A 144,179-nucleotide genomic window follows, 5' to 3' on the forward strand; every position below is an offset into this window, starting at 1 on the left:
CCCTATCATAGCGTTATACATAGACACTTATTAAATTTGAAGGGTGATGCACTTTCTTAAATTAATAATAACAAATCAAACCATGTCATGGATTTATCTTTCATAGGGGACATTTTAGGAGTCGTGCCCGAGTATGAGTAATGGCTGAAATTCATGCTGAATTGTAATCATTTTAATGAAAGGATTAATTCAGATTCTGGGAAGCCTTGGCCAGTCTGTCTAGGAAAAGGAAAGTCCATACCTCTCAGGGAGGACACAGGAAAGTGTGGTCATGGGAGCTATCTCTAACTTCTTTCCTTGCTCTAAAGGTGAGGCAAATTTGCAAGATTCTTCTCTTCATGAGTGAACCTAACCAGTTCATGATTTTAAAGTTTTTTTTTTTTTTCAACGTTTATTTATTTTTGGGACAGAGAGAGACAGAGCATGAACGGGCGAGGGGCAGAGAGAGAGGGAGACACAGAATCGGAAACAGGCTCCAGGCTCTGAGCCATCAGCCCAGAGCCCGACGCGGGGCTCGAACTCACGGACCGCGAGATCGTGACCTGGCTGAAGTCGGACGCTTAACCAACTGCGCCACCCAGGCGCCCCCAGTTCATGATTTTAAACAGGAGAGAATGAATCGTTCAAATTTTTCCATTTTAAGAATACAAATAATAAAGATACCAAATATTGTCAGTACTTGATAAATACTTGTTGAATGAGAAAGGTGCTTAATAAAGGGAAGTAGGTTGAAACTATAGTAGTTTCCACCTTCAAAGCCATCACTATTCTAAAAAAATACAACTTGTGAACAGCATGGCCTATCATTAACAACAGATTTAACAAAAGAAAAGATGATGCCTACCCATGCCGGCTTTAGGCTGAGAATTTCACAATAAATATATAACTATGCTCCCAGAATTTTTTTTTCTCACCAAATAAAACACAACTTTCTTAGAGCAGGTGTAGGAGGCTAGGGTCCATAGGACTCTCATTACTGTGGGGTTTCACACTATAGTTTGCATATTATCACTGTTTAAAGTTACCCACCCGTAGCAAAAAAATGTTAGGGTTATACACGCAGTGTAGATCTGTTTACTCAGACTTGTAAGCATGTGTCAGCTGAACCCAACAAACAAAACCAAGAAAGATGCTTTAGAATTTTAGTCGTAAAAGTTTCAAATCTGTATAGATTTCCCCAGCTTTCTTCTCTAAAATACAAAAACAGTAGAAAGAAATGTATGTAGTCTCTCACCTACCCAGGGCGATGCTACCCAGAGAAGATGAAATCACTGAGGAGAATAATTTTCACATTTCACTGCAAGTTTTAGGTTTTCTTGCCATTGTACAAGGCCACGAATATACAAGTCAAAGACATAAATGCCATTGGGAATTCCTGATTTGGGCTAAAACAAGTATATTTTTAAAATACCCTTTAAAACCTAAGCCACTGGTTAAATGCCCTCATTGGAATCAATCATCAGGCATGGGGTGCACATGAACTTATACCATATACTTTTAATGAAAATTATTTGCATTATTTTAAAGATCGCCTCCATTAACATGGGGCAACCTGGCATATATAAATTGTGTTTGAAGTTAAATAAGAAAAAGGAAGAATCGAAGCGAACACCATTCAAAGTTAATGAAGTTTGCCCTTGACCACGGAGTGCGATTTACATTTTTGTTGCTGTATCTGTAGACACATGTCCACCTGCCCTGACGATTACACTTCCAACAAAAGTATCTCTTTATAAATTCAAGAGCATGCTAATCAAGAGCTTTATGGAATTCTTGAGTACTCACCTTGCTGCTGTACAAGTGCGAAGATGAAAGAGACCCAAATTCTAAGTAATGATGAATAATTCATCCTGGAATTTTAAAAAGAAAAAGAAAAAAAAAATCCCCAGCTTGCCAGAGTAAATAGAACACCAGGTGTGTTTGGTAGCAAATCCCAAGCCACATCACAACCATCACAGAACAAATTCACATAACAACATCAACAGTTCTGCATCAGGTTGAAATTCCCTGAACGCTGGCAGGTCCTCCCGAGTTCAACGCTTCACGAACAAATTAGACTCCCCCACGAGATGCCAGTTTGTAAGTACAATAAGATCACTCAAATTGCAGGAAATTCTATGGAATCAACGAAGGTGGCAAGGAGTAAAGGAAAGGCGTCTATGCTGTAGCTACCAAGGACGAGACATAGGACCAGACTCTAAAGAGGCAGGTCCTGCGTTGTGTCTCTAGAACAAGCATCCGTCCTCTGTGAGACCTGGCTCTCCTCATTTTTAAAATAGTTTTTGATCAGGGGCAAATAAAAAGTTGATTAAAGCACAATGTATTTCTGCAGGTAGGAGAGGAGGATTTAGAGTTTTGGCATCGCCTTCCCTCTAGGACAGAGCCAATCCATCATTTTGAAGTACGGACCAGATTCACAGGCAATAGAAGACTCTGTCCACTGACTTTCCTTAGTGAAAGGAACGACAGACACCTTGGTAATAGAGAGGAACCATGCCAGGATTGCTCCTTGGCATTACAATAAAAATAGAATCCAGTACGTAGCAAGCAAGTAATTAGTTCCAGCAAATTAATTAAAGCAGGAACATCACAAAAGTGAACTTGTTTGCATCTTAGTTACAATCATTGAACTGGCGGCTTTGTCCTCCGTGAGGAGCGTGGATGGTCTGTGCCGCTCCACAAAGCTGAGATGCGCACACAGAATGCAAAGATCCAAGTTACGCATATACCTGCTTGAGAACCAAGTACACAGGTAGACCCTGCAGTCTGCTCCGATAGAATTCTCAAAAACTGAAAAAAACCCTCCTCTTATTATTGGAAACTACTGCAATTTTTCAGCCACATTTTCATGGAAAATCAGTGAATTTACCCTGGGAGAGTTTTATTGTAAATCTTCAATGTCAGGTATATACATTGAAGTCTCAAGCACACAATAAATATTAGTCCGTTTGCTGAAAATGGTAGTAAGACTAACAGAGATCACACGAGGCTTTAGCAGAGGGAGCTGCCATGTGAGTTTAAGACTTGAGCCTTTAGGGAAACAGTTCAGAGAGCAGTAAGGAGGATTCATTTTTAAGTATTTGTATTTATGAAAAATGTCACTAACCTGTTCTGTAGAGACTGGAGGAACTGTCAGAAATATTAAGCCAGATCTTGGGAAACCAGGCAAAAATTAGTAAGACAAGAATTCATGTCAGTTCTCCCCTACTTGCTGCCGATTATTTCTGATTCCTGAAATGATGTCTGAATCCCCTCCTCGTAAAACCAAAAATTCAGTTAGTCCTGTGTTAGAGTCAGATAAGTGTTGAGTTGCAATCAAAGGTTTTTTCTATTGATTAAGGAAAAGCAAATCTAAAGATCAGTTTCAGGATTGCGCAGAGAGGTTCTTTTCCTGAAAAACTAGACCTTTCTTTCCCCCTCTTAAAAAAAAAAAAAAAAAGTAGATTCAGATGGAAATGTCAGGTAGGAGCTGAAACCTTGGTCCTTTCTGATCAGAATCACTTTGCACTGAAAAACACAAAAGAAAACCCCCCTTCCACCTTTGTACCCAAAAAAAAGGCAACTGTATAATGTTACAGAATTAGCATCCACCAGCATGGGATTAAAACTCCAAACAAAGCTGCTGCCTCTAACGTTTAAATGAAGTTGGTTTTCTACTAAAGTCTTCCCCCCACCCCAGTTGCCACAGATAGGCCCTACTCTGTTTTTCTACCCCTCTCCCCACCCCCCACCCCCTGCAGGTATGCATGAAGTATTTAAAGGAACTTTCTCAAACTTTTCTAGGTTTTTATTCCTTCCCTTTTCTCCCTGATATGCCGCTGCACAGCTTGATGGGCCAGGGCGCTTTCCTCACAAAACCAAAGGAGGTAAGCAGTGCAAACCGTCCCTTTTCACCAGGGCAAAACCACACCATGTCCTGAAAACTTCCCCTGAGGCCTGCTGAGGGTCCTCGGGGGAAGAGAGGGGAGGGACCGATCCCTCCCGACAAATATGTGCAGTAAAGCAAATAATTTAAAAGGCATTGTGAGCAAAGTAAAAACACACTACATTCAATGCAGAATGGGAAAAGTTGCCTGAGGCATAAAGTCAGTCAAAATATTTCAAAATTCCTCCCAATTTCTCTCTGACCAGACATTTAAATGCCCCACTGTACAGAAAAACATAATTCCAGTTGAGCAAGTTGTCCTAAAATGAATGGGAGCTCTTGGGGAATGTTTTTAGTCTACTTTATTCAGTATTTTCCCCCAAAGCTGGGACATAATTTAGTACATTTTGCACGTGAAACCAACTCTCTCACCACTATTATGAGTCTTCCACATCGATTTACTTACAGGTGTCAAAGGAATATTTGCATCTGAGAGGCACTCGTCTATATAACAGAAACTCTAACTCTTGGGGGTGTCGATTTAAAATAAGATTAAACGCAAATCCAAGACCTCCTAGAAAAGCTTTCTCCTTGCCCAGTCTTTATTAAGGCTTTACTCCTATGCTCAACCTAAACGTCTTAAAGCAAAATGGTTGCCTCTATTTGAAAAAGTGCCAGCGGCATAATAGTTGCTTTGGTTTTCTTTCTCCACGCACTCAAGGATATTTATATCTCGGCCCTTCTGACCCCTATTAAATGCATCCTTCTTGAGGCAGGACCCGGGCAATGTGCCGTCTGGGCATAACCGGATACACAAGACGGTGGCGTAAGTGAGTCAGAATGACGTTGGGAATCTGGGTGCCAGCTAGTGCCAGTGCTCGAGGAGAGGCTGGCCCTGGCTTATCTATCACCGGTTGGGCTGGGAAGCCGGTCCGTGTGTGTGCGCGCGCGTACTCTGGGCGTCCGCTCCGTGGTCACAGACGGGGCAAGGACAAAAAATCCCTTTTTATGCCGTGTCGGCAGGAGGGCTTATTTTGTTGAAGGCGTGAAGTGAGCAAAGATTTTTGACAAGATTGAGACCAAAGGTGGCGTGGGGGCGGCTTGGAGCTAGTAACTCAAGACGCGTGCGCTTTGTGAAGGTGCTGCGCTTCAGGCAGGAGGCGAGACGCCCCCAACCCACCCAGAAAATGCAATTCCCTGAAAACAAGCGGAAGGGGCTTTACGTGCTGTTTTTGGTCTGCTTGATTGTCTCAGGTTGCCTGTACCGTTTCTGTGACAGAGATGGTCAGATTGGAACCAGTGGGGATGGATGCAGTGAGAAGTGTGCTTGGCCATCAGCCTCCAGCTGGTACCTCCTGCAGGCTCAGCCTCAGCGTTGGAGCCGAGGGCAGGCTCTTCCTGGGGCGGCCCCCAGCCAGCGACTGGGCAGGTGGTGGGACAAGAGTCCAGCACTTTCCACCGAAAGCAAGCCTTCTATAATGGGCAGTTTTGCTCTGGAGAGCCTAGTTGAGCTGACAAAGACTATGTCACGTGCTCAGCCGACAGCTCTATTATGCCAAAATCAGGGCCTAATTGGAAAAAGCTTATATGTATATTTAACGTTATATATACATACATACACATACACATCTATATCCATACATACAGATAGGTACATACATATATACATGTGTGTGTATGCATGTGTGATGGCATTATCTGGTAGATAGCCCCAAAGATTTTGACTCTCCGGATTTCTCAAAGTTTTTGAGCCCTCAGACACATCCCACTCCACCTCATTAAGAGCTAACATTTCTCCCAGCACAGGAAGACAGTAGAGAGGATTCCCTCCCCTTCAGAAGCTGTTCCCATCTCCTGACTGCTAGGCCTATCATCAAGTTCAAGTGGCAGCTCACCGGGCCTCATGAAGGAGGAAAGGGACCACCCCCAAAGGAGCTGCAAGGCATCCTGGCGTATCCTGGCATGGGATTGGATTGCGAGAGCGCTCAGTCAAGGAGACTGGGCCATGACACGGAATAAGAGAAGGTTCGTGCACTTGGGGGCACTCTCTAAGGATACAGGCCTTAACATGCAAGGACCCCAAGGGGTGGTGCAAACTCACTGCTAGGGCAGCTCCTGGAAGCTTGGAAAAGAGTGAGAGCCCACACTGAGTGATGCTGAAATGCCTGAATTACTGTGGCAGATGGTAGAAGGGATTAAAGGCTCAGGGAAGTGAACATGCTGGATCAGATATATTACGAGAGTCTGGAAGACCCACTAAATGGCCATGTTCCATGGGAAGGCCCAGAGGACAGACACATCCTCCACCAAAGCCAGCAGGAATGTGCTGGGGTGAGGAAAGCACCAGCGTCACTAAGAGACTCGGTGGTGGTTTCCCTCTGCAGGCCAGAGAGCAGGAGAGGGGGTCATAGAACTTGGTTACCTGATACCAGTGGAGAAGATGGGCCCCTGAAACAATAGAGACTGGGTAGCAGCACTCTGCTGCCTGAAGCCGAGGGAGCCACAATCTTCATAATGACCAAACAGATCAGAGTGGCAGCCAAGGGGGCCTGATCCATAGAGAATTAAGGAGATGATTAACAGAGCATGGCATTACAGGGCCAAGTAGATGAGCAGCTGACAAGGGGGATTGCTTACTATATATAATTTTATAAGGGCAAAATTGGTGGATCACGAGGCTGAAGGCAGTTGCCCCCCCCCCCCCCCCCCCCCGCCAAATTATTGATCACTTGCTCAGTTTGTGGCTCGGAGTCAGTTTTCAAATTTGGATCCTGTAGACTAAAAAAGGTAACCAGGTCCCCAAAGAGAAAGAAGGACCCTGAAACACCATGACATGGTAATGATTCTCCCACTCATTCTCCTAAAGACCTACTTCATTACTTCGATAACATCATACTGACTGGGCATGATGAGCAAGAGGTGACTAGAAGCCTCCAGGCCTTAGGAAGATACATGTGCTCCAAAAGATGGGAGATAAATCCTTCAAAGATTCAGGGCTAATACCTCAGTAAAATTTTTAGAAATCCAGTAGTCAGGGGCAAGCCGGGACCTCCCCTCCAAAGGAAAAGACAAATTCTGCATTTTGCGATGTCTCTACAAAGAAATTCTTCCTTCTTTGTTGTTTTCTTTCAGTTCTGGAGGCCACACATTCCATACCTAGGAAAACAGCTCCCCTATTCCAAGTGATATGGAATTCAACCATCTTTGACTTGGGCAAAAGAACAAAGAGCAAAAGAACTTTGTAACAGCTCTAGGCTGAAATGCAAGGAACCTTGACACTTGGGTCATATACTCAGTAGACCCTTTGTTGGAGGTGTCAGTGGTGGAAAAAAGATAAAATGTGGAGTTTGTTGCAAACCCTAGTGGGAGAATCACAACACAGGTCCCTGGAGTTTTAGAGCAAGGTCATACCATCTGCAGTAGAGAATAACCACCCCTCCTGAAAACCAGCTCCTGGCATGTTACTGGGCCCTGTGATGGCACATTTGACCAAGATCCAAGTGACCATGTGTCCAGAACTCCCATCATGACCTGGGAGTCAGAAAGTCAGGTGGACCCAGTAACAATGTATCATAAGTTGGAAACAGTGTATCTAAGACTGGCAATGGCAAGCTGCCTGGCCAGGTAGCTCAGACTCCGGGTCACGTGCTATGGTTGCACCAGCACCCCCTTAACCCAAATTACACATATGGCTACATGTGGGGTGGGGGTGCCTACAATAAGCTGAAAGAAGACAAAAAAGCCTAAGCTTGAGGTGTGGATGATTCAGCTTGGTGTGTGTATGCAAGCCTAAAGCAGATAGTAGCTATTATTGCCTCACTCAGGGGTAGATTTGGAAATACAATCATAAGGGGACATCTTTCCAACATGTGGAACTTTAGGCAATATATTTTGTCATGTACCTTGTGTCAAGGGAAAAGTGTTCTGAAGTTAGAACATGTACAAACTTGTAGGCAGTAGTGAATCACATAGCCAGCTAGACAACGACCTGGAAGCAAAAAAGCTTGGAAAATCAGCGCCAAGGAGGCCTGGAGTAGAGACATGTGGATAGACAGATGGGAATGTACACCAAGTATGAAGATCTTCGTATCATATGTTAACATCCACAAAAAAAGCATCCACTACAGAAGAGGGACTAAGCAACCAAGTAGACAAAAAGACTTCGTCAATTGATGTGAGACAGATTTTGTCAGTGTTTTGGGACAATGCGTACATGTATGAAGTGGCCACAACAGCAGGGATGAAAGTAATGAATAGACCCAGTAGCCTGAACTCCCCTTTAGCAAGGCTGACCGGGCTTCCATTGCCTGTGAACATTCAATCTGCTACTAACAGAGACTAAAGCTAAGCCCCCAGTGTGTCCCTGCTCCTTGGAGAGACCAACTGGCCACTTGGAGGCAAGATGATTCTGTTGGAGGGGCCAGTGGTTCCTTCTCACAGCAGTAGACCTCTACTGTGGGTACTCAGTCAGTACCGTTAATGACAGGCTTACAGAATGCCTGAGCCAGAGGCCTAGAATCGCATGCAAAATAACATGTGACTAGGGAAGCCACTTCATAAAAAGGAGATGTGGGAGTGGGCCATGACTATAGGATCCACTGGCTGGAGCACAAATCAATGACACAAAAGATGCTGGCCTGATCAAGCACCTAATGAATTGCTGAAGGAGCAGGGTAAGCACCACCTTGGAGATAATACCGAGAGGAAGGGGTATGGGTGATACCCTCAAGGATACTGCACAGGCATTGGGTCAGAGACCTGTATATGAGGCAGTAGGAAGTAGTCCCCAGTAGGTGACAGTATGAGGCAGTCTCCAGTAGGAAGAATACATGGATCTGGGAACCAACGTGTGGAAGCATAGGTGGCCCCACATGCCATTACTCCCAATGATTGCTGAGAGGTTTTGGGCTTCCCAGCCCCTCATCTCTGGGTCGTGCAGTTTGACATCCTGGTCCCCAAGAGGGTACACTCTCACCAGGGGGAACACAGCGAGAGTCCCACTGAACCATAAACTATGGCTGTGGCGTTGCCTGGGCACTCGGGCTCTGTGTTCAGAGAGCAGAAGGAAAGAAGATGAGCTACCATCCTGTTAGGAGTCATTGACCCTGATGAGCGGGACGAGGTGGGGCTGCTGTTACATGATGGATTCAAGGGATAATGTGCGTGGAACTCAGGTGACCCGTTTTGGTGGCTCTTGGTGCTCCCTTGCCCAACTGTGACTGTGACGGGCAAGTGTAGCAACCCAGGTCTGAGCAGCATATGGTTACGAGGGCCTCAGACTGTTTGGGAATCAGGGCTTGGGAGAAACCAGTAGATAAACGCTGAGACCACCAGACGTGATAGCTAAGGTGATAAGATGGACAGTGGAAGAGGGAGACAGTGTCTAACAGTTGTGACCCTGAAATCAACTGCCATGACAGGGGCTACAGTTCATTCCCTAACCTCCCTATTCTCAGCATCCCCCCCGGGAAGAGGGGGCCACTGGAGCCTGAGAGGAGCTGGCCCTCATTATAGAAAACTGGATCTACAAATCGCATGGGATGCTCCGTGGTAGATACGAAGGTGCCCCACTCAGATCCATCTTCACGCAAGGAATACTTTCCTGCTACGAGGAGTGTGGTTAGCTGACATCTTCCAGTTGTTGGCTCCTTCAGTATTCACATCAGGGTTCAAGCTGAGGTTATGTCCTTATTGTGTCCTTATTGTGTTGGCCGAGAAAAGCATTGGTCAAAGGCCCCGGGCGGGACTCTTCTTGGCTCCAGGGCATCTTACTGGGCTGGCAGACTGTTAGGTCTACAGCCTGGTCTGTGGCCCCTCCTGTCCAATCCTCCTTCTCCCCCTTTGCTTTCACAGGGGTTATTCCCCAGTAAGCCTTTTGAACTTCTATGAGTGTCTGCTTCCCAGATAACTGAATCTGGGACACCGAGGTCTTGAATACCTTTACGAGCCCTTTACAACTGAATGTTCTGCCTTGTTGTATAATCTGCCATGGAGGTTCCGGATGCATCTGTAGTGCACTTGTTTCTACCACTTAGCCACGGATTTAGTGATGTTCGACCTCCTAGATCCAGTTCAATAAGGTGATTGCATCTAAGGCCATACTTACGTTCTCCCTGAAAAATGGCGGTTATCCAGAGCAGAATCCTTGAAATGGATGATGTAGAAGTAGTAGTTATGCTCCTGAAGACTTCTCCTAAACAGTAAAGACATTTAGAATGAAGTGATTCTGAAGAGCATTACATCTGGATGTTTCCTTCTCTCACTGCCTCACGATCCTCATTCTTGGACATCTAGATTAACTTTTATAAGGTGGGATACTCATGTGGTCTGTTGGTTTTCATTTTTTTTTCATTTTTTTAAACGTTTATTTATTTTTGAGACAGAGAGAGACAGAGCATGAACGGGGGAGGGTCAGAGAGAGAGGGAGACACAGAATCTGAAACAGGCTCCAGGCTCTGAGCAGTCAGCACAGAGCCCGACATGGGGCTCGAACTCACGGACCGCGAGATCATGACCTGAGCCGAAGTTGGACGCTTAACCGACTGAGCCACCAGGCGCCCCTCATTTTTTTTTTAATGAAAAAATTTTTAACTTAATTGAAGTATAGTTAACATACAATAATATTAAATTAGTTTCAGGTGTACAACACTGTGATTCAACTCATATACAATACAAAACGCTCACCATAAGTGCATTACAATATTCTTGATTATATTCCCTAGGCTGTACTTTTAATCTCTGTGACTTATTTATTTTATAATTGAAAGTGGGGGGAGGGGCACCTGGGTGGCTCACTTGGTTGAGTGTCTGACTCTTGATCTCGGCTCAGGTCATGAGCTCACAGCTTGTGAGATCGAGCCCCACATCAGGCTCTGTGCAGTCAGCATGTAAGTCTGCTTGGGATTCTCTCTCTCTTTCTCTCTCTCTCTCTCTCTCTCTCCCCTCTCTCTGCTCCTCCCCCTGCTCATGCATACTCTCTCTCTCTCTCAAAATCAATAAACATTTAAAAAAATAATTGAAAGTATGTACCTCTTAGTCACTTTCACCCATTTCACCCACCCCCCTCCCCTTTGGCAACCAACCACCAGTTTGTTCTCTGTGTTTATGAGTCTCTCTGTTGTTGCTTGTTTGCTTAGATTCCACTTAATATAAGGGAAATCCTATCATATTTGTCTCTTCTCTGCCTTATTTCACTTAGCATAACACCCTCTAAGTCAGGCCATGTTGTCGCAAATGGCAAGTGTCCCCTTTTTGGGGTTCAGTAATATTCCACTGTGTACACATACATGTTCTTTATTCATTCATCTATCGGTGGGCATTTAGGTTGCTGCCATATCTTGGCTATTGTAAATCACACTTCAATAAACATAGGGGTACATATATCTTTTCGAATTAGTGTTTTGGTTTTCTTTGGGTAAATAGCCAGAAGTGGAATTAGTGGATCCTATGGTACTTCTATATTTAGTTTTCTGAGGAACTTCCATAATATTTTCCACAGCTGCATCAAGTTACATTCCCACCAACGGTGCACAGGAGGGTTCCCTTTTCTCCACATCCTCATCATCACTTGTTATTTCTTGTCTTATTTCTTAAGTTTTATTTCTTAAAGGCAAAAATTTTAAAAACCTGATGTAAAACTTACTTCTAAATTTGTTCATATGTATTAGTATCATGGCAAACTGAAACCATCAGTTCAAATTGTAGCACAAATGATCTGGAACCTGTTTTTTTAAAGAATTAATATTAGTTGCCTTTAAGTTACATTTCTTTTTTATGAAGGCCTTACTCACTCTAGACACTGAACTTGAACTAAGCTAAAAAATATGGCTTAATTAGGAGAAAAATGGCATTGGCTCTTCGAAAACCACATTGAATGACACTTATTGTTTATTAACTAATCAGGAAGACTTTCTAGACCTAAGATCTAATAAAAGATGTTCATCTCTGAAATTTAAATAAGGACTCAAAGATATTTTCTGAAAGCAACTTTGGCATCTGTATCTAGCCAAGGAGCTTGGAACAGCTAATTCTAAGGAGACCAACAGAACCCAAAAAAAAGCTCACAACTGGCCTTATTCTAACATCCTTGCCAGCACATTAGCATAAAGCTGGAAAAGGGTAGGGGGCGGACACACTATATTCCTTATTCGCCACATAGTACCAAGTAGTTCCTCTAGAAGAATTTCTCAGGTAAGAAGCAGTTCCAATCAAAGCTTCCTGTAGACAATAAGCAAAGGGTTTTAGGACTCTTAATCCATCACTTTTCAAGAGCACTCAGATGAAACAAATATTCATACATTGTTAAGAATAAATAATACATATACCTTCTCCTGCAGAGGTGAAATCTTACCAAAGATTAAACATTAGATTCCAGAGGAAAGATGGCTCAGAAAATAGGTGAGGTGCATGGCAAATTCAAGTCTGTAATGTGTTGAATTCAAGTGCCTAGCTTTGCACGCCTAATTGGGAAGAACCCTATCTTAGTTGCACAAACTAGTAATCATATATCAAGAACAAGATCAGTAAAGTCTTTGACTTTGCAGGGCTGGGACACACAATAAAACCAGGGGGGAAAGTTATTTTTATGTATCTCTAATGCAGAACAATTTGGCAATATCTACCAAAAGTACAAACACTTTGACCTTTTGATCCAGCAATCCCTCTTCTAAAAATGTATTCTATGGATTTATTTCAAATATGTGAAAGAACATATGCTGATTACTGCAGCAAATTGAAAATAGTAAATAAAAGAGAGATTGGGATGGAGAGACACAGAGACAGAGACAGAGACACAGAGAGAGAGAGAGAGAGAGAGAGGAAAAATGTCTATCAATAAGGTATGAGTCAAACAAGGATAAAGTGTGTGCATATAAATATTATTAAGCTGAAAACAAAGGACAAGGTGATTCCCTATGTGCTGCTATAGAGATCCGAGATCTCCAAGATACATTTTAAGTGAAAAAAAGCAAAGTGCATGATAGTGTGTAATATGCTAACTTGCTGTAGAAGAGGGGAACAAAAAGTATCTTCTTTTTGGCTATTAGTTATGTAAACTCTGGAAAGATGCATAAGAAACTGATAAATGATGAAGTACAGGGGGTTATAGAGTGGGGTTTTTCCAATGGATACTATCTACATTGCTTGATTTTTAAACCATGTGAATGTTTTCTATTTAGAAAATAAATCTAAATGGTTTTTGAAAAGACTTTTTTTGTAAACAAATTGAAATTTGAACCAAATAAAAGTTGAACACAACCAAAGCAATTCGTAATGTCCTATTTATATTCTTTAATAGTGGAGTCAGGCTTACATGTACCTTCAAATATATCAGGTATCTCGGAAAACATTTTTTTCTCTTTAATACGTATTTTTTTTAATGTCTGCCTCATTATATTCTCACTTAACACCTTAATTGTATTACTTACAGTGACTAAGAACCATTCAAGGATGGAGAGTCTGTGTAAGAAAAGACTTGACAAACTGAAATTGCAGTTTGTAACTTTTTGGTACATCTAGATCTTGCAGACCGTAATAGATGAACTTTCTCCTCTATTTTGCCAGCAATATTTATATTCTTCACAAGGCTCTCACTTAAATTTTAAAGAGGAACAACAGCAGTGACAGCCTCATCCTTTCCTGCAACGAAACCTTTGAAACAGGCTGCATTCAATTATAAAACTTTTTTCCTCTATAAATATCCATTTTAAGTTCACTTAAACACTGATGACTCTGAAAAAAGTCTGAGATTGAACTGAGTGACCTCTCTCACCTTTGACTGTTTACTGAAAGTTCTGAGGCTCTAGAATGTTCTTGGATTAAAAGCCAGAATATCTGTTTTCTTGCATCATATTATTTGGTTCATTTGTTCTTGTCAACAGCACCCATCACAAGCGTCCAAGTGGCATTTCAGAGGAGCAGGGAGGACAATAGATACACATCAACTGCAGTCTCATGATTCTGGAAATGGCATGAGGACAAATACCAATTTGGATTTAGAGCCATCAGCCACATCAGTGATTTTGTTATAGAGCAAATCAATTTAGCAAATGGATGTTGAGGAACATACCGTTTTAATGACACATAAAGAACAACAGTGAAGAGGGTGTGTGTGTGTGTGTGTGTCATGGTGGGGAGTGGGGGGAGGGTTATGGAGAACTTTAACAGCAAGTACTACCTAACAGCTGTCAAATGCCTGGATTCCACAGCCAAATTCCCCGGGTTTGCATCCTGGCTTTGCTGCCATTAGCCAACGGTGTGACCTTTGGCAAGTTACTCAACCTATCTGTGCCTCAACCTCTTCACTAGTAAGAGAAGATAGAGACAGCAACAGGGCTAAACTCATAGGGATGCCATGAAGACCAAATGGGCTTGATACGGTAGTGCATCTAGAATGGGTTCTGGTTGATAATCATGGCTCATTCATAGTGTTTAGAAGAAATGTGAGAAACAAACATTCTAAGCCTGGACCCCGGCAATGATTCATACAACCCGCAACTCTATCCAGGTATGGCTCTCCTTCCTCCTGGGTTAGGAGTTTGTTACTCCCCTCGTACTATCCGTGCCTTCAAATAGAGTGCAAGCAAATTATGCAGATGTCTAAACCACATTGAAGAAAAGGGTAAGACAAAACATTCATTAGTGGCAATTCTTGTTTGACCTATTTAAAAAATGGGTTTCCTTTCTTTAGTTGGCTCTGTTAGGACCAATTATTGTTTAGGTCACTGCTTCAGTGACCTAATAAAGAAATAAAAAGTTGTAGAAATGCCACTGACTCAGAATAATGCTAAATTGTATCAGTAAGAAAAACCTCAGTTGTGTTGCTGTCTTTAGTTCAGAGCAAGGTGGGAGGCTAGCACAGGAATCCCCAAAGTGTATTATATTCACACATATAGGCAAATACATGTATTTGAGCATTTTAATAGATGTTTGTTAAACAAAAAATGCTAAAGATTTCCAGTGTTATTCTCCAATCTTTGAAGGAAAGGAATCAGAAATTCATGGTATCTTAAGGAGATACAATATGATATGTTCATAGATTAGCTCAGTTCCTAAATCTTGGTTACATTAAAAGGTTAAAAGTAGATGAAATGATACATAGGTTTCAAAAGTTATCTGGACTAATTTGGGCTCTGAACTTCTAAGTTGGAGACCACAGACAACTAACTTCCTTTCCAGAGGAGAGTTGGAAAGAGAAACGTTGACTTCAAAGGTTAACCTTCTTGTTTTACGTGCATCTAACTGGGAACTGGTGGGAGTCACACTATCTTTCAGTCCAATGGGTATTGGATGCCTTGAAATATGTCTCCTTTGCCAGTATACTCAGAGAAGCTCACAATAAATACTGCCTTAAAAAGCATTTAGCAAAGAAGGTAAAATTATATTCTTTGAAATTTGAGTAAGAGGTAGAAATATTTAAACGGATCATGATACTCACATGCTTCTGGGGCACTGAGAGAGAAGCGAATGGACTCCGTCTTCTCAATACAGAAATATAGCACACTTCTTGGACCTTCATTCTTGATATAAGGTTAACTCATTACAGCTCACCCAGAAGTTAGTGGTAAGTGGGTAGGGGTTCAAGTGTCCAAAACCCTAATTCTTACAGAAAATTATTTTCTAAAGGCAAAGAGCGTCACTTGAAAAAATGTCGTAAATTTTTAGTGCACCAAAATGAGGTTTTCATTCTTAGAGGATGCCAAATATCTCCAAGGGAGGTCTTTATCCTTAAAAGGATAAAGAGGGAGTGTCAAGAACATGTTAGAAGTATAAACACACTTCCTATGAATCTCTCTTTTGCGGTTTCCATTTACAACTGGCAAAATCCCAATGAAATCTGTTAAAATGGTCAAATTCTTCCCAGCTTCGACCAGTTCCCCAGAGGACTCAACCACAGCAGTGATGTCAATTTTTAGCTGTATAAAAATGAACACGTATCTTGACCCCAAACTCCAGAAAAAAAATCAGAACACAAAGAGAAAGTAGACTTGGATTTTTAATTTTTTTAAAGATTATCTCTATATATATGTATTAATAAAAAGTGCAAAGAATAGACCTTCATGTTTAAATTATATTCTAAAATAAAATATATATTTCCATTAGCTGCAGGAGACAACTGGCAAGTGAGGAAGGAGCCTGGGAGAGCCCCGTCCCTCTCCGTCACTACAATGGACATGTTATATTATGGAAGCACCTATGAGAAAGAGAGTGTTCACAACACATCTGGTAACACAGACAGCTTCTGGGTGTACTTGAACGCAGTTTGTGTCTTCAAGCTAACATGAAACGGAGGGAAAAATCAAATTCATAAACAGCAGTGGCATCGCTGAGAACAATCTATTATTTTGTACTCCTGTTTTATGTGCCCTAGAGCCTAGCACTTCGCAGAGGGCAAGTCACACACACACACACACACACACACACACACACACACACACACACGCACGCACTGGTAAAAGCTATCACCAGCGAGCCCTGAGTGGGGGTCAGATCCCTGTGCAACAAAGGTCCTCTGGCTGGCGCACTGCTTACTCAGCAACACAGCTGAAACATCTGGTGACGTTTCATTTTGTTAAGCGAACAAAATTTTAAAACATAGCATCATGACACTCGGCTCTGTTACACGTAGCTCATGTTTCAGGCTTATTTCCACCAAAAGCTCTTAAAAGAAACAAGGTGTGGGATTTCCGTTGCTTTCTTACGTGTTTACGGATATGGTGGCAGAAACAATAGAAAATGTAATAATAATGAAAGACACTGGGCTCGGCTTTTTTCTCTCCTTTAAAGCAGTCTGGGCTATTTCAACAATTCAATGAAAAAGAAAACTGATCTCTGTTGTGGCCTCAGCAGCTACTTGTGAGCACGGAGGACCCCTCGGTTTTGATCTGGCTTTTTCTTCTATCATTCCTTTCCCTTTTCATAACTGAAAAGAATTTCCAGTTGAGGACAGGTATGTCCTATCCACTGCGCCGGCAGCGAAATATCTGTAACACTGGCTCTGACAGCATTTTGCCTCATAAATGCCAATAATATGCTCTTCACTGCATGTGGATGGAGGAAGTCAATATTAAAATACATAAGCTGCAGCAATCAATTATGCATAACAATTAGGCTCAAAGGTCCACGGTCTCTTGTCTCCTTTCCGGCCTGTTACAAAAATAATTTTGGTTACAAGTGTCTACACAGCACCGATTTTATTTCAAAAGCAGCATCTTTACTCAGCCACCCAAATAAATCTACAGGTACACATGCTCAAATAGCTTCTCTCTTTTACTTCTGTTCTGTAGCTCTAAAAGACCAGTAATTGTGATAGATTTCATCTCAATCAAAAAGTATTCAGCAATTATTAAAACCATTAATTACAATGCCCTAAAAATACCCACATCCACTGCATTAGATGAGAAGTTCCCCTGACATGCAACTGTATAATAGGGGAATTATGCCTGCAGTTGATGGACGCTGTGTTCTGTCGTAACAGAAGGAACAGGTCTCTAATAGTAAAAAAGCATTTCATAAAACTTTGTCATATATAAAATAGCTCATTAGTTGTGACCATTCCACTTATGATTAAAGCATAACAGAAGTGTTTGCTCTGCCTTCTGCTGCGGGACAGTCAGGGGTCATATAACCTCAAAAAATAAGAGTGCATCTGTCTCCCAGGCTGACGAAAGCAATGGGCTCCATTACACGGTTTCTCTTTCAAACTCGTCGGCACTCATGCACACATACACAAAGCACCCACAGTTTTTGTCTTCATGACACTGTTGCCACGCTTTTTTCCCCACTTCCAAAAATCTGTCAGGAAAATGTGACTGCAAAATAATTATTCTTGTTTATACCCAGCCCCGATCTCCATTACTCATTCTTCTGATTTTGAAAGATAGAGTCTTGCAGCAGGAGGATGGGCTTCATTCATCTTTCTCAAACCCTTTGGTTTCCACCTTTAATGTTACAGTGAACGTAGATTTGACTCAGTAGGCCTGGGTCAGAGGCCTGACCCAGACACTGAACCTGAAGTGCATTAAGAGAATAAACATCTGCTGTTATGGCATAGGAAAAAAATTTAAACTAGCAATAAGAATCACAACTCTGCAGATGTGAAGGATTTTATAAGAGTCACCTAAAAATTTCTTACGAAATTAAACAATTTGTAGGAGCGGTGGAATCCTGTAACGAAGGTCAAAAAGTCAAATGCAATCAGATAATGATTACATTCTTCGAAAAAGAACATACCTTCTTTTTTATGTGCACATCTCCTGCCCTTAGTTATGCTAAGCCTTCCTCAAGTCTCCCAAGTGTAAACATGGTGGACCAAGAAAGACATACATTAAAGAAAGGGAGTACACTGATTAACAAAGGACTACAAGAACAAACACAAAGATTTCAGAGCAGGTGAGGAACCAGCTTTTAAAGAAAAGTGCTTTAAATATGCTTCTGCAAAAAATATGACTTGGAGGCAATTCTGGAGTTTTGACACTTAGACTTTACTCATAGATTAGGCAGAGTTGTTCTTCAGGAGGGGCGACTAAGTGGAAACGTAAAACAAAAAGAACTGTTCAGTTACGACATCACAAAATCCCAGGGAAGAACTGGGAATCAAAACTCCCTTTGATTAAAATTTCCCACTTTTGACGCAAAGTGCAAGAGCAAGGACTTCAAATGACGACACAGGCAGGAAAGCCACGACACTCTCTTTCTCCTGTACGACCCGACTTTTCTCCTACGATGCTCCCTCACACACGCCACAGACCGTCTGTTAGCTAATTCTCAACTCTCCTGGCACGGACATCCATTACTTTTTTGGGTCCTTCCTAAAGTCAGGCCTCTGGTCCCAGTAGTTTAAGGTCAGGAAAAAGATAGCTAGATATGAGGAAATACATTCGAACTCGGGAATGCGACATATTTCATACTATGGACGTGAGGGTTGATACAGTGTGTGCGAACAGCCACGTGGACACTGTTACGTACAGAGACCAGGCTGCTCTGCCTGTGCTGCCGAACAGGGAGTTTTCCTGGAGTTTTAACTCTCCGTCTGCTCCTCTTCCAGATCCTAACAGAGTTATAGGTGCTAACTGAGTACCTGAGATCAGGATCAGGTTGAAAAATGCTTAAAACACGAAATTGTTTCAAAAGGGAGAAATGAAGAAAAAACCCCGCCCACACTGAGAAATGAGAAGTTACTTATAGACAGAATGAAGCTACTAGGTAAACAGGGGCTGACGCCAGTCAAAGTGAAAAACTGAACCACAACAGGAAAGGAGGGAGAACGAGGGAACGCGGAAGAACGGGGGGAGAGAAATGCTGGCCCTTCCTGGAAAGATCCCTGCTCCAGATTTAAATAGTCAAGTTACCCTCCTGCGGGGGACACACTGTTCGTGCTCTTTCCACAAGTATCCCGAAGCGGTCAGGACGACCACGCGGCAGGCACGTCCCAGTGAACACGGTACGGACACGGCGGCTTCCTGGTCCTCTTTCGTGAGGGAGGGAGGGCGGGTGGACTGGCGATGTGGCCAATTCTGCTGGCTGAGCTGAAGAAATCTGTGGTAGAAAATACCAAAAACAGTCCCCTACCCGTCCTAGGGGGAAAAATGTACAAAACCCCCCTGAAACTGAAACAAAACAAAACGAAACGAAAACAACCTTCTCCCTCCTAAAGAAAACCATTGGGAACAAATGCCCTGCAAGAAGTCCTTATGTATGTGTTTTTACAAGGCTGGTAGAGGTTATTTTGTTTTGGATTCCACATAAATTTTATCTCCATCCCTAATGCCAAAAGAATGCAATGCGCGAGAGCTGTACTTCATTTCCTCTGGGCCAAAGGGTGCTTCGTGGTCAAAATAGTAGAGAAGCATGTTGCTCGTGGGTAACTGCACTAGAGTTTTTAATTGTTTCTTTAGTTCTGCAACGGTTTGGTCCAGACGAATGCTCATTTCTTCCACCTGATCGTTGAAGTGGACTTCTACTTTCGCGCTGCTCTGGGGTCTTAGGTCCACTTCTGCCAAAGGCTCCAACTTCCCGTATTTCGTAATCAGTTCATGATACCTAGAAGGATAAAAAGACAGTGTCAGCTTAAGCCACTAGCATATGGACCATGGACTTTTTCAGAACTACGGGTAACCTGCACTGCCACCACCCTATTCTAACATGATCTCCATGGAGCTACCTGACAAGTTATTTGTGTCATCTGTGATCTGATACGGTTGCCCTCTTGAGGCTACAGTAAAACCACATTGTTGTGGATACAAGAGTCTGTCCTAAAGATGGTCAGCATGCCTGCTGTTAATCATTATTTACGGATAGACTTAGAGAGGAAAGGAGAACCGAGAAAAGTAGACACTCCCGGAATTTCAGAGCGACGTCTAACCACTCTGTAAAACTTGCTTACTTGGACGCATCATCAAAAAGGGCAGACATCTAAGCACATGTTCCTTGGTAACAGATGGGAAGGTGGAAGCAGGCTGGCTTCTCGCCACCAGAGAAGATGACTTACAAACAACAACAACAACAACAACAGTCTAGTTGTAGGTGAGCTATTAATCTAGCTTTTTCAGTGATGCCTTGTTTGAATGTTCCAGCCTGGTCTCGTCGGCTGCAGTACAAGGAACTTGTGGAAGACTCCAGAATACATTCTCGTGAAAAAGTGGCAAATAGCAAATGAGGAATAGAAGTTCCTTGATCAAGGTGGGAAGAAATGGCAAAAGATGCTACGAGGAAGGTGAGTTACAGAGGTGAGAGCAGGGCCCACAAAGTCAAGTTTCCTATGTGGAAGATCCTGTCTCTACTGCCAGCCTTAGAGGATCTGGGTCTGATTTTACTGAGGAAGCTGAGCAGTTCCTACAAATCAGAGAAGGAAAAAATGATGAAAAAACCTGATATCGGCTTTATTATAACCGAGACACTGACGTTAATTCGCGATCAGAGTACAATGGTCACGTAAGATGATTCCCCCACCTCCCCGTTCCTCCTTCTGGCTCTAACTCAGTTACATCAATGTTATAGGTTGGTAGGAACATTAAAGACAGAGGCAGACGCCTGTGATTAGGGATGGAGGTAATCATTTTCATCAAAGGGAGTAACAGGTTATGGTAAAATAGTACTTGCTTTGCAGTCAGAAGATCTAACTTCAGAGTCCTGACTCCATCTTATAATTAGCTATGTGACTTATCGACTCAATCCCTTTGGATCTCAGTTTCCGTATTAGTAAAGCTGGGATAAAAAGTCTGCCCTTCCTACCTTATAAAACAGTCAAGAGAATTATATAAAATAATAGTTGAGTGAGTACTTTGTGAATTCTAAGTTTATATACAAATAAAAAATGTCAGCATTACATTCCTATTCTGGAATTTACAGTGTCAAACCATACACACCCTTTAGAAAATAAATACTTGAAATCTAGGTAGAACTTCTTGGAAAAGATGGTGGTATGATGACACAGTTTACAGAATCTTCTCTCCTAGAACTTGTGTCAAAAACGGTATTTTTTTTTAAAGGGTAAGAATATCGCCAGCAACAACTAACAAAAGAAGAGAGGGAGTAACCTTACCGGGACAGCCTTTTAGAAAGGAACCACAGCCGTGGACTATGTGGTTCTGCTAGCAAAGATTCTAACCCAACCCTCAGAGTCCATTACGGAGAAAGAAAGTAAAGAGGAAAATCCTGAGCTAACACTTCCCAATTTACAGAAAATTGGGCTGAAGGGATGAGGAGCCAGCCAGGAGAAAGACTGAGGAAACACCACGGGGACCAGAAGCCTCCACACCCCACTGCCAGGATGTCAAGATCTTAGCAAAGGAAAAGAGGACAGAACAGAACAAAACAAGCTCAAACAAACAAAAAGCGAAACTACCAGGACCTGAAATTTTCCCAGGCTCCAAACTGAAAAAGTGAAATGATTCAAACTCCAAGGTTATCTTTCCCGACCCCCATCTCTTCATATGTGACTTCAAACAAGTGAAACAAGGCTATGATAATTGAGCAAAATCTCAGAAAAGATAGCAGAACCCAAGAGGCCAAATAAAAGCTAAACCCAACTCCAGAGATGTTTTCCCTTCAGACTACCGAAAAGTAGAATCGCAATACCTCACTCTCACTCTCAAACTCTGCCTAGGAGGGACAGAACAATGGTGAAGGGGTCAAGGAGAGTTTACTTATACTATGTTTCAGTAAAAAGATGGTCTGGAGAGAGGTGCCCACTTTTAAGCCTAAGTGAGAAGACACAAAATGGCAACTAAACGCATCCCATAGCAAAAGGTAGAAAAGAAAGAAACACAAAGTAAAAGGCAGAGGCAGAACTCAATCCGAAAGAAAACATAATCAAAGGAAAGCGGCCTAGAACTTAATAAATGCATGAATATGATAAAACACGAGCTCAAAGACAAATGATGGACAGCAGAATGAGCTGAAAAGAAAAATTGCAGAGCCAATGACACAAATGGAGGAGCAAAACAACGCCAAAGCTCACCAAATAAATGTATGAGAAAGCATGACCCAGGGATATTATACCTTGCCAAGTTTTGTTCAGAAATACACTTAAAAGGCAATTATTCTGGGGGCGCCTGGGTGGCTCGGTCAGTTAAGCATCTGATTTCGGTTCAGGTCATGATCTCACAGTTTGCGAGTTCAAGCCTCGTGTTGGGCTCTGCGCTGACAGCACAGAGCCTGCTTGGGATTCTCTCTCTACCCCTCCCTTGTTCTCTCTTTCTCTCCCTCTCTTAAAAATAAATAAATAACATTAAAAAAAAAAAAAGGAGGCAATTATTCTATAACAAGAAGAACTCAGGGAATAGGGCACCCGTGAGTTCTTCTGAAAAACACTGCTCAACAATGAAATTAAATAGCTAGCAGTAAGCTCTAAACATATTTAAATATTAAAACTAAAACTTAAAATAATAATTATATAATCTTAGAGTTATTTATACCTGACACTAGAGCCAACTGAGTTAATCTCACCCATAAACATATTTGTACACAAAAGTATGACCCACAGGCAGAAACTAGCCTACTTGCCACAACAGGCCAAGTCTATCTACAAATTAAATGACCTATAAATTAGGACATTCTAAGGTCCTACAGTTTTCTCAAAATCCAGAAATAATCCATTGTCACTCTTCTAACCATCTTTCTTTCGGTCTTTCTTATGTCAGTAAATGGCACCAGAAACTACCTACTCATCCTAGCCAGTAACTGGACAGTCATCCTGATTCCTTCCTATCCCTCCCCGCCCCCCCCCCCCCAACCCCCATCCCATCAATTGCCATGATCTATCAATCCTATTCCTAAACGTTTCACGAACCTATCTGCATCTCTCTTGCCCACGTGCCTTGTAAATTCAAGTCATTATCATTAATAACCTGGATTGCTAGAGCTTTCTGTGGACGAGCTTTCTCAGCATCTGCCTCAACCTCCTCTGGAATGCCTTCCTCCTGGATGGCCAAGACTGGAAAGCTAAAAACTACATTTCCCACATCTTTGCAGGTGAGCTTCAGTTTCTATCAGTTACACTCAACAGTCCTGGGGACACAGATCATGGATCTAGCAGATGCTATGAGAACAGTTGGGGCATAGGCTCCCTATTACCAAATGGCAGTTCCCTGCGTTCCCTGCATTCCCAGGGTCAACATCCCTGGCAGCAGTTTGCTGATCCCCAGATCAGCTAAGGTGCTGTGATCCACCACCAGGGACAGCAGTTTCATGAGCTTCTCCTGGTCTGACTCCAACAGAGGCAGCAGTGCCATTGGGGGGCCAGTCTGTGGCAACATTCTAAAGGTCATCCTAGGGACACAGCCATCTCCAAAATGTTTGTAAGCACTTTATTCCCTGTTTTAAGTCCCTTTCTTCTGAACATAGCTAGCATGATTTCTGTTATCTATGACTGAATCTCAAATGACACTCCTTCAAATGGTTTCCCATAACTTCACGGTGGCCCCAAACTGACTCTTGTCTACATTACAGTCAAAGCGACTGTTATAAAACACAAACGTGACCACATCACTCCTCTACTGAAAATCACATAAAGCCCTTAAGAAAAAAGCCTGAACTCTTTATCGTGATTGTGGAAGGCACAATTTTGGTCCCCACAATCTTCATCCCCTTGAGTGCTATTCTCAAGATTATATTATGTCATATGGCACTGTTGACCGTAAGACAGAGATTCACTCACTGGACCTAAACTAATCATGTGAGCTGTTAAAAGCAGCAAACTTTCTCCAGGCAGCAGCAGAAGAGGAAATCAAGAGAGATTCCAAGCATGAGAGAACCTGATACACCACGGCTGACTTGAAGATGAAGGTGGCCACGTGTAAAGGATGAGAAGGAACATAATTCCGCCACCGTCCTGAATGAGCCTGAAAGGGGATTCTTCTCCAGAGCTTCCAACAACATACACAGCCCTGCTAACCCCTTGTTTTTGGCCTGTGAGATGCTAAGCAGAGAAGCCGGTTAAGCCACACCATGCCCACACCTCTGACACACAGACACTGTGACATAACAAACAGATGTTGTTTTAAGCCACTAAGTTTAGGGTAAATTGTTACAGCAGCAATAGAAAACTGAGTGACTATAAAAGGCCCTTCATTATTTGGTTGCTTTATAACCTTCCAAACTTATTTTCTGCCATCAACATTACCACTTCTGCACCTGCCTTCCCACTTCTTTAACTCTTAAAATTTAGACTTTTGCACATGGATGGAAGTTTTGATATGGGCTCTAACACATATTCACTCTTTATTCTATAAAAATGAAGGAAAAGTATCAGAGTTGTGACTCAGTACACATCCTAAATATGCTCCCCTAAAGGTTACATATGTAACAAGTATGATTTTAAGAGAATATGTTTAATCCCCATTTTCTTATTTTGGATTCTCTTTAAGCAGGGAAAATCAGTAAATATAAAAAAATCGTGATCTTACAAAATGCCCAGTAAATTTCAGATCCCAGTTGCTTCCTAGTCTTCCAGTTCAGGTATTTTATTCACTATTCAACAGTCCATCCAAACTGACCTACAGCTGCGAACTTGGTATTATCTGAGCTTTTCTCAGCATTGGCCCCACAGCTATAGTCTTAAAAGGTAAATGGTTTGTGATGACTAAGTATTCTTCAAAACAAATAATCTCAATTTATATTAATATTCTCAATCAATCAGTACTTTATAAGTCTCACTTCTGAAGTGGGCAAAATGCCACAAACCCACCTTGAAAGATATTATTGACAAGGGTGTACTGTAATAATCAAATGCTAAAATGTAATATATACTATACTTCTGTTCAGGAGTTCTTTTTTAAAAATGTTTATTTATTTTGAGAGAGAGAGAGAGAGAGGAAGAGAGATGCTGGGGAAGGGCAGAGAGAAAGGGAGAGAGAGAATCCCAAGCAGGCCCCAGGCCATCGGTGGAGTGCCCAAAGCGGGGCTTGATCCTACAAACGTGTGAGATCATGACCTGAGCCGAAATCAAGAGTCAGACGCTTAATCGACTGAGCCACCCAGGTGCCCCTGGAATCTTTATTTTCAATAAAGCTATCTTACTCTAAAATAAATCCGTAATCCCCTCTTTAAGGAAATGTGACATATAATACATGAAAAATCTGATGGTTTGCTTGGTTTAACCAAATCACTTAATAACTAGAAGAAATACATTAATTTAGTTTACTCTGTTTCCTAAGGCATTATGGACTCAAAATAAATTCCAAACATCTGATTTCTGGCATTTAATCTCTCTTGCTATACTATGCTGTCTCTCATTTTGATATGGTATCACATCATGGCATATGTAGAAATCTCAATTCTACATCTGGGCTTTCACACACCACTAAAACAGTCTTCTCAAGGTCACTGATATTCTATTTATTAAACATGTTAGACACAGAAAGGATCTTAGAGATCTTCTAGTATGCATTTTACAGATACAGTAATTGGGGCAGTTTGTGAACCCAAGGTCTAATAGCTCTGACGGAAGGGTGGAAGATAGCGCTCAGGTCTTGTTCTCGGACTGTCATTCTGTCTTAATTCTCACCACTTCTATGGTTTGCTAGAATAATACTGCTCTGGAAATTCTCTTCTCCTTTCCATATTTCAAATGCCGCTTTTCAATCTCTTTTTAGGGGTTCTCGTTCCTTTCGACCATCTACACTCAGGTAGTTCTCAAGATTCCTTCCTGGAAGCTCTTCCCTTTTCTCTTTATGATCTTCCATGTCAGATCTCATTCTCTTACTTAGTGTAAGCCACAGAAGTTTTCTCACTGGTCTTCTTCAAGCTTCTGTATTCTACCTACCTCTAGGATTATTTACCCTCACCTCTCACACATGGCAAAGTACTTGAACTGAACTTAGTATTTTTCATACTAAGTATATTTCATCAAGGCTTAAGTTATAGAATTTGTTTCAACTCACTATTAAACTCAAGTGCTGTCAAATAACCTAGTGATTGGATAAACAGAGTGTGGCCTATCCATACAATAGAATATGATACAGCAGTTAAAAGAATTATTTTGATCTACATTTATCAATATGATTAGGACTTTGATCAAAATGACTCCATAAATTCACATTTTAATATACTTCTGCCCCAAACATAGAGATTTAAAATGGATAAAATATGAAAGGTTGAATTCCAAGAAGGCAGCCTAGCCTCAGAAATAATAGACATTTCTATGGACCAGACACAGAAAAGAAATGCAAAGCACACAAGTAAACCACAGAACCACTGGATCCCAAACCCAAAGCAGGTGGTGGCGGTCAGGAGCTAAAGTCCTGTTAGTCAAAGGAGAGTAAAAGTACTCTATGGGAGAGGGAGGAACTCAAGCCAGGTTCACTGCATGAAGCAGGGGTAGAGTTGGAGGGTTGTAAGGCTGAACAGAAAATAAGAATGCAAAAAACTGCTACAGATCCAATGCTCTTTAGAGCAAAGGGTCTAGATAAAAGAATGAAAAAGACCGCTCTGGCACCAGGAATTGAATCAAATCACCTGCTGCCTAGGTGACTAGACAGGTACTAACTACAATTACCGTGGGACCGGAGGCTGGGAAGCTAGTTAGAGACAACTGCAAAACCATTAGATAGGGAGAGGTAAACTCAAACAGGGAGACATAACAATCTTCAGTGTGTATGTACCTAACAATGCAGCTTCAAGATAATGAAGCAAAAACGGATAGAAGTGAAGGTACAAAAAAACAAATCCACAATTACAGTTGGAGACTACAACACTCCTTTCTCAATAATTGATAGAATAAGCAGACAGAATATCATTAAAAACATAAAAGACACGAATACTACTAAAAACTTGACCTGACATTTATAAAACATACTTCCCAACATTAGAACACACATTTTTTTCTAGTACATGTGGAGTACTGACCAAAACAGACCATATTCTACGCCAAAAATATATCTCAATTAATTAAAAAGTATCAGAGTAATACAAAGTATGTTATCTTACTGCAATGAAATTAAACTAGAAATCATTAACAGAAAGATAGCTGAAAAATCCCCAAGTATTTGGAAGATACACAACACACCTGTAAATAACCTATGTGTAAGAAAAGGAAAGTCACAAGAGAAATTAGAAAATATCTGACTTCAATGAAAATGAAAATACAATATATGAAAATGTATAGAATGTAGTTAACACAGTGCTTAGAAGAAAATTTATATAATTAAATGTTTATAAGAGAAAGGTCTCAAATCAATGACATAAGCTTTTACCTTACGAAGCTAGAAAAAGATGATCAAATTAAGCCCAAAGCTAGAAGAAAGGAATTATTATAAAGATATTAGCAGAAATCAGTGAAATAGAATGCAGGGGGAAAAAAGAAAACCAATAAAACTCAAATCTGGATCTTAAGGGGAGCAAATTTGAGAAACCTCTAGCCAAATTGATCAAGAAAAGAAGGTATCAGTATCAGGATTGAACAAAGGAACATCACTACAGACACTACAGACCTTAAAGGTTTATAATAAGTGAGTATTATGAACAGCTTTATGCCCATAAATTCAATAACTAAGATGAAACGGGTTAATTTCTTCAAAGACACAAACTACCAAAGCTCATTCAAGAAGGACATAACTTGAATCAAGTTATATCTCTTAAATAAATTAAATCATAGTTAAAGCTTCCAGCAAAGAACACCAGGCACAGATGGCTTCACTGACAAAATTCTACAAAATATTTAAGAAAGAAATAATACTAATGCCACACAAACTCTTTTAGAGAAGAGGAGAGATAACTCACAAGTTCATTTTATGAGGCAAGTGCTATCCCAATATTAAATGAAACAAAGACATTATAAGAAAAGACAATTAAAAATTAAAATCCCTCATGAACAGATGCAAAAAATCATCAACAAAATATTAGCAAATGAAATCCACCAACATAAAAAGGAGATAATCATTATAACCAAGTGAGATTTATCCTGGGAATTTAAGGCTAGTTAAACATTTAAAAAAATCAGCCAATATAAGTCACTATATGGACAGACTGAGAAAAACTGTATAAATTTTTCAGCAGATGCAGAAAAAGAATAAGAAAAATAGAAAAAGGAAATTTTAAAAAGTCATATAGATTGGAAAAGAAAATACACACTGTACTTCATAGATAACATGATTGTCTACAATAAATCTACTACAATAATTCTAAATAAAAGAACTACTAGAACTAATAAGTTTAGCAAGGTTGTAGAATACAAAGTCAATATACAAAAATCACACGTATTTCTACATCTAGCAATGAACAATTGAAAATTGAACATAAAAAATACTATTTTTAACAGGACAAAAACACATGAAATCCTTATGTATAAATGTAACAAAATATGAGCAGGATCTATATGTGGAAAAATACAAAACACCAATTTCTAAAAGAAATCAAATAAGACTTACATACACAGAGAAATATACTGGTTCATGAACAGGAAGACTCAATATTATTAAGATGTCAATCCTATTCAAATTGTCCTGCAAGATTCCACACAACCACAATCAAAATCCCAGAAGAATTTTTCCCCCTAGAATTCAACAAGCTTATCCTAATATTTATATGAAAAAGCAAAGGAAGTAACATAGCCACAATACTTTGAAAAAAAGATCAAAGTTGGAGGACCAACATGACCTGAATTTCAAGACTATAAAGTGACAGGAATCAAGACAATGTGATACTAGCAAAAAGGATAGACACATAGATTAATAGAAAAGAACAGAGAATCCAGGAGTAGAGTCTACCTATATGGTTAACTGATTTTCAACACAAGTATAAAATCAATTCAATAGAGAAGGGATAGTCTTATCAATAAACACTGCTAGAACAATTGACACTCATATGCCAAAGTTTCAACAAAACAAAAAAATTCATATTCTACACCATATACAAAAATTAGCTCAAATGAATCAAAAGCTTAAATGTAAAACTTAAAACTGTAACATGTCTAGAAAACACACATGATAATCTCTGTGATCTTGGGTCAGTCAAAAATTTCTTAGATATCACACCAAAAGCATGATCAATAAAAGGAAAAAAGAACAGTGAGTTGAATGTCTTCAAAATTTTCTTTATTGCTTTTGAAAAAAGTATTTCAGGAATGCAATGAGAAGCCAGACTGAGAGAAAAAAATGTACCAAACACACATCTGGCAAGGGATGTATATCTGGTGTATATAAAGAATTCTCAAAATCCAATAATAAGAAAACAAAAAACCTACTACGAAAATGGGCAAAAGATTTTAACAGACACTTCACCAAAGAAGGTATCTGGATGGCAAAGAAGCTCCTAAGAATATGCTCAACATCATTGGTCATTAGGGAAATGCAAATTAAAACTACAATGAGATACCACTATACATCTATTAGAATGGCTAAAATTAAATAAAACAAAAAACAGAACAAAAACAAAACAGAAATAAGAAATTGAAAATACTGAGTGATGATAAGGATGTGGAACAATAGGAACTCTCACAGGTAGTTAGTGGGAAAGCAAAATGGTGTACCACTTTAGAAAACAGCTTAGCAAGTTAAACATATACTTTCCATGTGACTCAGCAATTCCACTTCTGGGTATTTATGCAAGAGAAAGAAGTGTATTCACACACAGAAACCTGTAGCTATTTATCACAGCTTTCTTAATAAATTGCTAAAAAAAAAAAAAAAAAAAAAAAAAAAAAAAGGAAACACTCCAAATGTACTTCAGTTGATGAATCACTAAACTGTTACATCTATATAAAAGAATACTACTGGGCAGTAAAAAGGATCTAATTAGTGATATACACAAGATAGATGAATATCAAATGCATCATGTTTAGTAAAAGAAAGGAGACTCAAAGGGGTGCCTACATCTCTTTTCAGGAAATGATAGAACTACTAGGCAGAAAATGAGCAAGAACAGAGATTTGCACAAAACAATCAATCATCAGTATCCAACTGACATATATAGAATTTTATGCCCCACAATAGCAGAATACACATTTTTTGAAGTACATGAAATAATCACCAAGATAGGACATAAAATTAACTTTAACAAATTTAAAAGAATTAGTATTACCTAGTGTATGTTCTCTGACCATAAGAGAACCAAAGTAGAAATTGGTAACAGAAAGATAACAATTTAGGAAAAGTCCTAAATACTTGGAAATTCAACTTTTAAATAATCTAGAGATCAGAGAGAAAGGCTCAAATAATTTTTTAAAAACAAAGAGCTGAATGAAAATTAAAACATAACACATCAAAACATGGGATGCCAACAGTGCTGTGAGTGTAATTTCAAGCACTAAATGTTTATTAGGAAAGACCTCAAATCAATAATCTACATTCCTACCTACCTCAAAAGCTAGAAAAAGAAGAGCAAATCAAGCAAAAGGAAGGAAATAATAAAGGTAGTAGAAATCAAAATGGCACTTTATAAAAAATGTTTATTATTTATTGTTGAGAGAGACAGAGTATGAGCAGGAGAGGGGCAGAGAGAGAGGGAGACACAGAATCCAAAGCAGGCTCCAGGCTCTGAGCTGTCAGCACAGAGCCCGACACGGGGCTCGAACCCATGAACCATGAGATCATGACCCAAGCTGAAGTCAGACACTTAACCAACTGAGCCACCAGGCACCCCCAAATGGCATTTTTAAAAAAAGGAAAACAACAAGGGTACCTGGGTGGCTCAGTCGGTTGAGCATCTGACTTCGGCTCAGGTCACGATCTCATGGTTCGTGAGTTCAAGCCCTACATCAGGCTCTCTGCTGTCAGCGCGGAGCCTGCTTCAGATCTTCTGTCCCCCCTTCTCTTTCTGTCCCTCCCCCACTTGTGCTCTCTCAAAAATCAATAAACATTAAAAAAAGAGAAAAATGTTTAAAGGAAAAAAAAGGAAAATAACACTGAAAACTACAAAACATTGCTGAAATAAATACAAATAAATGGGAAAAATTCCATGTTCACAGATTTAAATATTTAATATTATTAAGATGTTATACTAATCAAGGTAATATACAGATTCAATGCAATCTCCATCAAAATTCCAATAGCATTTTTTTTTTTGCAGAAAAAGAAAAAAATCATCCTCAAATTCATATGGAATATCAAAGGACCCTGAATAGCCAAAATAATTTTGAAAAGGAAGAATGAACTTGGAGGACTCACACTTCCTTACTTCAAAATATTACAAAGCTACAGTAATCAAAACAGTTTGTTACTGGCATAAAGACAGACATATAGACCAATGCAAGAGAATAAACAGGCCAGAAATAAAACAACATGTATGTGGTCAAATGATCTCCAATAAAGCTGTCAAGACCACTCAATATATAAAGGACAAACAGTGCTGGGAAAATCGAATATCCACATGAAAAAAAGTTAGAGTGGATCCTCATCTTAACTACATACAAAAATTAAGTCAAAATGTATCAAAGACCCAAATGTACAACCCAAAACTATAAAACTGCTAGGAAGAAAACATAGGGGAAAAGTCTCACTGACATTGGATTTGGCAATGATTTCTTGGATATTATACCAAAAGTACAGGCAACAAAAGAAAAATAGACAAATGGGATTACTTCAAACTTAAAAACTTGTGTGCATCAAGGGATACAATGAGCAGAGAAAAAGCTAACTTACATAATTGGAGAAGATATTTGCAAATCATATATCTGACAAGGGGTTAATATCCAAAATATATAAAGAATTCCTTCAGCTCAATAACAAAAAATAAGAAAGAAAAATGATTTAAAAATAGGCAAAGGACTTGAATAGACATTTTGCCAAAGATGGCATACAAATGGCCAACAAGCATATGAAAAGATGTTCAACATCACTAGTAATTAAAGAAATACAAATCAAAACAACAGTGAAATACCACCTCACACCCATGAGGATGGCTATTTCCAAAAAAACAAAACAAAACAAAACAAAAATGAAAAAACCTACACACATATACACAAAATAATCAGTGTTGGTCAGTGGAGAAATTGGAACTGCTGTGTACTGTTGATGTCACTGTAAAATGATACAATCACTATGAAAATAAACAGTATGGTGGTTCTTCAAAAATTTAAAAAGAGATTTACCATAGGATCCAGCAATCCAATTTCTGGGATTCAAAGAATTATAAAGCTGGGTCTTAAAGAGAAATCTGCACATCTATGTTCACAGCAGCATGATTCATAATAGCCATGAGGTAGAAGCAACTCAAATGTCTATTGATGGATGAATGGTTAAATAAAATGTGGATATACATACAATAAAATATTATACAGCCTTAAAAAAAAAAAAAAGGAAATCCTGTCACATGCTACAACATGGATGAACCTTGAGGACATTAGGCTAAGTGAAATAAGTCAGTCACAAAAAACATACTGTATGATTTCATTTATAGAAGGTATCTAGAATAGTCAAATTCACAGGGACAGAAACAACAGTAATTGACAGGTGACTGCAAGGGGTTAGAAGGAGTGGGTAATGAGAAGATGATGTTTAATGGGTATAGAGTTTCAGTATTACAAGATGAAAAATGTTCTGGAGATTTGCTGTACAACAATAGAAATGTATTTAACACAACCAAACTGCACTTTAAAGTGGTTAAGGTAGTAAATTTTATGTTATGTACATTTTACCACAATTAAAAAAATAGTTAAGATGGCAAATTTTGTTATATGTATTTTACTACAGTGAAAACTTAAAAAATTTTTTAAATGACAAAAAAAAATTAACACCAATTGTAGACAACTTTTCCAGAAAACAGAAGAGAAGGGAACACTTACCAACTCATTTTATGAAGCCAGTGTTACCCTGATACCAAAAGCACATAAAATACATTTTTTTAAAAGACAAATACTACATACTAATATCTCTTATGACCTTAAACACAAAAATCCTCAACAAAGTATTAGCAAACCAAATCCAAAAATGTAAAAAAAGAAACATACACTATGATAAAGAGGAATTTATTCTAGGTATCTAATGCCAGTTCAACATTTGAAAATCAATCAGTATAGCTCTCATATCAATAAGCTGACCGAGAGAAATCAGATTGACACAGAAACAGCATTTGAAAAGAACTGATATCCATTTATGATAAAAACTTTCAGCATGTTAGAAATAGAGGGAAACTACTTCAACTTGATAAAGAGCATCTATGAAAAATCCCATGGCTAACATTATACTTAGTGGTAAAAGACTGAATGCTTTTCCCTAAGATTGGGATCAAAGCAAGGATGTCCACTCTTACCACTCGTATGCAACACAGTACTGGAAGTTCTAGCCACTGCAATAAGGCAAGAAAAAGAAAAAGGTCATACAGATTGGAAAGGCATAAATAAAATTTTTATATTTGCAAATGACATGAAATACTCAGGTGTAAATCTAACAAAAGATTTGTAAGTCTTGTATGTTGAAAATTATAAAATGCCAATGGAAGAAATTAAAAAGGCCTAAATAAATGAAGAGACATACTGTGTTCATGCATTGGAAGATCCGATATAGTAAATGTGTCAATCTTCCCCAAACTGATCTACAGGTTTAATAAAATTCCCATCAAAATCTCAGCAAGATTTTTTGTAGACAGAGACAAACTTGGACTAAAATTTATATAGAAAGGCAAAGGTCCTAGAATAACTAAAATACTCTTGAAGAATAAAGTGGGAAGAATCATTGTATATGATACGAAAGCTAATTATATAGCTACAAGACAGTGTGGTAATTGTGAAATAATAGAGACATAAATCAGTGGAACAGAACAGAAAACCCAGATATATACCCACACAAACACACTCTCACGATTTTTTTAAAAAGCTGCAAAACAATGCATTGGGTCAAGCAGCCTTTTCAACAAATAGTGCTAGAAAACTGGACAACTAAAGGTAAAAAAAAAAAAAAAAAAAAAAAGAGCCTCAGCTTAAACTTCCCACCTTGCACTGAAATTAACTCGAAATGGATGACAGATTCGAATGTACAATGTAAAACGATAAAACTTTTAGGAAAAAACAAGAAAAACTTCAATATCTATGCCTAGGCAGAGTTATTAATACTAACAGCACAATTCATAAAAGGAAAAACTGGTAAATTGGGTCTCATCAAAATTAAAAATTTTTGCACTATGAAAGCTCACAGGAAAAAAACAAAAAGACAAAGCTACATACTAATAGAAAAAATTTGCAAACCACATATCTAACAAAGAAGTAGTATCTCAAGTATATAAATAGCTCTCAAACTCAACAGTAAGGTAAGAAACAATCCAATCAAAAATTGGGCAAAAACCACAGAGATATGTCACTGGAGGCTTTACAGATGGCAAATAAGCACATGAAAAGGTATTCAAGATCTTTAGCCATCAGCGAATTCCAGGGGATTAAGTCATCAGCCATCAGGAGATGTTATGCACTGACCAGAATGGCTAAAATATGAAAAAAGTGACAACATCAAATGCTAGCAAGAAAACGCTGCAGAGAAATTTGATCACCCATTTATTGCTGGTGGGAATGTAAAATGATACAGTCATTCTAGAAAACAGTATGGTAGCTAAACTATGGATGTAAATTAAAAAAACATACAAGTTAAAAAAAAAAAGTTAAAAAAAACAAAACAACTATATATGCAACTACCGTGCTGTTCGGCAATTGCACTCCTTGGCATTTATCCCAAGGAATGAAAACTTATGTTCATAAAAAAAACCTATACAAGAATATTCATATATTATTTGTAATAACCCCAAACTGGAATCAATCCAGATGTTCTTCAATAAATGAAGAGTTAAATAAACTTTAGTACATATATAGCATAGAATACTACAAAGCGGGGGCCCCTGGGTGGCTCAGTTGGTTAAGTGTCTGACTCTCAGTTTTGGCTCAGGTCACCATCTCACAGTTTGCGAGATAGAGCTCGGAGACAGGGTCTGCGCTGACAGTGCAGAGACAGCTTAGGATTCTCGGTCTCCCCTTCTCTCTGCCCCTCCCCAACTCGCACACACACTCTCTCTCTCAAAATAAATAAACTTAAAAAAAAAAGAGGTTAGTAAAAATAGACGGATCGGTGACGCTTTGAGTAGGTATTAATTAAAAAGAATAAAAGAGTACTACGTAGCAATAAAAAGGGCACAAAGTACTGATACATGTAACAATTTAGATGACTCTCCAGGGAATTAAGCTAAGTAAAAAAAAAAAAAAATCCCAAAAGGTTATATACTGTATGGTTCTATTTTTCTAACATTTTTGAGATGGCAAAATTTCATAAATGAAGATAAGATTAGTGGTTGCTAAGGGACAGAGATGGGAATAGGGGAGCTGGCAGGGAGTGGAGTGTGGTTATAAAAAGGCAATGTGAAAGGTCATTGGTGATGGAACTGTTCATCTTGACAATGGCAGTGGATATATAAACTTACACATGCAATAAAACATAGAGAACTAAAATACACACAGACACACATACACATGTAGAAGTAAAACTGGAGAAATCTGAATAAAATCAGTGAACTGTATCAACGCTAAAATCCTGGTTGTGATACCGTACTACAATTCTGCAAAATTTTACTATTGGGAGTAAATAGATAAAGGGTACATGGGACCTGGCTGTATATATTTTTTTAATTTTTTCTTAATGTTTATTCATTTTTGACAGAGAGAGAGAGAGCACAAGCTGGGGAGGGGCAGAGAGCGAGGTAGACACAGAATCTGAAGCAGCCTCCAGGCTCTGAGCTGTCAGCACAAGGCCCACCACTGGGCTCGAACTCCCGGGCTGTGACATCATGACCTGAGCTGATGTCAGGTGCTTAACTGGCTGAGCCACCCAGGCGCCCCTGTACTATTTTTTACAACTACATGTAAACCTACAATTATCTCGATAAAAATTTCAATTGAAAGAAAAGGTTACATACTACGTGATTCTATTTATGTGACATTCTGGAAAAGTGAAAACTATAGGGTCAGAAAACAGATCAGTGGATGCCAGAGGATGAGGTCAGGGAAAGACTTTTTTGGGCGATAGAACAGTTGTATGTTCTGATTGTGTTGGTAGTTACATAATTGTAGTTTTGTCAAAACTCAGAAATGTATACTTAAAAATAGTAGAACTTATTCTGTCAATTATACCTCAATAAACCCAACTTTAAAAAAAGGATACTACTAAAAATATAATCATTTAGTAGGACCAATTAAAAAAAGAGACAGAAAGGCAGAAATAAACATTCAGAATGAAAAAGGAGACGACTACTGATGCAGCACTTTTCTTTGATCACAAAAGATCAACTATATAGAGGGGGCGTGTGTGTATGTGTGTGTGTGTGTGTGTGTGTGTGTGTGTACAAATATATAATAAGGGCATTTTAGAATGTTGTTGAAGATCTACTGTTAAGTAAAAAAAAAGCAAGGCTATGTACAAAAATTATGCACTAAACAGCAATGGTAACTGTAACAAGAAAACAGTGTCAGTAGTTACCTGGGGACCACATATCTGAATAGCTGCTGCTAAGGATAAAAGTGGGAAGAGGGGCACCTCAGTCGGTTAAGCATGTGACTCTTGATTTTGGCTCAGGTCATGATCTCACAATTTGTGAAACTGAGCCCCGCATCAGGCTCTGTGTCAACAGCACGGAGCCTGCTTGGGATTCTCTCTTTCCCTCCCCTGCTCATGTGCATGCGCGCGCTCTCTCTCTCTCTCAAAATAAATAAATAAACATTTTTTTTAAAAAAGTGGGAAGACTTGGTTTATGGTCTATACGGTTTCAGAAATTTTCAGTTGGGTTCCATGTGGAAGCATCACCCAGTCCAAATGAGAATTAAATAGAATAAAATAATTTAAAAACATAAACACCGATTCCCAAATCCTAAGAATATTATGAATGACTATAAAAAGTTAAAACTAAATGAAAAAGTTACTTTAATAGAAAAACATAAAATTACCAATCCAATTCATTTTATGAAGCTAATAATATAACCTTCAATAACAAAATCAGAAAAGAACAGTAGAAAAGAACATTACAAACCAATACCAAATATTTAAATATGAAAATGGATGGGAACATCCTAAATAAAATCATAAAATTAGATTCTGCAGTGTTGTAAAAGAACACTTAATATTTTACAACCAGGTTGAATATTCCAGGAATGCAAAGATGGTTCACTATCTGAAAAATGTATCACTAAAATTCAGATTATCAAAACAACATGTTCACCTCACTACAGAAAGAACATTCTGTAAAAAAACAATAGTTGTTCATATTAAAAGAAACTCTTAGAAAAACAGAGGCAGTAAGTACCTCGACCTGATATGAAAAACAACTATGAAAAACCGACAGCAAAAGTCGTATTTCATATCAAAATACTTCACACCGAAACTTTGGAAGCAAAGTGAGAAACGGTGAGAAACAAGATGACGATGCCCTCTTTTACTGATAATACTACACTGCAGGACTGTCTACCTAGAAACCCAGAAGAAAGTAGAGATTAACTATCTTATACGACAGCGACAGCGAGACTGATGGCTACATGACCAGCACACACAAATACACAGCATTCTTCTACACCAACAACAGGCAATTAGAAAGCAGTAACAGAAAAAATGATTTCATTTAAAATAGCAACAAAATGCATAAGACGCCTAGAAACAGAACTGAACAAACATGCACGAGGCCTTTGAGAGAGAATGAGAAACAATGCTGAAGGACATAAAAGATGCTCTGAATTAAATGGGAAGATCTCCTATGTTCACAGATGAGAAGACAAAATAGTATCAAGCTGTCAATTCTCCCAAATTAGTCAGTGAATTCACTACAATCAGAATCCAAACTGCAGCAGGATTTTTGTGGTTCTTGGTAAGTCAACCCTAAAATTTACTAGGGAAATGAGGCTACCATCTCAAAGGTAATCTGAGAAACAATTAGGTGTAGAGACCTGCCCTTAATGGGAATTCAGACTTTGCAATGTGATTTCATGATTTTGTAGCGGTATAGGAAAGGACACATACACCAGTGGAAAAGACCAGGGTGGAGGCAGAACCACACATGCATATAAAAAATGAGATATATGACAGAGGCGGCATTAAAGATCAGTGGTGAACACCAATTATCCACATGGGGGAAAAAGCAAACCCTCAGATCTCTATTTGACACCATCTGCAAAAACAGATTCCAGGTGGATCAAAGACACAAATGTGAAAACACATTTAGAAAAAAAGCCAGGAGATTATCTTAAGTGATCTCTGGAAAAGAAAAGATTTTGTTAAAAAAGATGGGAGTAAGAATAAACCACAGAGTGAAAGACTGACACATTTAATGGTAAACTTTTGAAACTTCTTTTCAACAAAATACAAAGTGAAAAGAGGAGACTGAAAAGTTATAGACGGAGAGAAGAAAGTGCAGTGCATATTAACAAAGAGTTATAAAATCCCATTTTATATTTTTATGGATATATACAATATAGTAAGTAGACAGAAGGGATACACATCAAATTCTTGCCAGGGATTACTTCTTGGCATAAACAGGACTGAGAACAGGGGCAAAAACCTCCTCTAATTTCACCTGTGATACTGTTACTTTCAATTTAAAAAATAAACTGGTAGTGAATAGTAAAATGTTAGTAATCACCAGTTCTGAATAACGTGAACATGAGTATTTTATTTTATTGTTCTCAGTATTTTTTTTTTAATCCTAAAAAGCAAACAGAAGCAAAACAAAGATCAAAACTGGCCCCTGCCCTGGCCAAAACAAAAGTCGAGACGCCAAAGATCATTTCCCCCAAGACCATGATGTGGGCGGGCCGATTCTCATGCTCTCTTTCCTTTGCAGGTATATGCAAATTCTCATATATAACTCCAATCAAGATGAGGAAGGTAGCCTATCTTCTGCTGGGCTGGGAAAGTGGCAAGAAGTCAAAATCAAGTCCAAGGTAATTGGAATGACAAAGGCTGTGAGCGACAGGGAAAGCTACCATTTCAGGGGCTCTCCGTGGTGCGCCAAGGAGAAAGCCCCTTTTGTTTCTCATCAGACTGGAAGCTGAATGGGAGGAGTGCTGTGTCACGGCCCTTGTCAGAGGATGATGGAGCCTGGCAATATGGAGAAGCCCAAGAGACTCCTGTCCAATGTAGGAATGTTCCTTCACAACAGCAGGTCCTCTGTCTGGAAGGAATATGAGGTAACAGATGCAGCACACTAGGATTTCTCCAGCATCCAAGACAAAGCAAGCCTTCACTGAGGTGGTGTCTGAATACAAGCTGCTGCCCTGCTCTCACAATAACGTGAAGATACAATCAGCTGTATTTAGAAAAGCCATTAGTCTTAAGGAGGAAAAAAACATACTCTCCATATTTTAAAAAGCATGCCACTAATGACAAGCCAATAAGCATTTGAGGAATGCCTAATATAATCCTTGACATCATAATTAAGGACTTCCCGGGGCATAGTTTAGGGACCCCTTAGGACAAACAGAAAGTGAGGTATCGAAGGAGAGTAAAACTGAAGCAAAGCCTTTAAGAAAACCTATTTCTGGCTTTGCTGCTCTCTCTGACAACAGTGTCTCTCCCCAGCAGATAATTGTTCACTGGAGCTATGCCTCTTCTAACTCTTCATGAAAAACAAAATTCAAAGCCTGAAAAAAAGAGATCCCCCAAATCAGTGAATTTACTTCCTCCCCACTATCGTCAAAAACAAAAAGAAACATCTTCAACAAATGACGTTGAGAAAACTGGACAGCAACATGCAAAAGAATGAAACTGGACCACTTTCTTACACCAGACACAAAGATAAATTCAAAATGGATGAAAGACCTCAATGTGAGACCTGAAACCGTAAAAATCCTTGAAGAGAGCACAGGCAGTATGTCTGTGACATCAGCAGTAGATAGGTCCCCTGAGGCAAGGGAAACAAAAGCAAAAATAAACTACTGGGACTACATTAAAATAAAAAGCTTCTGTACAGTGAAGGAAACAGTCAACAAAACTAAAAGACAACCTACTGAGTAGGAGAAGATATTTGCAAATGACATATCCGACAAAGGATTAGTTCCAAAATATATAAAGAACTTCTAAAATGCATCACCCAAAAAGCAAATAATCCGGTTAGAAATGGGTAGAAGGCATGAACAGACATTTCTCCAAAGAAGACATCCAGATGCCCAACAGACACATGAAAAGATGCTCATCATCACTTATTGTCAGAGAAATACAAACCAAAACTACAATGAGACAACACCTCACACCTGTCAGAATGGCTAAACTCCAAACCAGAAGAAACAACAGGTTTGGGCAAGGATCTGGAGAAAAAGGAACCTTGGGTATACTGCTGGTGGGAATGCAAACTAGTGCAGATACTCTGGAAAACATATGGAGGTTCCTCAGAAAGTGAAAAATAGAAGTGCCCTACGATCCAGCAATCACACTACTGGTATCTACCCAAAGAATACAAAAATACTAATCAAAAATACTGTATCAAAGGGACACATACACTCCTATGTTCACAGCAGCATTATTTACAATAGCCAAGATACAGAAGCAGCCCAAATGTCCAGTGACTGATGAAGGGTAAAAAAGATGTGGTATATACATACAAAAGAATATTACTCAGCCATAAAAAAGAATGAAATTTCGCTAATTGCAATGACGTGGATGGAGCTAGACAGTATAATGCTAAGTGAAATAAGTCAGTCAGAGAAAGACAAATACTATATGATTTCATTCAAATGTGGAATTTAAGAAACAAACCAAAGGAGCAAAGAAGAAAAAAGAGGGACACAAACCAATAAACAGACTCTTACCTATAGAGAACAAAACTGATCGTTACCAGATGGAAGGGGTGGGGATGAATGAAATAGGTGACGGGGATTAAGGAGGGCACATGTGTGATGAGCACCAGGTGATTAAAATAAAAACATAAAAAACAACAAAAAACAAAAAACCACCAACCACCTCCCCCAAAGAAACAGTTGAACAGTAAAAGATACATGATATGTTGATTTTTTTTTTTTTTTTTTTATTTACATCCAAGTTAGTTAGCACATAGCTCAATAATGATTTCAGGAGTAGATTCCAGTGATTCATCCCCTACGTAGAACACCCAGTGCTCATCCCAACAAGTTATCTTCCTTAATGCCTCTTACCCATTTAGCCCATCCGCCCACCCACAATCCCTCCAGCACCCCTCAGTTTGTTCTCTATATTTAATAAGAATCTCTTATGTTTTGTCCCCCTCCTTGTTTTTATATTATTTTTGCTTCCTTTCCCTTATGTTCACATGATATGTTGATTTCTAAAAGTTACATGGTTTTTCTTTTTGTTTCTCTTTAAAACTTAACAGAGGAAGACCGGTATTAGTTCAGTACTAAATAAGCAATTTAAATTCACGCAGAGGAAATTGAGATAAAGCAAACAACATAAAGGAAAAACTGATAAATATAGGCAATGCAGACAGACATTTGATAAATGGCGAGGCAAAAACGATAGTACGCTTTAACTTGCACAGATTCACAAACGTGTAGGTTTCTTTTTCTCTAAAAATGATACTCTTACACCCCTAGATAAATCAGGGCTATACATGTCAGAAAACAAGAACTTCCCCGTGCGTTTTCTAAGGACTATTTCAAATTCCACAATGGAATTCAGTCCTCACGTGCTCCTCTGCATAAGGACATAAGCCACCCCCAGTGCACATTTGCTTTACCAAAGTTTCAGTTATTAACTAGTTCTCTCTAAGCTTCTCCCTCGAAATAGAAACCACAATCTGCCCAAGGAACTTCCCCACTTGAAATGTCTCAATGATTTTCCACTGCATGCAAGAAAAAGTCCTAGTGTCCTGGCATGGCATACCAAGGTCTTCAAGGGCCTGCCCTGGCTCCTACCTTCCCGCCCAGGACTACTGTGGCTACTTTCCACGAAGCATTTCAAACCGCTGCAGATCACTACACATCAGGAGTTATTTCCTTTTTTGCCCTTCTGTCTGGAACATTCTCCCCTCCCCTTCACCGGGTTGACTCATTCATTGTCTAGAAGTACCACCTTTTCCAGCAGAGCAGAGTAACCCTGCTTCGTGCTCCCTGAGCATATGCGGAGATTCAGTCATTTTACTGAGCTATTTTGGCTGTTTTGTCAGGCACCACCCTAGGCGTTGAGGGTAGGGCCAAGTACAAAACAGAAGTCCCTGCCTTTACAGAACTTACAGTAGAGTGTGAGGAGGCCAGGAGTGTATAAAAAATGCAAGTCAGGTGTTGCTAAATAAGAAAAATAAAAGTAGGTTAAGAGAATTGCAGGAGACAGAGCCGCACTGTTTAAGATCAGCTGGTCAGGGAGGAGTCTCTGATAAGGTATCCCAAAGAGAGAAAGCCATGCAGTTAACCTTGTGCATTCCACAGAGGGAAAAAGTACAAAGGCCTGAGGTGGGAGTGTGCTTGATGGGTTTCAGGAACAGCACTGGAAGGCTTTTTCGTTTTTTAAATAAACTTGAGCTCTGATAAACTGGCTCCCAGGTGGAGAATAAGCCACAGGGGCAAGGTGAATTGAGGGAGACCATATAGGAGGGTGCTAGAATAATACGGGTAAGACACGATGGAAGCTTGACCTAAAATGAATGGTAAGAAATAGACAGATTGCCTATATATTTTTGGAAGTGGTACTGAAAGAAAAAAACCTAATCGACTAGATGTGGAGTATGGGAGAAGGAAATCAGGGACAACTCTGAGGTTTTGTCCCTGGCAACTGGAAAAACGAGCGATGGAAAACTTGCAGAGGAACAGACGTGGCAGTAGAGACAGGGGCCAGAGAAAGGTAAGGGAGGGTATCAGAAGTTTGGTTTGGGACACAACAGGTTTAAACATTCAGGTGGAGATGTCAGGTAGGCCTTTGGAAATACTAGGCTGAAACTCAGGGGCAGATCAGAGCTGGAGGAATGAATCTGGCAGTTATTAGAATAGAGGAGGCACGTAAAGACGCAGGACTGGAAAAAAGTACCTAAGGATGAGTACAAAAGAGAAGAGGTCCGAGGACCAAATTCTATGGTATCTTTATTTTTAGAGGTGGAGAACATGAACAGGAGCCAGCAAAGGAGATACGTCTTTAGCTTAGCCCAGATGGCAAGCTTCTTGAGAGCAGACAGTACTTTTTTGTCTCTTTGCCTCCCACTTCTGGCCCACAGCCTCTTGGTTCACAGCAAGTGTTCAGTAAATAAGTTAAACTAACTGCCCTTTGAAACCCAGCTAGAATCCAGAGTTACTTCCTAGAAGTTCCTCTGGTAAAATCTGAGAGTCCAATAAATGAAATACAACCAGCCCAGTGAGGACATCTTTTCAGCCACCTGCAGCACACACGGAACTTATTTGGAAATAGCACACCACTGCTACACAAGCCACGAAATGACAAGGCACAGATGAAGGCTTCAAAAGAAAGAGTCCATTGATTGGAAAAGCAAACACTATGATGTTTAAAGGTCAAGGATCAGGAACAGAAAGTTTTTGCGTTCTATTATCTCACAAAGTAAATCCACATGAAACATATAAGCAACTGCTCGTTTTTCTGTGTTAGTCCATTATTACCATGAACATCTACAGTAAACGACAGACTTCCAGCTCCACCTATCAACAGAAAACAATGAAAAGGATAGCTGAGCATCTGTAAGAAATTACAAAACTCTTAATTAAGTGTATCTCCCTTTTGTCCTCTAAACATTTTATTCTGTTCATCATAAAAAAATTGAAATCGTTCAGGTAACTGGAGCTAGTGTTGTAGTCTGAGGGAGAAAAACAGAATATGTAAATTTATGGATCATCTTTATAAAGTCTTCTGTTGCTAAAACGACTAATCACATGGAAACAGATGTGTGTGAGTAATACAACTGACTCACAAAATAACTTTGCTACCATAAAGGACATTCAACTGATCATAATGGCTTTTTATTCATGCCCTTGAAAGACATACTGGCTACCTTTTCTTACGTCTAAGTTGAATACAAGTATTACATGTTTAATGGAAGGAGAAGGAAAAGCTCAGGGAACCTAACAATTGGAAAAAGATGTTGGTAGAAGTCAGAATTTATAGGAAAATCAAGTTAAGCACTGGTTTTTAAAAAATCCATGGTCAAATGGATTTTATTTCTCCAAAATAAATGGATACTTCCATCCTACCTGGAAACTAAAGTTCAAACGTGGTTCTGTATGAATTATTGAATTATCCAGAGTCAAATTTTCACCTTTTACTACCTAGACACTGTGTTATTCACTGTTCATCGGTATTTTAGGGAGAGATTATGCACATAATTTGGAAGACAATTAAAAAATGATAGCCATAGTAAACACCTTTATAGATCAGTATTCTTAATTCATAATAAATGCATTTTAATACAAATTCCTCCATGCTTATCCATTATTCCATCTTGATATCAGGATGAATGGTATTACAGTTCTTTTTTAATTGCCTAACACAGTTCCTAGCGCATTACAATGGCTCAAAAAATATTTGCTCTACCGGAGCAGATCATTCTACTGGAGGATTTATGAAAACAAACAAACAAACACACAAACAAAAAAACTATTAGGGAACAGGTACTATAGTGGATATGTCAACTTTAGCTGTCCAGCATCTGATTTGAGGGAAACCCCAGACAGATCAGAAGTAGGAACTATTTTCCACTACAAAACTAAAGAGGAGTAAATACTCTTTCTTCTCTCCCTGAAAGCCAAAACACAGGAAGGTAACAAACGTACCTAACTGTAACTGGAAATGCAAAGACACAAGGTCTAACAGCGATTATTCATAGCAGATACAGAAAAATCAAGAATTCAAAGGCATGGCTGTAAATGCCTTTGTAAATGTGTGGGGGCAATGAAGTCTAGCAGCGTGTTGATGACTGACCAGTGACCAGAGTCTGTAGAGAGAGATGTAGAAATCTTGGCTGTGCCTGGCTTTCCAACAATCCTGCCTAAGCCTGATTTTCTAATCCTCCTGTCAATTCTGTGAGCTACATAGTATTCATTATTCTTTTACTAAATTCATACCCTACTGAAGTTGGCCAGAGTTGATTTCTGTTGTGTGCACTCAGAAACTGGCACCAGGGAGATTACCAGCAAGAGCCCCGCAGGTAATTATAGGCAATTTGAAATTGGTTTTTGGCCTAGCAGGCCCAGCGAACGTCGTCTTAGTGTTCACGGAAGGGATTGTGCAAAGGCCTTGACATGGTGTAGTGAAGTAACTCATGACCACTTGTGGCCCCATGGAAAGCTCTAGGTGATTCAGAGAGTGCTGCCAAGAATAAAACAATGTGAACGGTAGGAAGAATTCAAGACTATGAGGCAGAGCATCTGCTACTCTAAGGGCATAAGACAACCTGAATCAAGAGAATATTAAGGTCAAATCCCTAGGAACTAGGCTCAAAGCAGACTGAAACCCAGGTACTTTAAAGAAAAGGGTCTTTTCTCTTACAACAATAAAGCTGAGGTAGCTATTAAAAACAAATGCACACAGTTTGATGCCCCAGGTTGCTGAATTACAGGCCAGTTAAATCTGTATCCATATCGGGACTGTTCTATGAAAGCTGAAGCACGGACCGGAAAGAATGGGGATGGGGAGGAGAACGAACCAGAGTAGAGGTACATAGGAAGACTCTGAGGGCTCGGGAACATCCTGAATCCCTAATCCTCACTCAGACCCCTGGCTAGCAGGCCTAAAGAGACTGTTCCTCTCTTGCTTGAGAAGGCGGGAGAAACCCCTGCCTAAGGGAATTACCTTGCAAGAGTGAACGAATCCCTATTTGTCTCATCCTTCCACACACACACACACACACACACACACACACACACACACACACACACACTCTGCTCCACTACCATCAGATCACAGCATGCTCTGTGGGGTTGATTACAAAAACATCAAAGGAATTGCAAGAATTCGGTCATTTACGTGGACAAAATGCAGGAAATAAGTATAGGAATAGATTCCGAGTGTGCTGACCCAGGAAGGAGAAGCAATGTCAGATCTAGCTGATTTTGTTGATGTAAGTACAGTACCAGAGGTTCTGAGTTCAAAAAGGTAGCTTTAGTGGCTGGAAGTGGTTCTAAAATTTTGTCTAGTTGGATGATTAGAAATTGGACTCGTGGTGGTCTATGCTAAACAAAGTTGAGATGCCACCAATTTGGGGGATAATGTGGAAGGAGAAAATAAAACACTTCAGGACACAGGAATGATGGAAATTATTGCCACCCATGTTATTCCTTCACTCATTCTCCATCTATGAACCAAAGGACCTAGAAGACACTTCCTTTTCCAAGGCCTTGAAAAATACATTCATGAGTAGAACACTCACACCTGTGAAAAATATTTTACAGACCAGTAAGGCACTGACATCAGTTTGCTCATTTCAATTTCAAGAAAAGTGGAAGACACTAAGCAGTGACATTTAACCACCAGTGAGTGGGAAAGGAGGCATAATTCCATAAACAGGCAGCAAGGCCAGAGTGGTAATTAAAATAGCTTGAATCTTTTACAGTAGCTAATTGGTCACAGTCTTTAGGATTAGAATAAACAGGTTATCTCATTTCAGGGAGAAAGAAACGTGTTTTCATTTGTACAAGGACTACATTAGGACAGGTAAGAATAATTTTTTATATGCAGAACTATGCGGAAAAGGTATCCTCATAGATGTTGGATAGTCAAAATGGCAGACTATAATAGAGGTTCTTTTTGCTGAATTGCTCCTGTTTGGGGAAAAGTCCCAAGATCAGGCAAAGCAGGATTCTACCTCTCACTGCAGAAGCCAAAGTGGAACAGGTAATCCCTCTCCCTATCTCTCTGAAGACAAAATGTGAGCACGTACCCTAAACACAGCCAATCAATTGGTCAGACACAGAGGCAAAGGTCAGCGAGAGATTATTTCCAGCACAGCCCGTGCACAACCGCCAGCGTCCGGCGGTGAAGTCCAGCACTGTGGTGACTAGGGAGGACGGTGCCAGCAGAGACACGTGAGGCCAAACACCAAGTGACACCTTGGCTGCTCTTGCTGCCCCTGGCTCCTGTCTACGCCTGGTTCTGCAGCTTGCCTAACAATTCTCACACAGTTTCTCAATATCCTTCCAATAAATTCCTCCTGTGGTTGAAGATGATGGCCGTGACCCGAATTCAAGAACACGGACTAGTGCAGAGGTATATACGCACTTTAGGAAAATTATGCCGTCAGGACAGAAAACAACGTACTGCCTATATGTGCACTGCTTCCTGCAGCAGGCTGGAAATTAAATAAACTATAATGATGGGCTTATGCTCAAAGCCCAAATATTTACTTCTCCCGTTAATAAGTTAGAGTGAATCAAGTAAAACTATAGATGTTAGGTCATGTTTTACAAAAAAAAAAAAAAAAAAAGAAAAAAGAAAAAAAAAGGTCATGCTGCTTAACCTATTATTTCTAGGTTGTATTAAAAGGCATGGTAATATTTATTTCTCCCTATTTGGCTGTCCTTAGCTGATTTTAAAAGGCAATCTTCAAAAAATCTTAATTTGTCTCATATTTTTAAAATGTTTATGCTTTAAAATACTACTAAAAAACCACAGAATCTTTTTATACAGTACTAGTTAAGCCTTATAGAATGTTAACCCCCTCAAAGCTGTAAGTAATAGAAAACTCTGGGGAAAATTAGATATATTTAGTAAGGATGAATTGGAATCACAGAAATTTATAACCAGAAGATCAACTGACTAGACTCCCATTCAGTCCTAACTTGCATCCTGCTTGTCTAATGTGATTTGTTATTTGTTAAAGTCATTAAGGAAAGCATAGAACATTTTTGCTTAGTGGTTCTAGTTGCCAACACCTAAAAACCAGTTTTGGGGGATATTTTTTCCTTGTATGTTTACCTATGTCATACCTGTTACATTTCCTTTTACATTTACAGAGTATTAAATGTAGCTTCTTCCCAACCTTCATGCACTATGGTGGGAATGTAAATTGGTGTAGCCATTGTGGAAAACAGTATGGAGGTCCCTCAAAGAGTTAAGACTCGAAATACCATATGATCCAGCTATCCCACTTTTGGGTACTTATCCAAAGAATTAAAAAAACATTAATTTGAAAAGATATGTGCACCTCTATGTTCACTGCAGCATTATTTACAATAGCCAAAATACGGAAGCAACTCAAGTGTCCATCGATAGATGAGTGGATAAAGATGTGGCACGTGCACAAGCACGCGCACGCACGCGCGCACACACACACACACACACGCTGAACTATTACTCAGCCATAAGAAAGAATGACACTTTTTTTTGCCATTTGTGACAACATGGATGTACCTAGAGGATATTAAACTGAGTGAAATAAATAAGATAAAGTCAAATGCCATGTGATTTCACTTGCATGTGGAATCTAAAAACCAAAACAAAGCAAAAAGCAGAATCTGACCTGTAAACACAGAGAACAAACTGGTGGTTGCCGGAGGAAGGGAGAAGGGGGTAGGGGGAAAGGGAATGGGCAAAACGGGCAAAGGGGACAGGAGGAGACAGGCTCCCAATGATGCCATGAGTGAAAGGTATAGGACGCAGAATGTAATGAATGGTACTGTGATCGTGTTGTATGGTCCCGGATGGTAGCCACACTGGTGGTGAGTTCAGCACAACACACACACTTGTTGAATCTCTCTGTTGCACACTTGTAACTAATGTGACATTGTGTGCCAACTATACTCAAATTTTTATTTATTTTTATTTAATAAGCAAACATAAAAAAAAAAGGTAGTTGCTCCTCAAACTATGTGTAGTAACTCTTCGTATACTTAAAGGTAATTACTAATTCAGCCCTCCGCATTTCTCTTCATACTCAACCATGCTAATTCCTTTAGTATTTCCTTAAGAGTCTGTTTTCTAGTCCTTTCCCCGTATTCTCGAAACCGAATGCCTATTTGCCAAATCTTCCAAACTGCAGAACCTAGTATATCCTGAAAGCAGGTCAATGTGAAAGAAGAGACCAGTTTTTGGGTAGGTGAAGATGTGTCCCTGGAGAAGAGAATCAAACAGGAATCAATGACATGGAGCATGGGGGTGGAAGTGGTCAAATACTTACCCGACCATTCTTAATACAAGTGCAAGGTTAGAAGAAACACACTGTGGAAAACGAGATAAAATGGGTTTGCTTTGTGTTTCTTCCTTTTTTTTTTTTTTTTTAACCTATCACCAAAGTCCTCTAAAAGAGTCACGTAACAAATTATTAGATTTGCTCTAAAGCAACAGTCTTAAACTGCCTCAATACTTGCTAAAATGTAGGTAAACTGATGAGTAGTTTTTACCTGAATGGCACTTCTTCCTGTGGAACATCCACATAGTAACGGATAAAAAATCTCTCCGAATCTTCTCGCTCACCATCAGTAACAACACTGCCATTAAGTTTGGAGACGGATGGCAATCTGTAAGTAAAAACCAAAATAAAGACATGTTAAGATACTAAGAATATTCAGCTTTCGAAATAAAATCATTGGTTTGAGGCCCAGTCTTATTCTCTTGAAAGGACATGTTTGATGTAACTCTGCTTATCTACAACTACCTACATGAACTAAAGTGGTATAGAATTAAAGGATCCAAAATGTCTAAAGTCTCGTTAAAAATTTATTTATTTATTTATTTATTTATTTATTTATTTATTTATTTTGAGAGAGAGAGAGAGAGAGAGAGAGACAGAGACAGAGACAGAGAGAGTAAGCAGGGAAGGGGCAGAGAGGGAGAGAGAATCCCAAGCAGGCTATGCACTGTCAGCACAGAGACTGACACGGGGCTCCAACTGAGAACTGTGAGATCATGACCTGAGCTGAAACCAAGAGTTGGATGCTTAACCAACTGAGCCACCCAGGTTCCCCTAAAGTTTCATTTTTAGATGTGACACTGACCTTTTATAATTATACCTTACCTTTCAAAATAAGATTCTAGCCAGCACTGTCCAACTTAAATATAATCCAAGCCACATACGTAATTTTAAATTTTCTAGTAGCCTTATTTATTTAAAAATATTCATTTATTTTCTGGGAGAAACAGAGAGAGCAAGAAAGAGAGAAAAGAGACAGAGACGAGAGAGAGAGAACACGAGGAGGGGAGGGTCAGAGTGTGAGAGAGAGAGAATCCCAAGGAGGCTCTGTGCTGTCAGCACAGAGCTCGACATGGGGCTTGATCCCATGAACTGTGAGATCATGACCTGAGCCAAAATCAAGAGTCGAACACTTAACTGACTGAGCCACTGGGCGCCCCTCTAGTAGCCATATTTAAAAAAATAAAAATACAATAGGTGAAATTAATTTTAAGGATATATTTTTATTTAACCCACTATATCCAGGATTTAATCATTTCAACCTGTGATCAATACTGACAAATAACTAATAGGATACTTAATGTTCTCTTTTTCATATAAAGTATTTGAAATCCCGTGCATATTTTTACACTTACAGCACATCTTGATTCAGACTAGCCATAATTCAAGTGTTCAAAAGTCACACATAGCTAATGGTACCATACTGGAGAGCAGAGGTCTACAGAGTAGTCAGTACAGGAATCGTTCAGGAATTAATTTACTATATTTACAACAGAATTACGTGAAGAAAATAAAGTATAAGGCCTACTACAAGACTTATTCTTTTTAGAAGGAAACTACGCTGAAATGTATTTCTTCAGTGAGATATTAACGTGTATGTTACAAAGCAGTAAGGATCTGTTAGGTGTTAGCTGGGTAGAAAGAGCAATACCCTGTTTAAAGAATACTCCGCTTTTTAAAATTTTTTCGTTTTTCAAGTTTTTATTTAAATTCCAGTTAGTTAACATGGATGTAATATTAGCTGCACGAGAATCTGGTGATTCCCCACTTATATACAATAGCTGGTGCTCACCACAAGTGCCCTCCTTAATACCCATCACCTTCACCTCCAGCAAACCTCAGTGTGTTCTCTACAGTTAAGAGTGTTTTCTGGTTGGCCCCTCTCTTCTCTTTTTTTCCCCTATGTTCATCTGTTTTGAAGAACCACTCTTCTTTAGGGAACTTAAAGCCCCTTTCAAAACCCCTATGTATGGCACACAAAGAGAACAAATGAAAGCCTCACGGCCCTTTACGTCTCAGCCAAAATCTTACTGCTGCTAAAGGCTTATACAAAAATAAACACTCAGTTCAGCAGTCTGGGAGAGGCAGAGATGGAGACACGAGAGGCAGGGGAGCCAGAGGAAGAACACAGCCGTGTGGTAGTCATGTTTAAGTCAATCTATATTCAAGGAGAAAACACAGATGCTGCTCTCTTAAGTTTCATAGAACTGAAACCGTCCAATTTTTAGGTATTTACGCTTTAAATGACACTATGTTAACAGAGAAAATAAATATAACTAAAACAGAACTCATTCCCTATTATACCTACTTTTTCTCCATAATCCAAAACAGGGCTTCAAATATTGTTAAGTATTAAAAAGTGTAAAAATAGAATAGATTTGTGAGGGAATGTTTCAGTGCTCTTGGCAGGCCAATTACTTTTCACATTTTTCTCATCACACTGTATTCTCTTTCTTCTGGGATTTGGAGCTACAGACGCAGCCCCTTCAAGTGCTGTCTGTTCAAGAGACGGGGAAACGTATGGTGCACTCCCCCTCATTAGTGCACCATCCCTTTAATGAAACAAGGCCCGAGAGAAGCAAGGAGAGTCATCAGACAACAGACCTGGCTATTACCAATTTCCTCCGCTCCTCGGTGGTATAGGGCTGCAGAAGAGGAATTCCTAATAATCTCACTTCTTCAAGTTTGGGGAATGAATTTAGTTTGTCAATGTCTTCCCAGGACTGCAAACCTGATTTGAGAAATATATCATTTAAGTAAATCCAGAAAAGCACACAAAAAAGAAGATTAACATAGAAAAAACTGCTTCAATTAATTTCTGAAATGTTAAAAATGATCGTAAACTAGTTAGAGATCCTGAAAATCTTCTTACGTGCAACGACAGAACAGAATACAAACACCATAAAAACCTCCCTAGAGCCGCTCCTCTCCCTATGATCCCAGTGGTCAAGGAGAAGAGAGCTTCATTCTCCAACATCCTACTAAGGTACTGATTGTCCATCCAAATGGCCTTGTAAAGAGGGTCACTGCCGGTTTCTATAAGCACGATGTATGCCATGATTACATTAAAAGAGGGACGTGGTCAACTTTTTCACCAGATACAGACTCACAGAACATAACTACTGATCAGAGTTAATACTGTCAAACTCACATTTTTACCTAACAAATTCTAAAATGGGGCAAGTTCAATAGAGCCAGAAAATAAATAATATCTTTCTTACATACTGCCCTCATTTTGGGGACAGGGAAAACAGATTTTAAAAGCAAAACAAACAAACAAAAGCAAAAACAGACAACCTGAACCACTGGGTCATGAGAACATGCAACAAATTAAGATTACTTAGTGCTAAAAGAAAAGTCTTCCTATGGCCCGTGAGCAAATATATCATCCAAGTCAATAGTTGGCACTTCCAGGAAAAACATGCCTGTAATAATGAACGTGGTCAATTTTATAACAGGCTCAGTCTATTTCAGAGAACAACACAGCCCCTTCCTCTCTCCATCAACCTGAAGCAAGGGTAAGCAGAGGAGTGATATATGAGGGCTCTGGTGTATACTGTCCCAAGCCACCACTGTTCTCTTCCCTTCAGTTGTGTCATAAGCAGCTTCCTTATGCAAAACACTGGTTTTTAAAACCTCATTCCCACCCTTATGACTTCCATGGCAAATTAAGCTGTGCGTTTTTTCAATTGTAGATTAGAGTTGTTTTTAGCTACATAGGTTTTAAGAAATGGGCCGAAAGACAATGTCAAGAGAATGAGAAGAAAAGTCACCGACTGGAAGAAGAGATTGGTTAAAAACACATCTGATAAGGGATTGTTGTCCAAAATATACAAAGAACTCTTAAAACTCAACAGTAAGGAAATAAACAACCTGAACTAAAAAATGAGCCAATGACCCAGACAGACACCTCCCCAAGATGGCAAATAAGCATGGGAAAAGATGCCTGACATCATAGGTCATTACAGAACTGCAAATTAAAACAAGATTCCACCAGCACACACCTAGAATGGCCGAAATCCAACACATCCACAGCACATAATGCTGACAAAGATGAGGAGCGGCAGCACGTCTCATTCGTGGCTGGTGGCACGCCAAGTGGGGCGGCCACTTTGGAAGACAGCAGGCAGTGTCTCATAAAACTACACATATTCTCACTGTATGATCCGGCAACCACGCGCCTTGGCATTTACCCAGATGAAATGAAAACTTATTGTCCACAAAAACCCCGCACACAGAGGTTTACAGCGGCTTTATTAATAAGTGCCAAAACTTTGAGGCAACCAAGATGTCCTTCAGCTTGTGAATGGATAAACAAACTGTGGCAGAGCCACACAATGGAAAGTTACTCAGCGCTGAAAAGAAATGAGCTATCAAGCCATGAGAAGATATAGAGGACACTTAAATGCGTATTATGAAGTGAAAGAAGCTTATCTGAAAAGGCCACATGCTGTATGAGTCCAACTATATGACATTCTGGAAAAGGCAAAACTACAGAGACAGTCAAAAGGTCTCTGCTGTTTGCCAGGGATTGGGCGTGTGGAGAGAAGAACAGGCAGAACCCAGTGGATTGTTAGGGCAGTGAAACTTTTATGTATGATACTATAGTGACAGATACATGTCATTCCACGTTTGTCCCAAGCACAGAACACCAAGAGTGAGCCCTCATGTGAGATACGGACTTTGGGTGATGATGCGAAAATGTAGGCTCGATTAACAGATGTATCACTTTGGTGCTGGAATGTTGAGAGTGGGGAGGTTGTGCATGGGGGTGGGGAGGTGCAGAGTATGCGGGAACTCAGTACTTCCTGCTCAATTCTGCTATGAATTTAAAACTGCTCTAAAACATAAAGTTTATTAGTTAAAAAAAATAGCCTAAAAATACTCATTTCTGGGAGACACAGAATCAAATGGCAGCAAACTGGCTATCAATCCTGTCTAATACTACGTAACTACTATACCATGCTAGAAGAGAAAAGTAAACACTTACAGGGTACGGTAGGTTGAAATTCCTTAACCTGAATCCAGACAAAATGGGCTAGTTTGTCATTCCTTGTACTCTGACTCTGCCTTTTACTGTCCAACTCATCAATCTGTCTCACTCCTTTCATGGTATGACCTCTTCAGCATATAAAACATAAACAGCTAATAAGATGCTATGCCACTTGGTATTTATCATTTACGAACACGGACGCCCTAAATTTAGCTAATCAACTGGCACCTGCATGTCACTCTTGAAAACGCATCCTACAAGGAGGCAGAGCCGTGACTGAAACAAATACACTATCATTGATCTCATGTGTAAGCTCAGATCAATTTGCATGTACCTCACCTGACTTGTGGAGGCTGATGGATCGTAGATTAGGAAACAACCTGGCCAGTGAATCATCAGGCTCCTCAATAGCATTCAAATGATTGTTCGCCAGGACGAGAGTATCCAGTGAAGGAAACATAACTCCTAACTTTCGTATTTCAGTCCAGTCTTGGAGGTTATTGTCTGTTATATGTAGTAGCTTAAGAGAATGACAGCAAATAGAAGGACAAGACACTGTTTCATAGTCGTTAAGGCACAGGAAGAGCTCCTCCAAACTGCAGAGAAAAAAGGAAATATTTCATTGTTGAAAGCAGTTATGTTTCTACTTTGCACCTACTTTCATTTATTCGATTAAGAAATAAGTGCCTACTGTGTGTGAGGCTCTGGTAGGTATTGCGGGCAAGACATAAAGATGTCTTTCTAAAGCTTAAAATATAGCTGGAGACACAGAACCCAAAACACATAAAACTGCAGAGAACGATATAACCCAGGATGATAACCCACTAAATTAATTTTGTGCTTAAATAACTAAATGCTAAATAAGGCAGTACTCACTCTAAGATAGCAGTTCACATAGGAGTGGAATTGAAATTGTAGTTAGAATAGTCAGGGAAGACTGCATGGCCTTGAAGGAAGGGCAGACTTGCAAAAGTTGAGAGGAGATAGAGGAAAATCCCAGAAACAATGTGAACGCAATGTATGGAAACAGAAATATTAACTACCATTTACTAAATTCCTACCCTGAGCCAGGCCCTGTTCCAAGTGCTTTATAGACTGTACTATTTCTGCCAGGTAGATACAGTTACACCCATTTTACAGACAAGGAAACGGAGTTCATTCGCTTCTCAACGGTCATATGGCCAGTAGGGGGAAGCAGGCTCTCCAAGCTCATTCTCTGCCATGCCAGGGGTTGTGTGAAGTGAGTGGCAACCAGTCTCATTAGAGGGCTGGTGAGAAACTCAGATGGAATAAATGGGGTGAGACCAGATTCAAAAGGCTTTGATAAGTTCCATATTTAGACAAAGAAACTACAGTTTCACATATTTCTTTAAGCTGCTTCCTTTGAATACTCATGTGTTTATTCAAAGCTACATACAAACAAATGTAAGAAAGCATTTCTAAACTGACAAACAAAAGCATAATTTCTTGTTTAAATTATTGAAAAGAGTTCCATTTTCCCATCAGGCCAGCGAGGCACTTAATCATCTGAGTGTTAATATATTTTATAGATCGTATGATTTTTTCTTTTCGTCCCAAAGAAAAGCGCTGACGCAAAATTCTGAAATCAGGTAATCAGAAGATTAAAATGGAGAAAGGGTGGGTTGATCTAGAAATGATAAGTGCTTCTCAGGGATATTTTCTCGCCAAAGGATGACATATCTTATGTCTCGGTGCTACTCAACACTAAACAAGTATTCCAAAGAAAATGCTACTAAATTACCCTCATTCTAAGTAGTTCATTTTTCTAACTTCGTTCTCCATCCAATCTGCTGTTCTAGTGTTTCTGAGATGGGAGATCAGCAGTGATTCTATGTACTAACAAAGATGGCAACACAGCCCCCTCTCCATCATGCTCTCTGAGCTTACTCGGGTAACTCCTGCAGTATCGTGTGGACCGTCTCCCAAGAAGCTTTGCTGTTGTTGAGGACAAGTTTGCGAACCCCAGAGAAGGACCCAGCACATGTTCTTTCTAAAACCGACAAATTCAGAGGGTTGGAACTCAGGTTTAGAAACTCCAACTGGGGAACATTTGACACAATTTTACTGACCTGGGGAGAAAAAAAGAAATGCATATCAGGCAGTAATCAGAGTTTTAAAATCGCAATCATGCTCATAAAGCTTAAGTGAGTGGGGCTCCAGGCAAAAGGCCATTCACATTAGGGAGTCCTGTTAGTGACGATACCTACAGAGGGGCGTAAGTAATTTCAACACATCTTGGCAAAGAATTTAATCTTTCTATGAAAGAGTGACATAATTGAAAATTAATGGTACAAAAGAAAGACTTTACACGTTGCCTTTGGCAAGGTTTTTGATTCTGTTCTGTATGATATTCTCTTTGATAAATGGAGAAAAGATAATTTTGATGACGTTTTAGGCTGCAAGTTTCTAGAGACCTGAGACTGGGTCACGTAACTCTCTTTGAATTTCTCCTTCCTTTTGTCCTCAGTACAATATTAAGGCTAATTAAAGATTTATTGAAGAACACACGGTAACAGCTCAGGTGTTCAAAACTGACATAACCACAATCACTTAGAAACAGTTTCGGGGCGCCTGGGTGGCTCAGTCGGTTAAGCGTCCGATTTCAGCTCAGGTCACGATCTCACGGTCCATGAGTTCGAGCCCCGCGTCGGGCTCTGGGCTGATGGCTCAGAGCCTGGAGCCTGTTTCCGATTCTGTGTCTCCCTCTCTCTCTGCCCCTCCCCCGTTCATGCTCTGTCTCTCTCGGTCCCAAAAATAAATAAACATAAAAAAAAAAGAAACAGTTTCAACTTGGGGTGCCTGGGCAGCTCAGTCAGTTGGGCGTCTGACTTCCGCTGAGGTCACGATCTTGTGGTTCGTGAGATCAAGCCCCGAGTCAGGCTCTGTGCCTCCCTCTCTCTCTGCCCCTCCTCCACTCATGCTCTATGTCTCAAAAATAAATAAAACATTTAAAAAAAATTTTTTTTAAAAAGAAACAGTTTCAATTTGGCTCAAAGATGACCAAATTGGGGGCACCTGGGTGGCTCAGTCAGTTGAGTGTCTGACTTCAGCTCAGGTCATGATCCTGTGGTTTCATGATCTCCTGGTTTGTGAGTTCAAGCCCCACATGGGGCTGTCTGCTGTCAGGGCAGATCCTCTGTCCCTCTCTCTCTGCCCCTCCCCCACTTGGCTCTCTCTCAAAAAAATAAGATAAAAGAAGATGACCAAACTTTATATACACTCAAAAACAAAAAGCATCCATAACAAAAGAGAAAACATGATCATCAATTTAATGATTTAGCTAGAAACTTGGGAGGAAAGAAGATTTTTTTAAAAAAAGGAAATCAGCATTACTCACCTTAACAATTAGCTCTACATAGTACTAGTCTCTTTTGATAAAGCTTATTTCACTCAATTCTCAAAACAACTTGCAAGATAAACTATTTTCATTTTAACAAATGAAGAAAGTCAGGCTCAGGAATGTTAAATAATTTGACTAAGGTCTCAGCATCACAAGAACCCAATCTAGGATTTAAAAATCAGAGCCACGGTTCTTCCAACATACCACAACTAGATTATAAACACAACCGGGGAAAAAAGAACGAGCTTAAACAAGTATGAAGTAAATGTTCAAAGCCCAGTAAATGTAGTAAGCATCAAATAGGAAATGTGGTGATTAAACGTTATGAGAAATAGGACTGTTTTCAGAGTCAAAAAAAGCTAGGTTCAAACCAGGTTCCAACACTTCGTAGCTGTGTGGTCTGACAAGTTACTTTACCTCCCCAACTCTCCATTTCCTCATTGGTAACTTAGAGACAATAGGACCCACCTGTTTCACAGGACTGTTGGGAATAAATGAGATAGAGTGTAAAGCACTGAACCCAGTGTAGAAACTGACTTCCTTACCTATTCCCCAATAGGATGTAAATTCCATAAAAGCAGGGGATAGTTCACTACTGCACAGTGGGTACTTAATGTTTGCTGAATAAATTAATGGCACAACATCATTCAATAAATGTAACTATTCCTAATATAGTAAGTATAGTATGAACCAATCTGTCAACCCTGGCTGTATGTTATATCGTATGGAATATCCTAGAAAGATAAAATTGGACTATAGTCTAATAATTCAAGCAGGAAAAAATAATATATGTTACAAATAAAAATATTCTTTAAAAGGTTAAGGCTAAAAAGGATTTGGGGGTAACCTTACACTAACGATAAGATTTTTGAAAATATATTAATTACACAGGCAAATGTACTTCTAAAAATGTCCTACAAACAAATACGAGCGAGTTTCTAGGGCAGTATACTGACTTACCTTTTTTAAACTCTAAAAAAAAAAAAAAAAAAGACTCCTTTTAGTTAGAGTGATACAGCTGACCCTTGAACAATGCAGAGGTTAGGGGCACCAACATCCCACAAAGTTGAAAATCTGCCTACAAGTTTTGACTCCCCTGAAACTTTACTGATAGCCTACTGTTGACAGGAAGCCTTAATGATAATGTAAACAGTCAATTAACTTATCTGTATGTTGTATGTATTATGGACTGTATTCTTACAATAAAGTGAGCTAGAGAAAATGTTTTTGTTTCGTCTTGTGTTTTAGTAATATGTGTTTTGTTTTCATATAGAGAAATATAAAGAAAACTAAAAAAGGCCCCAATTCAACAGCCCGGTAATCCTTAATGAAGTCAAAACAGAACAGTAACAAAATGTTCACAGTTATGAAATTTGAACAGAACAAATTCTTGCGATTCTTCCCAGAAAAAAAAAAAAGCATGCATATTCCAACATATACACTTACATCTGTAGATATTTTAAGAATTTTTACAAAAGAGATCCTCTCTTTTACACCTGACCTTTTTTTCTTCTTTTTCTTTTTTCTATATGTTTCAAGTTTTTATTTAAATCCTAGTTAGTTAACATATAGTGTAATATTAGTTTCGGGAGAAGAATTTAGTGATTCGTCACTTTCAGACAACAGCCAGTGCTCATCACAAGTGCCCTCCTTAGTACCCATCATTCATTTAGCCCATCCTCCACCCACCTAGAGAAAATGTTATTAAGAAAACCGTAAGGAAGAGAAAATATATTTACAGTACTGTCCTGCAAGAAGCCTGCATGTAAGTGGACCCACACAGTTCAAACCTGCGTTGTTCATGTGCCGAAACATGGAGTGAACTTACACGACCTTCTAGGTCTCTACAGTTCTATGATTTAATAGAGGAGCCTCTACTCTGCTTGTAAAAATGAAGAAACTAAAGTTTTAAGAAAAATGGGGAAAGGGTTGTAAGATAACAATCTGTAACTTATACCCAAGCTATTCTCTGCCTCACCTGAGGGGCTAATTCCTCCCTCCTCTCAACTACTTGGGTTAATTTCTCCTATAAAATGGTTTTGATAAGAAAGGGAGGAAAAAGGAGATGCCTTGGGAAATTCAAGTCAAAAGCTAAAAAATGCATCTTTTTTCACACACAGATGCCCAATTTTCAAAGGATGGAGACAAATCTTTGCCTCCCCTCACAGTATTACACTTCTCACTCATATTTATCTTTGTCCCTGAATATACATACAATAGCCAGTAGTTTAAACTACAAAAGAAGTTACTTATAACATTAGTGACCATTCAAAACACAAAAAGAACAAACTATCTTATTTTGTCCCACATTGCTATATCAAAAACTGGCCAAAATAAACTGACTTAACGGCCAGGGATGAATTTATCGTTTTGGTGATCAGGTACACAGGTTGTAATGAGGTCGAAATGTAATGTCTTAAAACTGTGACCTATGAATTTATCGTTTTGGTGATCAGGTACACAGGTTGTAATGAGGTCGAAATGTAATGCCTTAAAACTGTGACCATTTGTAGCCTGGCAGAGTTTAATCTACCCTAAAAATCAATATTCTTCTGCTGTCAGTGTTTCTCCCATCTCTCTGTGCTCTCTGATAGATATTCTAGAAGATTGGCATCAACTACAGTTAAAGCAAAGGACAAAATATAAAGGAATGATGAAAACAAAAATAAATTGGAAAATGGAAACCCGAATGGTAGCAGCAACAAAGATACATGTATATGTAAGAATATACATACAGAGCACAAATGAACATATGACCCTCTGGCCATACATGTTAATGGATGGAAAATATTTCGTGTAGACCTTTCTCTAAGCAGAGAAAAGGCTGAACTGCCTAGTGTAAACTCTGTGTTCTAATCCACACTGACATAGATTGTTCTTCCGAGGCACCAGCTCGATCACTGTTAAACTGTTCTCACCACTTGGCAAAAGCTTAGCTTATGTACGTGGTCAAAGCACAAAACCTTTGTGAAATTTTACACTCCCAAAGAAACACATTTAAGGGAATCAGCCTGCGAACATAGGATGTGAAATGATTCAGAGGAAAATGTGGTCTGACTTGTCACCCGTGCAGGTTAAAGACTCTCCCCGGGGGTTCAGCAGCGGACCACTGTGGGAATCCGGGAGACGGGGAGGGGTGAACCAGGCAGTTCTTGTTGCCTCTGTGCAGCATGGACACAGCATGCATGTCAACTAAGCATCTCAAAGGACCAAGAAGACAAAGACTGTAATCTGTTGAACAGTGAACTATACTAGTTGTTTAGATAAATGAATTAGTAAATAAATCCATGTACAAATAGAGATTATTTCTTGGAACACAAATCTGCATATATATTAACAAGTAACTTAAAAATCAAAGGACATGCATCTCAAAGAATTTGGTAAACATCTTAATAAAAATAGGAAATATAACCAGAAGCACAGTTATCAGAGTAAACAAGACTATGAAACAGACAAATAATAAGAAAAGCTAAAGAAAACTAGGTCACCGACAGGTTTTTCTTAAACAAAAAAGCTGTCTTGGAATCTGTATGGCATTTAATACCCACAAAGCACCTCAATGATTAGTTTTATCTGCAACCCCATCTTAGAGATGAGCAAAGCAAAACACCAAAGGATTAAGTGAGCTTCTTAGATCGCAGGAAAAGTTGGAGCAAGAGGTCTTGATCAATCCTTAAGATACAATCATTTGTTCATTAATGCATTCAACAAACATTTGAATACCTAGTATGACACTCTGGGTGCAGACGATAATAGAGACAAAAATCTCGACTTTTAATAAGCTCAGGGTCCAGGAGAAAAACTATCAAGTATACAAGTGACTGTACTACATTGTGATAAATGATCACATGTATCATAGCAGCATGATACAGGTGCTGGGATAATGTACTTCTGCCTGAATGAGAGCCGGGGAAAGTTTCATAGAGGAATAGTGACTTGGGCCAAGATACATAGGAAGGAAGAGGCCAGGGAGACAAGGAAAAACAGCAGTGGACTGAGAATGAATAAAAGCAAGGAAGCTTTTCATGTCAAGAGTTTATCATGAGCTGCAAGAAAAAGCATATGGCTAAAGATGGAGATAAAGCTCTAAAAGTAGCCAAGGGCCATATGGTGGAAGGCTACATTTAGAGAGTTCAGATCTTAGCAACTAAAGGACTTTAAGCAGGAGAGTGTCATAATCTTATTCCATTTATTAAAAGGAGTCTGGTTGCACTATAGAAGACAGCTTCCGGGAAGCCAGAAAATCCATCAGGAAACTTTCTCCACAGTTTAAGCAAGAAAGAAGATCCTAAATTAAGGCAGGAGAATGAATGAAGTAGGAAGAACTATTTTTCCCTAATTCTTTTTTATTGGAGAGGGAGAGAGAGGGAGAGAGGGAGAGAGGGAGAAAGAGGAAGAGAGGGAGAGAGGGAGAGAGAGAGACAGAGAGAGAGAGAGAGAGAGAGAGAGAGAGAGAGAGAGAGAGAGAGAACCTTAAGCAGACTCCACGCTCAGCACTAAGCCTGACGTAGGGTTCAATCCCATCACCCTGGGACCATGACCTGAGCCAAAATCAAGAGTCAGATGCTCAACTGAGCCACCCAGGCACCCCTTCTTCCCTAATTCTTAACAGTAGCTTCCACGAGGTAATTTTATCATCAGGTAGGCAATGTTATGTTGTTAATACTTTTATTTGTGTAGCTGGTTTGGCTTACTGTGAGGTCAAAAGACATCGGGTCTGTCAAATCACCTATGAGACTTAATAGAATAAGGAAAAGTTTTAAAATATTCGTTTTAGAAAAGTTCTTAAAATTTGGAGTAAATTTCAGTAATAAAAATTAATATTTTTACAATCTTAGTTTTGAGCTCAAGCAATCTTTATGTGAATTTCTAGTAATAAATGGTGAACAAGTGGTACAATGAACACAGGATGGGTAAACTAGTGAAAGAGTAGAAACTCCAATGCATTGTTGGCAGTCTATACCTCTGCAGCCTTATTAACCTCTAGATGCCTGGAATAAGGTTCCTTGGTGCTTTTCACATTAATGAAAAATTAGCAGTAACAATGTTAATTGAAAAAAAAAAAAAAACCAACAGAACAGCTGAAGTAGTCAGTTATTTATCTTGAGACACAGAGACAAGACTCTCCAGTGAGAACCAGAATTCAGTAGAATTCACCAAAATGCAGCAATATAAAAACTTTACCTCATGCCAGTCTTCGAGTTTGTTGTCAGAAAGATCTAGTTCCGACACATGAGCACAGAAGGCAGCAATTTCTTTTTCATCTCCTGCACATGTTATTCCACAGCTGTTCAACACCAGTACACTTGGGAGGTTGAGGCGATCTGAATCGGGGGCGGGGTGGGGTGGGGTGGGGAACACAACACTTTCTAAATCAGCCTGATTCTTGTCTACATACATTCAGCCCCCAGGAATCAAAATCAAACAGCACAAAATTACACGAGGACCTGGAAAATACAGAATATGATGGGATCAAAGGGTACTGAATTTAACGGGAAACAGTCAAATATGGACCAGGAGGAGAACAAAAGTACTGGACTAGTACAACCCAAAGTCTTGCAGGCTTCCCCCCATGGCAGGATTGCTGATCTCAACTACAAACAACACAGCTGTCATCCTTGCTATGATCTTATCATCTGAACACTAGAAACTGTGATTCATCTGGACCACCACTGCCTTCTAATTGGCCTCAATTCTTTCTTTTTAAAAATTTAGTTCAAAAGTATCATTCTGGATAGCTCTTTTCTGTCTGATGTGTATTTCCACCAATTGCTGCCCTTGAAAATTATTTCAAGCCATTAGTTAGTCTACTGTGAAATCACTATTTTCAAATTCCTACCATTGAGGAAATCCTCCTCACTTAAGTGGATTCATTAAAAATCTACGTCTCTTTCTCTCATACTTCTCTGCCAATCATTTCTGTTTCATATCCATGTAGAATGTGTCCTTTATGAAAATTAGACATTTAAAAATACATCATTGTAATGGGAGAAAGTATTGCAGGGTCTTAAACCATTTAATGAATTTGGTCCAACTACTGCCTGATTCAAAAATACGTGTCAATAAGACCATGCTTCTTGCCCTAGGAAAAAGGACAGACATGAGAATTCAGCCACTCTTTCCCTATCTGGTATGAAATAAGGACTCACAAAGGAAATATTTGATTCATGGAGGCCTCACATCATATAATTTTTCAACTCAGCACTTTCCAGTACCAAATTTTCAGCATGGAAATGAAGCTTGGAAAAAAAATGACTAAGTAAGAAAGCCACCTCTTTCTGCCATTCCAATTTATATGGAGTGATAAGACAGTTGTATTGAGGAACACAGGAACTAAAACACTGTCAATATTGATCTCCCACACTCACCAAGAACTACATCCAAGAGCTGTTCAATACGCATGAGCCTAACACGTAAGCGAGAGACACATCTTGCACATTTCTAAATGCTGTAGATCTCTGCTCACACCATACCCCCTCTCCTAGATCTATGTCTTTATCTCCTCCCTAACCAAATTCTACATTCTTAAAGAGTCCGTTCAAGTCTCATAGCTTTGAACCCTTTCCTGATCGTATTTATTAACTCTCTCCTAAATTTCTTTCCCAATCACTGTGCCAATCATTTGGCTCAACGTGAACTGCACATAACTGTGTTAGATGCTTGTAAATGTGAGTATCTTGTAATCCAATTAGATTGTAAGGTCACTGAGGGCACAGGCCAGTCTTGGACTATCTCACATCCTCTGAAGTTCCTCGTCAGAACACATATTTGAAACATCACCACTCAGATATTGTTCGCGCCTTATGAGCGCAAGTAAGCCAGCTTCCAGCCAGTCTGTAGGAAAAGAGATCCTTTTGGGTTTTTCAAAAAACTGAAGTCCTAACAAGAAAGAAAGACTATGCAACTCGAATTCCAAAATAAAGGAAATAACTTACAAACAAGGCAATATCTGGTTTGATGTCCTAAGTACTAAGCTCCAGTAAATAAATGTTTTAGGTCACGTCTATCTTACCTTTCATAGGAGAGCCCTGAGGTGTGGCTGGGACGTGGACTCCCATCCCAGGACCACGACGGTAAGGAAAGTTTTCAGGACTATATTTTTCACATAATACTTGCATAAAACTCCTTCCACTAGGTTGATCCATCTTCCTTTCCTAAAATTCTACAAGAAACCAAGAAATCATCCAAGTTACTCATTTAGCATAGAAGAAATTTGTATCGCAAACCGATTATTTAGAATGCACCAGCCCAGGCAGTACAGACATATGAGACACAGTCAACGCTCCCAGGAATATACGCTGTGGTGAGACCTTACGATATAGGGAGGCTACATATGTAGACAAATGACAGCAATGCAGTCCAGTATATGATAACTGCAATCCAGAATAACAGTGCCACAAGATGTTGATGAGGAGACTCATTTCCAGCCAACGGAAATAGAAAGACTTTGGCCTGGAACATGGGGTTTATGTGGTAAGTTAGAGGAAAAAGGACTAAAAAGAAAGGTATAGACTCAACATCAGATTAAAGAGTTTAGATGAATCCGTTGATATTTATCCTTCAAAATCCATTCTCCTCTTCTTCCACCCTAAAAGAATTTTTAACTGTATACATCGGACTTAGGGATGAGTATATGACTAGGTTCTAGTTGACGGGATAGAAATGGTCTATGGCAGATAGCCAGAGTAATGCCTTTGCCTCCTTCCTGGTCTCTGGCTCAATTCTATTGCCCAGAAAACAAATACCACCTTGCACTACGGGCCCAAAAAACACACCCCGAGGAAGGAAAACAAAGAGCTGAAAGGAACCTAAGTCCCTGAGGACTTCATGGAACTGGGCTGCCATAATGGTGCTGGCTTGCATATCTCTGGAAATTTCTGTGAAAGATATATAACCTTCTGTTTTAGTTAAGCCAGGGTTCAGTTTTTCAATTACTTACAAATGGACCTAATCCTAACTAATACAGAATGTCATTTCTTTTGGTTTTGAGTTTGGGTAGCATCTTCAGTGTCTAACCTCAGCTTAGGGTCCAAATATACAGTAACTCTAGCATCCTCTCAGTACTCACGCAGAGGTTAAAACAGGTAATGTTAAAAATATGCTAGGGGCCCCTAGATGGCTCATTCAGTTGAGTGTTTGACTCTCGATTTTGGCTCTGGTCATGAACCCAGGGTCATGGCATTGAGCCCTGAGTTGGGCTCCATGCTGAACATGGAGCCTGCTTGAGAGTCTCTTTCTCTCTCCCTCTGCCCCCTCCCATGCTCGTGCCCTCTCTCTAAAATAAATAAATAAACAAGCAAACAAAACAAAGTAAAATGCTAACTTCTGACAGCCTGCTAACCCATTATCTTGAGGGGCTGGCCTATGTATGAGCTATATTGAATATAAATCAAAATGTAGGCAACTAATTGACCTCCATAGTTCCAACTATCAGATGCTAAGCTTTCTACTAAAATAATCATAAAAAGGAAGGTGAGTTAAGAGTACTCTAAGAAGAAGGGATAACATGTAAAAAGGTATAACAATCAGAATGCACAATGGCCTAACAGAAAATAGCATAAGGAGTACCTAATCAGGAACCTCAGAGGAGATCGTATGTACTACATTAAGAAGCTGGACTTTATCCTGTAGAAAACAAGAAGAAACTAACAGGTTTTAAGAACGGGAATACAACAATTAAAATTTGTAGGAAGCTCTTTTTGGCAATCAAGTAGCTGATGAATAAGAGGAAATACATATCAAAGGCAGGGAGAAGAGCTAGAAGGATACCACAAAAATATAGGAGAGACCTCAGGCAAGGAAAATAAAAGCAAAAATACATTATTGGGACTACATCAAAATAAAAAGCTTTTGCACAGCAAAGGAAACCATCAACAGAACAAAAGGCAACCTACTAAACAGGAAAAGATATTTATAAATGATGTATCTGATAAGGGGTTAATATTCAAAACATATAAAGAACTTATCCAACTCAACACTAAAAAAAAGACCAGTTAAGATATGGGCAGAGGACCTGAATAGACACTTTTCCAAAGAAGATGTACAGATCGCCAATTGGCCCATGAAAAGCTCAAGCATACTAATCATCAGGAAAATGCAAATCAAAACCATAATGAGGTAACACCTCACATCAGTCAGAATGGCTGCTATCAAAAAGACAAGAAACGAGTGTTGGAAGAGGATGTGGAATAAAGGGAACCCTCATGCACTACCGGTGGGAATGTAAATTGGTGCAACCACTGTGAAAAACAGTATTGAGGTTCCCCCCAAAGTTCAAAATAGAGATACCATATAATCAGTTTTTCCACTACTGAGTACCCAAAGAAAGTGAAAACACTAACTCGAAAAGGTATATGCACCCCTATGTTCACTGCAGCATTACTTACAATAGCCAAGATATGGAAGCAATCCAAGTGCCCACAGACAGATGAATGGATAAAGCTGTGGTATGTGTGTAGGTATGTATTCATACATACCTACATACATACATACAATGAAATATTACTCGGCCATAAAAAAGAACGAGATCTTGCCATCTGGGACAACATGGATGAACCTAGAGGGCATTATGCTAAATGAAATGAGCCAGAGAGAGAAAAACAAATACCATATGATTTCACCTATATATGGAATTTAAAAAACAAAACAAACAAAAAGACAGACCTTTAAATACAAAGAAAAACTGATGGCTGACAGAGGGGAGACAGGTTGGGAGATGGGCAAAATAGATAAGAAAGGGGATGCGTCTGGATGGCTCAGTCAGTTAAGCGTCTGACTTTGGCTCAGGTCATGATCTCGCAGCTTGTGAGTTCGAGCCCCGCGTGGGGCTCTGTGCTGACAGCTCAGATCCTGGAGCCTGCTTCGGATTCTGTGTCTCCCTCTCTCCCTGCCCCTCCCCAGCTCATATTCTCTCTCTCAAAAATAAACATGAAAAAAAAAAAATATATATATATATATATATATAAAGGATTAAGAAATACAAACTTTCAGTTATTAAAAAAAAGTCATGGATAAGGAATATATTCAACAATACTATAATAATGTTGTATGGTGACAATGCTGACTACATTTATTGTGGCAAGTATTGAGTGATGTACAGGATTGTTGCATCAATATGCTGCACACCTGGAACTAATATAACACTGTGTGCTAGTTACACCTCAATAAAAAATAAAGTGCAATGTTCTTAAAATGTTAAAAACAAAACAAAACAAAACAAACAAACAAAAAAACAAAACCAGGAGAGAGATGACAAGGGCCTGACCTAATACAGTGTTAGTATAAAGAGAAAGCTGGAGCAGATTCAAGGTCAATTTAGAAAAGCAAGCTTTGGGGCGCCTGGGTGGCGCAGTCGGTTAAGCGTCCGACTTCAGCCAGGTCACGATCTCGCAGTCCGTGAGTTCGAGCCCCGCGTCGGGCTCTGGGCTGATGGCTCAGAGCCTGGAGCCTGTTTCCGATTCTGTGTCTCCCTCTCTCTCTGCCCTTTCCCCGTTCATGCTCTGTCTCTCTCTGTCCCAAAAATAAATAAACGTTGAAAAAAAAAAAATTAGAAAAGCAAGCTTTTCAGTCCAGTCTCCAAGTTAAAAAAATATATATATACATATATATATATGTATGTATGTATGTATGTATATGTATGTATGTATACGTATATATGTTAAAGCAAGCTTTTCAGGAATTATAGGGGCTGAGAAGAAGACAGAGTCAAGACTGATCCCCAGGTTTCTAGCACAGGTGACCAGGTGACTGATGATACCAGTAAGTAAAAAGAAAATATGAAGAGATTTCGTTTTGCAGAAGAAAATGATGAAATCCACTTTATCCACTTCCAGTCTGAGGCATCTGTGGGCTATCCAAGGAAACAGTCTGCAGTTGGGTGAGAAATGTGAGCTAGAGATGAAGATTTCTACATCATCAGGATACAGGCAATATTTCTAAGAAGAACAGCAAGACAATCGAACTCTCAGGGACACTGCTGTTTAAAGGACAGGCAGAGGGAGCAGAGTCACGAAGGAATGGAACAACCACAGAGTAGAGCGTACAGTCAACATTTTGAGAAGTTTTTAAAAAAAAATTTTTTTTTTATTGTTTATTTATTTTTGACAGAGAGAGAGACAGAACATGAGCAGGGGAGGGGCAGAGAAAGAGGGAGACACAGAATCCGAAGCAGGCTCCAGGCTCCAAGCTGTCAGCAAAGAGCCCAACACGGGTCTCAAACCCACAGACTGTGAGATCATGACCTGAGCCGAAGTCAGATGCTCAACCGACTGAGCCACCCAGGCGCCCCGACATTTTGAGAAGTTTTAATTAGAAGGGCAGCTGACAAGAAGGGGAGGATGAAATGGGCTGATAAATTAGGCAGGAACAGGACAGAGTAGAGAATTGGGGGCAACTGTCAAGATTTTTCCTCTTAAAATAGAAGAGGGATGAACATATGATTATAGATTACAGAGAAGCAGCAAGTAAAGCTGAAGAGGCTGAAAATGACTACTTGTATATGGTCCTAAAAGAAACCAGCAGGTATGAGCATTAAAAAACTTCTCGGGGGGCGCCTGGGTGGCACAGTCAGTTAAGCGTCCAACTTCAGCCAGGTCACAATCTCGCGGTCAGTGAGTTCGAGCCCCGCGTCAGGCTCTGGGCTGATGGCTCAGAGCCTGGAGCCTGTTCCCGATTCTGTGTCTCCCTCTCTCTCTGCCCCTCCCCCGTTCATGCTCTGTCTCTCTCTGTCCCAAAAGTAAATAAACGTTGAAAAAAAAAAATTAAAAAACTTCTCAGAAGGCTGTGTGATATGCGCCAGATAATGCTCCAAACTATTTGCCATTGGAAGTGACATATTTACTTCACTATGTTACACTGGTTTACTTTTGCTTATATGGTTTAATTATGCTGAGTGGTAGGTATTTTCTCATGTGACTATACTAACTCCACCATTACAGTATAAAGGGGAACACCACAGGGTCATTTTATTTCTCCAATATTAATTCCCAGCATCTGGCACAGTGCACTATACAGAACTCAATAAATGTTGTGGAGTCTAAAAACCACTAGCTTCCAGTGTGCCAAGCAGGAGGAGCAGAGAATTCAGGATGGGGAGTAGGTGTAAGCCCCCCTCACTACTACCACTTAATAGTTTTGTGTCATCAGGCAAGACACTATTTCTCTAGGACTCAAATGTCTTTGTCTGTAAGATACCATAGGAACATCTAGACTAATGGGCTTCAGGGCTGCTATAGAGCTCTAAAATATACAAATGCATTATTGGGATTACAGGGCTGTTGTAAAGCTCTAAAATACACATGTTATTAATTACATATTACAGGAAGTTGTAGTATGGTAGAAAGCACATGAACATAGAAAACTCAGGTTCGATCATTTACTAGCTGGGTAGAACATAAGCTAGCTATGTAACCTCTCTCTACTTTAATTTTCTCACCTATAGATGGGCTAAAATGTTCCTCTCAGGTTTGTAATAAGAATTTGAAAAAAAAACATGAATATAAAAGTGGTCTTTAAACTTGGCCCATTCCCTAAATTACTACCAGGGCCAAGTCTACTGCACTTTGTAAAATCAACTCACAAATGCCTAGAACACAGAGTAGATACTCACTAAGCACATGGCCATCTACTGAACAAAAGTTTCATTTATCAAGGTCTAGACTATGAAGTACATTTCACAATGAGGATATCACACGACATCTTGAAAATTCAGGACTGCCCTCTGTCAGGATCCTCATTCGTGAGCTTAAAGACAGAACCTGTTAGTACAAGGCAGTTTGTTCTTTCCATCCACACGGAGTGATAAATGCTGCTGTCCTGCATCTCAGTGCTGATTGTTGTCACAAAACTGAAGTGTATGTGCTCATCGAAGACTTCAGGAATCTTCAGGTGGAAGGTTCTTTTACAATGTAAACTTATCACCAACAGCAGACAACACAGGGCAGGTGCTATGCCACTAGGCACAGACACCACGGTTCTTATCAAAGACCGGTCTCAAGCAGAATGCCAACAGAATTTTTGGAAGTGTTTAACAAAAGTCAAAGAGGTTACATTGTTATCTTTTATATACTTGGCAGTTCAATGGGGCCTCAGGATGATTCAGTTGGGTGTCTGACTCTTAATTTCAGCTCAGGTCTTGATCTTATCTCACTGTCAGTGAGTTACTTAGTGAGTTCAAGCCCCACATCAGGCTCTGTGCTGACAGCATGGAGCCTGCTTGGGATTCTCTCTCTCCGTCTTTCTCTCTGCCCCTCCCCTGCTCGCACACACTCTCTCTCTCAAAAATAAATAAATAAACATTTTTTTTTAAAAAAGAATAAAAAGTGTGTAGGGAGGGTGCTCAACTCACTGTGTGTCAAAATAATGTTCACCAAGTTTAAATAGCATCTTTAAACTGGAAGCTTTAGAACCACTTAAACTCAAGCCAATTCAAGGGCAATAATCTAATACACAACTTAAATACAGGCAAACTGAGGGATGGCAACACTAGAGGCATACTCACATTAAAATAAGTCCTAGTAAGCCAGCAATCACGGGAACTTAACAAGTTATTCCTCATGGCCCCATGCTTTAAAAACTCTTCCAAATAGTCTAGAGGTTTGTTTCATATTCTTTTTTTCCTAAAGACTTAAAAGCAATGCCAGGCGCCTTCATTGGTCATTTTCCAGGATACTCTATTGGAATAGCCTTCCAGGAATGTAGATAGTGTACACAAGAATACATGGGCTTTGAATTAGAACATTAAGATTGCAAAATGGATCAGTAACATAAATCTACTCAAAATCTGTTGGGGCAGTTTTAGGAGGAACAGTAGGTGGGAAAGGAAAACTGAAAACCAAACAGACTGAAAAATGAGGAAATACAGGATGGAAAAAGATCTTTAACTGGAGCCTTTTAAAAGGTTTTGGTGGGGGGGGGATGGAGGGGGTAATCTATGACTTTCTGGAAAGAACAGGTGTCAAATTACATCTCACTACCTCTGTAGTTGGCAGAGTTCTGATGCATTTGTAAAAGTATTCTGAATTGGTTCTGAAAGCCAGGGAGTCAGGAGTCTTGGGTGATGTTGGTTCCATTACCAAGTTGTGGAGTGTGCCTGTGAAAAGCTCAACTGCTTTGTGCCTCAAATCTGAACCATAATGTGCTCTTGTAAAAGTGCTTGGAGAAAGTCAGGATGAAGTGCAAATTGGAGGATAAAGTGCTCAGTACATTTTTGCCAAATAGATTAGTATAAGAAAAGAATGTCCAGTGACTTAAAACTCCTCATCACTGTCAAACCATTCACACTTGATGTTCCCAGCAAAGGGTCAGGTCAAAGTCGGTATGAAACTCAACACAACTGAAAACAGAACACTTCTGACCACTAACACTGGAAGATACACAAGACAAATCTTCGCACCGGTACGCAAGATCAATATGTACTTCACAAAAATACTTTATGGTGGAGTACCATATTTCATGAAGTGTGACTACCAATACCACTAGCCTCACTCACAACTTCAAAAAAAAAAAAAAAAAAAAAATCCAGAGGGAGGAAATGAAGAATAAGGGTGGAAAGGAGATTCGCTTTTTCACTGCACCCATTTGAACCACCTGAGCTCACTGCATGTATACATCATCTTTTCCTTTCATATACTGTTATCTTTTTGAAACATAAACATTTTTAAGTGATCTATCTGGGAATGAGCTAATAATCTACCAAATGGCTTTTTAATTCCTCATTGTTATCAACTGCCTGTAAAAAAAGTTCCAAACTGGAATTTGGAATTCCATGTGGAATATAGAATATTAGTAATAATTTTTAAAGGAATTAGGGAAGGAAGAAGAAAAGAGAAATAGCATGGTGGCCAAAAGGAAATAAATACTTTTGTAACACAGCAACTGGCAAAGAAAAAGAAAGAATGAAACCCACCTGAGCCGCAGAACAAGACTAAACGAGGGGAGGGTAAGACAGAGCCAGAGCACACAGGCTCCCCAGGGCCTTAACAAAGGTGAAGCAAAAGTCCACCGTGACGTGTACAGAGGGGTTGGAAGAATACCCTCAGGCCTGCAGGGTCACTTCCTTTGCTAGCCAAGTTAAATGGGTTAATAAAAGTTAACTAAATATTTTATATAAATTACCCAAGCTGTATCAAAACTACTGTGACTTTGGAACCACAAGGACTCCAGGAGGCAGAGCTTACAAAGCCGTAAGCCCAGGGATGCTCCGGGAGCTCTGGGCTTCCCAGGCACCTGTCACTGTGGAGACGACCAAAAAGAGCGGTGCTTCCTGAAGCAGGAAGGTGCTTCGTGTGCAGGATGCACATTACTGCAAGGGTAAATGGTTGGGAACAGATTCATAGTTGTTGTTTTTAATGTTTACTTATTTTTAAGAGAGAGAGAGAGAGAGAGAGAGAGAGCGAGCAGCGGAGGGGCAGAGAGAGAGGGAGACACAGAATCCAAAGCAGGCTCCGGGCTCTGAGTGGTCAGCCCAGAGCCCGACGTGGGGCTCGAACTCAGGAACCGTGAGATCATGATCTCAGGCGAAATCGGATGCTTAACGACTGAGCCACCCAGGTGCCCCCAGATTCACAGTTCTAAAAAATAAATCATAATAATTCGAAATATGCATTAATTTAGGATGAGCCTAAATATCAAGGAAGAGTTTTCATAGCATTAAACTAATGGAGAAGAGGGAAACACTCCTAGGTAGTTTTATATTATTTTCAGCCATCTGACATGGGACCGACTTATATACAGCTAACCCATCTTATCTATTCATCGGAGAAGGGCAGCAAAACCACACTCTAAAAGCTACCTGCCGGTATTTTGTTACCAAATACTTGAAAACAAAACTTAAACTAAACATTTTGGGAGAGGCTCTACCAATTCACTTTTAGCTTCCTTTGGTCAGATGACACTTTGTTCCCTTCATCTTTCTGCACTTAGGTGCCTATTTCCCTTACAAGACAATCTGAGAATAAGAATCTCTTTATCACTTGTTTAATAAAATTGGGGACAACAAATAAACTTAGTTTTCTCTGCTCTTTTTTTGCACTTTATCAAGTGGTTCCCATTAGGCTTATTTGCCTGTCCGTTTGTTCATGAAATGTGTGCCCTCACAAAGCTTACAGCCTCATTTAGTTTCATTCAACAAAGATGAACAAAAAACAAAAAATAAAAAAATCCTGAAAACAAAAACAAAGATGAACCAGACACCAGATCTATGTCAAATGCTGGACTAAACGCTGAAAGAAAGTGAGAATGAGTAAAATCCAAACTCTGCCCTCAGAGCATCCACAATCTAGAAGGAAATTCACAGAGATAACACAAACCTGAAATACGCCACACAGAAATAGTGAATTCAAACAGAAGCGATTCACTTTTGGAAGCATGATCAAGGAGGCTGAAGGTAAATCGTGAGCCATTTTGAAAGACAATGAAGACTAGGTTAACAGGATGGAGAAGAGTATTCCAGGCACAGGAAACAGAACGTGAACAGGCACAAGAGACATGAAGCATGGCTATGAAGTGATACTGCTAAAACAGAAAAGACATGTGGGGAGAGCAGGTGAGGCAGGAGGCTTGACTGCAGGTGGGGGACAATGGTTAGCTCATGACTGACCTTGCTCAGGTCAGCCTCCTCTTATATGGATAAAAGAAAACTTGATAGGGGCGCCTGGGTGGCGCAGTCGGTTAAGCGTCCGACTTCAGCCAGGTCACGATCTCGCGGTCCGTGAGTTCGAGCCCCGCGTCAGGCTCTGGGCTGATGGCTCGGAGCCTGGAGCCTGTTTCCGATTCTGTGTCTCCCTCTCTCTCTGCCCCTCCCCCGTTCATGCTCTGTCTCTCTCTGTCCCAAAAATAAATAAACGTTGAAAGAAAAAAAAAAAATTAAAAAAAATAAAAATAAATTAAAAAAAAAGAAAACTTGATAGATCACTGCGAATACAAGAGGTGAAAAATGATGAGAATTTTTTAATCCTTAAAGGACTGGGCAATTAGAAGTTTGTTACCTTAAGGGAAGCAGTTTCAGTACAGAGAGGGCATAGAAACCATAGCACAGGGAATGAAGGAAATAAGTGAAGACAGTAAAGACCATGCCTTTGAGAAGCTCAGATGAAAGCAGAAAAGATAGGACAGGTAATGAAGAAACACCAAGTGTTCAGAAAGAACAGTTTTAGATCTTGGTCTTTCTTAAAAAGGACAAAAGAGAAATGTGTAGACTGAATTTGGGGGTGAGGCAGGTGGAGGAGGTTAACAACATACCAACAAAACAAGTCTAAAGAGGAAAAGCTCTTGAATAGCTTCAAAGAACCTCTTAGGATTACTAGCTTTCTCAATTTTTACAAGTTTATTTTTTATTGTTTGTTTATTTGTTTTTAAAAAGAGCAGGGGAGGGGCGCCTGAGTGGCACAGTCGGTTAAGCGTCCGACTTCAGCCAGGTCACGATCTCGCGGTCCGTGAGTTCAAGCCCCGCGTCAGGCTCTGGGCTGATGGCTCAGAGCCTGGAGCCTGTTTCCGATTCTGTGTCTCCCTCTCTCTCTGCCCCTCCCCCGTTCATGCTCTGTCTCTCTCTGTCCCAAAAATAAATAAACGTTGAAAAAAAAATTAAAAAAAAAAAAGAGCAGGGGAGGGGCAGAGAGAGCAAGAAGGAGCAGAGGAGGAGAGAGACAGACAGAGAGAGAGAGAGAGAGACAGACAGAAAATCTTAAGCAGGCTCCACGCCCAGCTCAGAGATTGATGCAGGGCTGGATCTTACAACCGTGAGGTTATGACCTGAGCCGAAATCAAGAGTCAGACGCTTAACTAAGCCACGCAGACACCAGTGTTTATTTGTTTATTAAAGCCCATTTAACTTCTGCTTTGTGGATTCCTAACACCATCACCAGAAAGCTTCCTTTTTAGGAAAACCCCCACTATACCCAAATCTTGCCAGATTTTCGGACATTTCAGGTACCTGGGACTTTAGTTTGTTTTGTTTTCCAAATCTCTCTCATCTGCAGCATAAGTGTGCCCTAATAAAACATAATTACTCTGTGGGATACATTTTTCCCTCCAGGAATGATTAAATTAATGAATGGATGAAGGTCTATTAATAAGCTTCTTTCTAAATAATTGTTTTTTAAAAATGTAAGTGATAGACATTCCAAATTTTTAAAAATTTCCAGTTGAAAATCAGTGAGAGACCTGTAATCCCATGTAGTTTCCATGTAGATGTAGTTTCTTGTTTTATTGGGTAAGCTAGCATGTAAATAGGTGTTATCAAAAGCTATTGATATCAGAAGCACATCATATCATACTAGAGCCACAGCCAGAGCAGGAAGCTGTGGTCAACAGATGTAGCAAGTAGGTTAAGCCTGAGGATGCACCTAATGGTGTGTAATTTTTCTGGGCCATTTTCCCATGCTATGTAGATACATAACTTTTTAACGAAATTAAACTACTTTTAGGTAGTTGCGCAACCTGCCTTTTTGCTAAATAGCTCATGAAAAACTTTCTATACCAATAAATACATATCTACATAATAATCATTTTTCAGGTTTGTAAAGTATTCCATTAAACAATCTTTTGCCACTGAAGTCATGAATGACAGCTATCTTGTCCATAAAAACACTTCAGGGACATTGTCCAAGGCAATACAATTAAGCTAGACAGTCTCATCCTGTATGGCGTATCTAATTTCATTTATCATAAAGTATGCATACCTGTAATTTTATCTCACTTAACCTCCTCTGACCATTATGTACTATACCTTAGTGGATGCCTTCTTGGGATGAAAAGTAAGGAAAATAAGCTAATTAAAGTTTCAGAATGAATCTGTAGAATTATAGTTCACCAATTCATAAATTTACTCTAAGCATTCCAAGTGCAAAACTTGACCGCAGCTGATAAATCCATTATCATAATACACCATGCCACAGTTTCACAGCCTACTAAGAACCACCCTGTTTCTCAGTCTCTCAACTGCACACTAAACTACACCCAAGTGTAATAATGTGGCATATCAACTCTTCTTGGTAGAAGATTAAAAAAAAAAAATCCAACACTGCCAAATGAAATGTGAATTCAGACTCCTGGTCAGTCCTTGGGTTATGCTTTTAGTGGGGCACTGCTTCCCCCTTCACGTACCACATCACTTTGCTTCACCTTAAGAGCATGACAGACCTTAAAATATCTAACCCAAATTCTTTACTTCATTATAGTAGTGACGCCAAAGATGTCTAAAACTGTGACTCCGTGTTACCAGTGAGTACAGCTTCAGAGCTGTCTATGTTGTCTACAAAAGAACTATATTGCATATAAGGCATGTTTAATGTTGGACAAAAAGTCCGTTTTCTCATCTACAGCCACACAGTAGCAAACAGGACTGCCCCTCCTGGGCATGGTCTACTGGACATAAACACAGCACTTGACAGGTCTTATCTAAATGCTCTAGCCCAAGAATGTTACGATTTTGATGAAAAAGTAGTTAAAAAATTAAGAACATACCGCTATTAAAAAAAAAATAAAGGGGCGCCTGGGTGGCGCAGTCGGTTAAGCGTCCAACTTCAGCCAGGTCACGATCTCGCGGTCCGTGAGTTCGAGCCCCGCATCCGGCTCTGGGCTGATGGCTCGGAGCCTGGAGCCTGTTTCCGATTCTGTGTCTCCCTCTCACTGTGCCCCTCCCCCGTTCATGCTCTGTCTCTCTCTGTCCCAAAAATAAATAAAAAACGTTGAAAAAAAATTAAAAAAATAAAAAAATAAATAAAATGCAAACATGCATACACACATACATAAAAAGAAAACACTGCTATTTAGACTTAAGTACCTCTTTATGTGAAAATATTTCTAAGCACTTCTTCCTTGATTTGCAGTTTCTTACTGTCCAGAAATGTTGGCTTAAGCCAGTTGTCTATATCCTATGAAATCATGCATTCTGAAATTAAAAAAAAAAAAAAAATCACTTTCCATACACTTTCAGCCATCACAAGAACAGTGAAAAACGCTCAACATTCACTATATCCTTTACTTCAATGGCTTCCAAGGAGAGTTCCACTCTTACTCCCCGTCTCAACCCCTTCACAAACAAATTTGCATCCAACCCTACCTTTCCATATGGCAAGATTCCATTTGGGAAAATCTCAAGGCTTTAATGTCTCACTCAAAATTCAGGAGGTAGATACATTTGCTCTTGAGTCAATGTTCTCCAAAAGCCAAGTCTCCCCACACCGAGATTAACAATCTTTTAAAGGCTAGTAATTTCCATAACCACCCTCTGAAATAGACAAACTGACACTTATCTCTGTTTACAGGACACGAAACTGAGCTGACTTGCTTGAGTTTCCACGGCCCAACCAGCATGCTAAGTCATACTTTCGGTACCCCTAATCTGTTGAGTCATGCTATCTTTACTCAAAAAAAAAAAAAAAAAAAAAGGTGTATTTCATGTCAACAGTATATGACACCATGCACAAATCATAGAAACACAACTTATTAAAATAATCGAAAACGATCATAGCCAAAACATGCCTTGTAACCACATCAGGGGAACTGAACCACAAAACTAAGCAGCAGGGCTAGTCTCGTCACCCAAGGGGCAAAAATTATTTTTAACTTCTCCTTCCCACCAAAAAGCAATGGATATTAGTCTCTTGAACAGAGTAGTTTTCATCAGAAGAAAATCATATATGCATGCTATCTTTCAACTGTGAATACACAAGTTTAAGGTCATTACTCAGCTGAATACAGAAGAGATTACCCCCATTATCTCTCCTCCTGAACACCTACAAAAGCTATTACGTTAAAGCAAGGCCTCACTAGGAACAAACTACTAGTCCATCACTCTGCAAGCAGCCTTATAGCAGAATTTACACACCATTCCAGCACATAACCAGGGATTGCCAGGATGTTAAACAGCAGCTACACAGAAAAGTTGCAAAGTTTCCAGATCACTAGCCTCTTCCACATTTAGTGCTATGGTGGTTTGCCCAGTGGTAGGTAACATGTGCTGTTTCTAAAAACCAAACTGCCTGGAGGTAAATCAGAACTGACTCTACTGCTCTGTGTGACTGTGGGCAAGTTACTTCGGTTCTCGGAGTCTCCATTGCCTCATCCATAAAAAAGAGTAATAGCCCCCAGCTCCCAGCTCATAGGGTTGCTAACGAATGGAGACAATATGGGTAATAAGTGTTTAGCACAGTGCCTGGCACCTAGAAAGCTCTTAATAAATATCCATTTACTATAGTTTCTACTGCCACCGCTATTACTACTCCCATCACCACCCAGGGAGCATGGTAGCATTAATGTACAGATGGGGGGACTTACTTGTAACTTTGTTAAATAGATTTGATCTGTTTTTGGTCCCAGGACCATGCCAATTAATGCCAATTAGTGACTCAGGCAATAAAAATGTCTGACACTTCTAATGTCGTTCCTCCTTAACTGGAAGGTCTTTCCCCTTCTGTCTAAATTTTATGTATTCTTCAATATCTTGCTCAGAATAAACTTCACAGATACCTCCTGCCATAATGGTCCTTTTCCTTTGAGCTGAGCTCAGGGTATCTACTGCCTAAAATTTTCAGCGGGCGATTAATCAGTCACATGTTAGCATGGTATCATTTTTGTCCTACATGCCATTATTATTTAACTTTGGCCCAGTAATGTGATTTTCATGTGTTTATGTCTCATGGCCTTCGATTGTATAGCTCTTGAGGGTAAGGACCATATCATAATGTTTCTTTGTATCTATCAAGGACTGGACCTTTACACATAATCAGCACTCTATAAATGTGCTAATCAATGAGTTTTCTAATCACTTTTGATTGTGGATATCAAATGTATTTTACAAAACAAAAAAAAGCAGTTTTATTAATAAACTCTGAGACCAGAGTCCTTGTGAACAAAAATGTTTCATAGCTACTGAAACGCATAATTATGTCTACCTCTCCATGGAGATTCCAAAAATAAGAGATGAAATGATACAGCAATGAATCAGGAGCAGTCAGAAACATTTGCTACCTAGCACAAGTTAAATTCCTCTGCAAAAACTATAGTCACAACAAATTTAATACTGATTATTTTAGTATCCATATTAATACTTCACATTTTATATGCAAAAGCTAGTGATTTATGCCATACTTGAGAACAGGCACTGTTTAGTAACGAAAGATGAATATATGTGCCTTTCTGGTGAGAATGTAAAATGGTATAGCTGCTGCGGAAAACAGTGTATGGCAGTTCCTCAAAACATTAAACTTATAATTTACCATATGACCCAGCAATCCTACTTGTGGATACATAAAAAAAGGACTGGAAGCTTGGACTTGAAAAGATATTTGTATATCAGTGTTCATAGCAGCATTATTCACAATAGCCGAAAGATGGAAATGACCCCAATATCCGTGGATGGATGAATGGATAAGCAAGATGTGGTGTGTATACAGATAATGAAATATTACTCAGCTTTGAAAAGAAAGGAAATTCTGACACGTGCTACAACATGGGTGAACTCTGAAGACATAATGTTAAGTGAAAGAAACCAGATATAAAAGGACACATACCATATGATTACACTTATATGAGGGATCTATAGTAGCCAAATTCACAGAGAAAGAAAGTAGAATGATGGTCGCCAGGGACTGGGGAGAGCGAAGCATGAGGATTCCTGATTCATGGGGACAGAGTTTCAGTTTAGGAACCTGAAAAAGTCCTGGAGATGGATGGTGTTGATAGTTGTAGAATAATGTGAATATACTTAATGCCACTGAACCATATACTTTAAAATGGTTAACGGGGCGCCTGGGTGGCTCAGTGGGTTGAGCATCCGACTTTGGCTCAGATCATGATCTCACGGTTCGTGGGTTCGAGCCCCGCGTCAGGCTCTGTGCTGACAGATCAGAGCCTGGAGCCTGCTTTGGATTCTGTGTACCCACCTCTCTCTGCCCCTCCCCCACTCATGTTCTGTCTTGCTCTGTCTCTCAAAGATAAATAAATGTTTAAAAAAAATTTTTAAATAGTTAAAACTGCATTTTATCTTATATTTTACCACGATATAAAATATTTCAAAAAATTATGGAATATATGCCATACACACACACACAGTGTGTATATATGTATATATTTATATTTTTATATATTTACATATTACATATTATTAATATATATGTATTATATACGTATATGTATTATATATTTATAATATGTATAAATATATTTATATATATTATACATTTATATTTATATAAATTTGTATTTACATATTATAAATTTATATTTATATATATGTATATTTATATATATATAAATAAGATGAACACAGAGCAAGTCCCAAATTTCTGGTTATTACTCCTCTAGCACACTTACCAAATTAGTGCCAACAATTCACTTAAGAATGTGAAACAGTGAGTAAAGGATAAACTAGCCAAGTCTCAATAAATCCATTTTGCAAGAGGTTTGATTTATAAAGTATACAATCTTCATTAATCGCTTTCTTGGACTCCTTTACTAACAATGTTCATGTGGACAAACAGCACTAACGGATAAGGGGCTAACAGAGTCAGCATTTTTAAAACTTCCAGAAGAAAAGGAAAAAGAAGAAAAAAAAAAACTTCCAAAGGGCACTTGACTTTACAAAACTCATGCCTTAAATTACTAATAGTACCTATGAGAAACTGTGTTCATCACACAAGAGTCAAAAGAATAAGGATTTAATAATTTACATTTGTTTTCAACATTTGAAGAGTTATAATTCTTTCCTAAAATTCTTTGCCCGTTTAACTATGAACTAAATAACAATACTGTGATAATAAGAAAAAACCTTCTCAAATAAGAAGTGTTTTTACTGAGATGATGGCATCTGACAATCAGAACTTAACATCTGAGACATCCTTGGTATTAACTTATTCTCTTAAAATGTTATGAAGACATGTGCAAGCATGGGAGAAAAGAAAAAGTACTGAAGACAAGGGTTTCCTGAAACACTGCGTCTCTCACAAGATTTCATAGCGTAGTCGAGTGTCATTCTTATAGAATTCATTACTTGCAAATTCACCTATTCAATAAAGTTTGTTTGTGGCCCCCAAATCCATACTTGCAGCTCACAGGCATGTGCAGATATTAAGTTGAATCGCCCACCATGCACTATCCAGCTGAGATAGAACAAGGTAGCCCTCTGCCATCCTGCTTCAGCTCTCACGCTGTAAGCAAGCACCCTTTTTGCGATTTAGCGCCATGTTTTTCATATTCTTCCGTTTTCATTATTACGACGGCTCTGAAGTGTCCTGCAGAAGTGCTGTCTAGTGTTCTTACACACAAGAAGCCTGTGATGTGCCTTATGGAGAAAAGACTGTTAGATACGATTTACTCAAACATGAACTGTACTGCTATGCACTCTGAACTCAAAGTTAAGAGAGCAACAATATATGCTGAATAAAATGTCTTTAAACAGACACACATATAAAACAAGGTTATGTATTGATCAGTTGACAAAAATGTGACCAGAACTGGCAGGAACCTAACCTTGTATCTCCCACAGGAGCAATGGTTCCACATTCACTCATTCAGTGTTCACGGCAACTCTACATAAGTACCATAAGTACAAAGTGTACTTTGTTAAAGAAAACAACTCGGGGGGTTGGGAGTGGCTGGGAAGAGGGGGGTGGAGATCAATGGAATAGAAAAGACGGTCCAGAAACAGGCCCATGTAAATATGGCAGGAAATGGCAAAGAGATCAGTAGGAAAACATGAAACTTGAGTAACTGATCCTGGGACAAGTGAGTATCAATATGAGAAAAGTGAATACTTCCCTCACAACATAGAAAAACTCAACTCAACCCTTATCCTTATGAAAAGAAAACAGTTATTTTTTTCTAATAGGAGAAGAACTTTAAAATCTTGATTTAGGGAAATATTTCATAAACATAAAGAACCATAAAGGAAAGGTTGGCCAGTAAAATAAAAAAAAAACTTTTGATCAAAAGACATTAAACATGAAAACACATAAGACAGAAACTGGAAAAAGATGCTTCCAACACATGTAACTAATACAGAGAATTCCTAAAAATAGTGAGAAAAAGAAAAACAATCCAATAGAAAATGACAAAAGATATGAACACATTATTTAACAGAAGATAAAATTCCAACGACTAATACATATATGTAAAAGATGTTCAAGCTTAATAATGTTCAGAAACAAAAATTAAAATATCAATGGAGTATTATTTTATATAAATTAGCAAAACTTAAAAACTCTGACACTACCAAAGTACTGGAGAAAATGTGGAAGAACACAAACTCTTCCATTGATACTGGGAGTACAAATACCTTAATAAAAACTGGTACAAATACCTTGGAAAACACTTTATCACTGTCTAGTTAAGTTGAAGATGTACATATCCTGTGATATGGCAATTCTACTTCTCAGTGTAAACTCTATAGGAACTTGCACAAGTGTACAAGGAGACAAGCATAAGAATGTTCACAACAACAATACTGTGTTAAATTATGAAAATCCTGACCAAATAAAGGCCTTTACATCCAAGAACAGGCTTGAATAAATTATGCTATATTCATAAAATGCAATGGTTACACAGAAATGGAAACAAACAATTGATAGTTCTCTGGTTTTCTCATCAACATAAATGACTTTTAAAATCAAGAAATCTAAGACACAAATAAATGGAAACATATTCCATGCTCATGGATTAAAAGAATAGTTAAATGTTCATGCTACTCAAAGTAATACAGATTCAATGCACTACCTATCAGATTCCAAAGGCATGCTTTACAGAACTAGAACAAATAATTCTAAAATTTGTATAGAACTACAAAAGACCTGGAATAGCCAAAGCAATCTTGAGAAAGAAGAAGAAAGCTGGAAATATCATGCTACCTGATTTCAAACTAGACTATAAAGCTACAACAATCAAAACAGTATGGTATATGTTCAGCGTCGCTCCTTATCAGGGAAATACACATCAAAACCACACTCAGGTATCACCTCATGCCAGTCAGAGTGGCCAAAATGAACAAATCAGGAGACTATAGATGCTGGAGAGGATGTGGAGAAATGGGAACCCTCTTGCACTGTTGGTGGGAATGCAAATTGGTGCAGCCGCTCTGGAAAGCAGTGTGGAGGTTCCTCAGAAAATTAAAAATAGACCTACCCTATGACCCAGCAATAGCACTGCTAGGAATTTATCCAAGGGATACAGGAGTACTGATGCATAGGGGCACTTGTACCCCAATGTTCATAGCAGCACTCTCAACAATAGCCAAATTATGGAAAGAGCCTAAATGTCCATCAACTGATGAATGGATAAATAAATTGTGGTTTATATACACAATGGAATACCACGTGGCAATGAGAAAAAATGAAATCTGGCCTTTTGTAGCAACGTGGATGGAACTGGAGAGTGTGATGCTAAGTGAAATAAGCCATACAGAGAAAGACAGATACCATATGGTTTCACTCTTATGTGGATCCTGAGAAACTTAACAGGAACCCATGGGGGAAGGGAAGGAAAAAAAAAAAAAAAAAAGAGGTTAGAGTGGGAGAGAGCCAAAGCATAAGAGACTGTTAAAAACTGAGAACAAACTGAGGGTTGATGGGGGGTGGGAGGGAGGAGAGGGTGGGTGATGGGTATTGAGGAGGGCACCTTTTGGGATGAGCACTGGGTGTTGTATGGAAACCAATTTGACAATAAATTTCATATATTAAAAAAAAAACAGTATGGTATAGACAAAGGGGATTAAGAGTACACATATCCTAATGAGCACTGAGAAATGTACAGAATTGTAGAATCGTTATATCATACATCTGAAACTATCATAACACTGTATGTTAATTATACTTCAATTTTTAAACAATTGATTTGAATTTGGTATAAAAACAGATACAAAGATCAGTGGGACAGAACTGAGAGCCCAGAAATAAACTCACACAATATATGGATAATTAATCTCTGACAAAGAAGTATACAATGGAGGACAGTCTTCAATAAATAGTGCTGGGAAAACTGGACAGCTACATGCAAAAGCATGAAACTATATCACTATTTTACAACTCAAAATGGATTAAAGGCTTGAATGTAAGACCTGAAACCACAAAATTCCTGGAAGAAAACATAGATGGTAAGCTCCTTGACTCAGTCTTAGCAATGTCTTTGTGGATCTGACTCCAAAGGCAAGGGAAACAAAAGCAAAAATAAACAAATGGGACTATGTCAAACTAAGAAGCTTATGCACAGTCAAGGATATCATCATCAAAACGAAAAGGCAGTCTACTGAATGGGCGAAGAGATTTGCAAACATGTATGTGACGAGGGGTTAATACCCAAAATATACAAAGAACTCACACAATTCAACAACAACAAAAAAATCCAAACAACCCAATTAAAAAATGGGCAGAGGGGGCGCCTGGGTGGTGCAGTCAGTTAAGCGTCCGACTTCAGCCAGGTCACGATCTCGCGGTCCGTGAGTTCGAGCCCCGTGTCGGGCTCTGGGCTGATGGCTCAGAGCCTGGAGCCTGTTTCCGATTCTGTGTCTCCCTCTCTCTCTGCCCCTCCCCCGTTCATGCTCTGTCTCTCTCTGTCCCAAAAATAAATAAACGTTGAAAAAAATAAATTAAAAAAAAAAAATGGGCAGAGGATCTAAATAAACATTTCTCCAAAGAAGACACACCATATGGCCAATAGGCACATGAATGCTCATCATTACTATTAGACAAATGTAAACAAATCAAAACCACAATGAGATATCATTTAACACCTGTTACAATGACTATTATCAAAACGAAAAGAAACAGCAAGTGTTGGAGAGGATATGGAGAAGAGGGAACCCTCATAACGCTGTTGGTGGGATTGTAAATTAGGGCAGCCACATGGAAAACAATATGGAGATTCCCCAAAATATTAAGAAAAGAACCACCGTATGATCCAGCGATCCTACTTTTGGGTATTTATCCAAAGAATACAAATCTACTAATTCAAAAATACATGCACCCTTATGTTCACTGCAGCATTATTTACAATAGCCAATATATGGGAACAACCTAAGTGTCCACTGATAGATAAATGGATAAATAAGATGTAGTATATTTATACAATGGAATACTATTTAGCATAAAAAAGAATGAAATCGGGGCGCCTGGGTGGCGCAGTCGGTTAAGCGTCCGACTTCAGCCAGGTCACGATCTTGCGGCCCGTGAGTTCGAGCCCCGCGTCGGGCTCTGGGCTGATGGCTCAGAGCCTGGAGCCTGTTTCCGATTCTGTGTCTCCCTCTCTCTCTGCCCCTCCCCCGTTCATGCTCTGTCTCTCTCTGTCCCAAAAATAAATAAACGTTGAAAAAAAAAATTAAAAAAAAAAAAAAAAAGAATGAAATCTTGCCATTTGGGACAACATGGATAGACTTCAGGGTATTACACTAAGTGAAATAAATCAAACACTGCATGATGTCACTCAAATGTGGAATCTAAAAAACAAAACAAATGCACAAACAAAACAAAAATAAACTCATAGATAGAGAGGATTGTGGTTACGGGGGTGGGAAATGGGTGAAGGGGGTCAAATGATCGGTGATGGATGGTAACTAGACCAGTGGTAGTAACCACTCTGTAGCGTATGCAGATGTGAATTACAAAGCTGTATACCGGAAATTTATATTAAAAAAAAAAAAAAAAAAAACACTGTATTTCAAGCTGTATTACAAAGCTGTAATCATCAAGACAGTATGGTTCTGGCACAAAAACAGACACTCAGATCAATGGAACAGCATAGAGAACCCAGAAATGGACCCACAAACGTATGGCCAACTAATCTTTGACAAAGCAGGAAAGAACATCCAATGGAATCAAGACAGTCTCTTCAGCAAATGGCGCTGGGAAAACTGGACAGCGACATGCAGAGAAATGAGCCTGGACCAGTTTCTTACACCATACACAAAAAGAAACTCAAAATGGATGAAAGACCTAAATGTAAGACAGGAAGCCATCAAAATCCTCAAAGAGAAAGCAGGCAAAAACCTCTTTGACCTTGGTCACAGCAACTTCTTACTCAACACACCTCCAGAGGCAAGGGAAACAAAAGCAAAAATGAACTATTGGGACCTCATCAAAATTGCACAGCAAAGGAAGCCATCAGCAAAACTAAAAGGCAACTGACAGAATGGGAGAAGAGATTTACAAACCACATATCAGATACAGAATTAGTATCCAAAATCTATAAAGAACTATCAAACTCAACACCCAAAAAACAAATAATCCAATGAAGAGATGGGCAAAAGACACGAATAGACACTTCTCCAAGGAAGACATCCAGATGTCCAACTGACACATGGTAACAAGCTCAACATCATTCATCATCAGGGAAATACAAATCAAAACCACAATGAGATACCACCTTACACCTGTCAGAATGGCTAATATTAACAACCCAGGCAACAACAGATACTGGCAAGGATGTGGAGAAAGAGGATCTCTTTTGTACTGCTGGTGGGAATGCAAACTGGTGCAGCCACTCTGGAAAACAGTATGGAGGTTCCTCAAAAAATTAAAAATAGAACTGCCCTACGACCCAGCAATTACACTACTAGGTATTTATCCAAGGGATACAGGTGTGCTATTTCGAAGGGACACATGCACCCCCATGTTTATAGCAATACTATCAACAATAGCCAAAGTATGGAAAGAGCCCAAATGTCCATCAACAGATGAATGGATAAAGAAGATGTGGTATATATACACAATGCAGTATTACTTGGCAATCAAAAAGAATGAAATCTTGCCATTTGCAACTACGTGGATGGAACTAGACGGTATTATGCTAAGCGAAATGTCAGAGAAAGATAAGTATCATATGACTTCACTCATATGAGGACTTTAAGACACAGAACAGATGAACCTAAGGGAAGGGAAGCAAAAATAATATAAAAACAGGGAGGGGGACAAAACATATGAGTCTTAAATATGGAGAACAAACAGAGGGTTATGGGAGGGGCTGTAGGAGGGGAGATGGGCCAAATGGGTAAGTGGCATTAAGGAATCTACCCCTGAAATCACTGTTGCACTATATGCTAACTAACTTGGATGTAAATTAAAAAAAAAAAAAAATTAAAAGATATTCAATAAAAAAACACTGTTGAAAGGATAAAATAATTGTAAAAATATTTACAGTAAATTCCACTTCTACAAAATTCAAAAACAGAATTAACCATATTGTTTACGGTCACATATATATGTAATAAAAACTGTAAAGAAGTTAAAGAATAATAAACACAAAATTCAGGGTTGTGGCATCCGTGGAGGGTGGGGATGTATCATCAGCGAGGGGCACAAAGGGGGCAAAAACAGAACTCTCAGGTCTCTCTTTCAAACCTTCTCTTCCTCTACCAGTCCCCTATTTCTCTCTTCCTCTCACAGTCCCATGTAATTAATCAGCAAGGTCTATCAACATTCCAAACACCCTGACTCCACTCAATTCTTTCTGTCCCCATTACTTTACTCTGGTTTAAGCCTTCATCAACCGCTCACTGGGACTGCTCCAATAGCTTCCTTCCCGATCTCTCATGACTATACAATCCCTTCTCCACAACAGAAGCCAAGTCATCTTTTCAAAATTTAAGTCAAATCATGTCCCTTAAATTCACCAAAGGCTTCCCTTCACACTTAGAATGAAATCCAATCTCTTTATCATGGTCTTCAGGGCTTCCTTGAATCCGTTCTCTGCTCACCTTGCTCACCGAACCTCCTCCCACCCACTAGATTTCAGCCAGCCTGGCTTTCTACTTCTCAGAACTGCCAAGCTGATTCCTTCTTAAGGCATTCCCAGGAATGCCTTTTACCTGGCTCTTGGTTTTGCTGGCTTCATCTCAGCATCCAAGCCTCAAACAAATTCAAACACAAATGTTACCTTTTCGATGAGCTGCCTCTGGCCAACCCATCAAAAAGAGCCCCATTACTACCATTAATCACCATTACTTCAGCCACTTTCATTCTTTACACCACTTACTACTACATGTTTAGAGCTTGAGTCCCTCTCCTAAATCCCACAAAAGCTGAGATTTGTCAGTCTGGCTCAGTGTTATGGAGAGGAGTATCTGGCAAAGGGCAACAAATATTTGTTGAATGAATAAAAAAGTGAATTTTACTTTGATTAAACATGATGTAGTATCTTCTAGCAATGAGATGAAAATCAAGTATACCAGTGATGAACATGACAGAATCAAAAGAGAAATTTTGAAAATCACTAGAAAAGCATTAACCTCAGATGACCTTTTCTTTAAATAATCTTTTCTTAACAGTGTTAGTCATAGATCACATTCCTAAGGACCATGAATGAGTTATTAGTAAAAATTTCACATAGCCAGTTTTGGAAATGTGTCATCTTGTTTACCTCTGTTTCTAGAAGAGCCCTGTGATTAAGAGCTCGGGGCTTCAGTTCAGCCTGAGTTCAATCACGAATCTGCACTGGAATTCGAGCAAGTTACTTACCTCTTTACGCCTGCTTTCTCATTTGTAAAATGGAACTATTAATAGCTATTTCGTAGTCATTAGAGTCACCGTGAAGATTAAATGGAAGTTTTTAAAGCATTTGGTTGTGTCTGGCATGTCGTAAGTGGTCAACAGATCATGCTGAGGAAAGTCCAGACAAATGGGACAGCTTAGAAGAGTCAACCACCAGACACCCTCTGCCTCTAGCAGAGGTGGACTAACTACCTACCATGTACCTAGAACACATGCCAGGACTAAATCCGTTCCCTGACAAAAAGAAGTCCAATGTACACACAGGTAGTATGTAAGGATGGGAAAAGCACTCTGAGAACACCAAAGGAGTGACTCCCTTCACCGAGCTTGGCCACACATGAAACTGAGTCTTAAAAGAGTCACAGGAATCCCCTAGATGAAAAAGGGGGAAAGCACGTGCAAAGGCCCAAGTAAGTCAAAGTGAGAAACTGCGCTGGTGTGGTGTGTGTAAGCAGGGCTAGAAGTTGATGTTGGGCGGGCAGGACCAGATGGAATGAGGCGAAGGCCCTCCGTTTAAAAGTTTGCAGTTTTCTTTTTTTAAATTTTTTTTTCCAAACGTTTATTTATTTTTGGGACAGAGAGAGACAGAGCATGAACGGGGGAGGGGCAGAGAGAGAGGGAGACACAGAATCGGAAACAGGCTCCAGGCTCTGAGCCATCAGCCCAGACCAGAGCCTGACGCGGGGCTCGAACTCACGGACCGCGAGATGGTGACCTGGCTGAAGTCGGACGCTTAACCGACTGCGCCACCCAGGCGCCCCAAAAGTTTGCAGTTTTCTTTAGGCAAAGGGGAGGTTAAAGGGGGAAAATTTCACATGCTAATTGAATTTAAGCACCATACAGGTCCACTGTTAGTCTAAAATGGAAAATAAATGTTAAGCCTGAATCCTTGAAACCCTGAGCAATTTGCTTATTAACAATGACTGACGTGAAACCTATTCTCACCACTTTTCATCACTTCCATAACCACTGCTATCATGCTGATCATTATGACCACAGCAGATAAAATTTATTGAGCTTACTATATGCTTTGCACTCCGTTGTTTTACACATATTACCTCATTCAACTGTCACTTTCCCTTATGAATGATACTATTATTACTGCCACTTTATATATCAGAAAAGCAAAGTTAATGTCAGATGGCTAATGAGTAAAGGTAACAGAATTCAAATCTAGGCTGCCTGACTGCTAAGCCCTAAAATTAAACCAATCTGCTGAACTGCTATTACTCAGTTCATTTACATCATTTGCACCAAAATTACGTGTGTACCTACTGTAATTTAAAGCATCATGCTAGGTAAGTGATTCTCAAATTTTACCGTACAGAAGACTCACCTAGGCAAATTCTAAGATTCTGATTCAGTAAGTCTAAGGTGGAATTTTTGGAGACCTGCAATTTTAACCATAAATTCAGTCAATTCTGATTCACTTGGTCCATGAACTCTGATAAACCCTGTGCTAGGTGTCCTAGAGATTCGAGGACATTTGGGCCTCCTGTCCTCTATGAATTTATAATCCAAAAGGGGTAAAAAAAAAAAAAAAAACCACACACAAACATCACAAAGCAATGTAGGAAAAGTAGTATTGACAATACAGGCAAGAAAGACTTCAAGGAAGAAGATGATAAAATGATGTAATAAAATGATGAGTAGGAATTCATGAAGAACACATTTCCCAGATTTTTAGGAATCAAGTTAAAAAAGAAAGTGCAATGAGTAGAGAGCTTGGCGGGAACAAGGATTTGCATTTAGGAATGGAAAAACAGGGTCAGGATAAAAGTAGACGCTCCAGAATACCGTCAATGTCAACTTAAACAGTGTAGACTTTATTCAGTGCTGGCACTAGAAAGTTAATGGTTTTGGAGAAGAGAAACGATAAATTAGGGCATTGTTCTTTGGAAGAGTCCTCTGATGAAGCTGTGTGAGATCAAGTAGAATGAGAGTAACAGACAATGGGAACAGTGAGGCTGTTAGCATTCTAATTGCAAAGAAATCCAAGTCAAGAGAGGGTAACGAAAAAGATTAAAAAGGGAGGAATGGCAACTCTTAATGACTCATTGCATGTAGGGCAAAGGCAACAATCACGGCTGATCGCTTCACTCCTTAGGTCCTTTATCACTGTCAGTTTCCGGTTTCTTTTTAGAAATTCTTCTTATATGCCTAACTAGACTAAATATATAAAGAGTTCACTTACTTTAAAGATAGCCCACAATTAAGAGGTCAATAAATGGGCCTCTGACTAGCCAAAATACATGTCACATAGTTCATATGCTAAAAAAAAGTATTAGTATTAGTATACATATAATATACATACATATATAATTGAAAGAACATTATTCAGAGCTGCGCAATCTTATTTTACACAAAGTTCTAACAAATATAAGCATCTAATTTCCAAACCCAGAGAAGTTTGGAAGCAAAAAGGGGAAGGGGAAAAGAGCCTACTATAGGTAGACAGACCTAAGAGTCTGAGGTTCAAGAGAAAAAAATGAAAACTATAAAAAAAAGCACACACAGTCACTCAGGGTAAATTCTCCACAACTGTTTATTGACAGGTACACATGATTCCCAGGAAAACGAAATTAATGAGGCTCTTCCTTCATGTTTCAAGCAACTACCACAAAAAGAAAGCTTTTAAACATTCTTTAAAGCCAAGGATTTCAAAAACAAATATTTACCTGATTAAAAAAAAGATCATTTTTAAAGGATGACTGATACATGCCAACACAGACCCTCTCACCAGTACCCAGGATATAATCAATCAATCAATCAATCAATCAATCAAGATATAATTTACAACACACGAAGTTTGAAGATGATTAAGAATGCTTTCATAAGGCTTCTCATCAAGAATATGGCCCCAGTGATGAAGTTTAATTTGGGCAATTCTTTTCTCATGGCTATGGCTTGGAATTCCAAGTTCCAAATAATATGAAGGCATCCTCAACAAAAATTAACACCAATAAACTGGTCTTAAATACAAACCCTATACATTTACCTCCCGAAATCAGGCAACATTATTTGACACTCAACATCATGTAACAACAGGCTGGGTGACAACCTTTAAAAAGACTTAAACATAGCAACACATGAAGGTCTCTCTGTTCACCAATACTCACCAATATTCATTATAATACTGTTCATATGAAGACCTCATCTATTTTACAAACAGAGAAAAACATTTTCGTGGGGGGAATTAAGACGTTAACTCATTCAAAGTTATACTCAGACTTAACGATTTAAGTTTAAAGGATATACTAAAACCAAGTACCTGTATCTTTAATTATGTATACCTCTTTTACCATGTATTATTGGAATAAGAAGAGTTTAGGTTTCAGCTTGAGATTTTTTTCTAAATATGGCAGAAAAGCAAACCAATGTATATTCACAACACTGTAACATTAACATTACCTTAAGTATGTTGTAGGGATAAATCAACTCAACGGGATTAGGCCTCTCATTTTCTTTGACACAGCAAAGGATGGAGAAAATTGAAGCATACACGTACTTCAGAAATTTTATAAAATGATCAGGCCACATTAAGATACCAAAGGTTAAGATTATGGTCCAAAACACCAAATATGCTACATGTTATAAAGATGTAAACAAATGAAGGGGTCAGTTGCACCTGGCTGGCTTGACCCCACCCCCCACCCCCATCTACTTATAATCTCGTCTCCTTATAATCATCCTAGCTCTGTAGAACCATACAACATGAGGACCCTAACTGAAGCCAAAGAACTGTGCCTTGGGACAGTGTTTTTCAAGCAGCAGCTTGTGACCCACAAATCAATTTGGTGGATTTCAGTCAGCATTTTTTAATACAAGTGAATGGAACGGAATAGAACTTATCAGAATGTAACACATGTCCTAAGGGTAAACAGTGCTCTGCGAAACTTTTCACTCATTATATAGGTATGTACTAGATCATAATGTAAAAAGTGCTTTTTCATATGGGGCATGATGTGTAAAAAAAAAAAAAAAAGTTTGCAAGCTCTTACCCTAGAGATCTAGCCCTAATGCCTCAGGACCCAAAGGCTGAGTGTTTTCATTAGTCCTCAGCACCTACATATAATCTCTTCGCTCCAAAGGGACTCTTGGAAACCAATTTCAGAGCTCCAGGGAAGCATACATAGAACGGGGACAGCCCCAGCTAAGCCAGTATCTGGACCTGAAAGGACTGCTAACTTGCCCGAACAACAACCCTAGGCGGTTGCCTACAAACTCCCAGTAACTTAGCAACCTTCAGACGACAGCTCCTCCTTCTTCCACTAGCTGTCAACCGTTCAACTCTTCCAACCAACTTTCCTCAACTGCAACTTCTAGGATCACTGTGCCAAGAGAAGACGGGATGAAATCTTCTCGTTTCACCAATTCCCAGAATGTCCTCCTAGGCGAGGATCTAGAACTCAATGCTCCCCATCCCCAACAAAGAATGAAGCTCCACGGAGATCCTTACATTGGCCCCCTCCCAGATCCCAGGGCCGGGTACCCTCCTCTCAGGCCCCATCTTACTCCAATTCCCTCCTTCTCAAAGTCTCCCAATGTGAGGGCAAAACGATTCTCCCCAGAGCCCTTGTTAAACTACCGCGTCCTTTCATCAGCCCCTGGAAGGAGCAGGCCTAGTGTCCCAGCGGCCTGGAAATGCCCGCCCGCCCCGTTCCCCGCCGAACCTCCCAGGGGACACGTCCTCTACTCCCCCCCCCCCCCACCCCCCACCCCATACACTGGTTCGAAGACAAAGTTTCCTATTTCCCCAGCAGCCCCAGACCCGTCTCCATCTCCTACCAGCCAGAGGGCATCTTTCCAACCCCCACGCCCCTAGGGCACGGCAAGAAGCCCGGAACCTCCCAGGAACTCAGGCTCCCCCCCAACCCAGCCCTCCGCCTCCTCCCAGCCCAGGGCCCTCCCCGCGCCTCCCCAGCCAGGCCTGGCCCCGTCCTCCCTCCAGCCGCGGGCAGGTGGCCCAGCCCTCCCCTCCTCCCAGGCAGGCCTCGTCCCGCTCCGAGTTCTTCTCGGCGTCCCCCCCCCCCCCCGGCATACTGCGCCCCAGCAGGAACGGCCCTCCGCGCCTCGGCTCCGGAGGGGAGATCCCGGGGCCTCGAGAAGCCGGCAGTGCCGGCGGGCCCGGGCTCCACTCACCCCTCAGCCCGGGAGGCGGGGGAGCTGCTGCGGCGGCTCCTCGGGCTGCGCCTCTCCTCCCCCCTCCCGGCCACCGCCGTCGCCGCCGCCGCTCGGCCTCCGGCCTGGTCCCGGCCGGCCCCGGCCCGGTTCCGCTTCACCTCGTCCCCCACTCTGGCCGCCGGAGCCCAGTGTCCTGCATTGACCCGGAAGCAGCTTTCGCGGCCCAACAACAACACGTGACCCCGCCGCACGTGTCACGTCCGCTGCGTGAAGGGGAGGGGGCGCCGGCGGAGCGGGTCCTCGGCAACCGAGCTCGGGTTGCCATGGCGACGGGGAGGTCTTTAAGGGCCTGGTAGTCTCTACAAACACACTGCACCTGCTCTTTCTCTTGGCCCTCGTGAGGAGTCACCTCAGGTGCCAAGGAAGAGTGAATTGTCACATCAGAGTGAGGTAGGGGCGGGTCAGAGCAGAACCTGGGCAGCTGGGAGGCCGCTGCCTTGCAGAAAGGAGCCTTGGGCTGAACCTTTCCGGACTGACCTGGAATTTTGTCCCGGCTTTGGCACCGGATTGCTACGTGACCCTGATTAACTCACTTCCTGCCTCTGGCTTCAGTTTCCTCACTAGGCGAGTACAAGGCTGTAATCTAATAAAGTCCCAGGATGCTTTTGCATAAGGATGTGGTCGCACTCACTCTGGCCTTGATTCTGCGTCCCCTTTGCAAGGGCCTCTGGCATCCTGAGTTTTCCAACGCTCCCAGCACCGATGGAGAGACCCCCGCTTTCCATTCATTGGGCACCTTCTAGGCACTGTACATGGGCTGTTTCTAATGTTCACAACTCGCAAACGTAGGCATTTTGTAGAACCGAGAACTGAAGTTCACAGAGGTTAAGCGATCTGCCCAAGACCACCCAGTTAGGAAAAGTGATGCGGCTGAGATTTGAATCCAGGTCAGTCTGGTGCCAGAGTAAAAGTCCATGCACTTCACATTATGACATGCTATTGCTTCAGCCCCTTACACCTTATCTGTGGCTGTTGGACTGTGATTGCTTATGTACTTTTTTGTCCCTTTCTTTTGCAAGGGCGTATATGGAATAGGGATGGTGTTGGCTGATCTTGAAGAGAATTCAGCCTTGTATGGATATGTCAGCTGACGTGCTAGGAGTTGCAAAGTTCTATGTGCTACACACATAAGATGTGTGTGCTTTTATGTGGCGTGTGTCAGGGAGCTGGGGAGGAGTTGTGATATGTCTATATGTATGTATGTGTATATATATGTATATTGGTTCCTAGAGTGGGGGGTAAGGACCCAATGGCGGCTTATTACCATCAGCAATTAGGTACTTCTCTCGTTTTGTTTTGTTTTGTCTTACCCCATATGTAAAGCTTAGAGAAGTTGGGGGAGGGAGCCCAAAAGAGCTGGTTAAAGAAAATGCTTTGAGGATCAAGGGGAGGGTGAGCCAAGCAGTGTGGCTTAGGTTGCTGAGATGGGGACATTCCTCCTCCTTCTGCAGAGAACAGAGCAGTGCCCTCAGAGTACCTCAAAGTACCATCAGTGGCAAGGACCAGAGAAGAACAAAGTGATAAATGCACAGAGGAGGAAGAACAAGGTGAATGCTGCGTGGATATTTTGTTAATAGACTTCCTTGTGAGCTCAGGTACCACTGGGGACACACAGAAATACTTGGGAGGGTAGATGTCCTGTGAGCAACTAGAAAAAGGCAAGAAATGTGGATCATGAGTGCACAATGTATATAAACATATACATGAGTGATGCCTTTGACTGGGTGTGATTCGTTATATATGTCTTTGTCTCTTTGAGATATCTTTGAGTCATTTTGCCTTTGTTCCCATCTCTCCCCTTATAGAGCCAACTCCTAAAGACAAGATCCATTTCTCTACCCTTCTCCTGTCTATCTCCATAAGGCAGCCAATACTATGTTTCTAAAACTCCTATCTCATCATGTTATACCCTGGAATGTAAAATCCTTCTGAGGTTAAAATCATAGTTATTAACATGCACCTCAAGGCTTTTCATGGTCTGGAACCCTGCTGACTTCTCCAGTCTCATCTTTTTGTCCTTTTATCCTCTTCCTTTATACTGTCTGTTCAGCCTGGTAGCCGCTAGCCACATATGGCTATTTAAATTTAAATTAATTAAAATTAAGTTAAATTAAAATTGCATTTCCTGAGTGACATGACACTAGCCACATTTCAAGTGCTCAGTAGCCCTAGGTGACTGGTGGCTATCATAAGGGACTGTGCCGATACAGAGTATTTTTATCATCACAGAAAAGTCTTCCGGCAGTGCTGCTCTATACTCAGTTCCTCATGTGTGATACATTCCGTGGGAATTCGCTCAGTTAAGCCCTTTGCTTGCAACGTTATTCTTCCAGCTCCTTGAATCTGAAAATGATACACAATTGCTTATTTTGTTGTCTCCTTAATAAGCATGTAAACCTCAGTGAAGGCAGGAGCTAGGTCTGTCTTGTTCCCCATTGACTCTCCATTGTCTCTAAAGGATTGTCCTGTAGAAGGAGAGAGAAGATGTCAAAGCAAGAGGCAAGGATAGAAAGACAAATTTCTGGTCTTTTTAAATACATTGTTGATAATTTAATTGTTTTGACCCAGAAATAGCAATTTCATATGACTCAACCTAATAGTAAGGAAGAACTTTGGAAGAATTGGAGCTGCTTCAGTTGGTTCTAATGAGTTCCCTGTCGCTGGAATGTATTAAGCAAAAGCAGAATCTGTTAGAACCATCTGTGAATAATTCCAGGATTGGGTAGACTGGTTGACCAGTATAATTCTAAGAATCTAAATCTGTTGTGCTCCAACTGAGTCTTTAATTCAAGGGTTGAGTATGTCATAACAACAATCACAGCTAACTAAAATCTATGTACCAGATACTGCTCAACAGATTTCACGTAGATTATCTCCTTAATCCTCACAATGATCGTATAAATTCAGTTTGGTACCATCGGATTTACCAAGTGAGACCCAGGTTAAGTAATACACCCAAAACATAGAGCTAGTAAATAGCAGAGGCTGAATTCATATTTAGGTCAGTCTGACACCAGAATCTAAGCTCCTAATAACACTGTAATTACAGGCTATCATTCTGTCATGAAGTTTCAGTCATATATTTGCATGTCCTTTTAATGCAACACATGTTGGTTTTATAATGGATATATTTCTTGCACTTAGCTAGGTGGTTTGGGGAAAACAAAGACAGATAAGGCATGGTTCCTACAGTGTGGTCTGGAAACAATGCATAGCCTCAAATACAGTGATAGAGAACAATTTATAGGATATTATTTTAAAAAGGGGAGTCATCTTCTTAGGTGAAAGCATCTCTCAAGTAAGCAAAGGGATAAGGACAGAATTACATGAGAATTCAATCATATATGAGAATCATATGAGAACAACATGTATATATGTTATATATATATTACATATAATACATATATATCTATTATATGCAACATTATATACAACATATATATATATTACATACATATATATTACAAATCATACATATATGGGTACACAGGAGAAGGAAACTGCTTTACTTGAAAGAATAATGACTGGTTTGGAAATTAAGAGTCTGCAATATTGGTACTGGTTTTTCCACTAACCAGCCATGTCACTTGATCTCTTTCTGCTTTAGAGCTTTAGCTACCAAATAACCTGGACTGGACAAACTACCATGGTGAGCCAACTGAAATTATGTGTAAAATATTATATATATACCTGTATTGTACACATATGCATTTTCAAGAGGAAGTGCCCTCGATTCCATCGATTTCACAAAGAAATCACAACTCAGAAAAAAAGGCTAGGCTTCAATGTCCCCTTAAATTCTGCAATTCTGAGATTCTTTATTTTATTTTTGTCAACACTATTGACATATCTGTCAGGAAATGGACTATCATGCCAAGCTTCCTGACCAAGCAAAGGGCAGAGATATTTTTATTTTAAACTAGAGAGTCATACCTAGAACGACTTATTTAGAAAGTATCCAGATTTCCTTACTGGGCAAAATATGGTCTTCAAAAAACAACTCTTAATTTGCTTTTCTGCAATTTACATAAATGGATCAGTCATGAAGACCTTTATTTTCAAAGAGGCCTTGCATTTGTTAAAAATATTTGCAACAAATTGATATAAGCCTCACTAACCCCTCTTAGTTTTTTTTTTATTATGAAGGGATAACAACATACAGATTACTGCACATACGAATGTACATAAATGTACAGCCCAATGAATTATCACAAAGCAAAAACCCACATAACACCACCCTACCAAGTCACAGAACTTTGCCAGTTTCCCAAAGCCTCCTCCCAGTCACTACAGCTAGTATTCTCCCCAAACTAGTATCCTGACTTCTAATACGGTAGCTTAATTTCCCATTTAAACTTTATATATGGAATCAAATGAGATGATTTAATATTTAACACTGTGAGAGTCATCCAGGTCGTTGAATACAGTTATAGTTTACTGATTTTTGTTGCTAAATAGTATTTCATTATTGTAATTACCCCTTATTTATTTATCCATTCCACTGTTGAAGGGCATTTGGGTTATTTCCCGTTTTTAGTTATTGCGCATAATGCTGCTATAAACATTCTTGTGCTTCACTTTCACTGCGTGTATATACACATCTCTGTTGGGAATATACCCAGAAATAAAAAATGAATGAATCTTAGCTGTAGATCAGCACCATCCTAGAAATATAGTACAAGTCAAGTCGTATATGTAATTTAGAATTTTCTAGTAGCCACATTAAAAAGGTTTTTTAAAAGTTAATATTAAGCGTGCATTTTATTAATCCAGCACATCCAAAATATTATCATTTCAGCATGTCCTCAGTATGAAAATTATTAATCAGATATTTTTACATTGTTTTTTACATATTAAATCTTCAAAGTTCAATGTGTGTTTTACATTTATAGCAATTGGACCAGCCACATTTCAAGTGTCCAATAACTAATGTGGTTATGAACTGCTACACTGGCCAGTGCAGCTCTAGGTAATACTACCAAACAGTATTCCAAAGTGGTTGTGCCAGGTTACCTTCCTGACAAACAGTGTTATGAAAGTTAGACAATTGTTGGGGTGCCTGGGTGGCTCAGTCAGTTGAGCGTCTGACTTTGGCTTAGGTCGTGATCTCACGGTTTGTGAGTTCCAGCCCCGTGTCAGGCTCTGTGCTGACACCTCAGAGCCTGGAGCCTGCTTCGGATTCTGTGTCTCCCTCTCTCTCTGCTCCTCCCCTGCTCACGCTCTGTCTCTCTCTCTCTCTCTCTCTCAAAAATAAATAAACGTTAAAAAAAACACGGGGCGCCTGGGTGGCACAGTCGGTTAAGCGTCCGACTTCAGCCAGGTCACTATCTCGCGGTCCGTGAGTTCGAGCCCCGCGTCGGGCTCTGGGCTGATGGCTCAGAACCTGGAGCCTGTTTCCGATTCTGTGTCTTCCTCTCTCTCTGCCCCTCCCCCGTTCATGCTCTGTCTCTCTCTGTCCCAAAAATAAATAAACGTTGAAAAAAAAAAATTAAAAAAAACTCATTTTTATTTAATTTATTTTTTCTATTTACATACAAGTTAGTTAGCATATAGTGCAACAATGATTTCAGGAGTAGATTCCCTAATGCCCCCTACCGATTTAGCCCATCCCCGCTCCCACAACCCCTCTAGTAACCCTCTGTTTGTTCTCCATATTTAAAGAGTCTCTTGTGTTTTGTCCCCTCCCTGTTTTTATATTATTTATATTATTATTATTTATATTATTTTTGCTTCCCTGCCCTTATGTTCATCTGCTTTGTCTCTTAAAGTCCTCATATGAGTGAAGTCATATGATATTTGTCTTTCTCTGACTAATTTCACTTAGCATAATACCTTCAGTTGCAAATGGCAGGATTTCATTCTTTTTGATTGCCGAGTAATACTCTGTTGTGTGTGTGTGTGTGTATATATATATATATATGTGTATATATACACATGCATACATATGTGTACATACATATGTACACATACATACCACATCTTCTTTCTCCATTCATCCATCGATGGACATTTGGGCTCTTTCCATACTTTGGCTATTGTTGATAGTGCTGTTAGAAACATTGGGGTCCATGTGTCCCTTCGAAACAGCACACCTGTATCCCTTGGATAAATATCTAGTAGTGCAATTGCTGGGTCGTAGGGTAGTTCTATTTTTAATTTTTTGAGGAACCTCCATACTGTTTTCCAGAGTGGCTGCACCAGTTTGCATTCCCACCAGGAGTACAAAAGACATCCTCTTTCTCCACAACCTTGCCAACTTCTCTTGTTTCCTGAGTTCTTAATTTTAGTCATTCTGACAGGTGTGAGGTGGTATCTCATTGTGGTTTTGATTTCTATTTCCCTGATGCTGAGTGATGTTGAGCATTTTTTCATGTGTCGTTTGGCCATTTGGATGTCTTCTTTGGAGAAGTGTCTATTCATTCTTTTGCCCATTTCTTCACTGGATTATTTGTTTTTTGGGTGTTGAGTTTGACAAGTACTTTATAGATTTTGCATACTAACCCTTTATCTGATATGTCATTTGCAAATATCTTCTCCCATTCTGTCAGTTGCCTTTTAGTTTTGCTGATTATTTCCTTCGCTGTGCAGAAGATTTTTATGTTGATGAGATCCCAATAGTTCATTTTTCATTTTTATTTTAGATACTGGTTAATTACTCCATGTTTTTTTCCTTTGTTAGTCTACAAATTTTGTTGGTCTTCTGAAAGAATCAATGATCAGTTCTGTGAAATCTATTTTATTTTTTCTTGTTTCATTATTTTCTACTTATTGCTTCCTTCTTTCTGCTCTTTCTTATTAAATATAATTTACAATACTTTTTCTAACTTTCTTTTCTTTTTTTTATTTTTTTTAATGTTTATTCATTCTTGAAAGAGTGAGAGAGAGAGAGAGAGAGAGACAGCATGAGTGAGGGAGGGGCAGAGCAAGAGAGGGACACAGAATCCGAAGCAGGCTCCAGGCTCTGAGCTGTCAGCATAGAGCCCAATGTGGGGCTCGAACCCATGAGCTGTGAGATCATGACCTGAGCTGAAGTCAGATGCTTAACCGATTGAGCCACCCAGGCGCCCCAAACTTTCTTCTTTTCTAAAATATACATTTAGGGGGCGCCTGGGTGGCGCAGTCGGTTAAGCGTCCGACTTCAGTCAGGTCACGATCTCGTGGTCCGGGAGTTCGAGCCCCGCGTCAGGCTCTGGGCTGATGGCTCAGAGCCTGGAGCCTGTTTCCGATTCTGTGTCTCCCTCTCTCTCTGCCCCTCCCCCGTTCATGCTCTGTCTCTCTCTGTCCCAAAAATAAATAAACGTTGAAAAAAAAAATAAAATATACATTTAGAACTACATTTCTGCCTCTAAGTAGAGCTTTAGTTGTGTCTCCTAGTTCTGATATATAGCATTTTTGTTATCATTCAGTTTTAAATATTTCCTCATTTCTTTGGTCTATTGGTAGAGTGCATTACCTTAATTGATTTTTGAATAGTGAGCCAGCCCTGCCTACTTGGAATAAACCCCTAGTGGTCATGGTGTAGAATTATTTTTATACATTGTTGGATTCAATTTATTGAGATTTTTTTTTTTTGAAGATTTTTGCATCTATGTTCATGAGAGATATTGGTCTTTAGTTTGCTTGTTTTGGAATCTCATTGTTCAGTTTTGGTATTAGGGTAATCCTGGCCTCATAGACTAGGAAGTACTCTTGCTTCTATCTTCTGGAAAAGATTATAGAGAATTTATATAATTTCTTCCTTAAATGTTTGGTAGAATTAACTAGTGAATTCTGGGCCTGGTGTTTTATGTTTTGAAAGTTTATTAATTCTTTTTTTTAAATGTTTATTTATTTTTGAAGGAGAGAGAGAGTGTGAGCAGGGGAGGAGCAGAGAGAAAGGGAGGCACAGAATCCAAAGCGGGCTCCAGGCTCTGAGCTGTCAACACAGAGCCACGTGGGGCCCGAACTCTCAAACCAGGAGATCATGACCTCAGCCAAAGTCGGACGCTCATCCAACTGAGCCACACAGGTGCCCCGAAAGTTTATGAATTCTTGAATCAGTCTCTTTTTTAGACATAGGGCTATTCAGACTCTTTCTTCCTATAAGAGTTTTGACAAATTTTGTCTCACTGAATTGGTCCATTTCATCTGGGTCATCACATTTCTGGGTGTAGGGTTGTTCATTGCATTCTCTTATTATCCTTTTCATGCCATGGGGTCCATAGTGATGCCCTCTCTTTCATTTTTGATCATTGTAATTTGTTTTGCCTTTCTTTTCTATTTAGATAGACTGGCTAAGGGCTTATCAGTTATATTGATCTTTTAAAAGAAACATCTTTTGATTTTATTGATTTTCTCTATTAATTCCCTGTTTTCAATTGCATTGATTTCTGTTTTAATTTGTTTTTTTCTTTTGTTTAGTTTGGATTTGATCTGTACTTCTTTTTTCTAGTTTCCTATGGTGGAAGCTTGGATGACTGATTTTACATCTTACTTCTTTGTCTAATACAGGCGTTCAATGCTATAAATTTCCCACTAAGCACTATTTTACTGCATCCCATAAAATTTGATACGTTGTATTTTTTTTCCCACCTAGTTCACATTTCACTTGTGGTCTCAGTCACTTCAAGCCGCTGTAACAAAAATACCATGGACTGAGTGGCCTAAACAACAAACATTGATCTTTCGCAGCTCTGGAGGCTAAGAAGTCAAGAGATCAAGGCACTAGTAGATTGGTGTTTGGTAAGGACTCATGTCCTGGCTTATAGATATCTTCCTTCCCTGTATCCTCATGACAGAGAGCAAACTATAGTCTCTTTATCTTTTGTTAATTTACACTCTTTTGCAATTTTTTACTCTTTTGTACACTCACACTCTTTTGTTAATTTAAATCAGTTTTATATAAGAATTTCCAACGTTGACAACTCTTATAAAAAGCATCCAAGCACAGGACACAGAACTGCATCAAACAGCATTCTTATGGGTAGCTGACAGACATTAGAACTTCCACCCTTCTGGTCTCCCTCTCTCTCTGCCCCTCCCCCGTTCATGCTCTGTCTCTCTCTGTCCCAAAAATAAATAAACGTTGAAAAAAAAATTAAAAAAAAAAAAGAACTTCCACCCTTCTTGGCGACACCCCGAGCTCACTGGTGAACTCTGCTTCCCAGTACTCCTGCAAAGCGCACCACAAGCTCAGTCCATCTTCTCAACCCACCAGCTTCAGTTCACAGGACCACACTTACAGATCAGGAACAGAAGAGAACACACACCATACAGCATTCACAGCAGTTGACAAAAGGGGAGGGGAAATACAAGTATCGTTTCACTTAACACATCCAACTAACGGGGTTATCTAAGAACAAAACTCACTTAAAGTCTTCCAACAGATGTGGATGTCCTTTGAATGCGAAACACATTCATACGTTATCTGCTATTACTGCTCTCTGCACACTCTCACACCAAAGCCACAGGATTGAGAGTCACATCTCGCCAAGTTAAAAAATATCCATTATGCACCACCAAGTCTCTGCACGCGCGCTCTCCTTTTCTCGCTCACGCTAGCCTTTCATGCCTCGGCACCACCATCAATCCCACACAAAGTTTCAAAAGTTCAAACAGCCTTCTGGTTCCATATCACAGCCTTGCGTTCATAGCGTTGATACGACTCCACGAAATAAAGAGTAGTGGATAAAAATGGCACACCCACCATCAAAGACGCAGCCTGTGCAGCGTGATGACGAAGTCTTGAACGAGAGAGCCTGTAGACGGAAGTATTCGTATGGCAGAATATTTACAGCACTACTTTCAACGAAGTTGCTTCTTCCATAAACATTTGAAATGAGCTGAACTACAGAGATTAAATGAAGCCTTCGTATTGTACTTTTGCACATGAAGGGAGACAAATGTTAACAAAAAACAAAAATGAAAACGAAAGACCCAAACACTGTGACACCATGATCTCCAAAAGAGGAGATTTTCCTATGGAAAAAATTCCTATGGTGGGGTTCAAATTAAAACAAGGAGAAAACAGTGTAGTTCTAATCAATGGTTTCTATTTTGAACGTGCAAAGAATTCACTTGACAAGTCCAGGGATAAAATATTCCAGGAGAAACCTTTTGATATCAATTGTAGTGTGTTGGGTTTTTTACCAATCAGGCAAACAGCAGTTTACTTTCAAACACTCAATATTTCAACCCTTTATGTAACAAAACTTACAAAATTCCTTTAGCTTGTCCTCTTTTTCTAAAGAAAAATGTCAAAAATACTGCTGAATATACTCCACACTGAATAGACCAATTCTGAAAATTCTCGGTACATATGTATTTTACAACATACTTACCACGTGTTTAGAAAAATCTGAATTCCCACCAGTCTATACCAACCCCACCGTCTACATTCCCCAGCCAGAAGATTTAGAATCCGTGCTGGAGCCAAAGCCTCCATTAAAACCGCTGCCTGACCCTGCATCTGATGCGGATCCCCAACCAGTCGCCGCACTTGAATCAGAACCACTATAGGAGTTATTTCCAGAACCAAAGGCCCGATTTGGCTCCCTCTGCATGTTGCCTTGGCTTTGGTTATTACCCGATGGGCCTGACTGGTTCTGCTAACATGCCCACCATGCCCCAGCTGCTCTGCAGTGGGCAGCTGGGCATCATTGCCGATTAATGGTAAAAGCGCCAAAGTTCATTCCCCCACCCGTATTACCGCCTTGATTGTTTCCCACACCAGCTCCACCCCCTCTGCTGTTACCAAATCCACCCCGATTCCCAAAGCCACCTGGATTACCACCAAATCTTCCACTTCTTTCTAACTGTCTATTGCTATTGTGCTTAGGTTCAGCATTGGCTATATGGACGCTGATTCCTTTAATGATCAAGTCCTCTCCACAAAGAGACTGGGCCACCTGATCATCTGCACGTGTAACAAAGGCAAACGCCCTGAACGGTTTGGGAATGAAGACGTCTGCCACTTCTCCGTACTGGCAAAAAAACCTGCCGCCGCTCATCGGCGGTCATGTCCTCCGTACAGCGCCCAACAAACACCTCCCTGCTTCTCAACGTTTATTTATTTTTGGGACAGAGAGAGACAGAGCATGAACGGGGGAGGGTCAGAGAGAGAGGGAGACACAGAATCCGAAACAGGCTCCAGTCTCTGAGCCATCAGCCCAGAGCCTGACACGGGGCTCGAACTCACGGACACTGAGATCGTGACCTGGCTGAAGTCGGACGCTTAACCGACTGCGCCACCCAGGCGCCCCTTCCCTGCTTCTCAAAGGCTCATCTGGGCTTTGCTTAGAATTAGGAAGTTTACGGTCACACCGTGGTGCGTCTATCATATGTCGCCGCGACATTACCTTCACCTGGGTTTCGTATTCCGTAAAACGAACAAAACCAAACCCCTCTGAATGACCAGTTTTAAGATCTTTCTTGACCTGAACCATAAGAACCTCTCCAAAGGTACTAAAATATTCTCTTAGATCCTGTTCAGTCATTTTCCACGGGAGACCCAACACTATTAAATCCGATGTTTTCTGGACAGCTCTTTTCACTTTCACTGGTGAAGAAGCATCCGTCTCATCCATTTTTCTTTTGTTGACAAAAAGATAGTTTGTGATCGTTGACAACGTATGCCAGATTTCCCCAGCCAGCTTCGGGGGCATGCAGAATTCCTTCTACCAGCCACACACCTCTCGTACACTGAGACACTGGACTCCTGTAGCTCAATCCACAGGCCCCCAGAAACTGGGCTGTAATTGTGGACAGCAGCACTGTCCCATCGTCTTCTGATGGTGTTTCAATGGGCTTGTCATTCTCATCTTTGGTTCCCCGAATGCATTCAGACATCTTTTCTTAGTTTTCCGTTAGGCCACTGCTAGGAAGCCTGACAGAGAACCCGAAGCAGCGACAGTTCCAGGAGCAGCCCAGCTACCACTTCGCTCCCACAAAAGGTAGTCTCTTTATCTTCTTGTTAGTAAATTAATCCTATCATGTGGTCTCCAGCCTCAAGACCTCATTTAAAGGCCCACCTAATACCATTCTTTTGGCGGTTAGGATTTCAACATATGAATTTTGGTGGGACACAGATAGGCAGTCCGTTACCCTTGTGATTTCTTCTTTTGACCTCTGTGTTATTTAGAAGTATATTTCTTAACTTCTAAACGTATGGAGATTTTTAAGGGATATTTAAATTTTTTTTTTCAACGTTTATTTATTTTTGGGACAGAGAGAGACAGAGCATGAACGGGGGAGGCGCAGAGAGAGAGGGAGACACAGAATCGGAAACAGGCTCCAGGCTCTGAGCCATCAGCCCAGAGCCCGACGCGGGGCTCGAACTCCCAGACCGCGAGATCGTGACCTGGCTGAAGTCGGCCGCTTAACCGACTGCGCCACCCAGGCGCCCCTTAAGGGATATTTAAATCAATTTCTAGTCCAATGAAACTGTGGTCAGAGAACACATGCCATAGGATTTCAATCTTTTGGAAATTATCAAGCTTTGCTTTGTGGCTAAGCATGTGATAAACTTGAGAGAAATTTTTTTGAGGGCCTGAAAATATGCTATACAACAGTTGTGGAGTTCGGTGTTCTACATAAGCAATTAGATCAAGCTTGTTAATTGTGTTATTCAAACTTCTTGTATTCTTATTGACTTTTTGTTAGAAATTGATTTTTGTAACAATTGTTAAAGCAGATTCATTGCTTGTTTCATTAGTTGCCACAGAGGTATGTTAAATTTCCGACTATGACTATGGATGAATTTGTTTTTCCTTGTAGTTCTGAACATTTTTGATCTGGGTCTTTTGACAACATGTTGTAGGATAAATAACCAGTTTAAAATGGATTCTCTTGCTGGTAAGTTAAACTTCCTCACTGTGAAATATCCCACTTATTTCTAGTAATGCTTATTACCTTAAAGACTATTTTGTCTGGACTTTTCTTTGCTGTCAGGTTTTTGATTGCTGATTCCACCCCTTGCTAGTTAGAAGCCTATACAGATTTTCTATTTCTTTAATGAAGGTTTAGTCTTTGTAGGCTGTTGTTTCTATGAGTTTGTTCATTCTATCCAAGCTATCCACTGTTGCCATACCATAGTTTCTCATACTCTTATAATCCTTCTTAGTTCTGTAAAATCAGTATAAATATCCCCACTTTCATTTCTGAATTTAGTTTTTTGAGCCTTCACTCATTTTTTTCTTCACCAAACTAGCTAAAGGTTTGTCAAAGTTGTCAATCTTTTCCAAGAAACAACTCTTGGTTTCACTTGATTTTCTCTATTATTTTTTGATACTCTCTTTTATTTATCTTTGCTCTAATCTTTATCATTTCCTTCCATCTAATAGATTTAGGTATAGTTTATTCTTCTTTCTCTAGTTCTCTAAGGTTTAAAGTTAGGTTGGTGATTTGGAATCTTTTTAATGGAAGCATCTACAGCTATATGTTTCCTTCTTGGCACTACTTTGACTACACTTCAACTTTTTGTCTGTTGTATTTTCATTTTAATTTATCTCAACATATTTTCTGATTTACCTTGTCACTTCTTCCTTGACCCATTTGATTGTGTCAGTGTGTTGTTTAATTTCTACATACTTGTAAATTTTCCTTCTGTCATTGGTTTCATTTCATTCCATTATGATAAGGAAAGATTACTTTGTACAATTTCAGTCTTTAAAAATTTATTAAAAATTGTTTTATGGCCTAACAATTGATCTAACCTGGAGAATGTTCCAAGTGTGCTTGAGAAAATTGTGTATTCTGATATTGTTGGGTGGAATATTCTTTATATGCCTATTAGGTCCACAGTGTTAAGTCCTCTGTTTCTGCAATAGAATATTTATGACCCCCTCAAATTCATATATTGAAGTCCTAATCCCAATGTGATGGTATTAGGAGGTGGGGCCTTAGGGAGGTGATTAGGTCATGAGGTTGGAGTCTTCAAAAGTGGGATTAGTATCCTTGTAAAAGAAACCCCAGAGAGCTCCCTTTCTCTTTCTACCTTGGATGTTGTGAGAAGATGGCCATCTATCAATCAAGAAGCATGCTCCCCAGACACTAAATCTGTCAGTACCTTGATCTTGAACTTTCAGCCTTTAGAACTGTGAGAAATAAATCTCTATTGTTTATCAGCCATCCAGTCTATGGTACTCTGTCATACCAGCCCAAATGGATGGAGACAGTTTCCTTACTGCTTTTCTGTTTGTTCAGTCTTGACACTAGGGTATTAAGGTCTCCTAGTATTCTTGTAGAGCTATCTGTTTCTCCCTTCAATGCTGTCAATATTTGATTCATGTGTTTTGGAACTCTGTTGTCTTGTGCTTATTTATAATTGTTATATCTTCTTGGTGAATTGACCCTTTTCTCAATATATAATGCCCTTGTCCCTCATAACAGTTTTTGACTTAAAGTCTACTTTGTCTGATATTAGTCTAGCCGCCCCTGCTCTCTTTTTGACTATTTGCTCAGAATACCTTTTCCCATCATTTCACTTTCAACCTAAGTGTGTCTTTAGATATAAAGAGAGTCTCTTTAGAGACTGTCCTTGAATTCTGCTTTGGTTTTTTTTTATCCATTCTTCCGAACTATGTCCTTTTCTTGGGGAGTTTAGTCCACTTATATTTAAAGTACTTACTGACAAGAAAGGACTTAAGTTCGCCATGATATTATTTGTTTTCTATATGCCTTTAGAATTTTTTGTCCGTCATTTCCTCCATTACTGCTTTCTTTTGTGTTTAGTTGATTTTTTTTTTTGTAGCAACATGTTTTGATTCCCTTATCATGTCCTTTTGTGTATATTCTATAGATATTTGCTTTGTGGTTACTGTGGGCTTACATATAACATCTTAAAGTTATAACGATCTATTTTAAACTGATACTCAACTTTAATTGCATACAAAGGCTGTATTCTTTTATAGCTCTTCCTCCCCATTTGATGTTATCAGTGTCACAAATGACATCTCTATATACTGTTTATTAATTAACATAGATTTATAATTATTTTATGCATTTGTCTTTCAAATCTTGTACAAAATGAAAATTGAAGTTACAAACTAAGATAACAATAATACTAACTTTTATATCTGCCCATGAATTTATATATTCATACAGCTTCAAGTTACAGTATTTCATTTCATACTGAAGAACTCCCCTTAGCATTTCTTTTAGGCCAGATCTGGTAGTAATGAACTCTCTCAGCTTTTGTTTATCTGGGAATGTGTTACTTCCTCCCTCATTTTCTTAAATTGTTTATTTATTTTAGAGAGAGTGAGCACAAGTGGGGGCGGGGGGAAGAGAGAGAGGGAGACAGAGGATCCGAAGCAGGCTTTGTGCTGACAGCAGCTAGCCTGACATGGGGCTTGAACTCTTGAACCATGAGCTGGATCATGACCTGAACCTAAGTCAGACACTCAACCACCCTACTTCCTCCCTCATTTTTGAAGGACGGTTTTGCAGATATAGAATTCTTGGCTGACATGGTTTTTTTTTTCCTTTCAGCACATACCCTTAATATATTCCTACCACCTTCTGGCCTTCAAGGTTTCTGAAGAAAAATTGGTTGATAATCTTACTGAGGATTCCTTATAGGTGATGTGTTGCTTCTCTCTGCTTTCAAGATTCTCTCTTTGTCTTTGACCTCAAAAGTTTGATTATAATGTGTTTCAGGGTGGCATATTTGTGTTTCTCTTACTTGGAGTTTGTTGAGATTGTTAGATTTGTAAGTTCATATCTTTTATCATATTAGGGGAGTTTTGTCCCAAGGTTTTTCTTCAAAAAATCTTTCTTCTCCTTCCTTTCTTCTTTTTCTGGGACTCTCATCATGCATACGTTGGTATACTGATGTTGCCTCACAAGTCCCTTAAGCCCTGTTCATTTTTCTTCATTCTTTTTTTCTTTCTGCTCATCATAAGAATCTCAGTTGTTCTAAATTCAAGTTTTCTGTTTTCTTCTATTGATTCATATCTGCTGTTGAACCCCTGTAGTGAATTTTTTTTTTAATATCAGCTATTGTACTATTCAGCTCTAGACTTTCTGTTTGGTTCCTTTTTATATTTTCTATCTCTTTGTTGATATTCTCATTTTGTTCATATATTGTCTTCCTGATTTCCTTTAGTTCTTTGTCCATTTTTTTCCCCTGGGCCTTTGAGCATATTTAAAACAGATGTTTTAAAGTCTTTGTTTGGGAAGCCTGATGTCTGGGCTTCCATGGGGATGGTTTCTGTCAATTTTTTTTTATTCCTTTGAATGAGTCATATTTCTCTGTTTCTTTGTGTGCCTCGTGAATTTTTGTTGTTGAAAATTGGATATTTGATTATTATAATCTGGTAACTCTGGAAATGGTGTTTCAGATTCCCTTTCCCACGATTCACTGTTTACTTCCCCAGGATTCACATTCTATTTTGTTGTTTTGTAATTGTTGAAAGCTATAATAGCTTATTTGTTTTGAGACTTTTACAGACTATTTTTGGAAGAATGAGTTCATTTAAGTCTCTGTTTTTAAAATTCATGTTCGGTTGGAGCGCCTGGGTGGCGCAGTCGGTTAAGCGTCCGACTTCAGCCAGGTCATGATCTCGCGGTCCATGAGTTCGAGCCCCGCGTCAGGCTCTGGGCTGATGGCTCGGAGCCTGGAGCCTGCTTCCGATTCTGTGTCTCCCTCTCTCTCTGCCCCTCCCCCGTTCATGCTCTGTCTCTCTCTGTCCCAAAAATAAATAAAAAACGTTGAAAAAAAATAAAATAAAATTCATGTTCGGCCAATGTTTTGATGGAGGTTCCCTTGAAAGCCAGGAACCAACAAATAAACAACACACACATATACACACACACAAATACACACACAGAGAGAGAAAGAAGAAGAGAAGAGACAGAGATAGAGAGATCGACAGGGAGACAACAGCCATGTTTCCCAGTCTTTGAAGGCTGGATCTGTACTGAGGCAGTTTTTACAGATTAGCTATACTTTCTCTGAGCCGAGGGATCAGCCTATGGTGAAAATTTAAAGTCTTGTCAAGATTTTTCTGAGAACAGATTTTTCTGGGCATGCAGGTGACTTCTAAATTCCTCTGTATATATGGTTGCTTTTGAATGTCCTCATTTTCCAGGGTCTCACCTCAGTTTGTTCTCAGGGCTTTCGATGCTCTATTATATGTCTCCACCTAGAATCTCTTGCCCAGGCTGGGGGTAGGGGGGTGGGGTGGGGAGGGGTGTCTGTGGGCTTAAAGTCCCTTTATAACCTTTACTAGCAGGGCTCACCGGTTTCTCCAGCCACAGTCCAAAGTATATAAGACAGAAAGGAATGTGTCAGTCATATCAGAACTGAATACATAATAATTTTCAGGTAAGGTTTGTTCTGCTCCCTTTGGTTCAAGATGGTGAACTAGGTTTCTGAGTGCTGAAAACCCAGACTGTCATCACTGCATCAGGGAGGTGGTGGGACAAGGATACCACAAAAGTACCACAGTGCTTTCCTATAGTTTTGAAGATTTTTTTCTTGATTAGGCATGCTTGGTTTAATTGTTTTCAAAGCTCCTACAAAGTTTATTCAAATAGCTTTTTTTTTTTTTTTTTGTGGTTTGTGGAGAAACAAAATCACGGAGCTTCCAAGTCTTCTGTTTTTCTGACATAACTCCAATTTTATTGGTTTTTATTCCTCCTGTGATCTACAACCTTCTTTCTGGAATCATTTTGTGTATGTGTGTGACAAATGCCTTTTAGTATTTCTTACTGCAATGGACCAGAGGTTATTAATTCTCTCACCTTTGTCTTTTTTTTTTACACGTTTTAGTTTTATTTTTGAGAGAGAGACAGACAGAGACTGAGACAGAGTGTGAGTGGGGGAGGAGCAGAGAGAGAGAGAGACACACAGAATCCGAAGCAGGCTCCAGGCTCTGAGCTGTCAGCACAGAACCCGACGCGAGGCTTGAACTCACACACTGCGAGATCATGACCTGAACCGAAGTCAGATGCTTAAACCAACTGATCCACTCAGGTGCCCCTCTCACTTTTGTCTTAAGTAAAGGTCTTTATTTAACATTTGTATTCCAAAAAGATAGTTTGTTAGTTTCGACTTGAGGATTGGCAGATATTTTCAACCAGCTTTGGAAAATATCATTCCATTTTCTTCTAGCTTCCATTGTTTCTTTTGAAAGGTCGTCTATTTTGGAAAAACTTTACCAACTGTTTTTTCAGATATTCCATCTGACACGTTTGTTCTTTCCATCTGAGACTCTGGTTACATGTATGTTGTACTTTCTTGATCTATCTTCTATGTCTTTTATGCTCACTTAGGAATTTTCTGTTTATTTATCTCTCTACACTCTAATACGGATATTTTCTTCTAACCTATCTTCTAGTTCATTAATCTCTCTTCAGTTTTCTGCAATCAGATATATAATCTGTCTATTGAGTTCTTAATTTTTTAGTTTTATAGTTGATAAGTTCTCTGCACAAATTCTCAATCTTTTATCTATTTTGAATATATCATAGCTATTTTAAAGTCTGTGTCTCACAGCTTATTATTTGAAGCCCTTGTGGGTGTGATTCAACTGCACATTGGTTTTCTTTCATGTTTTTTTTTGTCTCCTCATATGCCTGATTAATTTGAATTACAGGATGTATATGTAGGCTAAACATTGTAGCAATAATTTAGGGCCTCAGAAAATGACCGTATTTCTCCAGAAAGAATTTAGACTAGCTTTGGGCAGGAAACCAGGGTCCCAGTAATCTCTGAACACTCTAATCGAATTTCAGACATTACTTGAATTTAGGCTTCAAAATATCGTAAGTCAGTCTACTTCCAGTTCATAAGAAGTAGTCCTTTGAAGACCTAATCAAAACATGGTGGATTATCAAGACCTTCCTTATCAGGTCTTGGAAGAATTGTTGTCTTCGGTTTTGTATTCCTGGTCTTGTGAGGCTGTCAAAAACACTGCTCAGCTTAGAAGCCTCTCAGTTGTCTCTTCCTGAATCAGCAGACACTACCAGGAGAAAACAGCCTCTGTGCCTCTCTGGTTTTTGTCTTCCCTTGAATCTTGACCTCTTTCCTTGCCTCTTTTCTAGCTATCTGATGCCTCCAAACAAACAAACAAAAATTTGTGTCCAGTTTTTCTAGTTGTCTTCAAAAGGAGACTTACTTCCAAAGGGAGACTAGTTTCTAGTTCATGCTAGAAATGGAAGTTGCCAATTCATTTCTACCACAACATTTTTTTTTTTTTTTTGCAATTGTTGCTAATCTCTGACCTTATTCAAGAAGTATAGTGAGAATGGATATGGGAACTGGAGAGAATTTTAGTGCGCATTTAAGGCTTAATAATAATAGCAGTTAAACATGCATTGAGCTCTTGCTAGAACCAGATATTATTCTTAGTTTTTCATGCACTTATGCCTTTAGCTTCTAGAGAGAAATTTTATGCAAAGCCAAGGTATTTTCTCCAGTAAAGAGTAATCATTGAAGTGGGAATCTCTCTAAAAATGGCACAGTTCTTGATCTATAGTTTGTTGATCGCATTCAGTGACTAGCTCAAGACTTGGTCATGGTAGTTAGGCCACAAAATTTGTGGAATAAATGAATTAATAAAGAACGTTGGAATGTAATTGAACTATTGAACTATTATTGAGTTACACTTTAAAGAAGCATTTGTAGGCACAATTGAAGATGCATAGAAGCATCTAATCAGGGGTGTTCTTAGGCATGATTTAAATGCTGGCTCACAATAATGCAGCTGTTTATTCTCTACTCTCTGTAACCATTTAGCTCAGCAAAGTTGTGTCACAGTAAGCATTGCTTCTAAGCCAGGAACTTGTCACACATAAACCTGGCTTGCAATTAAGATTAAATATTGCTCATAAGTATCCATCTGTCTTGGAAGGGTTAGCTGTTCACCTACCTCAGGAGGTTCCAGGGAGCAATGTGAATATGTCATTTTAAAAACTGTCCCAATTTTGAAATAACACTGTGTGCAATTAAAAATATTATACATAATTTTAGTCCAAAAGATTCAGCCAACTGCTGAGGTATTGGGGAGATAATCCTCTCCAGCATAAAATTCTCCTGTTATATGTTATTTCATTATTTTTTTTTTGTTAGAATTGTAAAGCTATTTTTCTCTAAAAATCTTCAAGGTACTCCCATAGGACTCTTTTAAATGTGTCCCTTCTCATGTAAAGTTGTAAATGAGGGAAGTATGGCAGACTACAGAAAGGGGAAAGGAGAAAAAAAGAAAATGAGAAAAAGAAAGGTTCAGGAGGGACTTTGGAAGAACAGTGTGCACTCTTCCATACATTATACACAAAAAAAGTTATATAGCAATAGACATCACCTTGGTGGGAGCAGACTAGCTTTTCATAAAATTAAAGATCTCTATTTAATGACCTCATTTACTGACTCTGTGGTAATTTTAAAGCATGTCACAAATTCTTGGACACTCCTTCCACTGAGTGGTGCAGTCTGTGTCTTCTCTCCTTGAACCTGGGTGGGCCTTTGGACCGCCTCCATCAGTGGAGCAAAATGCCATGTACTACTGCTCTCGTTCTCTTGGGGCAATGGTGCTTAGAACTCAGCCACCATGTTGTGAGGAAGCCAATGTAGCCACATGGAGAGGTCATGGAAGGTGTTGCAACAACCCCAGCCAACAACCTTGGTTAAGCTCTCAGCCAACAGCTAACATCAACAACCAGACATGTGAGTAAGTGAGCCTTCATATATTTCCAGCCCTCAGCATTGAGTAGTCCTAGCAGAGGCCCCAGACGTTATGGAGCAGACACAAGCCATCCCACTGTGTTCTCTCTGGATTCCGGACCTGCCAAATCTGTGACTATAATAAAATGATTGTTTTATGCCACTAAGTTTGGGGAAGTGGGCTGTACAGCAATAGATAAGTAGAACTCACTCATAGTTGAGGACTAGAAACCGGGCACCGCCTACTTTTCCTGGCTCATCTTCCATTGTTCTTCCTATCCTCACCTGTACCATAGTCCTTTATTCTCTCCTCACTCTGCCCCTGCCTGGTCTGCTCTTCTTTACAAGGCCATCTCACGCACTTTCACCTTCCCCAGGGTTTTGCTAATGCTGTTTCCCCTTCCTGGGCTTCAGCACTACTAAGACCTGGTTCAAGTCCCATTTGGGCTCCTCAGTAGCAGAGTAATCAATCCCTCTAACCTTTATCAGAAAAATAGGAATCAAAATAGAACCTATTTATAGATTAAATGGCTAAAGTATATAAAGTGCTTAGTTCCTGATACATAGTAAACACTCAGTAAGTGTTAGCTCTTATTATACGTTCTTCCTATTCTTGTTAAGTGAGTTTTCTATTGAACAGTTAAGGCTTAAATGAAACTTTTGTCTTTTAAGTCTGAGCTCGTATGTCAGTTCCTCTGTAAAGACATCCCCATTTACCAGAAAAAAACTAAATTGCTCCTTCCATTATGCTTCCCAGTACTCTTCACATTCTTCTATTTTGACTTTGACAAGTAACTTATTGTATATGTGACCCCCCACCTTAGACTCCACATTCCTCAAGGCAAATGTTTAAGGCAAAGACCTCACAAAAATAAAGAATATCCTTGTCTCTTGTGTAAGTATATGTGTGTATGTGTGTGTGTATTTGATATATATGTACATCAAATACCATAATGAGGAAAGGAAAGTGAAGAATAAATACATGACTATAGGACAAGACTCAAGAATTTCTAGAATTTGGGTCCCTGCCAGGGAACTCTCTCCACTCACAAGACTTAAATTTTCCCATTTTTTTGAGGATATATAAATGAATTGTGAAAGCCATGTAAGGGGAAATGTACATTCTTCATTAGTTCATAATTGTCCACTGTGTACGAGCCACAGTAGTGGGTGCTATACTGCTTAGACTCCATGGTCCATCAAAATACGTACCCCTTGGGGCGCCTGGGTGGCGCAGTCGGTTAAATGTCCGACTTCAGCCAGGTCATCTTCAAATTAGTTGCTATATTTGTTGTCTCTGCTGCTTCTCTCACCACTCCCTCCTGGGTTGACTCCAATCTGGATTCTCTTTGCATGCTCTTCACTGACCGTTCTTGTGAGGTTGACCAATGGATGCTTCTGTTTTCATTTAAAATTCACAATAGCATTTGGTTCCCTCAAGATCTTTCTTCTTTTTGGTTTCTGGGACATTACTTGTTCCTGGTTTTCCTCTGTCACGCTGACTGCTCCTCTTCAGTGTCCGTGGCTACCCTAACTTCCCTGCCCTACCTCCAAGTATTAGAGTTTCCTAAGGTTCCATAGACCTCTTCTTTACTTGTCCTTTCTCATTTCTCCCTAGGTCATGTCATCTATTGTCCTGGGTTTAAAGAACATCTTTATACTAATGAATTCTAAATCACCGGCCCAGACATCTCTGAGTCCCCAGACTTGCATCTCCCAACTGCCTTTCTAATATTTCCATGTAGATAGTCCTCAGACATCTCAAGTTTAACATGCGCCAAAGGAATCTCAGCCCCCTCCCTGCTTCCCCTCCCAATCTCATCTTCCCCATCTTAGTAAACAGCACCACTTTCCACACCAGCTGCCAAAGCCAATAACATGAAATTCATTCTTGACTCTACCAAATGCCGTCTCCTTCCAAAATATACTTCTGTCTATCTCCACAGATGCCTGACTCAGATAGGCACTCTATAAATATTTGTTTAATGAACAAATGAAGAGGAAAGAGGTTTATGTTTGCCCACCAGAGAAACATGGAACAGGTTCCTGGGAGTCTTATGGGATGAGAAGTCAGTGTTCCTGTTGTCAACAGGATAAGAACACACTGGAGTTAAAGCACCCTGGAAAGAAGTGGGAAAAATATTTCTCCAGCTTCTGGGAGAGAAAGGAAACTTGCCTGGGGGTAGATAAGAGTCCAGGTGGCTAGACCATTTTGAGTCCCTATGCTGTGGTGTGCAGGAAGGAACACTCACACAGAATAGGCAAGAAACTCTTGGAGGGCACTCCTTGAGAATTTTTCCCAACTTTCCTCATGGAAGACTTTGTAAACTCAGAGAGCAAAGCAACCCTTTGGGGGTACTACTGAAAGGGCTATAGCATCTTAAGAAGGGCTATAGCAACTTAAGAAGGGCTATAGCATCAGAGGTGCTCTGAAGTAGGTAGCATGGAAGTCAACAGCAGAGTCAGTGGCAGTAACAAAGCAGCAGGGGAGATTTAGAAGCTACTGAGCATTCCTGCCAGGGAAAGGAGGTGAAGGTGACCATGTTCTCAAGTTGCAATAGGCACTCTTACACACACACACACACACACACACACACACACACACACACACAGCTTTTGTCAAAAATGGGAAAAGCAGCATCTTCTATCACCCTTTTGGGGAGTCATTACACGTATTTGTATTATAAATACTCCAAGATGTCCTGCAGTAGAGAAAATGGTGAAACTTTATTTCATGCAGCATGTTCCAAACATGTTTGGTCTCAGAGCCCTTTGTCGTGGAATACCTAATGTCACTGCCCCCTACTGTTCCACGAACAAAGGATTGATGGCAGGGAGGACATGTTTCCTTAGCTGTGGACTTAGACTCAGGGAGTCCCAGAGAGTTATCTACAAGGGGTCTGCAAATCCCTGTGTGCACCAAACCCTGAATCAATAACAGTACCTAAACACACATGGCTACTGAAAAAAAATTAAGTCAATATCTGTAATTTTAAAAATACTAATTCCTAATCACTCAATGCTAAACCTATAACTGTGATCCTATATGTGGGAGTATGAAGAAGAATTTCTCATTAAAAAGAGATCTTTAGGGGTGCCTGGGTGGCTCAGTTGGTTAAGCGTCCGACTTTGGCTCAGGTCATGATCTCACGGTTTGTGAGTTTGAGCCCTGTGTCAGGCTCTGTGCAGATGGCTCAGAGCCTGGAGCCTGCTTCCGATTCTGTGTCTCCCTTTCTCTCTGCCCCTCCCCAGCTTGCCCTCTGTCTCTCTCTCTCTCTCTCTCTCTCTTTCTCTCTCTCTCTCAAAAATAAACATTAAAAACATTTTTTAAGGGATCATTATAAGTAAAAATTTGTGGGTCAACCATCCTTAAAATGACTTTGATCCTATAAATAATAATGGCTAACATATTTTGGTGCTTAATATGCTCAGGGACTATACTAAGTAATTTCTCGAGATCGTCTCATTTAATCCTTACCGCAATCCTATGAAGCAGGTACTGTTATTACCATCCTCATGGAGAAAAGTGAGGTTTAGTGACATTAAGTGCCACAATCTGTTGAAGGCCACACAATATAAAGTGGTGGAGTTGGGATTTGATCCCAGGAGCCTGACTCCAGAGCCTATAGCTTAACTGTTAGGCTATGTGGCCCTCATCAGGGCAACCTGTCCTGAAGGGAATGGAGCACAAGCCATGTGTCTGAGCTTTTTCAGGTAAGAATGGAGGCTTTTGTGTCCTGTTTCACGGCAGCCATTCTGTTCCTACATGTTCCTGAGGAACGTCTCTGTGCCCCTCTCCTCCACAAGACCACACTCTCCCCTTTTCTCCATTAATTTCAATATTTAAAAAGAGAATGCAGTCCAGCATTTTGAGGAAAACGAAGATGTGAAAGAAGGGACCTTTCCTCACACGTTTCCCCCGTGAAATCCCATCCATCTCCCCAGTAGTTCACCAGGATTTGGCTCAAAAAGAATTGGGGAAGAAAGGAAGGACAGAGTTATGACGCAAGATAGTCTGGCAGGAGGGAAGTGTCACTGTAGCTCTCCTAAAAGAGGGGATTATGCATGGTTCAGAACTGAGGCCTATCACTGCACCCTTGGTCATCATGCTGAATTATGTGCCCTCTTCTCAGTCGGGGACAAGGCATCTGATTTGAATGAGTTAAGATATACCTTTGAACCTATGGCAAATGTTAATCTATATAATTTTTTTAAGCAGAAACACCAGAGAGCAAAAGTCCGAAAGTGTAATGACGGTCCTTCATGCATAACAATGACAATGATTGCGGAAGTGCTTGAGTCCTTGACTCTCTGCCCCATAAATTATCTGCTGCGTGCTGCTTCTTAATGTCTCATGTTGGCACTGCTCTGCCCGCTCTTTCAGCATATGGAAGAGACTGTTGCTCGCACATAAACAATGGCAACCCATCCCAGAGAGCATCCCACCAGGAAAATGGAACATAAAATTGCTTTCCTGAACTGTTTTTCTTTTAGCAAGTTATTTTCCAGAGTTTTCCCTGCATGTCTCAAGCACACTTCAATACCTCACCCCCTGAGGTGCAATACTATATTATAAATGATATACCGGGAAAACACTTACTTAGGGTCTAGTTGGGAGTTAACAATTTAACTGCCTTTTTAAGAGCTGCATTTTGACATGCATGTAGGGAGGGTCTATGGGAGAAGCAAAACTTGAGACTAGTCTGCTTTATGCTAATCTAGCCTTAGACCACCCAGAGGGACAATCCTACATAATTTTCTTATAGATTAGTAGGGAACACTATATTGTATACATGTATATATCTAGGTGTATTCTCCCAGCTAAAAGCAGGGTGAAAGAAGAAGAAAAAAACAAAGGCAGGAACAAAGATGACTCCAAGTTGAGGCTTAAAACAAGTGCACAGTGACAACAGCTTGCAGACCTCACGCTGAGCTTTCCAGATATGGGTTCAGAAAAGGGAAGGAACCTCGTCCGTTTATAGTATCCACAGGATAAAACCAATTGCTCAAGGGATTTTTAGCTATTTTTGGCACCAAAATCAGGTAGGGGGGTTTTCCTAGAGGCCTGGTAAAATGGGATACCATATGATGCGTGAACATCATACCCAAACGTTCTTTTACAGTGGAGTCAGTGAGGTTCATTGGGCTGTTTCTCCAGCCCAGCCAGCTGGGCTCCAGCTCAGCCAGAAGCATCCTCACCAAAGGGTAATTCCGTGAGAATAATTCTACAGAGGCCCGGTCTAGTCCATATAACCAGCCCTCTGCTGATCAATGATGTGCAAACAATAAAGCAAAGTGAAACCAGAAAATACTCTATTAATAAGAAGGACTGGCTGGTTATCATCTGAGAACAAAAAAGTTACATTTTGCTAGTAGATGCTTTACTGACTTATGTTTTGATCAGTTTGTCAATTTCCTATGTCTTTCTCATCAGCAGCAAAACTATCAGGAGGGTTCAGTTGATAGCACTGAGTAGTCACAGATTGAACGAGGATAATAATCATCATCACAAGCTCTACCTTTTCTTGGGCCCTTCTTATTTATCAAGCCCTGTACACATGCACTTTACATGCATTACCTCTGTAATCCTCCCAGGGATGCTGCAAGAGGTCCTATTTTACAAAATAAGACATTGGAGGTTACAGGCACACCTCACTTTACCGAGCCTCGCTTTATTGTGCTTTGCAGAGATCGCATTTTTCTTTCCTCACACTGAAGGTTTGTGGCAAATCCTGCACCAAGCAAGACTATCATGGCATTTCCCAACAGCCTCTGCTCACTTCGTGTCTCAGTGTCACGTTTTGATAATTCCTGCGATATTTCACACTGCTTCTTTATGATATTTCTTTATGACGACCTGTGATCAGTGGTCTTTGATGTTACCACTGTAATTATTTTAGGGCGTTCACATAAGATGGCAAATTTAATCTATAAGTGTTGTGCACGTTCTGACTGCTCCACTGATCAGCCACACCTCCATCTCTCTCCCTGTTCCATCTCTCTCCCCTCTATTCCCTGAGACACAATATCAAAGTTAGACCAATTAGTGACCCCACGATGGCCTCGTAAGTGTTCACCTGAAAGGAAGGGTCACACATCCCTCACTTCAAATCAAAAGCTAGACATGATTAAGCTTCGTGAGGAAGGCGCATTGAAAGCGAGATAGGCAGAAAACTAGGCCTCTTGAGCCACACAGTTAGGCAAGTTGTGAATGCCAAGGCAAAGCTCTTAAAGGAAATTAAAAGCGGTACTCCAGTGAACGCATGAATGGCAAGAAGGCAAAACAGCCGTACTGCTCATGTGGAGAGGGTTTGAGTGGTCTGGATAGAAGACCAAACCAGCCCCAACATTCCCTTAAGCCAAAGCCTAATCCAGAGCAAGGTTCTGACTCTCCTCCATTCTGTGAAGGCTGAGACAAGAAAAGTTTAAAGCTTGAAGAGGCTGGTTCCTAAGGTTTAAGGAAAGAAGCCATCTCCATAACAGAAGAGTGCAAGTTGAAGCAGCAAGTCCTGGTGTAGAAGAAGCTGCAGAGAAGATCGAGCTGAGATAGTCAATGAAGGTGGCTATACTACACAACAGATTTTTTTTTAATGCTTATTTATTTTTGAGAGAGAGAGAGACAGAGCACGAACGGGGGAGGAGCAGAGAGAGAGGGAGACAGAATCCGAAACAGGTTCCAGGCTCTGAGCTGTCAGCACAGAGCCCGACTCGGGGCTCGAACTCAGAAACCGTGAGATCATGACCTGAGCCGAAGCCGGACGTTCAACCAACTGAGCCACCCAGGCGCCCCAACAGGTTTTCAATGTAGACGAAACAGCTTATTGGCAGAAGATGCCATCGAGGACTTTTATAGCTAGAGAGAAGTCAATGTCTGCTTTCAAAGCTTCAAAGTTCAGGCTGACTCTCTTGTGAGAAGCTAATACAGCTGGTGACTTTAAGTTGAAGCCAATACTCATTTACCACTCCAAAAATCCTAGGGCACTTAAGAAATATACTAAATCGACTCTGCCTGAGCTGTATAAATGGAGCAACAAAGCCTGAACGACAGCACAGCTGTTTACAACACGGTTTACTGAATATTTTAAGCCCACTGTTGAGACCTACTGTTAAGAAAAAAATATTTCTTTCAAAATATTACTGCTCATGCAATACACCTGGTCAACCAAGGGCTCTGCCAGAAATGTATGAGGTTAATGTTTTCACGCCTGCTAACACAGCATCCATTCCGCAGCCCATGGATCAAGGAGTCATTTTGACTTTCCGGTCTTATTATTCAAGAAAGACATTTCATGAGGCTCTAGCTGCCATTCTTCTATGAATCTGAGCAAAGTTCACTGAAAACCTCTGGAAAGGATTCACCGTTCTAGAAGCCATTAAGAACATTCGTGATTCACAGGAAGAGAATACCAACATTAACAGGAGTCTGGAAGAAGTTGACTGCAACCCTCATGTAGACTTTGAGGGGTTCCAGGCCTCAGGGGAGGAAGTGCCTGCAGGTGTGGTGGAAATAAGATGGGAACTAGAATCAGAAGCGGAGCCTGAAGATGAGACTGCACGGCTGCCGTCTCAGGATCAAACCCGAACAGATGAAGAGTTGCTTCTCAGGGAGGAGCAAAGGAAGTGGTTTCTTGAGATGGAATCTACTCCTGGGGGAGATGCTGTGAAGGCCATTGAAGTGGCAACAAAGGATTTAGAACATTACATGAACTTAGCAGATAGAGCGGTGGGAGGGTTTCAGAGAATGGACTCCAATTCGGAAAGAAGTTCTACTGTGGGTAAATGCTGTCAAACAGCATCACCTGCTACAGAGAAATCGTTCGGGAGAGGAGGAACCCATCGAGGCAGCAGACTTCATTGTTGTCCTATCTTAAGAAATTGCCACAGCCACCCTAACCTTCAGCAGCCACCATGCCGGTCAGTCGGCAGCCATGAAATCGAGGCAGGACCCTCCACCAGCAGAGGGTTGCTGAAAGCTTAGATGATGGTTGGCATTTTTTTTTTTTTAGCAATAAAGTATTCTTAAATTAAGGTATGTACAGGGTTATTTTTAGGTATAATGCTATTATGCAATTGATAGACTGCAGTAAAGTATAAACATAACTTTGACATGCACTGAGAAACCAAAGCATTCATTTGACATGCTTGGTTGGGGTGGTCTGGAACTGAACCCATAATATCTGCAAGGTATGCCTGTCGAGCCATGAAATGAATTGCCCAGAGGGCCACCAGCTCAGAAGCGGTGGAGCAGATTGTGACCCCGGTCTGACTACCCATCATACCATGCCACCTCCAAATTCCTACCATTTAATTAGGAGGTTCTCCCTTCCCCTGGTGTCTCGCAATCCCTTTCCATTTTGTGTGACTTTCTCCCCAGTAGTACATAGGACTAAACATCATTTGAAAGACGAAGTCACTCTGTTGATCTTTTGAGTAAAGTTAATACCCTTAGAGAGAGAGAAAGCACTTCTTTATTCTTTTACTCCATTGGTAGCTACCGTGCAACCTGAGTTCTCGAATAGTCTAGTCCAGATTCCTGTTGGCTAACACAGTCTCATTAAAAACCACTTATCTGCATTCCTTTACTGGGGTTGCTGCCCTTTCTGTGCCTCTGTGATGGGGAGTTGCTCTGGGGGTCTATGTCCTGGCATCAGGTCCTTTCTAGCGCTGCACAATGACCCTTCATGTATTACAGATATACGCCAACCATGAGCAGTTTCCTTAAGGAAAACCTTCTTTGTCGGCATGAGATCAATTTTTCAACCTCCCCCAACACCTAGCTGCGGCCACGTCCATATAATGAAGAATACTGGTTTGAACGAAGAGTTGAGCAAGCATTTTTCTTGGTCACTGATGAATCTTGAGAGACTGCCTAGTTCACTCGAGATGTAGGGTTTCCGCTCAATATTATAGCGTCAAGGCTTATCCATATGGAAATACGTAGAACTGGTTCATTCACTTTTACAACTGTGAATTGTTGCAGCATATCGATTAAATCACAATTAAAAAAAAATCTATCCCTTGACTTGTTCTTAAAAAAACAAGTCTGTTTGTTTTGACGTGACAAACCGCTGTGGCGAACATTCTTGCCCATGTCTACTTGTTGCACGTTTGCAAGAATTTTTCTAGAGTGCCTGATAAGCTATGGAACTGATGATTCGCTGGGTGTTCCTCATCTTTACCTTTATTAGCTATTGCCAAATTATTCTCCATTTTACATTCCTCTCAGCAGTAGACGTATGAGACTTTCTTTGACCACACGTCTTCATCAGCCCTTGGTTTTATCAGATTTTTCTTTCTTTCTTTTTGCCTACCTGATGGGGGTGAAATATTTCATTGCTGTTTTGAAGGTCTTCAAGTGTTTGAAAAATAGCCGACTCGGTAGCTCTGTGAAAATGCAGCTTGTTCCAACTGAAATCGATAATGCATGAGAAGAATTTATTCAACGAGGTCCAGTGACTGTGGTCAAGGAAACAAGTTGCCGCCAGGGCTTCGAGCGGTTGTATTAAGAAATAAAAATGTCACTGGTATTCATATTGTAACAAGCTGGAAAAAGTTCTTCCCCTTTTCCTATGCTACTTACCTTTCTCTGTTCAGTTTGGGTTATGAATTTGGTGCTAGCAATAAATGAACAAGTCAAGATTGGCATCCGTCTGCATGAGGAAAGCAGGTGCTTAGACATGTGAAGCCTGGCTTTAAACAGTGTGCTGCGCTTCCTTGGAAGGGCTTGAAGATGCTCTCAGATGCTTAGGGTGCAGCAGGGTCGGGTGGAGGAATTGGCTTCGGCCCTGCAGAGTGGGCAGGTGCCTGTGACGGTGCCCTGTGAGGCTGGGCCACGCTCTGGAGAGCAGCCACAACTCCTTGGCCTCATTAGATAGTTACCTGATAATCCACGTCTATTTTCCCTTTGTTATCTCAGAGCCTTTAATTAAGTCCTATGTCATCATTTTAGTCTTATTGAGACCTGCTACAGGAAATGCAGGAAAGAGTCTTAAGTCCACTTGAGTCCGATTTATAAAAGAGCAGAAGTGGCCCTGGAGACAAAGGCAGCAGCAACAGTGATGGGGGACAAGACTCCAAGGCAAAGGTGAATCTTGAGGGGACCGAAATCTGATGATCAATCCAGGAGATTCTACCTCTGTTCCGATCTCGGAAGGGTTGTTAAGGGAGACAGTTTCCCTCACGCGCTGCTGGGCAGGTGAATCCTGGCTGACTCCTTTGTGAAATCAGCCCCCCTGTTCCTTAATTTCCAGGGTGTCGGCGTGATGTGGCAGAAAGAACATGCCCTTTGAAGCTGGCAAACTTGAGTCCGCATCCATGCTGGGAAATGTTTGTGAACTTGCGCAAATTACTTTAACATCCTGAGCCTCCAGTTCCTCAGCTCTACAGTGAGGGTAAGAGTGACTGCCTGAGAGTTACTATGAGGATTAAATATGATTGATGTGGGAAACAAAGGCAGAAGGAAATGGCAGATAAAATGAAATTTCCTTATAACCTGCAGCCCATTGACAAACACTTGAGGCTGGCAGAGTGAAATGTTTCTCCAGGACTCCCTACTGTCTTAATGCTAATGTTTTGCTAGAGGGAAAAACAACCTTGGCCTGACAATAGCTAGGCCTCCAGTATCCTGGGAGTCTTCTTTTTTTTTTTTTAATGTTTATTTATTTTTGAGACAGAGAGAGACAGAACACGAGTGAGGGAGGAGCAGAGAGAGAGGGAGACACAGAATCTGAAACAGGCTCCGGGCTCTGAGCTGTCAGCGCAGAGCCCGATGTGGGGCTTGAACTCACGGACCACGAGATCATGACCTGAGCCCAAGTCGGAAGCTTAACCGACTGGGCTACCCAGGTGCCCTGGAGTCTTCTTTAGCATATGAAAATCTCAGTGGAAACTTCCCTGGACTTTACCTCCCCCAAACCCATAGTGTATAACCAGTCTCTCCTCATGGTCCTGGGGCAGCTTTTCCTGCCCACCGGTCCTGTCCCTACGCTTTAATAAAATCATCTTTTCGCACCAAAGACGTCTTCAAGAATTCTTTCCTGGTCATCGGCTCCGGACCCCACAAACCCCACTATCACTCCCCAAACCTCATCGATGATCACTTAGGTAAAAGCACCTAGTGTAACGTCTGGAACACCACAGACATGGAAGAAACATTAATTCCCTTCCTTCCCCACCCCACCCCTCTGTTTCTGGGACCAGCCTTCCCACACATCCATTCCCCCTTTGCCCCCCCCACAACTCCCAGCCCCCCAGGATCCTCGGAGGCAGGTGTGCTGGCCCAGGACCTTGCGCGAGCTTCTGTACCCTCATAGAAGTTGACCTCTCCCAGACCTTGTCTCTGCTATTGGGCAACAACTGACTTACAATGATTATCTCCATACCCTATACTCTGTGGACAATTTCAGTTACCACAGATTTATGGGGGAGTTGCAGTATCTGGGGACAGCAGGAATCTGGCAATAATTAACACTAACCTCCAGATCATACTACTTACCTTCAGGCCAAGTCTTAGCTCTTCAGTTTTGAAGTAAATGGATTTTTCTCTGAATGCCCCGAGGGAACCATTATTGTCCTCACTGCCCTTAGGGTAACTGCCTCTCCTCACTGCGGGAGAGATTTAGGACCAACAGATGAGATTATGATGGTCGTGACACTCTTTGGTCTTAAATTAAAATGCTTTCAATGGTTGGTGGCTGGCTCAGGTGACTGCCTCTGGAACCTTCCATCTCTCAGTTAGCCTTTCAGATTTGCCCCTGCAGTTAGTTGCATTCTCCTCTGGGAAGAAGGCCACCGCTGATAAGGAATCCGAATGGGGCCCCAGCCCCGCGCTAACCCATGGACACTCAGCTGGCTGGAAACATCTTTCCCTCTGGCACCACAGCCCCTTTACGGACACTCTCAGTGGAGAAACTGAAGATCAAACAAGTTTAATCTCTGACCCCCACACTGGCCACCTAGCAGGATTGTGTCTTCAGGGCAAGGGGGATCTGAAATAATTCATGTTGCCCTCATACAGTGTTCTTTCTCTGCAGGAGGCTGTCGGCGGCTTAGGGCTATCAATCTGACATACTTTTCTCCTTCTACACGGAGACTAAAATACCATTTAAGTCTTATTCCAACATTTCTCGAATCATGTGGGTATTACCAGGCATGAAATCATCATCTAAAAACTCAATTTTAAAGAGCTGGTACTTTGGGAAAAATAAGAAAGAACGTTTCCCCCTGTTTACTCTGAGATTTGCTTTTTTTTCTTTTTTCTTTTGGTCTCCAATAGTGTGTTCTTGTGTTTTTCTTAATCTTTGGAGATTAAGCTTCAATGTTTCACCTAGACTCCCAATTTGCCCATAAATCTCTTCATTTTGCTTAATTTAAATGTTTTGGCCAACTTCATGGTTTAATAATGAGACATAAAATTGGAGCCTTAATGACTATTAAGGAGGGAATTTTCATTTCATCTGGAATTAACAGAGCTGTTCCAGAGGCGGGTGCCCTGGCAGACAAGATGCCACAACCTTCGGTGGAGCGTGCCCAATGTGGCTTGATAGTCTACCGTTCTTTATACACAGGGCAACCCTCCAATATGATTACTTGGAAATCCTTCAGTCTCAAGTGAGACTGAGCTCCAGTCTCACTTACATCCACCTGATTGCTATGCCCCTATCGATTAAACTGCGAACTAGTCATTGAATTCAGGTGCGTCCCTGGGCTGTCCCCTCACGTGCTACTCAGAGCTAAGCCAGGTTACCCAGCTCCAGCCTGCTTTGGTATAAGTCGCATCACGGTGGTGGGGGGCGAGACCACAGGGATCCGAGAGCCAGGGGGGAGAAAATAGGGTTTCAGCACTTCCATCCGAGCTGACAAACTTAAGAGAAGAACTATAAAAAGTTTGAAAACTCCCTTTCTCATAGGTTGACCAGTGGAGAAAGGCATCCACCGCATGGCTGTGTAGCCTAGAATTCCCTCCTTGTCCCGGAGCTGAGAGGGAACACCAGCTGGGTGGTTCCCCTTGTGCGGAGAGGGGAGTTTCCTCTGCGGTAGAGAATACAGCAGCCAGTCGTCTGAGACAGTGGATGGAAAGGCTGCCTGGCACTGGGTGGATTGGGCACCAGCGGGAGACACATCGACCTGTCTCTGTGGGGGGCTTATTGGAAAAAATAACCTCAGATTCTTCCATGTTAGGTACCCCCTGCAGCTATGCCCCAGGCCACTTTCCTAACCACAAATCACCTCTGAGAAGTCTCCTACGAGTATCCTGTCCTTCATTTAACCCTTAATCATATATTGTTTTAGGTTAGAGTGCTTTGTGTACTTGCCTTTTAACACAGCTTGTAAATGCCTCAAGGGCAAAAACCTTGGTTTATAATTTGTATTCATTCATTGACTGATGAACAAATCAGCGATTAAGCCACTCATTTTGCCAGCACCCACGGATGGCTGAGAGCACTGAGCAAGGCTAATTTTTTGCTACTGCAGAGACCCTAGAGATTTCTGCCACCAGGCAGCTCACAATGTTGTTGGCTAAACTCACTGCGTATGGAGAGAAAGATACTAATGCAGTCACATACAGTAAGATCACAATGGTTCAAAAACATAAAAATCGCTACAAGACAAAACTTTAATACCGAGTTTCTTTAGTTGCTACCATTTGGGTTCTTTTTTTCCCTTCCACTTTTTGGATTTTCCAGATTTTCTATAATGCACATGCATTACTTTATTAGTCATAAAAATGAAACCTTAAAGAATCCGTTAAGGAAAAGGACATTTTTCCAAACTCATCAAAACTAGCCAGACTTGTCAGTATGGTGATCAGTCTACCCGCTAGAGTTGTAATTTGTTGACCTTCAAACTGTTACGATGTTTTCACATTTTAAATTTTTTTTTTTTCAACGTTTATTTATTTTTGGGACAGAGAGAGACAGAGCATGAACGGGGGAGGGGCAGAGAGAGAGGGAGACACAGAATCGGAAACAGGCTCCAGGCTCTGAGCCATCAGCCCAGAGCCTGACGCGGGGCTCGAACTCCCAGACCGCGAGATCGTGACCTGGCTGAAGTCGGACGCTTAACCGACTACGCCACCCAGGTGCCCCTGTTTTCACATTTTAAAAGCAAACCACCAAGGGGAAATATTTGGTTTTCCTGGCAAGTATGAGGAAACTAAAGCCGATTTCAATTATTTTGGTAAAGCTGATCAATCCCATTTGTTCTGAGAAAATACCACCTTGGTGGACTTACACTGAAATGGATAACCCATGAACCAAGTTTTGGTAATATTATTTTGGACGGAAATCACTTTTTGAGGATAATGAGGAGAGAAGGGAGAAGGCTGATTGATTTTTCCAAAGCTGGTGTGGGAGTTGGGAGGCTGAATCCCTCTAACCTGTAGAGAAAGCTTGTAGACTGCTGGAAGAAATCATTCCCTTGTACCTACTAACTGGACCAACTCTCCACCAGCCTCTGAATATTATCAAGATGCTCTCCCCACTGGGTTCATGCCCAGTAAAATAAATGAAGTCATATTTTTGTCTGGCATAAATTATTAAGTTGGTCTATGCACGACTGCTTTAAATCAAGGGTGTATTAGCATATTCCTCCCACCCACTGTCCTACCTGCAGCATTTTCATGTACATTTGGTCTCGGGTGAATTTGCCTCATTCATTCATTCATCCATTCATTCATGGGAACTCAGGATGTGCAAGGAATCCTACACCCTGTGAAAGAATAAAAAATGAAAAAGGCATCTGCTCTGCTCTTTAAGTACCTTCCTCTGGTGAGTGGGGGTAAGAACAACATATGCGTCAAGCACAGATACTTCGATGACGGAAGCGCTAAGGGCCACGGAAAAAGTTTGAGAATGTTCAGGAGAGGGAGAGGTAATGTCCTCTGTCCTTGGGGGATGGGGATCATTGAGGACTTCGCAGTGGAGATGGTCCATAAGCTAGCTCTTCAACAGGTAGGCGTTGGCAATATAGACATGCCTGGGGAGGGCTTTCCAGGAGGTGAGAATGGCCAAAGGAAAGACCTAGAAGGAAAGCCTGGAAGAGATGGGACAAATACAGACTGGGAACTGGTATGGTTTTATTGCAGGGTAGATGGAAGGCAGGTGACAAAAGTGTCAGGAGAAGTTTGAAAGATCAGCCTGGGCCAGATCAGGGAGGCCCTTAAATCCTCGGGAAGTAATGGCAGCCTCAGCAAATCTGCTGCTTTATTTGAAACAAAAGATGTGCTAGCTGAATAAAGATATTACTTCTGAACTCTGTACTTTACCGGCCAACCTACCCACTCAAATGTTGACAGTTTCATTGTCTGACCTTTCTGAACATTGTTTTCTGCCTAACATGGACAAGGCTATTGATGGAAGTATGGAGTGTAAAATGGGTTGACCTGCATTGCTCTACTTTCTGGTTGTGTTCAGTAACAACAGTGGCTTTGCATTTTGTCTGGTCACTTCTTTTTTTAATTTTTTTAATTTTTAAAAAAAAATTTCTTAACGTTTTTATTTATTTTTGAGACAGAGAGAGACAGAGCATGAACGGGGCAGGGGCAGAGAGAGAGGGAGACACAGAATCAGAAGCAGGCTCCAGGCTCTGAGCCGTCAGCCCAGAGCCCGCCGCGGGGCTCGAACTCCCGGACCGCGAGATCGTGACCTGAGCTGAAGTCGGACGCTTAACCGACTGAGCCACCCAGGCGCCCCTGTCTGGTCGCTTCTTAACGCTAGAGGAACTTTGCTTTGCAGCTGACAGGGGTGGAGGGAAGAGATTTTAAGAAGTCAGCTCAGGCATCTTCACACTCAACTGGGGGAATGCGGGAAAAACAACTTTTTACTTCATGCATCTACATATACGGTTGGCCTAGAAATAAATTACATCAAAGAGCACTCAGTGAGAGCTAAGCCAGAGGATCAAACCCAGCAATATTATCTAGCAGCATGCTGAGGCGATCATGTAGAGCATCTTCTCTCTTTTGAAATGGGCATAAGGAGCACTGAGAGAAGGTCTGCGCTAAACCGCTACATGCGCATGTGCGCGCATGCGCACGCACGCTCGGTTTACCTTGCGTTAAGGGGAGAGGGGAGACGCAAACAAAAAAAAAATAACTGAAATCTCTCTGTATTGAACTGTTTTTCATCTGGTCCTCTGTAAACTGGTTCCTCAAGTCCTGTCACTGCATCTGAGCTAGCCGGCATGCACCGTCTCGTGGTAATGCCGCCTGGGGCTGTTTACCTACTTGTGACTTCTCTCCTTGACCTTCACATTTGACCAAGCTTTGGTGATTTGAAATGCTTGCCTGTGCTCACTTGGTGCTACAGGATTACAGATGATGTGGAAACGGAAGTCACATATCTGTTATTCTTAATGGAAAAGCTACCAAGAATCTAATCAGAACAATCCAAGTAGAATAACTTTCTAGGCGGACTCCGTGTGCTATGGATAACAGGACGGTTTAATGGACTGAAAAGGAAAATTGTTCTAAAATGTTCCTGTACATCACAAATTGGGGGGTTTGGTTCTGTATTGATTTTTCACATTGGTTCCACACCTTCGGTTCTGTATTCACACTCCCTTCCCCCCCCCCACCCCTGCAATTTAAAAATATTTTACACACACACACACACACACACACACACACACACACATATTTAAAGAGCTCATCATCCACTTCAGACCATTTCATTGCTTATTTCAGTTAGTCTTTCTGTATTCTATAGGGCTAGGCTGTTTGCTTCTGCAGCTAATCCCATTAATATAATTTAAAGAAGCCCTGGAATGAGATAGAGGTAAAAGATCTCTAAACAGTGTCACAGTGTCGGCAGCAAACACGAAGAAACATAATAGGAGAGCTGGAATCTCACCAAAAGGAACACCGTGGGTGACAAAACAATAGCAACGACAAGCTATCTCTTATCAGAAGAGCGCCCCATTCGTCAACACGAATTAACCATATTGCACTCCAAGCGAGATGAAGCACAGTCTCATTTTGGTAGCCATCAGAAAGGTTTTCAACAGCCCCCAAGTCACAAACACTCCTGCTTCCTCCACTAAGCCCATCTCAACTACCCAGAGTCCTTAGCCCTTCTGAATTTCTACATGGTTTATAGTCCAAATCACTTTGATATTTCATGCTTTACTTCCTAGGTGAGTTTTGTCTATCCAGGCAGAGTACAGATAATTTCTTCCACTTCTTCACTACTTGGCCACAGAATCGAATGTGGCACTGTGTGTTAAAGAAATACCCTCTCAAGATCACTCCCCAACCTGAAAAAGGGCCAGCAGGATGAGAGGTCCTTTGGTCCCTCTGACTTCTCTGGCATAGTCAAAAGAGAACATCAGATTAGGCACAAGAATATGAAAGCTGGCAGCATCTTTCAGCTAATTCTCTAGCAGATCATTGCGCTTACGTGTTTGATCTTCATCCTCCATGATATGAGCTCTACACACTCTAACCCACTACTAGCGTCAAATCCCCAGACACAACCGCAGTCACAATGCATTGATTCCCTCACACGCTTCAGTACATTGCAGCCAGGGAAATATTTATATGCATGCTCTTAGCTAATATCAGGACAGCTTATATGCTCAATTGCTTTATGCCCCTTCCTTCTTAGGGCCTCAAGCCTGCCATTTCCAACCAGAGAGATGGTTTTCTACTTTATTGCCTTTGTAGACTTCTTTCTCTCTCGACACCAATGCTATTTGTGTCATGGTAAAATTAGTATTTTTTCACTCATTAAAAAATTTTTTAATGTTTATTTATTTTTGAGAGAGAGAGAGCGTGAGTGGGGGAAGGCCAGAGACAGAGGGAGACACAGATTCCAAACCAGGCTCCAGGCTCTGAGCTGTCAGCACAGTGCCCAACACAGGGCTTGAACTGGCAAACTGTGAGATCATGACCTGAGCCGTAGTTAGACGCTTAACTGACTGAGCCACCCAGGTGCCCCTCATTCATTTTTGATTGAGGAGTAAGACATTAATAAAAATTTGAACAATTACGTTCTATCCAGAGTGACAACCTCTCGTGCCTGGTTGTCCTTAATATATAACAGGTTTGTTGACCCCTTTAGTTCTAAAACTTGGGAGCCTTTTTTTCCTCTGGAAGCCACACCAAGTTGTGAAATATACCTATATCTTTTTATATAGAGATACATATAAATTTACATTCATATTTATATAAAAAGATATTTTAATAAAGTAAAATATTTATTTTTTCTCTAGGAGAAGAGCTTTTTGAAGGTATGACATCACCAATCTTTGAGGGACACTGTTGGATGACCAGATTAACAGACCCTGGGGACACTCTTTGGGTAATGGTGGGGACTTGTCTGTGGGGAGAAAGTCCCCTTTCGTAGAAAGGCTGGGAATAACTCATAGCTCAAGGCAACTAAAGGTTTAATTTCTGTCTTCAGAAGGCCCCATAGGAAGCACCAGCTTTAAGCAAAATCCTTATGAAAGGATTCCTTCTCTGAATTTTCCAAACAGGCCTCTTTGTTACTCCCCCAAGAGAGTGAACAACCAGTCAGGGAATTAAATCTCCCTTATCGTTTCCAGACTATTTTACCTTGCTGCTCACACCCCATTGGCGGGAAAGGCACAAATGGTTCTCTCAAGCTTCACTCCAACCACCAATCTGCCGTGTCTGAAATGCCCCAGCCCTTTCTGGCCTCATGTATTTGACTCCTACACCATGGGGAAGTCCCCCTTGGATTCCAAAAGAAAATTCAACTCCTTGGAATCCAAAACTAATAAACTTTCACAGAGTGGCCCCAGGTGGATTGGTTATCATGATATGTCAGTCTCACCTAGCCAATAAGACGGCCGGCTGGCAAGTTCCCAGGATGAATATTCTCATATGAGCATTGGATTAGAGGAAGCCAAAAGATTTTCGGCCATCTACACGCTCAATTTACACCCCACCTGGGTTCTGGGGTAGAGATCTTGTGACGGTTGGGGCCCTGCAAGGCAATTAAAAGAAATAAAGCAAAGTATTATATTTTAATTGATGTAATCTTCAAGCTCCCAGTGGAATCTGGGGTGATATCTGACTAGAGTTACCCTAGGTATCAATAGATACCTATTCTGTGAAAGTGCATTTAGGAAGACAAAACCCTATGAATCCTGAACTTCATTAACATGTGTATCCGTTGGGGGGGGGGGGCAGTGGTTGGCTCAGACTCCCAGGACTACAAATTGAAAGAAGCCACCTAGACTTTCCTGGGATCTGAACAAAGAGCTCAAGGGGGTGGGGGAGTGGAGAGGGGAGAAGGGGAGGAAGAGAGAGAGATAGAAAGAGAGAGAGAGAAGGGCAGGTGGAGGGGAAGACACCAAGTGGGTTTATATTTTTATTTGCTTTTAGGGTACCTGGATGTCAGACACACCAAACTATTCTCCCCAAACCCAAACAGCTTTCATCCATCACTAGCACTTCAGGGTTTGTTTCTGTTTTATTGTAAATATTCCAGTTGAAGAAAGATAAACAGACAAGAAAAAAACTGCTTTGTACAGTATACAGAGTCAGATAGAAAATACAGAATGGAAAAGAAAGCCAACGACGAACAGATAAAAAGCGGAGACATACCAAGGAAGACAACTAGTTGGGTGCAGGTTCACTCACCAGCTGGAGTGAGGTGCAGCGATAGTCCAGCAGCTAATAGAAACTGTCTAGCGCTGTCAGTCTTATCTTTATTCCACACAGTGAAAGAAACAGACTTTATAAATGATTCATGGGGACATTTATTTCCCTAATCCATTAAAAAACGTTTGCTATTGATCAAGATATCCTGCTCATAAAAATGAGGTTGGGTCTTTTGTTGTTGTTTAAAAAAGAAAAAATACCCAACCCTTCCTGCCCCAAATGTGATCTAACAGTAGGGACCACATTGTGAGAAGCAAGCGATGAAGCTGTGGGTTGGAGCAGTATGGCACCATTGGGGTCTGAGGTCAGGGGGCCTGTGGTGTCCTCCCCACCAAATCCGTGGGACTTGAGGCAAGGTGGAAAAAAATACTCGTGTCCTCTTGTAGCTTGTCCTTATTTGATGGTCAAAGAGGAAAAGGAAAAAAAATTGAGATTCACGACAGAGAAGGTCAGCCTAGGACAACACTGGCATCCCTTACAGGAATAACCAGGAGACCATTTGTGACCCCTCTCCTCCCCCCAAGGTTGGGTGGATGTCAACCTACCCAAATGGTAAAAAAAACAAACAAAAAAAACCAAAAAAAAAAAAAAACCATGGAATTAAGCTCATCATCTTCCAAAGATGTCTTTATTTTAGTACATTCAGAACAGAAATGTGAGGACAGTTTGATTCAAGGTGGTGGCGGTGGTGGGGGGGGTGGGGCTGGGAGCGGCTGATTACTTCTCTCTCCCTCTGGATTTTCAAAGTTGACAATCAGAAATTGCATAGAATTTGTTTTCCATCAGAAAGCGAAGACTCTCTGCGTGAAACTCCCAACTGGTGAAGCCAAGCAAAGGTCAAGGTCAAGGTCAAGGTGAAGCAGCGGCTGGGGAGCCTCACCCCGCCCATCAGATGAGCGCTCCCGGACGTACCCTGCGAACATCTCACAAGTACAGCAGTAACTAGCAGCCATCTGCTAGCCTGGAAAGCATCAGTAACTCAGATCTTGCAGATGGAAGAGAAGTTAAATGCTTTACTTAAAGTCACGCAAGGGGACTTTTGCCCAAGCTGAGGGTAGAACTCAAGAGTTCCCAGGCCCGTGTATGAGCTGTGAGACCCCACCTGTCTCCGAAGAAGCTGGCAAATTCTTGATTACTTAAGGTCTTTCCATTTAATACACACAGCACGCACACACACACACACACACTTGCACCCAGGTCTCACATCTAAGAAATCACCCGATCCGTGACAGCCTAGGGGATCTGGCTTCACAGGCAGCTACTGGGTTTGGTTAAAGAGATAGCGTTGACAGAGTGTGCACCATACCGACAGGGCAGCCCCATGCTTCCTTCCCTGTGAACAGCACGCTCCGGGGGAAGCCGAGGCCAGGGTGTGGGAAAAGTGTATCACCTGCCCCTGCTCCTTAAGCGAGGCCCCAGGACACCTTGTACATTCTGCTCTCCTCCCCTGTCTCTCTTCTTTAGAGATCACATTGACAAAAGACCAAATCGAACCCGGTCATAGTGAAAGTCAGAAAGAGAAAGAGAAGACATATTAAGCCCTGAAATCCCAGGCATTTCAAGGTCTCTCTGAGTAAACTATGAGTGGGTTGGATTTTGGCATTTAAAAAATTACTTTAATGGACTTTTGAGACTCTCCACCTCCTTCTTCCCAAGACTCTTCTCCTATACTCCCCATTATCCCCAATCCCCACTCAGAAGAGAGAGGTCAGCACCTGAAATCAGACGCACTTGGCCGCTCCAAATCCTAAAATTTAGGAAAAAGAAACAGGGATTATTTAGAATTCCATTCCCTAACCCAGCCTCCCCCTCCAAAAACAAAAACAAAAAAAATCCCAAACAAATGAATAGAACGGAGAAGACAACAAAGAAGAAAAGGCGGGGGGGGGGGGGGGGGGGGGAAGGGGGGGGTGAGGCGCGGTGCAAGGGAGGGGAAAGAAAAGGAAAATGAGAGCATTAACAAAAATATACAAATCCAGAAAAGAAAAACTTCCCTGTTTAGTTTAATTTGTTTGTTTTCCTGTAAGAACTAGACCCAAGGTACAATGGCCCCTTCCTAGGGGAGAATTCCACTGATGGTTCCCCCAATTCATTGGACAGGTCTGGGCAAGGCCCCCCACCCCAGACTCTGTAATTTTGGCGGGAGGGAAAGGCCCACTGGGAGAAGGTGGGTCCTTGCGGTCGGGAGGGCGGGCGTCCCCTCGCCACTCGGGGTGCAACGTCTCTGGGTGGACCCAGCTCCCGGACCAGGGCGCTGGCTCTGGCTGGGGCATCAGGTTCTCCGATCTGTGTGTCAAGTTCCTGGATCCAGGCTCCGGAGAGAAGCGTGGACGCTGTACAAGTCCGGGCTCCCTGCGGAGCGCAGCATCTGCCCCCCGGCCCTCCCGCCTCCCCACCTGGCCTCCGCGTGTCCGGCGCCCCCCGAGGCTACTCGGGCTCGCTGCTGTTGGTGGTCTTTTCCCACTCCAGGCTCTCCTCGCTGCGGGCAGGCGACGGACGCGCCCGCAGGCCCTGGAACCTGCGGCACTCGGGGCAGACGCGGATGTGTGTGCAGCCGCGGGCCACCAGGGCGGCCTCCTGGGCCAGTCTCTGCGCCAGCTGGTCCGGCTCCCCGGCCCCGCACAGCTTGCCGTTGCTGAGCGTGGCGGTGCCCCGCGGCCGGCGCTCCTCGGGAACGGGGGGCCGGGGCGGAGGCACCCCAGCGCGCCGCCGGCGGGGGTGGACACTGTCCTGACACAGGATGATGCTGCGGAGCTCGGTCACCATCTCCTGGCAGACGGACACCTGGAGGGAAGGAGGAGGTCACAGCCTAACCTCTCAGAAAGAGCCCCTGGGGGTCTCTTGAGCGTTCCCTGCGTGTCTCTGCAGGAGGGGGACTGGGGGGCCCGTGTCTCAGAATCACATGATCCTAGGGATGAAGATAACATGAAGGCCTTGCAACCCACCCCCACAGTCCACCTGCCACTAAACATTCCAACGCCCTCCATACCCTAGAGGTCAACAGCCCTGTCAGCTGGTTGTCCTGTCTTTGTTCGGAGGCCTCCAAAGATAACATCCTCACCATGTTGGGAGATAGCCCGTGAAATGGTGTTTCCTTCTACTGAGCTCACAATCCCTCTGCGTGAAATTGTCGTCCATCGATCCCAATTAAATTTGTAACTTGAAGCCTAATAAATAAATATCCCCTCTTCTGCAGGTCTGTCAAGTATTTGAAAAAAGCCATGTCTCCAGGAACGCTCTGTTCTCAAGCTAAAGACTCATTCTTTTGATCAACTGGGTATAGCTGGAGATGATAATCACTGTAACAAAAGCAACAACAATCACCACCTCTCCAGGTTCATAGTCTCCTGATAGGAAACCCTTGGTCCATCTATGTTTCGGAACGTTTTAGATTTTAGGGGCGCCTGGGTGGCTCAGTGGGTTAAGCGACTGATGCTTGATTTCGGCTCAGGTCATGATCTGACAATTGGTGGGATCGAGCCCCACGTTGCATTCTACTTGGGATTCTCTCTCTCCTTTCTGCCCATCCCCCGCTGAAAACAAATAAATAAACATTAAAAAAAAAAAGAATGATTTAGATTTTAGAGAGGTAATAAAGCATACATAGAATATATTGCGCGTCATACCCCGTGGGGTCTAGGGCAGACTCTATATATTCAAGCACATTAAAAGTTGTTAAGAGTGGGGCACCTGGGTGGCTCAGTCGGTTGAGCGTCTGACTTGGGCTCAGGTCATGATCTCGCTGTTTGTGGGTTCAAGCCCCGGGTCCGGCTCTGTGCTGACAGCTCAGAGCCTGGAGCCTGCTTCGGATTCTGTGTCTCCTCCTCTCTCTGCGCCGCCCCCCCCCCCCCCATGCTCATGCTTTGTCTCTCTCTGTCTCTCAATAATAAACAAATGTTAAGAAAAAAAATTTTTTTAAGTTGTTAAGAGAGTAAAGTCTGAGAGTTCTCATCATAAGGAGAAAACTGGTTTTCCTTTTTTCCTTCTTTTCTTCTTCTTGTATCTGTGTGAGATGACACATGTTAGCCGAACCCATTGTGGTAATCATTTCACAATAGGTGGAAATCAAATCATTATCCTGTATGCCTGAAACTTACACAATGATGTATGTCAATTATTTGGCCATAAAACTGGAAAAAGCACGTTAGTTATGTAGCAAAGCCTATGTACCTTACACTGAGTGAGATAAAGACCATAAATACTAACATTAGCCTTGCACTGGTTCGAATGTTGTCGCCAAATGCGTTTTGCATCAAATTTATAAAAAGAACTTGGCACTTTCTAAGCTTTTTAGGCTTCAGAATTGTGGGTGAAGAATCACAAGCCCGTGTTACTGCTGCTACACTTCTAGGTCTACTACTCCTGCTGCTACGTCTATGATACCCATTTCACAGATGTGGAAACAGAGGCTCCGAGAAGTTATTTACCTTGTGAAAAATTACTGGACTCATCGATGGCTGACCCAGATTTTGAACCTAAACCCACCTACTCCAAAGCACATGTATGCTCAGTTTAGTTCTCTACTCTGTGCTGGAAGGGATGCTTTCCTGGACTCTGATGGAAGAAGAAACCTGCTCTTTCATGGTCTTTCTTCCAATCTTCCAGTTCTATCAACAGGACAGTTGTTCTACCATAGCCAGATAGCTAACGGAGACTTTACTCTTCATTTTGGTTCTCGGAAGTCCTCGCTGAATTTTTTAAGGTACGTCCAGACCATGGGTGAACTCTTGGGAGAATAACCAAATGTGCACAGATCCTCTACTTAAAGCAGCTACAGAGAAATAGTATCACCTCATGGGATACGGCCAGCATCAAGAATGAAGACCTGGGTTCTGGACCTCCTACTGTTACTAAATATCAGAGATTCTGGGCAAGCCCCTTAACATCTCTGTGCTTCTAATAATGACTGTAACACCTAAAACAATACCACCTGCCTACTCTATTATATGTGGCGAGACACTCATTTGTTGGATGCCAATTACATATCAAGCACTGTCCTTTGGGGGGAAATGTAGAGACAGAGGACACAGTGCTTTCTTTCAGGCAGTGTTTAGTAGGAAGGCAGATCCAAAAATAATTGCAACACAGTGTAGGAGTGCTCAGTGCACAGGTTATAGTGGTGATGGAAAGGAGGAGAAATGATCAGCTCCTCTCATCCAGGGCAGAAGGCACGAGAAAAAGCTTCACAGGGAGAAGAACACTTAGGTTGAACTAAGTCTTACCAAGTAAGTAGCACCACCATTTTAGTTGTGGACAAAGAGAGAAAGGCAGGAAAGCTGGAGGGAGAGATAGGAGGGGAACCAACAAAGCTTGGTGCCGGGAAAGGCAAGGGAGGAGAGAGCTCCTGGAAGGAACTGTCCACTTCATCAAGGGGCACACTGAGGTCCAATAAGGCCCAATGGGTTCTCTGGTTTTGCCCACTGGGAGGGGTCAGACCTCAGCGATGACCTTTCAGTACAGGGATGGGGAGGAGCCAGACTGCCTTGCATTAAGGACTGGCTGGGAGGTCCGGAAATGGAGACTGAGATAGTCGGGATCACCTTGGTTGGCCAGAGGGAAAAGACAGCGCAAGACCAACAGTGATCCTGTTATTATTTTAAAACAGAGGATAAACTTGTGCATAAGTTTAGATTTTGGGGAGTCAGCAGGCAGCAAAAATAACGGGGAGAACGAGGAGGACCCTAGAACAGCCAAGGAAAGATGGGATCAAGGGAGAGAGAGAGGGATGCCAGGGAGCATCTGCGGTGGGCCGCAGGGGCGGTTTTAGCTGTGGGTAGAGTTTTGAGCGGGAGTTGTAACTTGGGGCTGCCCACTCCTGGTTTCCTGGGGAGATGGGGGATAAAATCAACCTCTGTGCACGGAGGGACCAAGAGATGTGAGGAGTGGGTGACGGTCTGTAAGTAGTAGTGGGTATGGGAAAGAGGCTGAGCACAGAAAAGTAAAAGGGCCAGCAGGCAGTGCTGTACTGCTAGCCTTCCCCCCACCCCCACCCCCACCCCCACCCCCACCCCCGCCTGAGGCTGGACTCCACTGATGGACGGGCACACGTACACTCATGTCCTGCTAGGAGCTGTTTCTCCAGCATCAGTGAAGCCAGGAGGCTCAGGGAGATCCAGGGTTGAGAAACCGAGAGAGAAGCTACTGTACTTTAAAAGCCGAATGATGCCATCAGCACATAAGGATTTGTGCCCCTTCTCTGAGGCAGAAAAGGACACAGTCTTCTTCCTTCTAACCAGACCCTTCAGTCTGTGGGAAATCTACATTAGCCCAGTTGCGAAGCCACAGGTTCGGGAATTAAAGTTACTCAAAATCCCCGGGGAAAAAAGACGCAATTCTTGGGCTCACGTAAATTGGGGTATCTCTAAACACCTTTGCCGGGAAGTTAAAAACATCCTAAAGATCCAAGAAGTAACGTCAGCGGTTTCCACTGGCAGCCTCGTACTTTTGCCTGTTTTTCTCTGCCATACTACGTCTTAAATTGTAGTTGTAGAAGGCTTCGTTGTGCATAAAACATTCATCCCATATGTATTTGCCGGGCCGTTTCGGAAAAGAATCTGCAGCTCAGAGGTTAAGTGCGCTTTCTGTGGCTGCATCATTAGTAAGTGATAAAGCATGAACCCAGATCTCTTGCCCTCAGGATTGAGATTCTTTCCCCTGCACTGTCTCGTGGGCACTCCACCCTTTTATGGGGTCTCAAAAAATGATTTTTGTACATGCCCGAGCCCGTCCGCCAACACTACAGGTCGTACCCCTTTGAAGGTTTACCTCAGTAGCTTCCGAGTGTCGGAGAGTCCATAAAAACTCCAACATAGCCATAAAAATGGCCACGATTAAGCCACAAATAAGAACCACAAAGATTCCACCAATATTCTCCATTCCCAGTCCTGTAAGAAAGTGAGAACAAACGAAGGGTAACGTAAGAGGGCTGGAAGACATTATTGTTCTACCAAAGATGCTGAAGGTCATTTACAGAGCCAGAACTTGAGTCTTGTAGATACTTTACACGCATATTCCTTGATAGAGTTATTCTTTTGAAACAAACAAACAAACAAAGGAGCGGCATTGATGGAGTAAAAGACGGGAGAAGGGATCTGGTTGCAAAAAGAGGAGACTAGAGAGAAGCCTTCAAAAAGCCATCTGGGGGTGGGAAGGGAAGGTCATTTTCAGAAAAGGGTCATTGAGGGGCACCTAGGTGGTTCAGTCGGTTAAGCGACTGACTTCAGCTCAGGTCATGATCTCATGGTTCGTGAGTTTGAGCCCTGCATCTGGCTGGCAGTGTAGAGCCCTCTTCGGATCCTCTGTCTGGTCCTCGCTCTCTGACCCTCCCCGGCTCCTGCTCTCTCTCTCTCTCTCTTTTAAAAATAAATAAACATGAGGGGTGTGCCCTGGGCAGCTCAAGACTTCAGCTCAGGTCATGATCTCATGGTCTTTGAGTTCAAGCCCCGTGTCAGGCTCTGTGCTGACAGCTCTGAGCCTGGAGCCTGCTTCAGATCCTCGGTCTCCCTCTCTCTCTCTGCCCCTCCTCCACCCACACTCTGTCTGTCTCCCAAAAATAAACATTTAAAAAAAAATTTAAAAAAAACATTAAAAAGTTTTTTTTTTTTATGAAAAGAAAACAAAACGGATTAGTGAAAATTTGATTTAGCCTACAGAGACATGATAGCAAAATACCTATAAAGTCTACACGTTTCATAAAAAATTTAGTGAATCTCTGTAACACTGGGTTTATTGGATATAAAGCAGTTGTTTTAACTGAACTGTGGGTAGAAAAAATTCCGTTTACATTATCTGCGTCAACATGTTACTTAGTTAGACAGTAAAACTTTTTATCCCTCCAGACCAGTGTTTGTCAAACTGGGCGACCCAACAGGACCACCTGAGAAGCTTGTTCAAAATAGAGATTTCTAGTCCTTACACCAGACCTATGGAATCCATGTCTCTGAAGATGGGGCCTAGGAATCTGAATTTTAAATGTTTTAAATGTTTTTACTCATTTTTGAGAGAGAGAGAGAGCACGCGCGTGAGCGAGCATGAGTGGGGGAGGGGCAGAGCGAAAGGGAGCTGCAGAATCCAAAGCAGGTTCCAGGCTCTGAGCTGTTAGCATAGAGCCCAACGTGGGGCTTGAACCCACAAACCGCAAGATCATGACCTGAGCGGAAGCCAGACACTCCACCGACTGAGCCACCCAGGAGCCCCGGAATCTGCATTTTAAAATACATTTCACCAGTGACTCGTTTCTAGCCAGGCCTAAAATGAGTGTGCAGATTGGTATTTTCAGAAGCAATGTACATGACTAAGTTCCTTGAAGTCAGGCAGTTCCCAGTTGCCTCCTCGCTGCCTAGCATGATACACAGCGCGTACTCAGTAAATATTTGTAGGTTGTTTCATTTCCACAGTGTCAAACACTGCGTTTAGCTACGCAACTGGATGCTTTGCTTGGTCTCAGAGAAACCCAAACCTTAGGGGCAGTGTCATAAGCACATGAGACCCCAATTCCCCAGGGGCCACATTCATAAATCAAAAAGCACCTTTTATCCAGGAAAATGCCAGGAGGGTAGCTTACACCCTGGGCTGGTCTAGAATGCTTGCATGTTTGAGTGTTTGTTTAATCAGTAAGGGGATAGGAGCTATGTCAGTGTCAGGGAAAGCCAGCCTCATTGCAACACTAAGAAATGAGCCTAGTTCAGGAGCAGAAATCCGACACTACTTTCTGCACCTTGGAAAGCTGGAAAAATAGCCCCACCTAGTCATTTCAAGACTCCCTGGCTTTCCTCTCACGAAGCTTCAAGTGTTGCTTTTTTTGTTTTGTTTTTACAACAGCCCGGCTGGGTGCAGTGCCCGCCCACACTGATAATTTGCTACCATGGCTTACACCACGAATGCATCGCAAGGACTCTATGCTTTGGTCTGCAGGTCTACGCGGTTGACTTTTGGAAACCAGTGCAGATATGAATCCTCTATTTCGAATAATCAAAAACAGCGGGGTAGTTAAAAAATCAATTATAAGGGAAGGCATAGAGGGTTTGGAGTAGATTTCTCCTGGAGTAACTTTCTCCTGGAGTAACTTTCTCCTGGAGTAACTTTCCAGGAGGAAGATGCTTGGGGTTCCTTTGAACACCAGCCCCAGGTTACTGGGACCATTTGGGCAGAAAGTTTTTGACCATGGGAACATGAGGATCCAGGTGAACGGGGCAGACACGGGGGGACACTTGAGAAAGAGGGCACAGAGGGGCCTGGCCGGGACGTTCTGGCACATGCTCCAGCAGCAGGTTAAGGGGTGGTGAGAGCCGGGTGTTCAGATGTGCATCTGAGCCTCATGGATGAACCAGAGCCTCCAGCTGGTCCCTGTGGAGAAGGCCGGATGAGGGCCTCGGTGAAGGGGAAGGTGACCACAGTGATCCCAAGGGTATCCACCTGTTCAGGTAAACGGAGTCCCCAAGCGACCATTGAGGTACTAGAAGACTCTCTGATCACTTTGCGATAGTTCTGCCTGATACAGGAAAAATCCCCAAAGAAAAATAAGAAGCCTTTCTTCCCCTTCCAACTCCGTCTAGTGAAC

General features: G+C 40.8%; 2 protein-coding genes and 1 pseudogene across 8 annotated transcripts in view; all 3 read right to left on the reverse strand.

Annotated features, from left to right (window-relative positions):
* Positions 1–15,839: 15,839 nt before the first annotated feature.
* TBCEL (tubulin folding cofactor E like) lies at positions 15,840–94,447 on the reverse strand. 4 transcript variants are annotated; one of them, XM_086678839.1, is made up of 9 exons: positions 94,308–94,447; positions 77,477–77,584; positions 64,709–64,858; positions 62,881–63,020; positions 56,244–56,425; positions 54,675–54,931; positions 51,947–52,073; positions 49,554–49,670; positions 15,840–19,903 (listed from the first exon to the last, which is right to left on the reverse strand). In XM_086678839.1, the coding sequence occupies exons 3-9, from the start codon at positions 64,839–64,841 to the stop codon at positions 19,585–19,587; spliced, it is 1,275 nt and encodes a 424-aa protein (XP_086534965.1). In that variant the 5' UTR covers positions 64,842–64,858; positions 77,477–77,584; positions 94,308–94,447; the 3' UTR covers positions 15,840–19,584. The 4 variants fall into 4 exon arrangements, with proteins under 4 accessions (XP_086534965.1, XP_086534966.1, XP_086534968.1 ...); XM_086678840.1 differs by lacking the exon at positions 77,477–77,584 and having other exon boundaries at positions 94,308–94,446; XM_086678842.1 differs by lacking the exons at positions 64,709–64,858; positions 77,477–77,584; positions 94,308–94,447 and having other exon boundaries at positions 56,244–56,346; positions 62,881–63,018.
* A 10,022-nt stretch (positions 94,448–104,469) lies between these two features.
* On the reverse strand, positions 104,470–106,284 carry LOC112865582 (TAR DNA-binding protein 43-like; annotated as a pseudogene).
* A 30,710-nt stretch (positions 106,285–136,994) lies between these two features.
* GRIK4 (glutamate ionotropic receptor kainate type subunit 4) overlaps positions 136,995–144,179 on the reverse strand; it is a 431,577-nt gene continuing 424,392 nt past the window's right edge. For all 4 annotated transcript variants that reach the window (XM_086678846.1, XM_086678845.1, XM_086678847.1 and 1 more), the window contains 2 exons: positions 141,386–141,504; positions 136,995–137,404 (listed from right to left, as the gene is read on the reverse strand). In XM_086678846.1, the coding sequence (XP_086534972.1) occupies positions 137,048–137,404; positions 141,386–141,504 (476 nt within the window). In that variant the 3' untranslated portion in view covers positions 136,995–137,047. The remainder of the gene's footprint in view (positions 137,405–141,385; positions 141,505–144,179) is intronic.

The sequence above is a fragment of the Puma concolor genome, chromosome D1, assembly GCF_028749965.1.
Source record: "Puma concolor isolate L17-30 chromosome D1, mPumCon1.1.hap2, whole genome shotgun sequence".
In the NCBI taxonomy this organism is placed as follows: Eukaryota; Metazoa; Chordata; class Mammalia; order Carnivora; family Felidae; genus Puma; species Puma concolor.

What these genes read in the sequence shown, in the direction of transcription:
- TBCEL (XM_086678839.1), bottom strand. Translation starts at nt 64,841, where the DNA reads ATGGATCAACCTAGTGGAAGGAGTTTTATGCAAGTATTATGTGAAAAA. An exon ending in TCAGGGCTCTCCTATGAAAG is followed by an intron (nt 63,021 to 64,708) that starts GTAAGATAGACG and finishes CCCCCGATTCAG; the next exon opens with ATCGCCTCAACCTCCCAAGT. An exon ending in AACTCGAAGACTGGCATGAG is followed by an intron (nt 56,426 to 62,880) that starts GTAAAGTTTTTA and finishes TTTTCTCCCCAG; the next exon opens with GTCAGTAAAATTGTGTCAAA.